Source organism: Lampris incognitus, chromosome 6 (assembly GCF_029633865.1).
Source record: "Lampris incognitus isolate fLamInc1 chromosome 6, fLamInc1.hap2, whole genome shotgun sequence".
NCBI classification, from domain to species: Eukaryota; Metazoa; Chordata; class Actinopteri; order Lampriformes; family Lampridae; genus Lampris; species Lampris incognitus.
The window spans coordinates 15,948,067-16,092,245 of NC_079216.1; the positions used below are offsets into that span (position 1 = coordinate 15,948,067).

At 45.3% G+C, this 144,179-nt stretch overlaps 6 protein-coding genes across 8 annotated transcripts in view; 2 read left to right on the plus strand and 4 right to left on the minus strand.

The window, feature by feature from the left end:
• The first annotated feature begins 11,642 nt into the window (after nucleotides 1–11,642).
• zgc:172145 (Ferritin light chain, oocyte isoform-like) lies at nucleotides 11,643–16,871 on the plus strand. Its single transcript, XM_056282235.1, is given in 4 exon segments — nucleotides 11,643–12,001; nucleotides 13,083–13,229; nucleotides 14,808–14,984; nucleotides 14,986–16,871. Coding segments are annotated over 4 exon segments (609 nt in total). The 5' UTR covers nucleotides 11,643–11,833; the 3' UTR covers nucleotides 15,103–16,871.
• Nucleotides 16,872–18,234: 1,363 nt separating this feature from the next.
• Nucleotides 18,235–20,057, plus strand: myod1 (myogenic differentiation 1). Its single transcript, XM_056281459.1, has 3 exons — nucleotides 18,235–18,833; nucleotides 19,006–19,087; nucleotides 19,271–20,057. Exons 1-3 carry the CDS (start codon nucleotides 18,324–18,326, stop codon nucleotides 19,528–19,530), a joined length of 852 nt encoding a protein of 283 aa, XP_056137434.1. The 5' UTR covers nucleotides 18,235–18,323; the 3' UTR covers nucleotides 19,531–20,057.
• Nucleotides 20,058–23,732: 3,675 nt separating this feature from the next.
• Nucleotides 23,733–35,555, minus strand: LOC130113742 (troponin T, fast skeletal muscle isoforms-like). Its single transcript, XM_056281358.1, has 12 exons — nucleotides 35,521–35,555; nucleotides 35,395–35,408; nucleotides 33,911–34,075; nucleotides 31,375–31,393; nucleotides 31,184–31,229; nucleotides 30,976–31,092; nucleotides 29,720–29,797; nucleotides 29,402–29,515; nucleotides 29,023–29,135; nucleotides 28,473–28,563; nucleotides 27,778–27,818; nucleotides 23,733–24,026 (listed from the first exon to the last, which is right to left on the minus strand). The coding sequence occupies exons 1-12, from the start codon at nucleotides 35,538–35,540 to the stop codon at nucleotides 23,990–23,992; spliced, it is 855 nt and encodes a 284-aa protein (XP_056137333.1). The 5' UTR covers nucleotides 35,541–35,555; the 3' UTR covers nucleotides 23,733–23,989.
• Nucleotides 35,556–41,064: 5,509 nt separating this feature from the next.
• Nucleotides 41,065–105,153, minus strand: lsp1a (lymphocyte specific protein 1 a). 2 transcript variants are annotated; one of them, XM_056281487.1, is made up of 14 exons: nucleotides 104,734–105,153; nucleotides 93,042–93,188; nucleotides 73,442–73,838; nucleotides 72,214–72,356; nucleotides 71,466–71,718; nucleotides 70,544–70,681; nucleotides 68,499–68,540; nucleotides 67,798–67,841; nucleotides 64,072–64,153; nucleotides 63,039–63,167; nucleotides 58,583–58,681; nucleotides 57,544–57,630; nucleotides 56,520–56,628; nucleotides 41,065–42,036 (listed from the first exon to the last, which is right to left on the minus strand). In XM_056281487.1, exons 1-14 carry the CDS (start codon nucleotides 104,790–104,792, stop codon nucleotides 42,014–42,016), a joined length of 1,752 nt encoding a protein of 583 aa, XP_056137462.1. In that variant the 5' UTR covers nucleotides 104,793–105,153; the 3' UTR covers nucleotides 41,065–42,013. The 2 variants fall into 2 exon arrangements, with proteins under 2 accessions (XP_056137462.1, XP_056137463.1); XM_056281488.1 differs by lacking the exon at nucleotides 68,499–68,540 and having other exon boundaries at nucleotides 104,734–105,152.
• Nucleotides 105,154–135,992: 30,839 nt separating this feature from the next.
• Nucleotides 135,993–140,822, minus strand: LOC130113832 (troponin I, fast skeletal muscle-like). Its single transcript, XM_056281496.1, has 7 exons — nucleotides 140,802–140,822; nucleotides 138,676–138,708; nucleotides 138,117–138,153; nucleotides 137,432–137,560; nucleotides 137,052–137,141; nucleotides 136,793–136,966; nucleotides 135,993–136,465 (listed from the first exon to the last, which is right to left on the minus strand). The coding sequence occupies exons 2-7, from the start codon at nucleotides 138,681–138,683 to the stop codon at nucleotides 136,388–136,390; spliced, it is 516 nt and encodes a 171-aa protein (XP_056137471.1). The 5' UTR covers nucleotides 138,684–138,708; nucleotides 140,802–140,822; the 3' UTR covers nucleotides 135,993–136,387.
• A 1,746-nt stretch (nucleotides 140,823–142,568) lies between these two features.
• Nucleotides 142,569–144,179, minus strand: part of LOC130113831 (troponin I, fast skeletal muscle-like) — a 10,525-nt gene continuing 8,914 nt past the window's right edge. For both annotated transcript variants that reach the window (XM_056281494.1, XM_056281495.1), the window contains exons 6-7: nucleotides 143,302–143,475; nucleotides 142,569–142,933 (exon numbers count right to left, since the gene is read on the minus strand). In XM_056281494.1, coding sequence (XP_056137469.1) covers nucleotides 142,856–142,933; nucleotides 143,302–143,475 — 252 coding nt within the window. In that variant the 3' untranslated portion in view covers nucleotides 142,569–142,855. The remainder of the gene's footprint in view (nucleotides 142,934–143,301; nucleotides 143,476–144,179) is intronic.

Consider the following 144,179-nt stretch of genomic DNA (forward strand, 5'->3'; position numbering starts at 1 on the left):
GCAGACTAAATGAGCGAGCACTATTAACTTTTGCACACTAACATGGATTAAGAGAGGCTGGCTATCATCTATCTGTTGGAGTTCTTTTCTGTTGGAGAAAATAAATTGTGCTGATGAAACAGTAGAAGGAAGCATGTTTTACACCACCAGCCACGGTGGTTGCTGGTTGAAGACGCTTGTTTCTTGTCATGGTTATGTCACTTAGACAGATTTAATACACTGCTGACATATCATCTTCCCCGGTTAGTGATAAATGTGAGTGAAACACTACCTTGACAAACCGGTAATATGCTGTATGAGCAGACGGTTGAGCGTGGCTCTACACACGACACCTGGGTCATCATCACTATGTCCAGAATGTGGTGAAACAGGAGACTTTAATCTCTGGCAGACACAGATCAACAAAGCTATCAAACCTGTCCCTTAAATCACCCATTAACTTCAAGGCTTGGCAACAATGTCATGAAGATGGGCTATACAAATAAAGTTTACTATGATATCAATGGCACAAGTAGTGGAGAAGGAATGTCATCACTATTATTCAGTAGATGTGTTCCTGTACATAAGACTCTAGTAGACGTGTTCCTGTACATAAGACTCTAGTAGATGTGTTTCTGTACATAAGACTCTTGTAGATGTGGTCCTGTACATAAGGCTCTAGTCGATGTCTTCCTGTACATAAGGTTCTTGTATATTTGTTCCTATATATAAGGCTCTAGTCGATGTCTTCCTGTACATAAGGTTCTTGTATATTTGTTCCTATATATAAGGCTCTAGTAGATGTTGTCCTGTACATAAGGCTCTAATAGATGTGTTCCTGTACATAAGGCTCTAGTAGATATGGTCCTGTACATAAGGCTCTAACAGATGTGTTCCTGTACATAAGGCTCTAATAGATGTGGTCCTGTACATAAGGCTCTAGTAGATGTGTTCCTGTACATAAGGCTCTAGTAGATGTGGTCCTGTACATAAGGCTTTAGTAGATGTGTTCCTGTACATAAGGCTCTAGTAGATGTGGTCCTGTACATGAGGCTCTAGTAGATGTGGTCCTGTACATAAGGCTCTAGTAGATGTGGTCCTGTACATAAGGCTCTAGTAGATGTGTTCCTGTACATAAGGCTCTAGTAGATGTGGTCCTGTACATAAGGATCTAGCAGATGTGTTCCTGTACATAAGGCTCTAGTAGATGTGGTCCTGTACATAAGGATCTAGTAGATGTGGTCCTGTACATAAGGCTCTAGTAGATGTGGTCCTGTACATAAGGATCTAGTAGATGTGGTCCTGTACATGAGGCTCTAGTAGATGTGGTCCCGTACATAAGGCACTGCAGCTGTGGCACCACAGTGTATATGAATAAAGAGATAGATGCCACACACCCTGAATGTCCTCACATGTCAGAATGTAGACATCGTCCCATGTTAGCATGAATGCTGCAGAGAGGGAACCTGTGTTTTCATCATGACTTCCTACCATAGTGGAAAGTCCAGACAGAGACATAACATTTTATGTGTGTTTAAAAAAATGTCTTTCTTGTCACTGCCATCACTGAAAATAGTTTTGTTAGCAATCCAAGCCCTCCCACAACTCAGCATCAACATTCATCATTGTTTCATTTTCTGCCACATAACACGGAGACATCCATTACCCATCAGCCCTCAGTGGCCCACACCAGGCTAAATCTGTCTCTTTAATGAGCAGCGGGCATTCCACAAGGCTCTCTGGGTAATCACAGCGTCTGGCACTGCAGGCACGCAGGGACCTCTCTGCACCAACATGAGATCTGCTTACCCCGCACAGGGCAACAACACTTTCTAAAAAGACCCCAGGTTCAACGGACGATGAGGTTTTCACAACTCTGAAAAAGAAAAAGAAAAACACAAAAGGCTCATCAAAGTCAGAGGGGTACATTGTGATTGGGTTATGGTGCCCATAACAAAGCCGTGTTTGGGCCAGACACTGGTATCAGGTACCGGCAGTGAAACAGGGCACCCCAAAAGCCTTGGCCCTGTGCTGCGATCATTAATTGTGTTCACCTCGTCCTCCATTAAGTGCAGCAGTTATCCGGGTTGTGAGCCGAGCAGCGGACTGCTGATGACAGTCCTGAGGACTCTTAACAGACAGCTGTAAAGTGAAGGTCTTCTGATCAGATTCACAGCTGTGACCGCTGGACACGGGCCTCCACGACCAGTGTGGCTACAGGAAGACCTGCAGGCCAAACTGGCCTCTCCAAATCACCAAAGATACCCAGACAGTGATACCATACTCTCTGTGGTCTATTTTGAAGCAAAAGGAGGTATTCTAGGGGAATAGTCTTAGTAGTTCTCATCAACAAACACCACCAAATATAAATGTAATAATCAAATAATTTTTTGCTATTTCTTCAACTCATGGCTCACGATCTGTGTTTTGTTTGGGCCCTTAGACTTTCATGCCAAAGACTTCTTTTTTTTTGTCCCCCCCTCTTTTCTCCGCAGTTGTATCCAGCCAATTACCCCACTCTCTGAGCCGTCCCGGTCACTGCTCCACCCCCTCTGGCGATCCGGGGAGGGCTGCAAACTACCACATGCCTCCTCCGATACATGTGGAGTCACCAGCCACTTCTTTTCACCTGACAGTGATGAGTTTCACCAGGGGAACGTAGCATGTGGGAAGATCACACTATTTCCCCCAGTTCCCCCTCCCCCCTAACAGGCACCCTGACCGACAAGAGGAGGCGCTAGTGCAGCGACCAGGACACATACCTACTATATACAGCTTCCCACCCACAGACACGACAAATTGCGTCTCTAGGGACGCCCAACCAAGCCGGAGGTAACACAGGGATTCGAACCAGCGATCCCTGTGTTGGTAGGCGACGGAATAGACCACTACACCATCCAGACGATGGCAAAGACATTTGTGTGTACCCACACTAAAAAGTAGAAAATGCAGTGGTCTGCAAGCACTGAAGACTGAACACACACACACACACACACACACACACACACACACACACACACACACACACACACACACACACACACACACACACAGTTGGGAATTCTCTGGTCCAACTGGAAAGAAACAACCACAGAGATTAACAGAAGACTCGGATTAATGGATGTGATTACTAATTGACGACTGTGAGCAAAATAATAGGATATCAGATTTTAGTCCGGAACTGTTGGCATGTCATGATCCAGCTCTCTCTGTGAAATACACATTCAGGTTATTGTCAACCTTTTGTGAGACCAGCATCCAACTGGTATCATAGTTTATCTGCATCATGATTTTGCGATCAAGTGAATCCATTGATAAGGCTTGATTACACATCTGAAACGTATGGGGGGGGGGGGGTCATCTGAAACATAGGGGTCCTTTGGAAAAAATGGAAGCAGCTCTTGTCAGATACAGGGGAGCTGTATGTTCTGGAGATAGGAGGTTCTCTCAGGGTTCAGACAATCTGCCGCACGTACCAGAGCAGCTGCCACACGGAGAAGTTGGTGAGAAGCGTGAGGACGTGTGGCCTGCCATGAGCCATGAGCAGGGTCATATTTATATTCCCGGTCATGTGATGAGGGAGAGCCTTCAGACTGGAAGCTAGTGGTCCAGCAGCAGCAGACAGGCCATCAGCATGGGCTGCTGGGCCGTCTGCCACTCCTCGATTTCAGAGGAAGGAGGCAGGCTACACACTGCGTCCCTGGTACAGTAACAAGAACAAGTCCCCAGGTTACGAACGCCCGATTTACGAACCGATCTCCGTAAAGCCCATTATTAAAAAAAAACAAAAAACAAACGAGTCACACACAATTGTTCGTACTAACGGACGGACGGACTACTTGGCGCAACGCTGAAATCACTGCGCGTTTTAGGCGGTTCGTCGGCCCGAGGGGGAACAACGCCGCGCCGTTGTCGCCATTTTAAGTCCGATCGCGTAAACGTTGGCGTGTGAGTTATTTTCACTTAAATGTTTCATGTGTTTGTAATCATGGCTTCAAAGCGTAAATCTGATGCAAGTGGTGGTGATGCAGAGAAGAAAGGGAAAAAAGGATCACGATTGAAACGAAAGTGGAAATAATAAAGCGTTCAGAGAGAGGTGAAACGCTCTCACCGTTTCTTCACTTACCCGGTGGGGAGGCGCTAGCTCAGCAACCAGGAGACATACCCGCATCTGTAGGGACGCCAGCTCAAGCCGGATGTGACATGGATTCAAACCGGAAATCCCTGTGTTGGTAGGCAACGGAAGAGACTGCTACGCCACCCGGACATCCAACCACAGGACCTGCCGCAGCCGGGACGTGATCCCGTATCTCCCGCACCGCGGGAGACATCGCTGACCGCTCGACTGAAGGGTCAGACACGTTGGCCATGTCTACTTATCCATCCACGTTACATTACCTATACTACACATTCTCTCTCTCAATTATAAATACTGTACTGTAGTTACATTTATTATTATCACTGCATTATTATATTCATGATGTGTTAGGTAAAATATATACTAAGACAAACGTTTGACTAATAAACGCTAGATGGGAAGTGTACGTAACTGGTCCGACTTACATACAAATTCGCCATAAGAACGGACTCAAAAACGGACCTCGTTCGTAATCTGGGGACTTCCAGGACCACAAAATATTCAACTTACTGACAAGGATTTCAACAGTTCTTGTTCATTTTGGTCCCTGTGCAGTCCCAAGTAGTGACTCATTTCACTCTACTTTCATTCTTTCCTGGTTATCATTTGCTTTAGCTCCTACTGCAAGTCAGAGACCGTTCTCTCCTTCTTTCTTCAGCCCGGAACTAGAGCGTCTCTAACTTTCCTCTCTGTCACTCATCAGAACAAGTAAGAAGTATGGAAAGGAACAGGTTTCAGTTATCCTGTCAGCGTGCCCACCAGAACTCTTCCTGTCTCCGTCACATTCATTACCAAGCAGATGAGGCTGTTCTTAGGTTTTATTTTCCTGTTTCTCCTGTCTCACTTTCAACCCTTCACCTAAATTGGCATTACAAACTGTTGTACCATCCAGCATCAGTCAGCCTATAACTGAGATAGTTTAATTTTGTTAACATCCAATATGTTGTTGACTAGGGGTGAACATGTGTGTCTCGGCCCTGTCACGGACTGGAGGCCTGTCCAGGGTGTCTCCCTGCCTGCTGCCCAATGACTGCTGGGCTAGACTCAAGCATCCCCGCGACCCTGAGAGCAGGATAAGCGGTTTGGATAATGGATGGATGTTGACTGGGGCGGCACATTGGCGCAGTGGTTAGCGCGGTCACCTCACAGCAAGAAGGTCCTGGGTTCGAACCCTGGGGTAGTCCAACCTTGGAGGTCGTCCCTGGTCGTCCTCTGTGTGGAGTTTGCATGTTCTCTCCGTGTGTTTCCTCCAGGTGCTCTGGTTTCCGCCCACGGTCCAAAGGCATGTAGGTCAGATGAATCGGCCATACTTCATTGTCCTTAGGCGTGAAAGTGTGTGTGTGTGTGTGTGTGTGCGTGCGTGTGTGTGTCGGCCCTGTGATGACCTGGCGACCTCTCCAGGGTGTCTCCCCGCCTGCCGCCCAATGACTGCTGGGATAGGCTCCAGCATCCGCGCCACCTCGATTGGGATAAGTGGCTTGGATGGATGGATGTTGTTGACTGTCCCCAAACAGCAGCAAGACACCATTTCCTACTAGACTCTGTTTCCTATTTGAGCTAAAAAAAAAAAAAAAAGACCTGGTAGAAAACAAAGTGTTAGCAAAGGACTCAGTGGTATAAAGTAAAGTTGTCTCTAAATCATCAGTCATTTAGTCAAAATGCATTTCATATATTTGACTCAAATTACAGTATAATGAGCCCAGGACTGTAACTAATGACTGTTTAGGTATTCGTGTAATCCTACACTCATCCAGACAATTAACTGTTAATCAGACAATAAAAAAATATATACTTTTACGTGTTTAAGAGCAACAGTGTAATTTAAGATTCACTCAAACTTAAAATTACTGTTTCCCCTCTGTTGCTCACAGTAATGTAATATCTCCCATTTTTATTTCTAGTCTTTGTTTTTATGTTTCCGTGTTCTTATGTTGCTGTTTTATTACAGACTTTAGTGGAGGATGACCTTGACTGTGCAGAGAGCTGTCAATCAAGCAAAAGGATCAATTTGGAGGCAGGATGCTTTATGGCTCTGGTAAGATGCTGCTGTGGTGTGTGTGTGTGTGTGTGTGTGTGTGTGTGTGTGTGTGTGTGTGTGTGCTCAGTCTTACAGTGCTTGCAGAAAACTGCATTTTCTTTGTGTTTTAGTTGAAAATGTTATCAAACTTTGGACATTTTATCATTTTTTCCACTTCCGGTGTGGGAAGATGGAGGCTCAAATTCACGTTTGCGGCAGCCTCACCCAGTACCGTCCATGCAGTGTCTTTGTCCACGTCTGCATCTAAGTGTGTCTTTGTTTGATGGCTGGGAGAGCTGGTGCTGGATCAGCTGGGAGAGCTTGGTCTGCTGCGTCCTGTGGGCCCAGGGACCACGGCCCTGCCTGGAGCTGTGCCCGAAGAGGTAACACCAAGGACGGTTTGACAGGACGCAGAAGCGGGGCAGGCTAAGCTAACTGCTAGCCCATGCAGACCGATAACACCAAGGGTGGTCTGGTGGCGGCCTCGCCTAGCCTTGACTGTGTTTTTAGTGTCGTCGTGTGGAGTGCGGGGAGGTGTGTCGAAGGTGTCTGGCTGGGAGAGCTAGCGTTGGATCGGCCTGGGAAGCTAGGTCTGCTATATCCTGTGGACCCAAGGACCACGGCTCTGACTGGAGCTGAGCCCGAAGAGGAAACACCGAGGGCGGTCTAGCAGGATGCGGAAGCGGGGCAGGCTAAGCTAACTGCTAGCCCATGCAGACCAGCAGTTCCGACAGTCATCCTGGCTGGCGTTCGTTCTCCTGGACAGTGTTTTTTTTATTATTATTTATTTTAGTTTAAATATGTGTGTTAGTTTGGATATATGTGTTGTAGGTTTTGGATGTGTGTTTCAGTCTTTGTGTTACACTGCTGTGGGCTGGGGGGAAACGAGGTTTCACTTCATTTCATGTGCGCAAGTGCATGAAATGAAATGACAAATAAAGTGTTTCTGATTCTGATGCTGATTTTTGGCTCCTGTCTCTTCTTCGTGTTTGTCGTTTCTTTCACCACTTTCTCAACTCAGATGATTTCCTGTGTCGTCTACACACAACGGTAACGACGGGTCGAGGGCTTCACTGCCCTGTGTGGTCATTCCGCATGCACTGGTATGTTCAGACACGGAGGAACAGATTAAACGAGGCTTCCAGGTAGTAAATTTGAATCAAGGATTTATTTATTTTTTGGTAAATTGTTTCAATCGAAATACTCAGTTAAGTGTGACAGCCCAAATGGAGTCCACCCATCCCAGGCTGAGGACAAGCCCCCTCCCCCTGGCTAGGAGACTGGTCCCACTGAGGCAGTCCAGCTACCTCACTGTTTGGATGACTTAATGACAAGGCAGGTTGTCTGGCCAGCTCAGGCCATCAATACTGGCTCCTGTCAGCACGGCTGCTATCCACCACCGACCAGGGTTAGGCAACACAAACAGCACCTACAACTGGCCGCTGGACGGCACAGCCATAAATTTGGGCTTTCAGAAGATAATCCCCGAGTTTGCCCCAATTCACCAAGGTTTCTCATGTCCACTACACATGCCTCCTCGTCTCCTCTGTCCCGAACCCCCGTCGCCCGAGCCCAGGCAGGGATGGGCTGGTGTGTTGGGGGTTTGCCTGAGCTGTGGTGGTGTGTGTAAGGTAATCTGCTTCCAGGGGCAGACCCAGGACAATGCTGCCTTGTACTGGGAGGTCTTTACAACAGGCAGCAGGTGTGAGAGCTGACACCTTCCCTGTCAGTGCTCCCTCTCTCTAACTCTCCCTCTCTAATTCTCTCTCTCTCCCTCTCTAACTCTCTCCCTTTGTAACTCTGTCTCTCTGTCTCTAACTGTCTCTCTAAGCTAATTTTGGCTCTATGTTAACGGTTTATCCAGATTCAAATAAGATCCACTATTTTGTTCCTCTCTTCTTCCTTTCCTTTCTACTTTTTCCTTGCTCTAGCCTGGTTGTTCTATGGTGATAGGAATACTGTCTATGGCCCTGACCTTTGCCCCCCTGAGTTTATTCTTAGTTGCTTGTAATACTGACGGTCTTGTCAAGTGAATTTAATATGCCGCTCACATGAAACGCACAAAGGATGTAACAACATTCTGAAATTCGGAGGACTAAGCTCGCCTAAACATATCTTGGAAGAGAGTCTCTATTAATTTCAGACTATTTGCATACCTAGGAATATCCCTAGCACAAGGGAGGGAAAAGATTTGAGTAATATTTACTATCTTAGTACTCCAAGTGTACAGTCCACAAACCCATAATAGAAAATAAGAATAACAGGACATCTGCTCAACACATGGTAATGAATGTCTGTACAGGTATGAATGTGTACACACACACACACACACTCGATTTCTACCCGCCATCTTTGCTGCTATGAAGGACACGTCTTGGCCATCAGGATTTCCCTTTCAAAGAGTATCAAACCACATGTCCCATGAACTGTATTAATAATTTATTGATATTGCCATTTTGACCATTTCCCCTTTTCCATATTTGTGCGGCTCTTATCCAGGATGCCCTCTACGCGTTAGCCGTCGGTGACCACATCCATTAGCTGTTTGGTGGGGTGAAGTGTCAATCTGTTAAAGTCTGACACTCGGTACGTACGCTGAGTACAGCTGGACACCAACTACACAAGTGTCCAAGTGGTTGCTTTGAGTGTCTGTCGACAGCTGCGTGCCAACACACTGTGCAGACAAACACTGACTGGGACAGGATGGAGTGGAGAGGGAAGGGAAGGGAAGGAAAGGGGGGGCTTGGAGCGTACCTTAGAGGGGGTTCAATGAGGGTCTGCATGGAGGGGCGGGTGGAGGGGGGGGATACAATACAAAATCACCGGTCGAGTTTTATTGGTTGTCAAGTAAGTTTGCACACACAAGGAATCTGACTTGGTGGGCTGTTCAACTTGAAAACACACAGTTACAAAGTGCTTTACACCCCATACACAACATATAAATAAATACATAAAACAGATTGAATGAATATAAAAACGTGGCACTGGGAGTGACAGACCAAGCTAAAAATGAGACGAGACAGAAGGCAGGGGTGGGGATCCATAACAAGGCTTGCCTGAAAAGATGGGTTTAAAAGCCATTAAAAGCTGTTTAAAACAGTCCAAAGGTTCAGCGAATCTAATGGATTGGGGGGAGATTATTCCAGGGGCTTGGGGCCAAGACTGCAAAGGCGGGGGTCACCTTTTGTTTTGCAGTTGGAGTGAGGGGTGGATAAAAGACTGAGGTTTGAGGATCGGAGTGGTCGGGAAGTGGGATGAGGAGTGAGAAGATCAGAAATATAACTGGGGGCAAGATCATGCAGTGCTTTAAATGTAATCAATAAGATCTTACAGCTTAGTCTGAATTTTATAGGAAGCCAACGGGAGGATGCAGGAATAGGGGTAATATGGGACCTACGGCTAGTTCTAGTTAGTAGTCTAGCAGCTGCATTCTGAACCAAACTGTAGACGATTTAAAGTAGCTTGGTTGAGGCCAGAATAGAGGGAGTTACAGTAACCCAGATGGGAGAAAATGAGAGCGTGAACTGATGTTTCGCCATCTTTAAAATACAAAATATTTCTGATTTTTGCAACATTTCATTGCTGAAGACAACAGGATTGGACAAGCTTAGTAACACGGTGACCGAAAGACATATTCTGGTCAAAGAGGATACCAAGGTGTTTAGCGGTAGGTTTGATGTGTGAATGAAGTGGACCAATAAACTGATCGACTGCAGCGGCAAAGTTCAGAGAGAGATTTAGGGGATAAACACATTTGTAGAGGGAAAGATTTAAAAACTAACCAAAGAAAATCTGCTTGACAGAAACTTTGTTAAATAGATTTTTTCTTCTCATACAAATGCATCCAGCACTGGCTGCTGGTGGTGGTGGTGTGTGTGGTAATAAATACATGCAGGGTGCATTCAGTATTCAGATGTACTGTACACACATGGTATGGGATGATATCTTCATGTGAATGTAGAATAAACTCTCCAACTCTTTTGGAATCATACAATATTTGGCTGTTCTCACACACACACACACACACACACACACACACACACACACACACACACACACACACACACACACACACACACACACACGCACACAGGTAAAGCTAGTTGCGGATAACTTCAGGGCCTCTGCAGGTATGTTGCATTTTGCCAAAATCAAGTCATCTGCTATGTTTTAACAGGCAACCAGACACATTTTACTGCGTGGGCAGTCTTTTGTTTATATTGTATATTTTATTTCTATTTAAATGTTATATATTTAATCTTTACTCTACATATTTTCATTACGCCAGACAGGTGGATTCTAGATGCTTAAATAAAAGCAACCGATGAGAAATTCCTCTCAGCGTTTGTACAATCTCGTGTTATTCGGTGGGTATTGTAAAGAGCTGCTTTATTATAAATTAGCAGGCAGCGTATTAATGCGTTCGAGCCCTCTCCAGCTCCTACTCGTAGCGTCTCATTTGTAGTTTTTTGTGTAACCTCCTCTGTAGGCTTCCTGGAGCGTGGCTGTAATCTGTTACACTGACGTCCAGCCAAGGCAATTATCTAGGTGTCTGAGGGTAATTGGAGGGAGGGAGGGGGGGTCGTGTCAAGGGTGTAGGTCCTGTTGACCTCTGGCCGGCCCTGAGCCAAGCATTGCTCTTTCCCCCCTAATGGCCACCTAGACCCCTGAGGAGCATCCAGCCCCACGCGTCACTCATCCTCTCCTGAGATGGAGAGGCGGCACGGACCGCCAGAGATAAAGGGGAGGGGGCGCTGGTAGTGTGTGTGTATGTGTGTGTGTGGGGGGGGGGTGTTTGGCGTTGATGAACTGATGAATTTTGTTATCCTCTGATTTTCATAACCAATACACACTTGGACGGGGTGAACTTGTTGAAGTGCTGTGTGCACAAGTGGCGTTAGTGAGAGTCATGCACCATGTACATTTTTTTGGGGGGGTAACCTTGGCATGTATTTACTCTTACCCACTCCCGTAGCTTTCCTATCCTTATATACAACTGCACTACGGAATAGATGTAAATACTGTATACATACTGTACATGATTCTTTACATACTGCATTGACATTCCATATTACCGGGTATTCACTATACCTTGCACTTTACGGTACTATTTAGCACTTTGTGGTTAGATGCAGTTCATTGTGTCAGCACGTGTACTCTGTAACAGTGACAGTAAAGTTGAATCTAATCTAATCTAATGGGCTCAGCAGTCTTGTATGTGGCTGGTGTTGGGGTGAAAGGACGTCATATCATTGTTTTGATATCGGATATTATCTTCCGAGGGTTTTCTGAGCAGATGGCCGACGGGTCCGGGTGCGGCGTCACACCGGGCGGCCCGATTTAGAACCAGAAGTCCACATCTGGTTAAACTGGGGCGGAACTATGTTTTGTGTCGGTTTGGTCGTTGCCTCCTGTGCGTCCGCTTCGCGCGCACCGGATGAACTTGAGAAGCTGAACGGGAAACGACTCGCCCCCCCCCACCCCCCGTAGCCTTCAGTACGTCTTGTTTTCATGCGCCGTCCGTCTGAAAGCCGCTCGTACTGCCGGCAGATTACTTCCACGATACGACGGGCGGTCCGGGCTAAACGCCGTCGGCTCGCTGCGACACTTAACGGGACGTGGTTTTCCCGCCCCTGAGGCTGAGACGCGACAACGCCCTCGAAACGGGTCTATCGGGCGCCGTTGCAACCGCTGGTTAAATGGCCGAACCCGGGTTTAAGAGACTAAAGACCAGCCTACCCGTGTGTAAAACTCACAAGACGTTCGCGGGCAGCCGGGTGAGGCAGAGCCTCCCGGCCGCGGTAGAGGAGGGCGTGTGCGGCGTGGCAGCCCTGCTGGCGGAGCGGGCGTACAGCCTCCGGGCTCTGGTAAGACAGAGGGCGTCCAGCTAGTGACGTCATCAACCCAGCGGTCAGGCGCGCTGTAGCTGTTAATTTACATATGTTGATGTATATTTGCAGAAATATATATTTTCAGAAAATCTAATCACTGTTTTTTTTTTGTTCCCTTTCTGCTTGCGAAAGGAAATTAGAATGACTAAAATATATAGTACACTCACCTGTAGGTCGGAGGGTTGTGTGGCCGTGACCTCTGACGTGGCGATTAAAATGGACGCTGCTGCAGCTTATATGTTGTCCACAGACAAGCCTACGGTCTTGATGAGAGCAAATGGTGATATTCAGCAGCATAACATCGTGTGATTGAGTGCATTTATCTGCAACATCAGCTGTTTAGTGTTCATGCGTGCTATATTGAGTATGGAGTTCATGAACGATTTTTTAAAAACCGTCCCATAATGCTTTGCGCCTTTATCGTTTCCATGGAACCGACCGGTCAGGGGAACGTTTCCAGAGCAATATGATGCAGAAGGAAGCGGATGGAGCAGCACCTGACAGTGGGACAATCTTTTTTTTTCTTTTAACAATTTCATGATAAAATGTTTTTCACTCAACGCGCTAAGGCTCAATAGAAAGGAATAAAGTGAAAGGGGCATAGTTTTTCTAATCTGAAAGCCTCTGGTTGGCCTTGTGGTGTTACGAAGGGTCACTTCACACTTACACTTGGACGCGAGTCTGCCAAGTGTAACGTACGCAGGACGCGGCGCGCACTGCATCCAACATACTGCATGGGAGGCCTCATAGTATGCAGTATACATACTATACTTTTAAGTATTGAGAATGTACTAGCAATTTGGACCCCACTATTATCATTCATTGTGAACACCCTTAGATCGACTGGTTGATTTCTGCACAAGTTCGTTTGCACAAAAAACAGAAACGATGCGAAATTACAAAGTAATGGTAATAAAAACTGCATCTAGAAAACTGACCAGTTAACATGTTTACAAATTTCACACTGATATGGTATGGTATATATGATGATATATGATATATATCACTACCTGCTGGAATATCTAGTCTTACAGGGTCCTGTCTGTGTCTACTGCAGGCCAGTATATTTGAACAAGATGATGTTGCTCTGCCAAGAGTGGCTTCCTTCTTCCACCAGGAGTCATTGTGGGAGCAGGCACAGACTGAGGCCATGATGGACTACCTGGCCCAGCGAGGGGGGCAGTACTGCAATAAAAACATTCAGGTAGAGACCCCAGGGGGCCAAGGAGAGGAGTCGGGGTCTTGGGAGACTTGTTGAGTCTTGACAAAGCGCCCAAGCCAACACAGACAAATGTAGAGGCAATGCCTGTGAAAGCAAAATTTGGAATTGTGTCTTTTTTTAATTGACTCTCGGGGATAGACCTCACCCCTGCAATATTTCTACTGTAAAAGTCCCTGAGCCAAAATTTTTGTTTTTAATTGCACCAAATTTACACTCCATCAGGTTTCTTGAATGGAGATGTTGGTGGTCATATTAAGCAACTGAAATAAACATTTTTCTTTGGCTTCCAGTCTGATGGACTTCCAGTCCATGATAAATGAAGAAATCGTTTCTATTATGACAATCTGTTTTGTGATAAAAATCATTACTTGGATTTTCATCATCTCAACTCTGTAGAATTTAAATGATCCAATCTGAAATCTTTTTTTTAACCAAGACATGGTTTATTTTCTCCCCATTAAAAAAAAAAAAAAGGAAAATCATTATTTCAACACATGCTTTTCCTTTGACAACCATTTTATTTTGTTACTGAACTCTATGCGGGCCCCTGATACGGATACCCTCAGTCAGTGCACAGCAGTCTGCAGTGGAGTTGGGGCTGTAGCCTGAGGTTGTGCCCTTGGCTCAGCCCTAATGCCTGTCAGGGTGCACAGTGCCCCCTCCCACCCAGCCCCCACCCCCCCTCCAAGTTCCGGAAAATTGGCGAGATTAATACCGAGGCTAAGAGGACGGTGCCATTAATGGTGTTTCCAGATGTCCAGGGTGGCACTGGCGAGTCACAGCGTGTCCTCTCTCCGCCTGCTTCAGCTTTATGAGTCGTGTAAAATCGTTTCAGAATTAGACGGTAGAGAGTTCCATCAGCAGCAGTCTGGGACACCTTGTTATCCATCCATCTGTGTGGGTCAAGTGCCCTATACCTTAATGTGACAACACCTTCAAGCCTTTTATGGCTCAACTCAATTCGGTTGACTTCAACACAACTCCTTATTGTTTTGTAATGGAAATGTGCTTTATGGGCAGGGTTTGGAACCAAAATCATTACAGTTTTCTCCTTCATTAATATCTCAGATGGGTGACTACTTTTTTTTATCCCTCTGGTTTGAGTCAAGGGTCAGCTGTATTGCCCCTGCAGCAGAGTCAGGGTTTAATATCTTGCTTTTCCAGGTAGTTTGCAGGGTCACGTCTGAATCCTGCTGTTGGAATGACGTCCCTGAATGCTATAAAAAACTAGTACCCAAATTACACACTATACATAGTACATAAAATGTTATACACCACAATAAATATACGTGACAATATCATACACTCCAAACAAATGTCAGGGCCACTGAGAGTCAGCAGGGTAGAGCGAGCCTGAAAATGTGCCTATATGGTCTTATATGTGTATGTGTGTGTGTGTGTGTGTGTGTGTGTGTGTATATATATATGAGTGTCTCGCTCTGCCAGTCTGTCTGAATGATTATCTGTCTGTCAGCTTGCCTGTCTGTCTGTCTGCTTTTTTCTGTCTGTCTGCCTGCCTACCCATCTATCTGACTTTGTTTCTGTCTGTCTCTCTCCCAGAGGCCAGGCTGTGAGGCAGTGTGTGGTGTACTACCAGCCCTGGACCTGATGTTGGGCCAACTGAAGGAGGAGATGGCTGTGTTGGTGGAGTTAAGCCAGCTGGCCCGCGATCACGCTGACCCACACACAGCCAGTGTGGTCAAGAGCCGCTTCCTTGGCCCTTTGGTGCCCCGTGTCTAAACTGCTGGGAGACCTGCTCACCAGCACACGCCGGGTGGGCTGTACCAACGACCGGGCAGGAGGCTTTGGGGAGTACCTTATCAATGAACTCCAGGAGGAGCTAGCAAGCATCTGAGATGTCTAGCAGAATGGAGTCCCTGTTTAGGGCCAGGGGTTGATGGGAAATTTTCCTTTACTGATGTCATTTCTGACTCTGGGCCTCTCCCATTATCCACACTTAGTGCACACTTGAATGCTTGGCCACTTGGCGTGCACGCTTGTGCACTTTGTGTAAGTGTGCAAGTGTGTCCCATTTTCTCTAATAAGCCAAAGCATGGTGGGCTTGATGTGCTCTTTATCTGCTCTTAAGCTAAGGCCGCTGTGGATCAGTATTGTGCTAAATGTATGAGGCACCACACTGGTGATGTTGTGACCCCAAGTTGTATCCCCAAATGGGGCTAATGGGACAAGCCCATTGTCTCCTTCCAAAGCGAGTCTGATTAAACCCCATTGGTTTACTTAAAGACAACATGACACAGCATTCAGTGTCTCTTGCTCTCATCATGTGACGTGTTTCCCAGTAAAATAGGATATTAAGATGGAACAAAATGTAGAAGGGGATGTGATTTGACCCCTCAGAATTTGACTGGATCATGCAAAACATTTTATGGCATTGCTGGCTGGAACGTTGCTTTTCCACAAACTCCGACTTGGTGACGAAATCACAGAAACTTGACTGTTTCAGAGGAAGTTCAGGTGGTTAGATTTTGATGTGAAATAAGTATACAAAAAGTGTGATTTTTTTTGGGGTATAATGTGTTGAATAGGTACATAACATGACTGGGAAAATGAGCTTACAAGGTAAAAAAAATAAGTGCATTTTCATTTTACATTGTCTTTAAAGAAGAAAAATAGCATACACCTATCTGAAGATTTTTAGCACCTTATGATAAATTATTGATGCCTTTAAAATGGATTCAGGTGGATCAAACCAGTGTGTATTCAGATTATTAGCAACCCGGTGTGTATTAAGGGACAAAACTTGTTTCTCGTCAGTGTTGGATCTTCTTGTTTTGGTTGTTATAGTAGTTAGACGAATGCTACAACACTTTTGAGCAGAGGAAAAAAGCAAATGTTTAAATAAAAAAGGGAAAATTATAGTGTTATATTGAGCAATTCTGTTTAATCTTACTCTTTCTACCGTATTTTAATGATGCTGCGGAGACTTGTTGAGTTGTGGTGCGTAACGGAGGTGGGCAGAGGGTTTGGATCGTGGAGTTTGCTGGATCAGATGTGAAGCGTGGCGTGCGGTGGTCCTCCTGCAGGGATGCTCGGTGGGCTGCAGTGCGGCTGCAGACCCCGCTCAGCTGCTGCCTGTCCCTCGTCACCCCACGGTACCCTTCCTGAACCACTTCTCCACCTTTTCAGGAAAAAGAGACGCCTGCTCCGATTGAATGGGAAAACTTGGAGCTATTTTTTTGTTTAACCTCCATATTGTACGTGTGTTGTGTTGGAGATGAATTTGCTTGCTGTACTTACAGGGCTACCCGGTCCATTTTACATTATTCACCCTGCCTCTCTTCTATAACATCTTTACACGGCCATCTTCTTCTTAACATATAAATGTAATGATTATGATTATGATTTATACATCCGAGCTGTCTGGATGACATTTCATCAGGTGATCATAATGTAATGCTCTACATGTATTTATCTGTGACAAGCTGTCGGATACCTCTCTGTGGCTGGTTGACGGCATTGTATTGCTAAGGTTTTTGGTGTTTTTGTGTGTTTTCATAACGCCATAGAATCGGTTTTCATCTGCCTTTCTTTTCGTTGTGTGTAGATTAAGGGCCCAGGGGGCCTTGCCTGCCCAAATGTTCTGAAATAAACTTGTGTTTTGGGGGAGAATCCGTTCTGCGTCCCTAATTTATTTGGCCTTTTGAGTTATTTTGGTACATCTGGAAAGTGACTGTCTCTTTTTATTATGTTATTTTATTGTTATTCATATGTATGGGCAGATGTCTGACCACTACATGGTGAATTTCTGTCCTGACATTAACCGAGTTTTTCTCAGATGCTGAGCTCATCCACTCACTACCGCCATCTAGCAGCGATCCCTTTGAACTGCAGGCGGGGGGCCCCTCGGCTGGGCCTGGTAGAAAAACAGACTAATATAGACCAATGATGAAGGGATGAATAACGGACGGTAAAAATACATGACATGAAAACCCTGTTATTCACTCGACAAGCCTGTGACAGAGCACTCCGCTGGTTGGGTTACCGTCAATTCCGCCTGTTTTTCATTTCCAGAGCCGGTTGGGTAGCATGCACACTATATTTACATGGACTTTCACACAACTTAATCGTTTTCAGCCATTTAGCTGACGATGACGCTGGTGCAAAATCAAAACACAGGACCTGAAGATATAACGAATATCGCAGGCATTTGCCACACAGTGAAGCTATGCATCTCCGAAATAAACGGATCATTTGCTTATTAGTTTACTATAATACACCTCCCTGATTTCGTTTATTACCTCCAAGCAACCAAGTCTGCCCAAGCGGCAGCCTGTCAAACTGGGGAGCTCAATTAAATCCCCAAGCTCTTAATTAATCCCTTTGATTAATTTACATTTATTCGTTTCGTCCAAAGAGAGGGACGCTACATAGTGCTCATAACATAGTCAACAGTCTATGTCATGCCCTGCCCATGTAGTTGTCGCGCACCTTAGATCATCAGTGACTAATACCAGGACATTTAAATAATAATAGCAGGTGGGCAATGCCATGTGTTGTGCCACAAACCGAGGCGAGAGCGCATGTCCTGCAGTGGAGCGTTGCGAGTAATAATTCAACGTTGTAACACAAAGTGATTCAATGTTGAAAGTCCGCCACCCTGTTTTTCTACTGAATGGAAGTCATTCCGCGTCTGTGTAGTGTTTGCCTGTGTGTTATTGCCCTCAGTTAGGGGTAATTGTACACTAATTGGCGTGAAGTCGTAAAACCCCCCGCCCCCGTGTAGCCCTCTGTCAGCCCATTGGCCGGTGAGCAGAGCTGTCAGTCACGTGACCACGCCCCCTTCTCCTCACCCCAGTGATAAAAACTGGCCAGGTCCTCAACATCAAGTACCAAAGAGGTGCTCGGCCGGGCAGGGAGCAGTGAAAAGGCGACTACATTCCTCTACTTAAAACTGCCCATCCTCTCATCCACTCATCCAAGGATCATCCCCCGCCCCCCCCTCCACAACCCCGCCTCAGATCTTATATCGGACGTCCGTCAAATTCACAAGTCACCCAGCCTTTTGTTATCACGTTGGAGTAGATTGGCGTTGTTTCTTTCCTTTCCCAGTGAAAGATGGAGTTGTCGGATATCTCCTTCCCCATTTCCGCCGCAGATGACTTTTACGACGACCCTTGCTTCAACACCACCGACATGCACTTTTTCGAAGACCTGGACCCGCGCCTGGTGCACGTGAGTCTGCTGAAGCCCGACGACTCGCATCACAACGAGGACGAGCACGTTCGGGCCCCCAGCGGGCACCACCAGGCCGGCAGGTGCCTCCTGTGGGCCTGCAAGGCCTGCAAGAGGAAAACCACCAACGCCGACCGCCGCAAGGCCGCCACCATGCGCGAGAGGAGGCGGCTGAGCAAGGTCAACGACGCCTTCGAGACCCTGAAGAGGTGCACGTCTGCCAACCCCAACCAGCGGCTGCCCAAGGTGGAGATCCTCCGGAACGCCATCAGCTACATCGAGTCGCTGCAGGCTCTGCTCAGGGGGCAGGAGGAGAACTACTACCCGGTGTTGGAGCACTACAGCGGGGACTCGGACGCGTCCAGCCCGCAGTCCAACTGCTCCGACGGAATGGTGAGTTCCCGCCGGGACAGGCCTGTTTGTTATGGGCTGTTCATATGAGAATAATATGGTCTTTTATTATTATTATTATTATTATTAAACTGTGACAACTGCATAGACATGAGTGGACCCAGATGTCTTCCTGTTGAATTTATCTAACGTTGTGTTTTGTTTTGTTTTTCAGATGGATTTCAACGGCCCAACTTGCCCGTCTGACAGAAGAACCAGTTATGACAACAGCTCCTACTTCGCCGAGACGCCAAACGGTAAGAAGCCTCCTCCCCCCGCCCCCCATAAGGCCGTGCTGGGCCTGTGGGGAGCCATGTGTCCCACGTTCCTCTGCTGTATAGCCAACCTAAACCCCATCTCCCACCTAAACCCCAATCTCCCACCTAAACCCCATCTCCCACCTAAACCCCATCTCCCACCTCTCTTCTCTCCCTTAACAGTGGGCGTCAAGAATGACAAGAGCGCCGCGGTGTCCAGCCTGGACTGTCTATCGAGTATCGTTGAGCGGATTTCCACCGAGGCCCCGGCGTCCGCCATGCTGCCGCCGGCCCCGGCGGCGGCGGCGGCGGAGGAGGGCGCCCCCCGCTCCCCGCAGGAGGCCTCGGTCCTGGCCGAGAGCGGGGCGTCCGTGCCCTCCCCCACCGTGGGCTGCTGCCCCCAGGCCGCGCACGACCCCAGCCTCATCTACCAGGTGCTATGAGCGGAGGAGGAGGAGGACGAGTCGCTTCCCGTGAGAACAAAAAAAGACAGAACCCACCCAGCGCGAGGACTCGCCGACCGCACCGCGCAGGCGTCACCGGGCGGCCTGGAGGGGCGCGCGGCCCCGCGTCGGCGCGACATTCCTCCAGAGGTGTCCCACGAAATGCCCATTTGGTTTTCTTTCTTTTACTATTTTATTTTATTTTATTTTTGGACCCGCACGTGGGGTCAGTACTATAACGCCAATCCGACCGCCTCTTCGTGGTTCTGACCCGCCTGTGTCTGTGGTTACACGATCATTATTATTCACTGTCGTTTTCACTGAAACGGAGGACCATTATTATTGTTTTGTACATGTGTAAATAAGAGCTGATTTGTTACAACGAAGTAATGCTAATAATGTATTTAATGTTTCCGTGTCCATACGTGATTTGTTTGTTTGTTGTGAGAAATGCTAAACTTTATATTTATATACGCATTGAAATGAGTGACAGTCGTCGTGATAACAAATAAATGAACGTGCTTATTTATACGACACACGCCTCGTTATTTCATTTATTCTGTTTAACGTACTAAAGCCTGCACGTATATTGTCCGTCTGTTGTGTGTTTGATTGTTTTAAAGTCAAGAATTTAACACTTTTTTGGCAAAATAGACAAATGGACTTTTTTTTTCCAAAGTAAAAAAAAACAACTCTTGGTCATAAAAGTTAACGAGACAAATAATGCCCACAAAAAAACAAAACAAAACGGCGTCATAAGAAGAATTATTTTAGCTGCTTTATAGACACCTCCCTTCATATTAAGAATTTGAAATAAATTACTTTAAACCTGCAGAAAATAAATACTTAACAATGGAAAAAAAAGTACTTCAACTTTGCCAAGGGTCTAATAAGTGACGGCTCACACTTGAAATAGGCTGAACCATCACGGCAGGTCAGATGAAACTGGAGCCTCAAGATTTTACAGAAGCTGAATTTAAGAAACTCAGGCGAAGAACCCCCACCCCCCAACACACACATACACACACACACACACACACACACACACACACACACACACAATCACAAACGCACACACAATCACAAACGCACGCGCACCAACACCCCACACACAATCACGCGCATGCACACGTGCGCGGGCACACGTTCTCTGGGACAGTCAATCCAGTAGGCCTAATATACGCTTGCATCAGCCAATAGATTTACCAAAATAATTTAGAATAAATCAGGAAACTTGCCCAAAAATTTCAAAGTGAACTAAATCTTTTTATTACACTCGAGCCGTTGCTACACAGCTTAGCATGTACTGATTCGTTAATAATCAAGCCAGACAGCGGGACCATGTTCTGTATGTGTTCTGTGGGCGTGCTGTAAGTGTATGTGGTCTAGGTGTTCTACAGGTGGTGTTCTATATGTGTTCTTTAGGTGTTCTGTAAGTGTATGTGGTCTAGGTGTTCTTTAGGTGGTCTGTAGGTGTGCTATAAGGGTTCTGTAGGTGTTCTGTATGTGTTCTGCAGGTGTTCTATAGGTGTTGTGTAGGTGTTCTATGGGTGTTCTATAGGTGTCCTGCAGGTGTTCTATATGTGTTCTGTAGGTGTTCTATTAGTGTTCTATATGTGTTCTATAGGTGTTATGTAGGTGTTCTATATATAGGTGTTCTATTTCTGTAGGTGTTCTGTATAGTCGAATCTTATTTAAGGACAATAGAGTTTAGTCTTGACACTAAATAATAACTTACAGTTAAATTCTCGGCAGATAAATAAATCTAAAGGTTTCATACTTAAACACTGCGCCGAGATGTGACATTCACATGGATTTAAAAAATTCAAATACGAAAAAAAAAACAAAAAACAATTAGAGCAACTGTTTTATGTCTTAATAGGTCAAACGAGACACTAGTATTATGGGAAATGGAAATCATTCTAAATGGCCGTGAATGATATTTTATATTCATTGTTTTATCGGAGTTTTCACATTTACTAAACGAAAATAAATAAAATAGGAAAGCTTGAGCAGAGCTGTTATTAAACAAACAAACAAACAAACAAACAAACAAACAAAAAACTACAATTATAAAATCATATGGATGAAAAGTTAATTTTCTGCATAAATCATTAAAATGAATTGTATATACATAGTGAATGTCATAAAAATAAGGCTCACAGTATCTAACTGTGTTGTAAGGTATAGTAATAATATTGGTACTCACAATGGAAATAACAATAGAAATTATCACGATAATTATAATAAGTAGTATTGTTTTTATTAGGCCTGTTATTATGTTTGTTGTAATTCCCAAGTACAGTAAATGTAGAGCGGTGGATGCTGGACTTGGTCTTGCTATATCACGCGCCATGAAAAGCAGTAATGAAGACCAACATCCGTTTGTTCACACAGTTCCCAAGGTCAGCTCCATCCGCCGGTTACCTAGCAACACAACCCTAAATAGAGTTTATATATGACATCTTAATTTCTTTCTTTCTTTCTTTCTTATTTTCACACCTGTTTTTAAATTTTTAAAAATCTTAAAATGTCCCGGGCCCTGTCTCTCCACGTGCATAGGCGCGTGGCAGCTCTTTACTTCCTGTTTATAGTTGCCGTGTTAAGGCTCTACAGTAAATTGGGCCTCGGTAATTTTCTGGACTGAAGTCTCCTGGATTTATTCTTGTAACTACACGGTGGGTGCTTGCCGAATACGTGGGTTCTGTCTGACTCCGGTAGCGGATCAGGTCTGGGTATTTGAAAACACTGAATTAAGTAGCCTGCATTTAAACCTATACGAGGATTTTTATTTTCATCTACCAATTATGATAAATTAGGCTAAAATCTGGTTGGAAATTCGAAGAATTCGAAATGAAACAATAACCATGACATTGAAGTTATCTTTGGGCGGCACGGGCCAAGCTGATGTGAAGGGCAGTTAGAAGTAAAGTGGCGCCATCGTGTGTCGCCATTATGAATTGCAACATGCTTTCACGGGTTTAAACCACAAGGAGATTTCTAATTCGACTGTGTGGCGGGAATGGAGCGGATGTCCTACGTTATTGATACGTGCGACTGCAGCGCAAACCTAATACGCGCATGCGCAATGACCATTGCCAGGACCGCTCGATAGGATGAAGTGACATCGGCAACGATGGAAACTGGACCACCCGTCCATCCATCCATCCATCCATTCATCCATCCATCCAGCCATTATCCAAACCACTTCTCCGGCTCTCAGGGTCGCGGGGACGCTAGAAGGTTAATCTGACATAACATCAAATGTATAGGTACACAGGCTGGCCCTAAAATATATAGGTATACACTAGTTTGTCTTTCTTTCTTCAGAAATGTAAGACTCTAACTTAATAGGTCTCTGTTCTGTTGATGATCTTGTAAATGTTCCGTCTACATTATAAGATTTTCAGGCGTTTTTTGCCAAATGGGAAGCGGTGAGTTACATGAAGCAGTATACGCCCATTTGAAGTCGAAATATTTATGCAGGCCTATTGACAACGCGTTGTCCCACAGGTTGTCAAAAAGTTAAAGGACAATCCTCAAGTCTTTGACTGATTAACTTCAGGTGTGGTTTTTCTCCCCCCCCCCATTAATTCTTTTGCATATTTTTTTCTTAGTTTGTCAAGAAATGTGCCCTTAATATATTCATGAAGGTTATATATGTTATATCAGAGGCATCTTGATTTGAATAAATTGTTCTTTGAAATTACAGGACACTTTTCGTTTAAGAGTCTTTAAAGTCTATTTATTAGCTAATTGGCCTGTATCAACATAGGCTACAAGGATCTTTTTGTCAACTCCTGTGCTAAAATTAAACTTGTCACATTCAATGCCACCCGCTACTGTGGGGCTACTGGTGTGGCTGCCTTCTATAAGACACGGATTTGTGTTATTTTATTGTGTTTACTTTGTGTATTATCTAGGGTTTATCTTTTACCTTTGGTTCTTATCTTTTATGGCTTTATTCTTTCTTGTTTTTGTTTTTTTACCTTGTCTTTGTTTGTTATGGACCCGGAGTCTGCAATCAAGTTTTGAATCGAATCGAACTGAATACAGACACAAATAATAACTACTTTTAGAATAAACTGCAGCTTTTTAACCTTAAGTGCAAACGGTGTTGAACAAACGACTTTAAAATTACATGGCTAAAAATAGCATCAACTTTATTGAGGTTTGAATAACAACAGATCTACAGACACGGCTTGTAGAGGCACACTTTATTTACAAAAATGCTGAGAACCAAACAGCGAAGAGCGAGCAAGGAAGGGGTGTTCCTACAGCAGCAGCTACTGAGTGAGTGGGTGATCGGCTCCTGGTCGGATGTGATGCGACGCTGTTTAATCCAAACGTAAGACTCGGTTTCATCTGCGTCTGCGTCTCGGCTTCAGCCGCGGCCAAAGAGCGCGTGCTCTCGTGAGGAGGGGCGCAGCTTGGCTTCCGGGCGCGCGGGCGGAGCGGTCTACTTTCTGCGGCGGGCGGCGGCTCCCTTCTTGCTGCTGTAATGCGTCAGAAAACAAACACACAAGCGACAACAAAACGAGTGAGATCTCGTTGTGGGCACGATTCATCCGCTGCGGCCTTCGAACGCTTCTACACGCGCGATTTTTTTTTTTTGCGTACACGTTTTCCGGGAACTCTGCCTCTGATTGGCTAGTACTCGCTCCTACTTTATCTCTGATTGGCTAACCCATCCCTAACTCCAACCAACCTAATCAACGGAGGCAACGAGTACTAGCCAATCGGAGGCAGAGTTCCCGGAAAACGGGTACGAAAAAAATCACGCCTTCTACAAGTTGGCAAGAGTCTCGCTAGACTATTACGGGTCCCATGTGTTGACTTCCGGGGGGGAGCTGACCAGAAGACTACAGCCAGTACGACCAGTACGACCACCAGTACCATGACAGGAAAAAACAACAACTGCGGGTATTTCTTACTCACTCTACACAAGAGATATTTGAATAGCTGCTATGGTATTTAAAATGGCGATCTTAAATTAGGGTCAAAAGCCCTCTTCTCTGACCTTCGTCATCATCATCATCCCCTTCACTGCTACTTTGCCCAACTGGTCAAATCTCTGACAGGCGTGTAACATTCGGTAGCTTTGGTCAGATGGGAAACGAGCCAGACTGGTTTTACTCCAGTGTGGCAGTGGGGGACATTTTAAGGTCATAATGGCGGCTTGACGTTCAAGTAAACTTGCACATATTGGGGAATTTTCTTGGTGGGATGGTCAAGATAAGACAAAGGGAAATTCAGTCAATGTTTCGGTTTGTCCAAACATCCAGATTTTGGTGAGATCACTCAACAACCACTCCAGAGGGATCAATAACCTCAACATGCAGACCAACGTGCAGAACTTACCTACTCAGAGATTTGAGTAATAATGATGGAAAGAGCAAACAGCCAAGTTATTCCATGAATACTTTGCACATTGTGCAGGCATCTGTGGAGATCCACGACCACAAATAATGCTACCAGACACCGCCGGTTGTTAGGATGAAACCAGATCACTGCTTGGAATCGGTGAAGCCCTTACAGACCAAGATTCCTGGATAGCCACAATGCCACTAATGAGGATTTAACAATGTACTTAGATTATTAGTAATTAGGAATGTGTCTGTGATTAATTGTTACTTTTGTCTGCAAATTTACCACAAATTTCAACTGGTTAAAAGTTTTGCTTCATCTTTAATGGCAAAGACTCATGGAATATCTGCTGTAGTAGTTTAGGAAAGGGTCTGTCTCAGGACACACACACACACACACACACACACACACACACACACACACACACACACACACACACACACACACACACACACACACACACACACACACACACACACACGGCAATGGGGGACATTAGAGAGGCAGTAGGGTGAGCAAAGATTTGAGGCAGCAGTCAGGGAGGTCTGAAAAGAATATATAACAATCCACTATCCGAACCGCGTATCCTGCTCTCAGGGTCACGAGGATGCTGGAGCCTATCCCAGCAGCCATTGGTCGGCAGGCGGGGAGACACCCTGGACAGGCTGCCAGTCCATCACAATATTAAAAAAATAAATAAATATATATATATATATAATTATTTTATCATGGTGGCCTGATGGTGATCTGAGGCCTTAGTGACCATCCATCAAATCAGCCAGTGGCTCAGCCGCTCTTGTCTATTCTCTTTATCCGTAAGTGACATGGCATTTTCAAAATGACACACAGCATGTATGAGCCATTGAAACTAATCTAGCTCATATGGGGGTGCGTTGTTGTTGTGGGTATCCAGTCAGTCTCAGCCCTGTCAGGTCTGACAACGAGGCTAAACCCTCTACAGGACTGCTGGTGGTTTATGGCATTTTAACCCTGGGTGGTGTCACCAGTCGGACGTGATCTGATAAGAGAGTCCCGTGTCCTGCTGTCTGAATTACAGGCCAGATCAGGACAGATTTCAAACTCTGAGGTCTGAACTTTCCTCAAATTACACTTTAACGCTGCAGGAGATGGGCTTGCTCCTTTCAGGGGCTTAGATTCAGACAGATAGATAAATAGACAGGCATGTCTTTTTTTTCTGCCATACTCTGGCGTGAACTGCCCTGAAAAGTTATGTCAGTCATGTCACGCTGAGTAATGAGTCACCATGTCCATCCGCTGGAATGGCTGAGGTTAACTTCTCTCACATCTTCACAGTAATGAGATTAATGAAACCCATCCATCAGTGAATGAGTCACATAAGGTGGTCTAGTACAGTACTTAACTGTCTCTGTAACTCGTCAATGCGATTTCTGTAAGTGAGGACCTGGAAATAACACTGGGACATTGAACAGAGAACAAGGCGTTTACCTCCAAAAAGAACCAACCCCTTCCCTCTTTACGTGGCTCCGTTTTGCTGTGAGCTGCAAGCGTTGGGTGTGATGGGAGAGACCAAGACCACACACATTGCAAAAACCTTCCCCATGAATGCTTAGCATTTTTTGTCCCTATTCTCAGTGTAAGTCATGCTTTTTTAATTGCTCAGTCAAGGAGTCCTGAGCAGAAATATAAGTGGTACACAAAACTTGGCAAGTAAATTACAACTGCCGATAAGGAATTGCATTGTTTAGTCCTCATTTTTCTCACAGGTGAAAAGAAGTGTGGTGAGAATCACTAGAACTAAAATCTATTCTCTCACAGATTAAACTGTCCCATGGCAGCATATAACATATAACAGGAGTGTTCATGTTATGCACCGTGTGCCAGTCTTGATCTCCCAACGTGCAAAAGAGAGAGAGAGAGAGAGAGAGAGAGAGGGGGGGGGGGGGACATGAGCCCATAGAAAGAGTCACTTACCTGCGTAGCACACCGCACCATCAGAGACTTGACAAAGACCTGACTTTTGGAGAAGCTTGTCTACTGAAGGCTGTGGGACATTTTTCTTTTTGTTTTTGATTTTGCGATACTTTAATGATCCCCGTAGGGAAATTACACTGCATTTAACCCATCCTAGCTGTGTAGCTAGGAGCAGTGGGCAGCCGCCGTGCAGCACCCGGGGACCAATTCCAGTTTGTCTTGCCATGCCTTGGTCAGGGGCACAGACAGGAGTACTAACCCTAACATGCATGTCTTTTTGATGGTTGGAGAAACCGGAGCACCCGGAGAAAACCCACCACAGACACGGGGAGAACATGCAAACTCCACACAGATGATGCCCTGGGATGACCCCCACGGTTGGACAACCCCGGGGTTCGAACCCAGGACCTTCTTGCTGTGAGGCGACAGCGCTAACCACTGCGCTACCGTGCCGCCAACATTGACCCTGTCTACAGATGTAACATCTAGACTGTGATAGACAGGAGGTTGTCTAGATAAAGTGCTTTTCCTTGGCTACCGGGTTATCAAACAGAAGAAGAAGTGGATACGTAACTGTAAACACAAAGTTTTGTTCCACAATAAGAGGAACAACTTAGAAAGTTACCCATACAAAATGATTGACAGGCAAATCAATTTACAGTACTTCTCAAACGAGTGGATAACTTGTTGAATTCTTTAGATTATGGATTCTTTTCTTCCTTCTCCCAAAACAGACCTATGCAAATGTCGGTTTTGGGCTCTTAAACCTTCAGTTAGTTGGTTTCTCTTTGAGTGTGCGTTGTCGTCGTCTTTGTTCTCCTGTTTCAGTGTTGCCCTCGTGACCTTTTCCCCCATGCTAACAGAGGCATACCATGCACTGCGGGGAGATGCTCTGAGCTCCAACCACCGCTCAGAGCTGTTACTTACAATTTACTGAGCTCCTCCACTCTCTTACGCAGGGTTGTAACCTGCAGGGGAGCAAAGAACATCCGAGTTCATATCTCCAGACCGCATTATGGAGACCACTGGTCTGACTTACACTGAGCGACTATACTGAGTTTAAGACATGGACACGGATGGATGGATGGATGGATGGATGGATGGATAGCTAGCTAGCTAGATAGATAGATAGATAGATAGATAGATAGATAGATAGATAGATAGATAGATAGATAGATAGATAGATAGATAGATAGATAGAATCCGCATGTGGACGTTCTGGAAGTCCTTCATTTCAGCCTCAGCTCAGCTTTTTTGAAAATAAAGAAATGTGAAATTGAGAAGTAAAATGTGAAGTAGAGAATTTAGGGCAGTGTCATATGTCCAACTGACTTGTTGCAACAAAGCAGTAATTCAACATAGGTTAACTGTTATGTACACTTAGACACCAATTGTCTTACAGGTTGCACACATCAGAATATAAAAACCTTTGATTTGATTTAATATATGTGAAGATGTCTGAGATTGTTTATCAAAACATAATAATGAATATAAATTAAAGCTAGGGGACATCTCATTACCGCTGTTTTTCTTACTATGTGTAGATCACAAGGCAGGTTTGTATTGGGAGTAATTTGAGAAATATGGCAAAAGGTTGAACCTTTTTTTTACTGCAGACTAACCTCATACTTCTGCCTCTTCAGTCTCTCCATGTGATCAAACTTCTCAGACTCGAGCTGGCTCATCCATTCGTGCAGCTCGTGGATCTTGTCCCTGGAGATGAACACATGGAAAAAATAATGTCAGTTGCCAAGCTTTCAACCTTATTTTGACTAACTGCCCGCAAATACTAACTGACTGTTTGGAAATACTGGCCAACCACCTGGTCTATACTTAACCACTGTAGTGAAATGATCATTCAGCCTGCGATGGTATTCTTTAATCCTCAACGAAGACAGCTTTAGGACTCATATGCTGTTGTTCAAAGTACTTCGATGGGGATCAGTGTAAGACTCAGCTGCCTACATACCACTAGCATGACCATTGTAGTATTATTTACAGTACTGATGCTCTACCATACCCAGAGCTAGTCTGTCTAGAAATGATGGGTTTAATGGGCACAGCGAAAGTACCAATACTGAGTAAGGGTATGGCACAGTAGTGGCAGCAATGCCTGGCCAAATGGCACAGCACAGTACTCATATAACAGAAAAAAAGGACTTGGTTTCCTACTTCAGCTTGTCCTCATTGAGATGGTCGATGTTAAGGGCCTTGCGCCTGGATGCCAGGATCTTCTTCTTCTTCTCTCTCTCAGTTTCTTTCTTTCCGCCTCTCTTCTGGTCAGCCTGTCATGAGGAGTTCATAGACACTGTTAACCAGCCATACATCTAATTAACTACCATTGCTACTACGAGTAAATGCACCCGTTACAAGTACTTTGCTGGCAATGTCTTGGCAATGTCCAATGTACTGTGGGCTTGAAACTTCTCCAAGTTCAGTGACCACTGACTAGATCCTCAATATGAAGTCGGAGAAGGACTGACTGACTTGTCCACTCTGTGTGTGTGTGTGTGTGTGTGTGTGTGTGAGTCAGAGAGAGGTGTCTAGTCACCCTCTGCAGATGGCTGCTGTAGTTGGAGCCCATGCTGGACAGTGCTGACTTCTTCTTGGCCTCCTCCTCTGCCTTCTTCTTGGCATCAGCCTCCTCCTTCCTCAGCCTCTCTTCCTGAATGGAGAGAGCACGATGCACAAGTCAGACAAACAGCAAGGCAACACGATCAGAAAGACTGGATCATCACACGGTCGGTCCACCTCCCATTCAGCCACAAGCCAGACAGTCGCCATACAAAACTAGTCACACGGTCATTCGGCGCCGGTGGGCAGCTTGTCTGAGGAGGAGGAGGAGCTGGAAGTAGCAGAGATTACAAACCTCACGTCTGGCCTGGCGCTCCTTCTCCTTTTCAGCACGGACCCTCTGCTGCTCGGCCCTCTCGGCTCTACGCTTCTCCTGCAGGCGGCAAAAGGAACCACAAATATATACATCTCAGATATGAGTTGGTTAGTTATCTCTGATATGAAAACTGACAAACAAAGAAAAAACACTCAACCAACACTACAGCTGTTGGTTTTGTGTGTAACACCGCGTTGTTTCCTGCGTTGATCGAGCTAGGACGTTGGACTTTTTCTATCAGTGCATTTCGCTTTTTTTTTTCCAATCACTTGGTTAAAGCTGCTATGAGGGGTTTCAGATTTATGTTGACTTCACATGCCCTTGTGGAAGAAAGCGGCACTGTTTTGCAGAAGAGTGACTCAAATACGTGTCACCTCTTGTCGCAACTATCTAATCCCACCCCCCCCCCTTTCTCCCCAATTGTATCCGGCCAATTACCCCACTCTTCCGAGCCGTCCCGGTCACTGCTCCACCCACTCTGCCGATCCGGGGAGGGCTGCAGACTACCACATGCCTCCCTCCTCCGATACATGCGGAGTCTCCAGCCTCTTCTTTTCACCTGACAGTGAGGCGTTTCACCAGGGGGACGTAGCGCGTGGGAGGATCACGCTATTCCCCCCTGTTCCCCCTCCCCCCCGAACAGGCGCCCCGACCGACCAGAGGAGGCGCTAGACACATACCTTCCCCCGGCTTCCCACCCACAGACGCAGCTGATTGTGTCCGTAGGGATGCCCGACCAAGCCGGAGGTAACATGGGGATCACCGATCCCCATGTTACCTATAGACTGCTATGCTACCCAGACGCCCTAAACCACAATGAGTATCTCTAATTGTGGATATACTATATCCAAGGCTCAGAGTTTTCAGTTTTTATTTTCAAAGCCATCCAGCATGCCGAATTTCGCCACAAGAGGACACTGTTACATAACGTCACACGAAAAGGAACAACTTTTGGATCCGCTGAAACATAAAATCCGGGTGAAAATCAGTTTAAAAATCTGGGTATTTTTCCGTGAAAATCGGTAAAAACCGAAAATGCTGAGCCTTGACTATATCCCGCCTTTCTTCTGTAAATCGTTTCCTCAGAATTTGGAGATAAGCCTTTGGCATCATCATATGTTTAATATATCGCTGATGGTCTCTTTTGCTGATGTCAGTCAAACAGAGGCGTCACAATGATATCAAGACTTTAAAGATGCAGATATCAGGTATTTGTTCATTCTAACTGAACTCACGATTCTCTCCTTGAGAGCAATGAGCTCCTCCTCCTCCTTCTTCCTGCACTCAAAGTGAGCATCGATCAGGGCCTGCAGCTCGACCAGATCCTTGTTCTGACGTTTCTTCTGGATGTCCTGCAGAGCGAGGCAAAGGCAAAAGTCGTGTTTTACCACAAGTTATCACACCATCTGGGTTCGATGAGGCCGTCCTGCAGCGCCTACTCACATCAAAGTCCACTTTCTCGCCATCAGGAATCTTTGGTGCACTGGGCCTGCGGGAAAGGACAGATTTTAGTGTGTGCGTCTCTCGTGCGGCCGCACACCAAAGCGGAAAAAAGATGTCATCGAGTAGTAATTCAGCTCAGACTGAAACGTGTGGAGAAATGTCAAATCGGGTTACGTGAGGCGGCAACTTACTTGAACTTTGGCTTCTCCTCTGTGCGTTAAGAAATGAAGAGGGGACAAGTACATGTTATCTGGTTAGAAATGGAAACTAATCTATTTTGAACAAAATCATTTAATATCCAGGCAAAAATGTCTCAGGCATTACATGAATTAAAATCTAGGTTTTTGATTCTATATGAAATGTCAGATTAGCTGGAAAGATGGGAAGGAAAAAAAACAAATTGTAGCTTTGCTGTCAATTTGAAGTTAAGGTTAGAATGGAAAAGTGAAGAACAAAAACCAATGTTAAACAAATTTTGACACAAGGAAATCCCAAGTTTGGTGAATATGAGTGTGACATCTTGCTGTGAGTGTGGTTACTGTAAATCAAAATTCAGTCTGATGATCATGAGTGTTGTTAAGACAAGGAGGGCACTCCTAAATTGCTTCACCATTCTGCATAACAAAAAAACAAAACAAAAACAAGCACCGAGAAATCGCTTTACTGCTATATCACTTTACCTACATCACTTTACCTCTGCAGCCATGAGTGGTTAACCTATCTGTCTAACCATGGCTGAAAGTGTGGGGTGTGTTTTGTTGTTGTTGGGTTTTTGTTTGTTGTTGTTTTTGGCTTGACCCCAAAAAAAATTGTCACAAGCAAAAAAAACCAAAACTTTTTTTCTCATTTTGGAAAGAGTTTAGCGACACCATGCCATGCAGACCACAATTGGTATAGCAAGACTTAACAGTGGGGTCACTGCACAGTGAAGCAAGTGTGAGCATTTCATATTCTTTCACCCTTTTTTCCTCTTTATATTTTTTCTTTTTCAATCTAGCCCTTCTTTTTTTCTCGTATATAATTTGATGTGCATTGAAAATCCTCCGTAATGTGTCTGTTTTGCAAAGTTGAGCCAGTTTGACAATGGCCTTGTATTTGACAGAAAGGTAAAATTTGGACAGACATATTTTGTGAGCAGCAGAGCAGACCCCCCCCCCCCCAGTACAGCTATATGGCACACTGCAGTCCTCCCAAAACCAGAATGACAATCAACTTTAACCAGCTTTATTTTTAATCAACATACCTTCCTCTTCCATGGCCTCTGCATGCAGCAAGTGTCAAAGACAAAAGCAAAATAGAAAGCGTTAGCGGTCATAGTAGGAGTTGCATATCTATGTCCACTATGCTCCTCAAGCACGTTTGACTGCTCCAAAATTCACAACCTCTCAGTTTAAATTACGATTTGATAATTCCTGTGGGGAAATGTGTCCTCTGCATTTGATCCGTCCTAAGCCATGAAGCGGCACATACGGGACATGCTCCCAATTTCTGAGGCCAGTGCCTCGGTTAAGGGTAACGGCAGGGGTATCTGGTGTCTAACACTGCATGTCTTTGGATCAGTGTGTGGCAGCTTGATACTTGAAGTCTTAGGGAGATGATCAAGGTATAAGCCCCTTCGAGATGGGATGGTGATGTCTGGCCGGGGTTTAAAGAAAGTACCCTAAAAGCCATGTTTGGTTGTTTCCCCCCCTTTAGTCATTGCCAAAATGTTTGTTTTCCTGCTTGGTCAGAGCATAGTAGAACTTATTTTGCATTTAGAGAAACAGCCATGCTAAAAGTCTACAGTATATTAACTCTGTTTTGATGCACTAATGTCAACCTGCATCATATATCCAAGCCAAATTGAAAAGGCACATTTTAATCAGCTGGTAACAGCTACATGGTTATGTGCCATGTTGGTAAAGCCCCAGCCTCAATGCAAATGTACACAACATTGGAACCCTATCCTGGAAAGCAAGGACTTTAGATAGGATGTTTTTTTTTCTGTCAAATTAATGAACAAATGTCTTTTACACAATGACTGACAGTCTAAGAGCAACATTCATCTTTAACTGTGTATAATTTGACTGTATTTATATTGTTCATAAACAAATGCATGAATCAGACTTGGGTTTTGAGTCATTTTGGGATGCAAACTAATACATTTTGACTTAAAATTCTAGATAAGCCATTCATATATAAAGTATAGGAGTTCATAAGGACTACATTGTTAGAGGTCACCTAAGGTACGTCACAAACATGACTGATTTACTGAAATGGTGGTTAACGGTCCAATGCTTGCATGGTTAGTGGTTTAACTACCAGTAAGCTGCAGTAGAAGGTCCAACATTTCTGTAAATGGACACTCCCAACTAGAAGAGCGTGGTCTAATACTATCAGGGTTAGGGGTTATAGTCTGGTGGCCATTGGTACTAAAAAACATAAGCCCTCATTGCACAAAAAGATGCTTTGAATAAAAGCATTCGATATGCGTCTTTTCCAGTAAAAGTGGATGTATTGTCAAGTGATCTCGCTATTGCCCTTCTGAAGGATGAGGGTTATGTTTGAATGGCCTTCTTTGGTTTTGATGGAGGGGAGATAGAACATTAGTAGGTTTGAAAGAGGTAAACTGAGATTAGTGTCAGTCTGGCTATAGCAGGTAGAGCTCTGCTGCTGCTGCTGCTGCTGCTGCTGCTGCTGTCGCTGCTCCCGGGGAAAGGATGATAGAATAGTCCCCGTACCACATACCTTCATGCACCTCCTCTGGTTTTGGCTCAGGCTCTGGTTCTGGCTCTGGCTCAGGTTCTACCACAGGTTCTGGCTCTGGCTCTGGTTCTGGTTCTGGTTCTGCCTCTGGCTCTGGGGCCGCCTCAGGGGCCACCTCTACTTCCTTTACTACTTCCTCTTCTACGGCTACACAAACATGCAGCGAGCCACCAGGGAGAGGAAGGGCAATGAAAGGGTTAACAGAGCCATTAGAAGAAGGTGGTGGGGTGAGTCAGGGGGGGGGGCAGAGAGGAGGTCTGCCGGCAGAGGAGGACGGGGCCATGCTGGTGAGAAGGCAAGCAGTTATTAGAGGAGATGTTGTCGGTCGCTGTGGGGCAAAATGAGATTGATTCCCGTGTGCAGAAAAAAGGAGCTAGCCATACTAGAGACTGGTGGGCTAAAGCAAGAAAGCTTAAAACCTAATATATTTTCATAGGCGGCAGGATTTTTACATCCACTAGCCGTATGCAGTGGTACTTCAGGATACCGGAGAGGTAGACATACACGGACAAGCCTGTGGTATTCTCTTTCTGACCTGAATTCAAATGGAGACGGGGTTCTTGAATGGAAAAAAATGTTAGTGATGACCAGCATGCCATAAAGTACATGAACTGTTCTCAGAGGTGAACACAAGTCATCAAACGTAGTTACGGAAAAGTTGGCTAACAACATTAGTACGGATGATATTAGACTTATCATCTGGAGTCCGCAGGCTGTCTTACCATCGTATTCTTCGTTTTCGTCCGAGAAAGAAAGGAGTAAAACAGTATTATCGAGAGATCCTTTCTGTACCCAGATTTGACAGAATACAAACGCAAATTTGGGGACAGTAGGGATTCATGCTCAGCATACACAATATAGCTTCTCCTCAGCTGATCACAGTTCAGCTCAAACGATCGCTTCGGAGTAGCTTCAGTTTACCAAAACATCCTCGATATGACTTCTACGAGAAAGTCGCTGTTCTGTCCCATTCAAGCAGAGCGTGCTCAGCTGAGGAGAACGGTCCAATAGCAGATCTTCATGCAAAGCTGCAGGAGGCCTTTGCCAAGAACTCAGTGACTGCTGACTGCTGCTTATGTTTACATCACGGCTGACAGTCTCAAAGGCGAAACGTGTGACTCTGATCTCATGCCCCGAAGATGCCGCTGTGCTATTGGCAATGTTGGTACCTGCAACCATTCAACAGCAAGTCTCTCATATCCAATTGATGGAGAGAGGATCCTTTTTTTTATGCAGAATTGCATAACTTGAATCTCAAAGGAGTCAAGCCAAACCTGCAATGCACTTAAACCATTTGAGAGGAAATGGAAATCTGGTTCAAGACAATGATAATGTCCAGAGACGACGCTGGAATTTAGCACAGGAGTTAAAATTCTCTTTACTTTAATGAATGTACCCAGACACCAGTGACCGTGTTTCTAGTTTACTGTTTCAGGATCTTGGATGGGATGATTGGTTTTACTTACCCTCGACCTGATCACTGCAAAGCAGAAAAAGAGATAGTAGCAGGTTTAGATAAAGTCCCAACTGCTCACCAACATCATGGCTGTATGAGGCAAGTCATGAAAAATTGATATAGCATATGTACTTACACTTCCTCTGTGTCAGACATGATGGCAGTGGACTAAGCAACCTGTGTGCAAAAGAAAAGGCATATACATTAAGTCTCTCTGCAGGGAGTGCCTATTGGCTGTAAGTATTTATAGCAATGGATTAAGTTGCAGGCTCCTTGGATGTCTCCTCCCAATCCAGCCTTGCCAAAACCACACCCTGACAGTCCAAACATATTTATGCAAACTGTGGCAAGTAAATTCATCTAGTCTTTTTTTCTTCTCTTTTCTTTACTTGTCTTTCCCTAGCTTTTGACATTTTGTTGCCATCATCGATGCATCTGCTGAGTCATTGAGAAATTAAAAAAACAACAACAAAACAATTATATGGTTTGTAATAAGTATTAGCAATTGGACTAAAATCGAAACCATGTCTTGAATTTGCTTCTCCAATGATAAGTGAGAGGAGAACCAAACATAGGTTTATGCCAGTGGAGTTTGTTCTACCACAGGACGTGAGATTGGTTGCTGGCAAAAAAAAAAAAAAAAAAAAAATTCAGAGGTTGCTGTAAAGGTCATGATCTATGGCTGTTTAGGTTAAACCTGTCCCTTGGCTGCAGTTTAGACATTGTTTGTAATTTAGACATAGGCGTTTGAGACTGTTATCTTTAGAAACACATTGCTCCATTTTACAGCACTTCCTGTCACTTAGCCATTCTCAGCATGCGGCCTTCTTGCATTCAGTTACAGAACTCATAACGTTAAAGAACTCATGTTATAGAGCTCATAATGTTGTTGAACTCATAACTTTATAGAACTCATAATGTTATAGAACTCATAACATTATAGAACTCATAACATTATAGAACTCAATGTTATAGAACTCATATAACATTATAGAACTCATAACATTATAGAACTCAACATTATAGAACTCATAACGTTATAGAACTCATAACATTATAGAACTCAATGTTATAGAACTCATAACGTTATAGAACTCATAACATTATAGAACTCATAATGTTATAGAACTCATAACTTTATAGAACTCATAATGTTTGTTGTACCACAAATGTATCGATGACATACATCTAAAATAAAATTCCGGAAGCGGTTTCTTTTAGGCCCATGTAAAAGCACATGGTAAGAATATGCTTAAATGATTAGCTCATGTGTTCCAAACTGATTAGACTAATATCTGTGGGGCCACCGTGCGGGGCCCCCACATTAAAACTATTTCAAAACAGACAGCTGCAAATGTCTCTCAGAAAAGGTCCCGGATCCAGTTTCAGTGGATTCGATGTTACAGATCGAGTTCTTTCTCTTGGAATAGTACCCATAGTTCCACTCTCCTTTCCTTATCTGGCCACCTCTCCCAATTGGTTTGGTTAGTCATTATTAATTCCCAGCAGCTAAAAACTAGACCTCGAATATGGAACTGACTTCATTCAAGAAAGTAAACATCAAAATCAAATCAATCAAATCAATCAAAAGTAAACATCGAAATTTGCTAATAAATTTCCAACAACATTTTTTCCAGTTGAAATTTCTTCACAATTGTACTAAAAATCCTTTCAGTTGTTTGTCTCTTATCCTATCCTGATGACATCATTATGTAACATTAGTATTTTGGTTTAAAACAGCATTAGGAAGATTCTTGTTCTTCAAGACCAGGACCCATTGGACCCTATTACAGATAATAATTTTCCAATATATTTTTCATCCTCCAAGTCTATCAGAATTAAAGTGTTAGCCTACCTCTCTAATCTACAGGCTGACTAAATAAACAGACAGACTTATCTGATAGATATAAACCCATATGCAAATACACTATCTCCTTGTCTGAAAACTTTTAAATTTGCAGTAAGAATTAATAAAGATAATCAAGGTATATCATCCATTGCATAATTCACTGTGGCGACCCTTGTCATGCCCCTCCTTAAATTAAATGCTGAGACATAGTTGCAAGAGCCTTAAAGCATCTGTAAATCCCATAGGTATGATCAACTGCTAGGGGACTGGAATCTGACCAAATTTCTCATATACTCTGCACAAAAACAAAGTCATCCATCGCTAATGCTTAGGAACCGGCATGCAATTAGATACACTTAAACACCATCACTGACCGAATTATGGCCGGTGCAATAATTCAGCTCAGCAATTTTTTTCTCGCCCATGACCTCAGCAGCTCTAATAGAGAAACATCTACTCATAAGCTGTCCTGTTTCCACACAGTGGCAAGGGTTTAACTCAGGCAGAGATGCTCTTAGCTTGGGGCCGGGGCTCTTAACATTGTACTTTTGAGTTATTGTCTCCCTCAATTGCTCTCATATTCTTTATTCAAGTGTGTACCCCTCTCTCTCTCTCGCTCTCTCTCTCTCTTACCTCAGAAAAGCTGAAAGAAGTGAGCTCCCTGCTGGCCGAGACTGGCTGTAAGGCTCTGCAAACTTACCGCGCTGATTATGTCCTTCTGTTATAGTGACACTCGATCCGCTCGGGCTCCTCATTGGCCAAGGAGATGCTGGGAGGCGAGGCTGGGAGGGCAGGCCGATGTCTTGGGCCCCCGGCTCTCAATAAGGAGAAAGACAGACCTAGTGGTGAGGAGGGGGGCTCAAGTTTGGAGAGAGCCTGCCAAGAAGCCCCTGTTGCTATTTTGGCCTCTGCATTAGGCAAGCAAAATTTATCATGAGTGCTCTGAGTGAAACAAGACATTATTATTTGGTGCTCCTGAACCACCTCCACCCAAAAGGTGTCGGCCACTTAAACAGAATGTATGGCCTGGTCACAGAGAGACAGGAGTGCGAGGTTCTGTTGATGGTGTCTGTTGAATCTTCCCTGAGTTTTTAAGGATTTTGGGGGATGGTCTTTAGTTTCCTAATGTTATCAGAACCCTGTCGGCCTGGCAGCTGTCCCTAAAAACCAAAGACTCTCACTTTCACCACCTGGACTCGTGGTCTGTCTGAACTGTGGGGTTCATTTGATACACAGTCCAGTTTCCAGACATCAGAGGGTTGGAGTCGCCCCAATTAATCAGAGCGGCTGGTGTTGTGTGTAGGAGCTGGGCTCACTAGCACTTGGGTTATTGGCGGTCTTAAGTGATCCTGAACGAGCTCATAGTAGGCTCCAGGGGGCAGCATGCCGCCAAGGTGTGGGAGGGAGGCTGTGGTCGTCCTGAGGCAGTGAAACCTAAGGCTCCGAGGGCCAGCCACTGGCCGTGGTGCGCTGTCACAACGCTGTCATCCTGTGCGAAGGCTTCAGGATTTATTTTTGGACTGCCATGGAGACCATTCCTTCCATTTGTAGGAAGGGAGATAGAGTTTGGCTCAACATGAACCTGCCGCTCTAACACTCCGGCCTGGGACTAGCAGGCAGCAGCCAGCCGCCCCCCAAGCAGCAGTCACACAGGTAAACACAGCAAAATTCACCTTTTATTCTCCAGACAGGTCTTTCTAGCATGTGAACGGTGTTGGCAGGGAGTCAGGGAGTGGTCTAGAACAGGTGTTGGAGGCAGCCCCCCCTTAAGCAAGTTGGAGCTCGGTGGGGGACAGCTATCTGACAACTCTTCGGAGAGCTTTGGCTTTTTCAGTGCAACAATAAACCATCACCAGGGACTGGGACTGTTAGCCATCTTGTGTTTGGGATGCCTTTTGAGTTCATCACATTTAGTTGTCCTGCTTAAAGTAACACTACAGCCCTTTCTTGTCTCGACTACACATTATTCATTATCAGTGAGATGCAGCATTATCGCAGAACACCACGAGAAAGACACAGGCAACGGTTTGATCAGTCATGTTATGTTTTGTAAACTCTGCTTTCTCTCCTGTTGTGTCAAGGGGACCCTGTCCGGAGTGTATTATTCACCTGCAACAAGTTTTACCTGGTAAGCCCTTCAATACACAATTTAAGGTCACTGTGTGTATGTGCGCGCGCGTGCGTGTGTGTGTGTGTGCATGCATTCGTGCATGTGTGTGTGTAGCCTCTTAATTACAGTGGAGGGATTTTTGGGGTGGATGCATTTACTTAAGGTGGACACCAGAGGCCATTGTAAAGGCAACAGTTTTATTTCAATGGCTATTATTACACTTTCCTCTTTTGAACTTGCATGTTGGAGGTGCTCCAAATGCCTAACCTACCAGAGCCTTAAAAGGATGGACCTCCGCTCATGTGTCAGACAGCAACTTCAGCCCGCGCTGGTGCAGGAGTAGAGGTGCTTTAGAACGCTGCCAGGGCTGCCCTACATTTCATCGAGGTGACACACATATCAGATATTGAGAATACTATCTATTTATTTTTATAGGGCCAGCGTGAAGTCAGGTGTCTTTCGCTTGAAGAAAAATGAGAAAGTGAGAACCAAGGGCTTTAAACGTTACGACATCACTAGCTTGTGATTCAGTGGTTTTCTGTTTAAAAAAAACAAACAAAAAAAAACATATGACATTAACCTGCAGTCCTCTCAAATGTCCACTGGCTGTGATGTCAGAGGGTCAGGTGCCCTCCATCCCCTTTGACTCCAGAACAGATCCGCAGCAGGCGTATATATAGGAAAACTACTGTGCTATAAATGAAAAATTAAAACTTTTATCCAGTGCAACCTGCAGCAGCGTGAACAGTTTTAGCATTGGTGGTCCCAGCGGGACGTGGGTATCGGTGTCACGCCGTTGCATCTGCATTACACATGCTCCAATCTTAAGACTGGATCTTTTAGAGCTGAAGTAGAGGACTGTGTTGTAGCCGTAGCTACCTGTGTCTATGTATAAGTAAAACTTGCAGACTCGTAAACATTTACTCGAGAAAATATAGCGTCACACACGCAGCTTATTTTACGCGTGGCGGAGTTGACGTCTGTCTGATTCTGTCGGAGCTGTAAATGTTAAGAATCCCGTCGTTGATGTGATCTGCAGATTAATATCTGATCTGCAACAAAGCCGGCTGATTTATAGTTTTGGGAAAGTGATGCGGCCTGTAAAAAAAACCCTCAAAAAACAGGGTATTAAAAAAAGGAGCGAAGTGATTGGCTGGCCTCTGCTCTGCCTTCAAACTAAAATTAGGCTAAGAAACCTTCCAGGATCAGCTGTGAGGCTGTGGTCTCAGGCGATGGGGGTGGAGGTGCTGGTGGTGGTGGGTGGTTGGGGAAGTGGGGGGGAGGGAGGGTTAAACTTGACTATCTCATTATATTTCCACTTAGTGGTTTGGCTCTCGTTTTGTGACAGGGTGGTCTGTATTGTGTCTCGCGTGAACAGCGCACTCATAAAGAGTCATTGTAAAGACATCTCCATGCTGAGTGTAGGAAGCTTTTACAGCTCAGTTTACATAAAGCTGATCTCTGACCCGCTTGTCCATGTGGTGCGATCCTTCGCCTCGCTCAGCGGTCAGCCTCACCGCCCTCGTGTCCATCCCTTTTGTCATTATGATGTTTCGGTGTGCGGCCTGGCCTGTTAGAATCGGAACACTTCCTCTACGAATGCACAAATGTGTGTTTACCCGAAACAGATGTGGCGATGTGCTGATAAGAACATGTATGTATAGGTGAGGAGGACACAAACAGAAATCACTGAAGCATAACTGTCACAGCTGTACAGTATATAAAGTAGAAAATGTTTTAATTTATTTAAGAAAGGGGTTATGAACAGAATCAAGCAGAAATAGTACTAGCTGGGTATGCAGTGTGAAGATGAAGTGTGGAGATGTCTGCACTAGTAGCATAAACACAACTAAAGGCACCAGAGCTGCAGTACTGCAAAAGAGAAGACAGATAGTTGGTTTATGGGTGAAATGTAGGCGAGATTTAGAGTGATATGGTGCAAAAGTTGTCAGCGTAATATTTTTGTATTTTGTTTACTCAGGTACCCGAGAATATTTGCAAGTCTGTATTATATCACTGCGAGTATTTGGAAAAGATAGATGACTTACTAATCACTCATAGTTACAGCCATGAAATCATACTTTGTATGTGCTGAAGATGTCTGCTTTCCCAAAGAAATTGTCATTTTTAGATGTTGTTATATAATCAAAGCACAAGTGTGTTGAAGTACTTTGTATAGAGGCAATAAGATTGAATAATTCTGTAAGACAGGCAGATATAAACATTTCTAATTTAAAGATTTTTTTTATGTTACCCTGCACAATTTTATCCAATGAGCAACAGATATATGTGTAATTTCACATCAGCACAGTGGAATAAGAAAACAAGTAAAAAGAAAAGAAAATATCACAGTCATATATATATACACAGCATTTGAAACACAACAGGTTGACATATCAGAAAATATAAAAAATGTGATACGGAGTATTGGCCAAGCATTATATTGTAGGATTGTTTTGAGTTAGTCATTGAGATACAGAAGAGAAGAACAGTCACCAACCATCCTGAGTGTACACATCCAAATGAGAGTGTGATTTACTGAATATTGGTAAAATGATTGGTTGAAAGAGAGATGCTCCTTATTGATTTCATCATAGCCAGCTGATTGTTTTGTGATGGAAAGGTGTAAACCTTTTAAAATGAAGACAGTTCTTTGGGAAGAACGCCACTTCAGTAATCGCATTGGTATGGGTCTGAAAGAGAATAAAAAGAAAGAAAACATTCATTGTCAAAGTCATGAGTACTCTAACATTTGGGTAATTTTATTCACTATTTGTTTTTTTGGAGAGTTTTACAACCAACTAGGCCATATATGTTGCTATGAACATCCAAGCTGTCAAAATCTGTCTGATAGTTTTTTCCTTTTTATCCCCAGGGGGCTGAAGTACTGATGGCTGTCAGTTTTAGCAATGTCACCCTGCCTGGCCTGTTTTCCCAGCAGTACCCTCCACCCCTGCTGCCCAAGCCCAGCAAGGACAATGCCCGACTCCAGAAACTCCTCAAGAAAACTGCCAAGAAAAAAGCGTCCAGTCAAGCAGTGCAGTCAACTGCTCCTTTCCGCTCGAGCCTTTCCCCAGTGAATGAAGCGAGCCCTGACCTGGAGCACAGCGACCACTCCACCCCCCCAAAGACCCCAGAGACACCCTTTTATGGAGTATCGCAGCCCCCACGCTTCACAGTCAGGCCCTTGTATCAGCATGTGGCTTCCCCTTACCCACAACGTGTAGTGTATGGCAGAGCGGCTAGGTTCTCGCCCCAGACGGTTGCCGCCCCGTCATACTCCTATCCCCAGCATGTGACCCCAGTTGGTTCCTATCCACCCCTGACTGGTCAGGCGCGAGTTTCACCAGTTCCAGGGCCAGCCATCCCAGCAGCAGGACTAAAAACATCAGGGCAAACCTCTATTTCTGAGGTGACATTACCAGCTGTTCAAGTGATAGTGGTTTCTCCCAGTCCAGTCCATGAAACTCAAGTTGGTATAAAGCCTGTCCCAATGACAACCCCACCTCTGAAACCCAGGAGTCCAGTTCCCACTCCTTTCACAGGGAGTCAGGCAATAAGAGTACCTCTCACTGTGTTAACCCCACTCATCAAACCCAGAAGTCCCCGTCCAACATTTAAAGCAACAGAAACCTCCAAATCCCCTAGACCAATGTTTGATGTCCCTCAGATTAGAATGTACACTGCAAACACATCATATTATGAGACATCCAGGACCCCACCAGTGTATGATACGGCTGGATTAACGGCCATTGGCAATACACTACCTCGAATTAAAACGCCTACATCAGAATTACTACGAGGTATAACACCAACATCTGAGGGGAAAAGAGGTTTAACTCCAACATCAGAAATCAAAAGAGCTGCAACACCAACTGGTCAAACTGCTTCATTAACCACAGATTCTCGAAGCCAAACACCCTCTGAAATCAAAAGGGTTGCTACACCTACAACAGAGATGAACAGAATCACAACACCCACACCTGAAATCAAACGTGTCACCCCAACATCTGAGATCAAAAGAGCTAAAACGCCAACATATGAGCTTCCAACATCAAGAACTCCACCTAGACGTCCAAGAACACCCTCATATAATGTGACAAGAGCCAAAACCCCTGTCTTTGAAATCTCAAGACCAAATCCTCTTTTATTCGCAGTATCACCAATCACAGTGGAGCCAGAGAGGTCAAAAACCCCAACAGGGGTTTCTACTACTGCCAGATTGTCTACTTCCGAACATATGAAATCCATTGAGCCTGAATCAGCCAAGCCAATTTTAAACGATACATGTATTCTAAATGGGGACAGTCACTCAGACATGACTCCTGTCAAGCAATCTGCAGCCATATCAATGCATGAAAGTGTTTCAAAGTCAGAATTTACTAATCAGAAACCTGCAATGCTTGAGATCACAAAGTTTAAGGCCCAAACAGGTGCCGTTGTGGATCAAAGGCCTAAAACTCCCACATCTGAGCCAGCAAAGCCTACTCCCCATGGCTTTCAGAGACCTAAGACTCCAACATATGAGACGTCAAAACCTGCGATCGCAACTACTGGGCATCAAAGACCAAAGACCCCTACATATGGAATATCCCCCTCGAGGGCATCACCTGTAACATTTTCAAGACCTAAAACCCCAACCTCTGTTTCCCCTAAGTCAGCATACCGTGGACTTACACCAGCTGAATATGTTGCCTACGGTGGAATTCAAAGTTATTCACCAGCATTTAGTATTGCTAGGTCTAAGACGCCAACTCAAGAGGAGGTTACAACCAAGAAAAAAGCATCAGCAGAATCTAAAATACCCAGCCAGGAATTGTCTCTGAAAACACCTCTGGCTGGAGTGTCTAAAGTTGAAGAAAGCCCTACAGAGATAGCTAAACCACATCTGAGAGATGAGCAGATCACTGCCAGTCCCATAGTGGTAGTTCCAACTATTGTTGTTTCACAGGCATCAGTTATCTCAGAAACAACATTATCATCACACGAGACAAAAGAAATGTCCAGTCGTATTGTAGAAAAACAAGGAAAAACTGTGTCGGAAGCAAAACCAACAGCAGAGAAACCAGAGAATAGAAGCACTCCTGAAAAAGAGACAGTAAAAATGACAATTAAAGAGGTGCCTAAACCTCAGTCAGCCACCACTGAAACCAAGTCTCCTTTGCTAACCAAGCAAAGGTTGGTTGACAGCAAAGTACCGTTGACAGCAATAACAAAACCTGTCGCCAAAGATGCAGTCCAGACAGGCGAACAAGTAACCGAAATTCAGACAAAACTTGGCATCTCACAGCACAAAAAGTCAGTGACACCTTCAGGTGCAGAAGGTTCAATGCCAAGTGCTCCAACTCCGCTAGCAGGGGACTCCGCTCCTGCAAAGGCTGTTCCTCCAACAAGCAACTCAGATGAGATGAAAAAGCTTGGAAAAGATGTAAAATTTGCCTTGGCACCACCAGCCAAATCTGTATCTGAGAATAAGGAAGGGGAGGATGCCCTTCCCCAAGCTGAGGCGCTCCTTAAGGTTATTCAGAAGCCAAAGGGGCTAAAATCTAAATTAAGTGGTTGGTCCCGCCTCAAGAAGCATATGGTGGTGGAGCAAGAGGAGCCCAAGTTTCCAGAGTTGGATTCTCAGAAAGAAGCAACTGGGCAAGGTGAGAACAAAGCTAAAAAAGTTGAGGAGAAGGCCAATGAAATGCCAAGTGACCCGAGTGAGACACTGAGCAATAATGCTCCCAAGGTAACGCAGATGTGGGATGCCGTCCTCTTCCAAATGTTTTCCACTAAAGAAAACATCATGCATCAGATCGAACTAAACAAAAGTGGGGAAGAGAAAGAGAGGGAGGAGAAAAAGGATGAACCTGTAGAGATCCCAGCATTTGCTCATCGTCTGCCCGTGCTGCTGTTTAGTCCAAAGTTTGATGCCAAGAAACTGAGGGAGGCAGCGTCAAGGCCAGTTACCAAGATTTCGACGGTGTTTGAAATGGGCCTGATAGGGCGCAAACACAAAGACGAGGAACCAAAAGACTTTAACAGAACAGCAAGGGGCTTCAGTGGTTTTTAAGCTTCAACACAAGTGCTAATAAGATAATGTAAGAAAAAAAGAAGGCTGTTATTCAGTTATTTTATGTACAGGTGTAGAAATCGTAGTGACTTCAATGATGTACAGGTCTGGTGTTTTAGTCTGTGTTGAATATAATGACATTTATGGCAATATCAAGGAGAATTTTGGGCGATACACTTCACACATGAGCACCGGTTGAATGATTGCGCCTGGCTGTTACAGATTTGTGTCTGTGAATGATCTCTTAAAAGGAGCTACGTTTGTCTTAAAGTTATATAGACGTCTCATCAGATTAAAGCTCATTATATGTATGTAATTTCAGAGCTTTCTTTTGTCCAGTGTGGATCCTTTTTACCAGATATGAAACAATTGAGACCATTTAGCTGCAGACTTTCTGATATATGATGATACTTAGAGGGAAATGTGTGTAAAACTAAAATCCTTGTAATTTTCTGAGACATAAACCTGTTGATAACAAGATGTCGGTGATGATTTAGGCAGAAAGTTGATACATACAGTTCAGAGGTTAGTTCTACGCTACTTCTGACTTGGGTATGCAAAAGTAATTTCCCTTATACACTTAGAATCCAATGAAATTTAGACAAAAATATTTCATTTATAAATGAAAATTTTATTGCTCTCTAATTCTTTTTATATAGCCTTGTGGTATTCAAAATGGTGCTACTTGCGTCACTGCAAGAACTGTAATTAGATAATGGATGAGTGGGTTTTGCAACGTGGCTTTCTTGACATTTATGTTTGAGCAAAGAGCAGATGGCAATACTTTGCTGATGCACCCTCACAGAGATGACCGCTGAGCTGGTAGCTTGAGACAGTGCTAGATTTACAGGTGATGAGAATGTGATTTGAATAAAGGCTGCAGACGCCACTGTGATGTAAGATGTCCGTGGGATACTGCAGGGTGATGGCACAGGAGAAACGTGAGGGTCAAAGGTGTGGTTTCTATTGGTGCAGCGTTTCCTCTGAATAGTAAATAGTAATGGTGGGCCAACCTGCTGAGAGGAGCTGCTCAACCACCTAAATGAATTCAACTGGTAATGGTTTCAACGGTGAGGGTTACTGTCACATGGTCTAAATCTCTTCGTGGAGTTTTTATTTATTTTATTTTTAAAAAACGTATCCAAACTATAAAACTCTCTGTCGAACACGTTGTGATAATGACTCGAAGGAAAAGTGTAGCCAGTTAAGGCTGTGCAGAGTGGATTTCAGGGTGAGATAATGAAGTGATTTATAGACAGGCGGTAAAATTATTAGCGCTAGCGCTTTAGCATGCCCATGGGAAGCATCTTACGCAAACACTTTACACATAGGCAGCTGTTAATGGAGGGACTCCAACGAGTCAAGCTCTGAAAAGAGAGTTTTAAACAAAATAACAGTGGGAGTTTGTTGGCGTTTCAGGACCCGCAGCTTCTCTATGGGTGCTTCATGTTCTCTTGCATGTTCTTCAACAATGTGTCCTCTAGATATGTTCGAAATGCTGTGAAACCGTTTAGCGAAGTGTTCTTTTTCTATTTTTTGATAACAAACTTGCTATAATTGGAGACTGGCCATCTTATTGGATTAAATTTCAGTTCATAACAAAATGGAAGGATGAAGAATAATTTGTTTTCATAGCAGGAGGTAACGGGTTGTGGTATTTTGCATAAATACCATGTGATGTTGTTCACTGCAGCTTTAAACTTGGTTTTAAAGCCATTATTGCCTCTTAAGCTCTTGATCCACAAGACCAGCAGAATGAAAAGTTAATATTTTCCAACCACATGAGTCACAACTTCTTGAAGAGACTACAGTGTGGTGGTCGTTTTCTGCCCAGTAACCCGGAAGTGAGTTAGCATTTCTTAGCCGGGGTTTTTGCTATTTGTTAATTGCATCAAATGAGGTCTGTAGCCAAAACAAACTTACAAGATTTTGATGTTTTGTTATATGAAATAAAACTGATAATTAAACCCTCATTTTGTGAATTTTGAAGCATTTATGTTAGCATAAAAAAGCAAGTATCTACCAACACGAGGATCGCCGGTTCGAATCCCCGTGTTATGTTACCTGCAGCTTGGTCGGGCGTCCCTACAGACACAATTGGCTGTGTCTGCGGGTGGGAAGCTGTATGTGGGTATGTGTCCTGGTCGTTGCTCTAGCGCCTCCTCTGGTGAGTCGGGGCGCCTGTTCGGGGGGGGGGACTGGGGGGAATAGCGTGATCCTCCCACGCGCTACATCCCCCTGGTGAAACTCCTCACTGTCAGGTGAAAACAAGTGGCTGGCGACTCCACATGTATCGGAGGAGTTATGTGGTAGTCTGCAGCCCTCCCCGGATTGCCAGAGGGAGGGGGTGGAGCAGCGACCGGGACGGCTCGGAAGAGTGGGGTATTTGGATGGGCCCAATTGGGGAGAAAAAGCAAGTATCTAACAAATGGATATTTTGCTTTTACATATTACTGCTACATATACAGTGCTGCTTGAAAGTATGTGAACCCCTTGAGCAGTTTAGATGTTTCTGTTGTTTTACCATGATTTTCTTATTTTATCATCACCAGTTTTTATATATGAAATGTCAGATATATGTTTATCAATTGCATCTACTTGTTTAGTGGGACTTGTTTAAGTAGCCCAAAAACTACATGAAACATGGTATTAGGGTATGTGCTAAAGTAAGTGAACCCCCAGCTGCATTGGTTAAGTCAAGCAGGTAACAGACTTAGGTGAAACACATTTGGGTGCTTAATTAATCATTTAAGCAGACCAATGAAATGAGACATCCTTGGGAAAGGGTTTGGCCTGCACGAATTAAAAGAGAGAGGAAACCAAATAAGCCACTATGGTCCCATACAAATCAACAATGCCGAGAGCAAAGGAGATATCCGAGGACATGAAGAAGAGGGTAGTGATAGCCCATCAGTCTGGGGAGGGATATAAGACCATCTCCAAAAGATTCCAGCTCCATCCATCCACTGTAAGACAAATAATTTACAAATGGAGGGCCTTCAACATGACAGCAACTCTGCCTAGAAGTGGACGCCCATCAAAACTATCACCCAGAAGCACCAGAAACATAATAAATCAGGTAAAGGCCAACCCACACATCACCTCTAGAGAGTTGCAGACCTCTCTGTTAGCATCTGGGACAAATGTGCATGCATCTACAATCAGACGAAAATTGAATAGCCATGACATTCATGGGAGGGTTGCTAGAAGGAAGCCTCTGCTCTCAAAAAAGAACAAAGCTGCCCGTTTCAACTTTGCCAGAGAGCACTTGGACAAACCAGAGACCTTCTGGAAGTCCATTCTCTGAACAGACGAGTCCAAAATAGAAGTATTTGGTCACAATCAAAACCAACATGTTTGGAGAAAAGCCAACACGGCATATGAAGAAAAGAACCTCCTCCCAACAGTGAAGCGTGGTGGAAATGTGAAGGTCTGGGGCTGCTTTTCTGCTTCTGGACCTGGATGACTCCATATTATCCAAGGAACCATGAATTCTCCGGCATATCAACAAATTCTTGACCAGAATCTCCTGCCATCAGTCAGGGAGTTGAAGCTGGGACGAAAATGGATTATGCAACAAGACAATGACCCAAATCATTCCAGCAAAACTACAAAGGAATGGCTTCAGAGAAAGAGGATTCGTACTCTGGATAGGCCCAGTCAAAGTCCGGACCTTAATCCAATTGAAATGTTGTGGCGAGACCTGAAGAAGTTGGTACATACCAGATGTCCCTCCAACCTCTCTCAACTGGCTGATTTCTGCAAGGAGGATTGGGCAAAAATCCCCATAAGCAGATGCGAGAGACTAGTTAGTGGTTACAGAAGACATTTGGTGGAAGTAATGGCCTCAAAAGGAGGAGCCACAAGCTACTAATACAAGGGTTCACATACTTTTGCACATGTTAAATTTTCAGTTTTTGTCAAGTAAACCACCTTTGTTGAATTAAATAATGAAAATATATCTCTTTTTGTGTGTGTGTCCATTATTTGGAAGGTGTGCTTTACAAATTGGGATTTGGATGTATGTGTAATAAGCTTATTTTAATGTTTTTTACAAAAACAGTGACCATGTCTGGAGGGTTCACAAACTTTCAAGCAGCACTGTATATTACATCCATCCATCCATTATCTGAACTGCTTATCCTGCTCTCAGGGTCACGGGGATGCTGGAGCCTATCCCAGCAGTCCTTGGGCGGCAGGCGGGGAGACACCCTGTACAGGCCGCCAGGCCATCATACAGGGATATTACATACACACACACACACACACACATATATAAAGATAGATGTAGGAAAAAAACTTTAATATATTTCAGTACAAGCTTGTTTCATGTGTCACGCATCAGCTGCCAATGTGATTAAACAACTAAGTTTGTTGTTTAATTACATTGGCAGCTGATGAGTGTGTGACACACGAAACAAGCTTGTACTGAAATGTACTAAAGTTTTTTTCCCTACATATATCTTAATATTCCGCTCCCATTTGTTGAGCACTTTTATCAACACCATTGATGGTTTCCGGGAAATAAAACGCTATTTTATAAATATATATATATGTATATATATATATAGTTGTGGTTAAACAAAGAATCATACAGTTTGATGAGTGTGAGACGCACGAAACAGACCTGTACTGCAATGCATTCAAACTTTTTTTCCTGTATCTGTGTTGATATTCCGCTCCTCATTAGTTGAGCACTTATAACACCATTGACGGTTTCGGAAAAAAACACAATATATATATATATATATATATATATATATATATATATATATATATATATATATATATATATATATATATATATAGCCCTGTGATGGCCTGGCGGCCTGTCCAGGGTGTCTCCCCACCTGCCACCCAGTGACTGCTGGGATAGGCTCTAGCATCTCACAACCCTAAGATCAGGATAAGTGGTTTGGATAATGGATAGATATATTACATAATACATATATATGTAGAACACATGTATATCTTATATATTATAAATGTATGTATGTGCATTATATATTATATATTACATATATATGACATTGTGGCGGACACTAGGGGCTATGCCTCTCACCCAGCAGGACTGTGAACTGGGGGCGTGGTTTACGTTCCCGGGCTCGCCGGTGCAGGGTTGTTCCTGCTGCAGTTGGCTTTTGGAGTTGAGGAATAAACATCAAACTCGACTTGGTCTCCTGTGTTTTTCCTCATCCTGCCACATTGGTGACCCCGAATTTAACATGTTTGGAGCGGAAGAGGAGTGTGAATCCACTTCGGCCACGCCGCCCCAACTCTCACAGCCGGCCGTTCTCGCCGCGGCTGTGAAACTCCCAGAGTTCTGGCAGAGCGACCCGGCCTCGTGGTTCCAGCATGTCGAGGCGCTGTTCCACCTGCGTGGAATCTCCGCGGACGACTCCAGATACTATCTGGTCGTCGCTGCGCTGGACCAGCAGTCCACACGCCGGGCCCTGCAGCTGTTGCGCGCCCCTCCGCAACACGGTAAATACGTCGCCCTCAAACATCTTCTGCTCCGGAGGTACAGCCTATCTGCCGCAGAGAGGGCAGATAGAATCCTTTCCCTATCTGGTTTGGGCGACGGGACGGCTGTGGATCTCATGGACAATATGCTGTCGCTGCTTGGCTCAGACGAAGGTGGATTCCTTTTCCCGCACGTTTTCCTGCGCCAGCTCCCGTCTCCTGTGCGCGCGGCTTTGGCTAACTCCCCATGTCTGGCCGCTGGTGACGGTTTGGCTGAGGAGGCCGATCGGGTCCTGCTGGCTACCAGACGGTTCTCTGTGCAGAGTGTGGCATCGGAGCCTCTGCAGCCGACGTCGGAGGACGTGGACCCGGCAGTGGTGGCTAGAGTGACTGCCCGGAGACGGCGCGGGAGAGGCCTCTATTTCTTCCACCAGCGGTTCGGCGGCAAGGCGAGGCGCTGCGTCCCTCCGTGCACGTTTGAGGCGGCGGGAAACTCCAGGGCAGCGCTCAGTAGCAGCTGTGGGCGCTGGTGGACGTAGTGAGCTGCTCTTCATTAAGGACACGATGTCAGGAAGACGGTTTCTGGTGGACTCAGGCTCGCAAAAGAGCCTACTCCCTCCTGCCAAGACAGACAGGTCGGCCGAAGGCGGCGGCCCACAGTTAAATGCAGCTAACGGTTCGTCCATTGTGACGTTTGGCACAAGGTTGGTGACTGTTTGCTTCCACGGGCGCCATTTTGAGTGGGACTTTGTAGTGGCCGCCATTACGGTTCCTATTATCGGCGCGGATTTTCTGTGTGCTAATGGTCTGCTGGTTGATGTTGCAAACCGCCGTTAAATTGATGCTGTGTCTTTCGCCACTGTTCCGTGCGAGACAGGGGGAGCCGGGCCGTTAACACACGCTAACTTTTTAGCATTAGGGGGATGTTTTCCAGCGCTTGCTGGCGGATTTTCCATCGGTGACTACACCTGCCTTTTCCACCGCGGTTACTAAGCACGGGGTAGAACATTTCATTCCCACTCTGGGACCGCCAGTTTTTGCGCGCGCGCGGCGCCTCGACGCGGTAAAATTGGCTACAGCTAAGGAGGAGTTCGCCATCATGGAGCGTCTGGGTATAGTGAGGCGTTCCAACAGCCCGTGGGCCTCGCCGCTTCACATGGTGCCCAAGGCGGATGGGTCGTGGCGGCCTTGCGGCGATTTTCGCCGCCTGAACAACGTCACCGCCAATGACCGCTATCCCATCCCACACATACAGGACTTTTCCATACGCCTGGCAGGTACCACTATCTTCTCTAAGGTGGACCTGGTGCGCGGATATCATCAGGTTCCCGTGCGCGCAGAGGACGTGCCCAAGACCGCGGTGATCACCCCGTTTGGGCTTTTTGAGTTCATGCGCATGCCTTTTGGCTTGAAGGGGGCAGCGCAAACCTTTCAGAGGCTGATGGACTCGGTGTTGCGTGACCTTGATTTCGTGTTCGTTTATCTCGACGACATATTAGTGGCCAGTCCGTCAGCTGAAGAGCACCTGGCGCACCTGAAACAGGTTTTCCGTCGTCTGGACGAACACGGCCTGATAGTCAACCCGGCCAAGTGTCAGTTTGGACTGCCGGTGATGACTTCTTGGGTCACCGCATTTCGCCGCAAGGCGCGGTCCCGTTGCCTTCTAAGGTGCAAGCGGTGGCGGAATTTCCCCGCCCGGTCTCTGTTAAGGCATTGCAGGAATTCTTGGGCATGGTGAATTTCTATAACCGTTTCCTCCCTCGCGCTGCCCACCTCCTTCAGCCACTTTACGAAGCCCTGCGGCCTAAGAAGGCTATAACGACCCTGTCGACTGGACTCCCGAACTGCCAGGCCTTTGACGGAGCTAAGTGCGCCCTGGCTAATGCTGCCCTCCTCGCCCATTCCACACCCACGGCGTCCATAGCTTTAACAACCGATGCGTCTGACATAGCCGTGGGGGCTGTGGTTGAACAGCGTGTGGCGAATGCGTGGCAGCCACTCGCATTTTTTAGCCGCAAACTGCGAGATAGCGAGCGCAAGTACAGCGTTTTTGACCGGGAGTTGCTGGCACTGCACCTTGCAACCCGGCATTTCCGCTTCCTGCTGGAGGGTCGCCCATTCACGGCTTATGTGGATCATAAGCCGCTGACTTTTGCCATGTCCAAGGTGACTGAGCCGTGGTCTGCTCGTCAACAGCGCCACCTAGCGGCGATCTCCGAGTTCACAACTGACATTCAGCATGTGGCCGGGAAGTCCAACCCTGTTGCTGATTGTCTGTCGCGTGTGCTTGTGTGTCCTGTGCACCTCGGTGTGGATTTCTCCGCTATGGCTGCCGACCAGCCCAGCGACCTGGACGTCCTTGCTCTTAGGTCAACGCGTACCGGTCTCAAGCTAGAGGACGCTGTGATGCAGGAAGGCAGTCCTGCCCTCCTCTGCGATGTCTCCACCGGCCGTCCCCGCCCCGTTGTTCCAGTGGCCTGGCGCCGTCGAGTTTTCGATTCGATTCACTCCCTCTCGCACCCTGGAGTTCGGGCGTCGGTGAAGTTGGTCGGTTCCAAGTTCGTCTGGCCTGGCCTCCGCAAGGACGTCAAGGGGTGGGCAGCTGCATGTGTAGCATGCCAGCGCGCTAAGGTCCACCAGCACACTAAATCGCCCCTCGAACCGTTTCCGATCCCGGCCAGACGTTTCGACCACGTGCATGTGGACCTGGTGGGCCCTCTACCTTCTTCACAGGGTTTTACGCATCTGCTCACAATGGTAGATCGGACCACCAGGTGGCCAGAGGCTGTCCCTCTATCCTCCACAACATCCTCGGATGTTGCACGCGCTTTTCTTTCCTCCTGGGTCGCCCGTTTCGGCGCTCCGTCAGATATCACCTCAGACAGGGGCCCCCAGTTCGTGTCAGAGCTCTGGTCGGCACTTGTGCAATCCTTGGGTGTGCAGGTATACCGCACTACCGCGTATCACCCTCAGGCTAACGGCTTGTGTGAACGTTTTCACCGGTCGCTCAAGGCAGCGCTGCGCGCTGCGCTCTCGGATGGTAACTGGGTGGATCGTTTACCTTGGGTTATGCTCGGGTTGCGTTCGGCTCCTAAGGAGGACCTCAACGCGTCACCCGCTGAGCTGGTGCTCGGTCAGCCGCTCCGCGTCCCTGGGGAATTTTTGCCTGGGAGTTCCGCTCCTCGACCCCGTCCGGCCGTTTATCCTTTTTTGTCCGACAGCACTCGAGTTCCAGGCCCCGTTCACCACTGTTTTCCGCGGTCGTTCGTGCCTGCGGAGCTCATGTCGGCTCGTTTTGTTTTTGTACGGCATGATGCTCACCGCTCGCCCCTCCAACCCCCATACGATGGCCCATTTCGGGTTCTTGAGATGGGTCCTAAGGGTTTTGTGTTAGATATGGGTGGGCGTAGGGAGCGTGTCACGCTTGATAGGCTTAAACCGGCGCACAGGGTGGCAGGCGAAGTTGTGTTTCCGGCCCAGGTTCCCCGTCGGGGTCGTCCTCCTTCCAGGACCCCGGCAATGTCTTCACGGGTTCAGCGTTGTGCTTCTCAGCCGGCTTTGGACTGTGTTTCACCTACTGTTTCGGCTGAGGGACGGCACAGCCGTTATGGCAGGCTGCTTAAGCCTCCAGTGAGACACTAATTTTCTTTCCAGGATTCCCTTCTGGGTGTTCGGGGGGTGGGGCTGTGTGGCGGACACTAGGGGCTATGCCTCTCACCCAGCAGGACTGTGAGCTGGGGGCGTGGTTTACGTTCCCGGGCTCTCCGGTGCAGGGTTGTTCCTGCTGCAGTTGGTTTTTGGAGTTTAGGAATAAACATCAAACTCACCTTGGTCTCCTGTGTTTTTCCTCATTCCTGCCACAACATATATTATATATTTCATATTGGTAGATATTAGTGTGTGTGTGTCAGCCCTGTGATGGCCTGGCAGCCTGTCCAAGGTGTCTCCCCGCCTGCCACCCAATGACTGCTGGGATAGGCTCCAGCACCCCCATGACCCTGATTAGGATAAGCGGCTTGGATAATGGATGGATATTAGTGCTGTTTTAAAATTAGTCTTATGTTAGCTTTTTTACTGCTCTCAAAGTATATACATTTGTGAACACTATGTTCATTTGTAGAGAGGTCTATCACACAGAAACTAAAACATTCAATCACATATACCTTTGTTGACCACAAACCTTATTTCAGATGTTTATCCAGAACACCGCTCATTTTCCCTTAGAGCAGAGCTAAAAGACCCACAGAGGCGTTAACTTCCAAACAGACCCCTACAAAAAAAGCCAGCTCTGAACCACATTATATATCCAGAAACAAAAACACAACACCTGCCATTGTAAATGGCTCTATCTACGGTTTTGTATCACTGGGGCAGTAGGAATCAAACCCCTAACCCTGGCGGTGCTCCTAATGCTCTACCTATTGAGATACACAAGGCCCACACTAGTTCCATAATTAGGTAAATCAGGAATCAGGACCATTCATCTGTCGTTTCATTTCCCCCGGCAGTGCAACACAAAGACAAAAACACATATCCAAACTACAAGAACACATATATCCAAACTACAAAAAACTACACAAACACATATATCCAGCATATAGGGAAAAAAAATGCCCTGTCCAAGAGCGGGAACGCCAGGATGACTGTTGGAACTGCCGCTCTGCATGGGCTAGCAGTTAGCATAGCCTGCCCCGCTACGGTGTCCTGTCAGACAGCCCTTGGCATTTCCTCCTCGAGCACAGCTCCAGGCAGGGCCGTGGTCCCTGGGCCCACCGGACGCAGCAGACCAGGCTCCCCCAGCCGATCCAAGGCCAACTCTCCCAGCCAGACACCTTCGACACACCTCTCCGCACTCCACAAAGCACACCACCAAAAACACAGTCAACGCTAGGCGAGGCCGCTGCCAGACCGCCCTCGATGTTATTAGAACTGCCAGTGTGCATGGGCTAGCAGTTAGCTTAGCCTGCCCCGCTTCCGCGTCCTGTCAGACTGCCATCGGTGTTACCTCTTCGGGCACAGCTCCAGGCAGGGCCGTGGTCCCTGGGCCCACAGGACGCAGCAGACCAAGCTCTCCCAGCCGATCCAGAGCCAGCTCTCCCAGCCACCAAACAAAGACACAAACTTAGACGCAGACGTGGACAAAGACACTGCATGGACGGTACTGAGTGAGGCCCTCGCAAACATGAATTCGCGCCGCCATCTCATACCTATTTTAAATACAGGTTTTATCTTCTACCATTAAAGATGTCATGTGTAATATTTTGGGTTTCTTGGAGCATAAACCATGACTTGATGATACTGAGACAAAGTAAACCACTCACACCATCCACAACCCCATATGTCTGCATTCAAAAACACAGGAACAGTTTTGTTGCCATTCGACATACAAGAGACATGGCTCACAATCCTCGGCAAACTACACAGCGAACATTTTCAACTGGGGGTGTCCCAAAATGCCAAATATCTGCAAACGTGCTGCACATCTGCCACCTCTCTATCTGAATTTGTTTGCCTTTGGTTTATCTTTGGTACACACATCCCTTATCAAGTTGGTTTATACATAACATCTTTAACCGTGTAAGTATCTTACAACAGATATTCAGTGATAAAAATGAAAATGATTCCAGCACAAATTCTAGCTCGCTGCGTTCTTACCAGATTTTCCGTTGGAGAATTCTTCTCCATGCTCATCATCAACAGAGATCTTCTCATATTTACCGTGACCAGTCACAATGAATTTGTACCTTTTACTGGTGGCTGTGCCCTGATAAGAGATAAAAATGTAATTACATATTAAACCTAAAATGTGTGTGTCTATGATAGTGTGTGTGCACGAACACACACGTATTCTTTCATGTATTCGTGGGTGTGCATGCATGCGGCTGGTTATATGCATGTATAACATGTGTTGTAGATGCATGTACTGTGTGTTGGGTTTTATGTGTGCCTTGGTGTATGTGTGCCTATGGTGCGTTGCTGGTGCGTTTGTTTAAGTTCATGTGTGTGTGTGTGTGTGTGTGTGTGTGTGTACACTCGTTTTTCTTACCCAGTGGGGCCCAAATGACCCCATTAGAATAGAAAAACCAGAAACCACCTACCTTGTGAGGCCATTTTATGGGGCCCCACAAGTAAAAGGGTCTATTTTAGGGTTAGGACTTGGTTTTAGGGTTAAGGTTAGGGTAAGGGTTGGGTTAGGGTTGGGGTTAGGGTAAGGGTTAGGGTTAGGCATGTAGTTTGCATGGCTAAGGTTAGGGTTAAGGGCTAGGAAATGAATGTAGTCAATGAGGGGGCCCCACAAGTATAGTTTTGCGAGTGTGTGCGTGTGTTTACCAGGTTTTTCTATCCTAATGGGGACCAAATGTCCCCATCAGGACACAAAAACCAGAAACCACCTACCTTGTGAGGCCATCTTATGGGGCCCCACAAGTAAAAGGGTCTATTTTAGGGTTAGGATTTGGGTTTAAGGTTAAGGTTAGGATTAGGATTAGGTTAAGGTTAGGGTTAAGATTAGGCATGTAGTTATGATGGCTAAGGTTAGGGTTCAGGACTAGGGAATGAACGTAGTCAATGAGAGGTCCTCACAAGTATAGGGTGACATGGTATGTGTGTGTGTGTGTGTGTGTGTGTGTGTGTGTGTGTGTGTGTGTGTGTGTGTGTGTGTGTGTGTTTGTGCTGTCACCTTAGCTCTTTGCACTGGTCTCCCAGATGTGTCTCCAATGATCTCCCACATGTTTTTCTTCTGCATGACGTCTCCAGGTCTCACATCCTGAACCAACAGAGCTCCAGTCAGCAAGACGTGCAGTTCTCATCACATAGTTGATAATATCTAATAATATTTAGGTTACTTGGACACCATACTACACACTCGGTGGTGTTATTCCGGAGCATTCTGTCAGTCTTGGGAAAACCTGTACCTTCGGTATAGTTTCAGTTTCTCTTGAAATGTTGACAAATACAGTCCTGTCATCCAAGGCCTTAAGATAGCTAGCATCCTTTAAAAAGTAAAAGAATTCTTCTTCTACGTGTTACCAATCATTTGTCAGCGTTTCATTCTTTTATCGTCAGATCTCAAAAAGGAGACTGAACTCCTTTAAACTGAAGCAGGGAATCAGTCTTGTACAGATCAGCACGTTCTCCATCAACCACTAGGGGCCAGCCTAAACCAACCCTCAACGCTCCAGACCAATACAGTCTCGTGGAGATGCTGGTCCCAGTGTTGGTCCCTACATGTAGGGTCCATGAAATCCTTATTGCAGCTGTTTATGTAGCTGGGAGAGTTTGTGTCCTCGACTGCCCTGTGATCCTTTTAAACACATCGTAAAGACAAACACCACTTACTGCTATAACTAATATTTCTTATTCTTATTCCACCGTTGCCATGGCGTTCATACTGAAACAATGATAACAAAGATGAATAATGGTTTTAGCCTCGGATGTATTACTGAAAGTCAGAGTGAGTCATGCAACCCACTGACTTTGGCATCAATATCAAGTTTTCACAAATCACACACATTTGGCTTCTACTTGGTCATAAATGGCAAAAATCTCTCCAGAAGAAATTGTATCCCCCTCATAAATGGGACCCCGGGGGGGGGGGGGGAGAGATAAAGGAACGGCTTTAAATCAAGAGAGGAGAGGGGCTGAGGGAGGTGAAACACAGATGATGGAATGATGGACCGTCTGAGAGGTCTGACTGGTTTTACGGACCGCTGACTTACTGCGGGTCTGCCGGCCGGCTGCTTGCCGCTGCTCTCCGGGCTCCCCTTCACCCACTGAGTGATGAGGCCCGCCACGCCCACCTTCAGACCTTCAGCGTCCTGAATCAGAGACGACACAGAATGTTTAAACCCAGAGTTAATCCAGGGAAGAGCTCTGCTGAGCATGTTCACGTGATCTTCATTTCCTTACAGTTGTATATATACAGTGCTGCTTGAAAGTTTGTGAACCCTCCAGACATGGTCACTGTTTTTGCAAAAAACATTAAAATAAGCTTATTACACATACATCCAAATCCCAATTTGTAAAGCACACCTTCCAAATAATGGACACACACACAAAAAGAGATATATTTTCATTATTTAATTCAACAAAGGTGGTTTATTTCACAAAAACTGAAAATTTAACATGTGCAAAAGTATGTGAACCCTTGTATTAGTAGCTTGTGGCTCCTCCTTTTGCAGCCATTACTTCAACCAAACGTCTTCTGTAACCACTAACCAGTCTCTCGCATCTGCTTATGGGGATTTTTGCCCACTCCTCCTTGCAGAACTCAGCCAGTTGAGAGAGGTTGGAGGGACATCTGGTATGTACCAACTTCTTCAGGTCTCGCCACAACATTTCAATTGGATTAAGGTCCGGACTTTGACTGGGTCTATCCAGAGTACGAATCCTCTTTCTCTGAAGCCATTTCTTTGTAGTTTTGCTGGAATGCTTTGGGTCATTGTCTTGTTGCATAATCCATTTTCGTCCCAGCTTCAACTCCCTGGCTGATGGCAGGAGATTCTGGTCAAGAATTTGTGGATATGCCGGAGAATTCATGGTTCCTTGGATAATATGGAGTTGTCCAGCTCCAGAAGCAGAAAAGCAGCCCCAGACCTTCACATTTCCACCACCATGCTTCACTGTTGGGAGGAGGTTCTTTTCTTCATATGCAGTGTTGGCTTTTCTCCAAACATGTTGGTTTTGATTGTGACCAAATAATTCTATTTTGGACTCGTCTGTCCAGAGAATGGACTTCCAGAAGGTCTCTGGTTTGTCCAAGTGCTCTCTGGCAAAGTTGAAATGGGCAGCTTTGTTCTTTTTTGAGAGCAGAGGCTTCCTTCTAGCAACCCTCCCATGAATGTCATGGCTATTCCATTTTCGTTTGATTGTAGACGCATGCACATTTGTCCCAGATGCTACCAGAGAGGTCTGCAACTCTCTAGAGGTGATGTGTGGGTTGGCCTTTACCTGATTTATTATTTTACTGGTGCTTCTGGGTGATAGTTTTGATGGGCGTCCACTTCTAGGCAGAGTTGCTGTCATGTTGAAGGCCCTCCATTTGTAAATTATTTGTCTTACAGTGGATGGATGGAGCTGGAATCTTTTGGAGATGGTCTTATATCCCTCCCCAGACTGATGGGCTATCACTACCCTCTTCTTCATGTCCTCGGATATCTCCTTTGCTCTCGGCATTGTTGATTTGTATGGGACCACAGTGGTTTGGTTGGTTTCCTCTCTCTTTTAATTAGTGCAGGCCAAACCCTTTCCCAAGGATGTCTCATTTCATTGGTCTGCTTAAATGATTAATTAAGCACCCAAATGTGTTTCACCCGAGTCTGTTACCTGCTTGACTTAACCAATGCAGCTGGGGGTTCACTTACTTTTGCACATACACTAATTCCATGTTTCATGTAGTTTTTGGGCTACTTAAACAAGTCCCACTAAACAAGTACCTGCAACTGATAAACATATATCTGACATTTCATATATAAAAACTGGTGATGATAGAATAAGAAAATCATGGTAAAACAACAGAAACATCTAAACTGCTCAAGGGGTTCACATACTTTCAAGCAGCACTGTATATATATAATAATAATAATAATAATTATTATTCCCTCTGGTACCTGCAGCAGCTACAGTACCAGCTCTCTACTGGTTGTACTGGTGGCACTGGGAGCTGCTGGGCGTGATCATGTGCTCCTCTACTGGCTGCATTAAAGCAGCCTGTGAAGGGGATTGTTGTCAACTTAACTTTTGGCAAAAAGACACCCTCCATTGTCTCCGTCTTCCCCTCCACAATTTTTCGCAAACTTTTTTTCTTTTTTTGCGATGTTCAGATAGACAGTTCGGCTCCAGCCCGTGTCTCTGTCGGCCTGATTTAATTTATCTTCTTTTGTTTGGCGTCCCTGACATTTTGTACTCCCCCCCTTTTTAAATTTTTATCATTTTTCTTTGCAAATAGACAAAATTCAGACCTAAATCCTGGGGTGTAAATGTCTTTAATCTCTAACTTTGTGAGGGCGGGTTGACCAGACGGCTCCGTGTGATGGAATCCTTCTGAGGGCAAACAAACCATTAACAGAAACCAATTCAGGAGGGTTTTATCTCTCACTAGTACATTATTACTGCTGTCAGAGTTGTCAGACTCCCGCTGCCTGGGCTGCAGGCTCAGAGAGACAGTGAGGGGGGAGAGAGGGACGGAGGGAGCGAGAGGAAAGAGAAGGGGGAAAGAGGGGGGAGGGAGAGAGAGCACGAGAGAGAGAGAGGAATATAAGAGAGGGGGAGAGAGAGAGAGGAGGGGAGAGAGAGAGAGGGAGGAGGAGAGGGGGGGAGAGGGGGTGGGGGAGAGAGCGAGAGAAAGAGAGGGGGAGAGGGAAGAGAGAGAGGAGGGGGAGGAGCAGAGAGAGCGAGAGAGGGGGAGCGGGAGATAGAAGGGGAGAGAGGGGCGGAGGCAGCGAGAGAAAGAGGGAGAGTGAGGTGGGAAGGGGGAGAGGGGGGAGAGAGGGGGGGAGAGAGACCTAGAGAGAGAGAGAGAGGAGGGGGAGAGCGCGAGAGAGAGCAAGAGAGAGGAGGTGAGGGGGAGGGAGGGAGGGGGAGCAAGAGAGAGGGAGGTCTCTGTCAAAAATGGATGTTAAACAAGAAGGTGAGGCGACAGCACCGAGGTGGTTCAACAGTGATGACAGGATCCTCCCAGACATGGAGACAGAGACGCAGAGAGACGTAGTAAACAAACGTGTGTGCAACACTTTGATATTCACAGACGGGACTGTTGGAAAATGGAAAACGCTGCCAGACAATTTGCCTTGTAGGTCCAATGTGGACTTCCTGTTTGCATCGAAGTTATTCAGCTGGCTAACTAACTCAAAGAGATTTATAATAACAGAAGCAGCTGAATAAGATTCATTTCTTAGTTCATTAATATTATAAACAACTGATGGTGAGAAAGTCGAGGGTTAGAGCAAAAATACAGCACAAAAATATCCCAGTGAATCTCATGGACGATACAGAAGTTTGAGGGGGAGAAAATCACTTTACATTTTCTAGTACTGGACTGGTCCCACTCGGGACTAAAGGCATCTTAACCGTGTTTTAACTAATCTGGATCTGGTGGTCCGAGTGGGCTCACAAGGTCCTACCTGCTTTCATTCGGAGTCACTGCAGTCACAGAAAAGTGACTCGCATGCAAATGGAAGCCGTATGGGAGGATGGTTGGGAAACTAAAATGTAGTAAAGTACCACTCCATCACTACATAGGCATTCATAGACCCAGAGGAGCCGTTCCGAATAACCGCATTTTCTTGATCATAATGACGACAAACATTTAGAGAAAAAAAAAGTGAAGCGTTGTGTGTCCTATGTGCTGTGTCAATGTTTCCTACTGGGACATCTGGATTGTAAAATGAAGAATATTTCAAAACATCAGGCTCAAGCGGGATTTTCCTTCAAGATTAGCATTGTTTTTCTGGTACTGAAATACAGGAGTCTATTCAAAGTAATAAGACTGTACCAAACAATAAAAAAAGATCTCAGTTTTCACTTTAATTTAATGACAGTCATATTGACTTTGATATTAATATGTATGTCCTCTGTTGAAGACAAACCCTTCCATAAATGAGCTATGGTCCCAAATGGTATCGTATGAAATCATATTATTGTATCTTATCATGCCATACCACATTGTATCAAATCGCATCATATCGTATAAAATCATATCGTATTGCACCGTATCGTATCATACCATATCACATCATATCGTATCGTACTGTATTGTACCGTATCACACCACACCACACCGCACCATATAGTATAGTATTGTATCGTACTGCACCATACTGTACCATATCATATTGTACCGTATCGGGTCATATCGTATCGTATCATACCATATCGCATCATATTGTATCATACTGTATAATATTGTATCGTATCACACCACGCCGCACCGTACCATATCGTACTGCACCGTACTGTATCATATCATATTGTACTGTATCGGGTCATATCGCATCGTATCATATATATCGGGTCATATCGAGTCATATCATATCATATCACATCATATCGGGTCATATCGTATTCTGTATAAGGTTCAGGGTAGTTTGAGCACAAAGGGCCTTTTGACAAAACGAATGACAGTAAAGGATCCACGTTGTGGCCTATGGATGAAAATCTGTGCCGGTCTTTTCTTGCCTTGCATGGTGTTCCCTTGGTGGGACTCTGGCTCCAAGCTTCTCCTGCCTCAAACAGGTTCTTCTTGGTGGTGATGGCCTCCGGTGGGTTGGGGATGTCCACTGGCCCCTGCTTGGCTGCTTTGGTCTCCTGGGAATTTCAGAGAACATACGAAGCCTGGCTTAGCACTCTGGAGTGTCAAAACCTTATCTGCGTGCTTTAAAAATCCATGAACCTCACTTCTCAAACCCTGCGTCCACTGACGAGCAACCAGTGGTCCAGTGACTCCATGTGCCCGGTTTTCAAAAATGAGGGAACAGGATGACAAAACTGTGTGCGTGGATTTCAAAGCTAAGGGTTGACTGGTGAACTGTGGGTACAGGTATCAACACACAAGGGCAGACATTTTCACATGACAACTATTTCTAATAAGCGTGTTCTTCTTTTTCCTTCTTCCCACTAACTGTTCTGTTAAAAGCGCTTCATAACTAAACTTGACTTGTCTTGACTCAACATACCATCGTGTCATCAATCACCCGTATCATTATTCATTAAACACAAAACCAGCGGAAGGCCAGAGACACTGGTTTTCCCACCATATATCAGCTCAACACCGAGACAGACAAACAACATGTTGCGGCAGTCGCACGATGATGTCAGCCCCCTTCCCCGAGTGCAGTGGAGGAGGGTAACATGAAAAGTCCCTCGTCTCCTGAGAAGTGTGTGTGAAGTATGACTCAGGTGCAACATGGGTGAGAGGGCAAGCTAGGTCTCGTCTCCAAAAGCCTGTAAATCCTCCGGTAAATGACAGAGCAGACAGGTGCTCTGACAGCGTGCGCCTGACGAACGGCAGGTGACCGTGTATGATACCACCTGTGAGACGCCTTCTCTGTAATGAGGGCTGTAGCTATGAGCGAGTTAGGTGTCACCAACATGCATTGTGGGGAAGGCTTGCCAAGGTTTAGTCATCGCTTGGTGAATGCATTCATCAGAGTCTGTGTGTGTGTGTGTGCGTGAGGAAGAGGAGGGTTGGAGAAAGCAGATGGCTGCTCACCTCCACGGCGTGGGCGTACTGCTCCAATCTGTCATCGATCTTGGAGAGCAGGACAGGAGGCAGCATCTTCCTGAAACTGTTGCTGTGATAGAAAGAAAGAAAAAGTAATAACATTAATCCAACACATGAAAGAGGCTTTCCGAGACAGGAAAGATGGAGAAATAAGGAAGTAGAAAACCTGAGACTGACACAGACTGACACAGAGAGAGGGGAACGTTATAGCTTGTTATAGAATGTGGTGCTTAAGAGCAACCACACACATACCTTGTATTTTCAATGGCAAAAATTCTACGGTCAAAAATCAATGATGATGTTGTGTTTCTGAAGGTCTTCATTTTGTAAACTGCTTTAACAGTACAGTTTCTGTTTCACAGTCCTGTCAGTAAAGTAACTTAAAGACAGGGGCCTCATGCTTCATTTATTCGTACGTGTACAAATTTCACCTTACACCCCCCCATGGGATTCTTTAGCCCTGAAATGTGTCTTACAGACGACTGTCGAACCTGGGTGACCCCAGAATGTAGACGCCAGTTGGCCAACACTGACGTCATTGCAAGCCTGGGTGATGGCTCGATGCAAGAGGTAGACGATACAGGTTTAGGGGGAAGGAATTATAAATAACCATCAGGCTTTGTGTCCGCCTGTCAGACCGTTTAGAGGACAAAGAAATTCCCATGGGGGAGGTGTGAGGACAAATTTGTACGTCGGTACGAACGACTGATGAAGGAGGCCCAGTGAGTGAGCGCGTTTTCACATATAGGGTCTCTTTAAACGAGCCAAACTCGTCCTCTTAAAAGTGGACCAACACAAAAGGGACTCAGCTCCCCTTGTGTTCACATTGTCAGTTCATTCTGGTCCACTTCAGCTCTGATGGGGCCTCAGTCCTGTTTCTACTCACACCACCAGAGTTAGTCTGGATCGCAGACCCTTTCTCGTGTTATCGCGTGGTCAGGTACTTTAGACGTAGTTTTTTTTTTACTTTGAGGCGGCGCTGCAGTGCGGCGGTCCTATCGAAGCCCCTCGCTTTCATACTGTAACGTGTATGGATAAGAAGACACGCTGGCCACTGGGCGGCGCGTCTGACCCGTTAGTCGAGCGGTTAGCGATGCCTCCTGCGGTGCGGGCGATACGGGTTCGCTTCCCGGCCGCGGCAGTTCCTGCGGTTGCGTTGTCCCCCGAATTCGCTACAATAAGAACTTCAAATTGGAGGAGAACCTTGGCGTTTCTGAGCGTTGTAGACAGCTGTCGTTTGATTTGTTCTTCATTCCGTATCTGGAGTAGCGCAAACTACCCATCGTCCGCTAGTGTTGCTTGCGGCCACGACTCCGCGTCATTTGTTTCTCCGAGCGTCCCGGTGCTGTCTACGGCAAGCCCGGAGGGCCAAAACACAGTGGCAAAGGGCGAAGCGGACAGAGAGCGCTTTGGGTTCACAATGCACAGATTAAGCGGACCGATTCGTGGACCAAATCGAATCGAACTCAGAGTTCGTTTAGAGTGTTCACAGATGCGCGAGAAATTCTGACCAATCGCTCCGAGTTCGTTTGGCGGGCGGAAGCGGACCAAGTGTGAGAAGACCCTGAGAATGAGGGAGAGTGAGACATAAAGAAGCAGACATCTCTGGAAACTCCTTTTCGCCAGTCTCTCAGGTGTGTGAGGATGTACCTTCTAGCAAACCACCCCCCCCGCCCCGCCCCGCCCCGCTGTGTGGCGTGGCAGTGCAGCGTCAATGGTAAAGAAATTAGTCCTTTGATTCCTGACAAAGGTGGCCACCAAGTCGCTGCCTGGTCAGAAGGACCCCCCCCCCCTCAGTGTCCCGCCACCGGTGTCAGATGGACCCCAGCGACTACAGGGAGACATGTGGCGGCCTAACCTCAGCCACGTTTCCCGAAACACAAAAACAAACCACGTCCTATATGGAAACACGGTGTGAGTCTGCTGTTCTGACACTCACCTCATGAATTGTTTGTGTTAGAGTGTTTGATGAAACGCACATGTGAATCATTAGAGACACTTGTGCGTGTGTGTGTGTGTGTGTGGGGGGGGGGGCAACAGCCTGTGGGAACTTGACGTGCGAGGCCCTGCTCATTGACATGCATGCACATGAATCACGGTCACGCGTCATCCCGGTGCAACACATGTTTAACAAGTAGAGTAACACAACAGCATCATCATGCACACACTCCCAGCTACTTTCTGCTATTGCTGCCTCACAGTGACTTGTGAAATTCTTCCTTCTCTTTAATTTTTCCCCCCCCTTCTTCTCAGCATCCAACTTGTGTTTACGAAACTGGTCACTTTCTTGTGCAGCCGACACTGTTTTCCCTCCCCCTCCTTCCTGGCAGTGAGCAGCGAGATGGAACACGCACTACACAACAACGCAACATCCATCCATCCATGAGCCAGACCGCTTATCCTGCTCTCAGGGTCGCGGGGATGCTGGAGCCTATTCCAGCAGTCATTGGGCAGCAGGCGGGGAGACACCCTGGACAGGCCGCCAGGCCAGCACAGGGTATAGACATATATATATATACATACATACATACATACATACATACATACATACATACACACACACACACACACACACACACACACACACACACACACACACACACACACACACACACACACACACACACACACACACACACACACACACACACACACACACACACACACACACACAGCAATAAACAGCATGATTGCAGGCCAGGCATGAGAGGCGAGCCCCTGTGCGGTTTCCCACTTCGCACTTCGTTCTGTGGTGGTGGTGGTGGTGGTGGTGGTGGGGGGGGGGTGGCTGGACTGTTTTAACATGATAATTGACGCCTACATTGCTTTATTTGGTTGGTTTTCACTCGACAGCTTCGATATGTGGTGTCAGTTGAATGATGTCATGCCTTTTGCATGAGGTTAGATAGTAACACCAAAACAGGTCCCATTCTCATTTGGACTGGAGGACACTCTCATAACATGCATCACCACCACATGGAGGCAAATGACATCAGAGAAGTCACACCTGGAGAAAGGCTCCTCCTCCTCCATGGCCGCCAGTAGAAACCGGAGTAGCCCAGTGCATCTTGGTGGCAGCTGATACTGCCACGAATTGGGGGTACATTTCCCACGTCCTAGCTCAATGGCTATACCATGGCTGTCACACCGCCAGCGTCCTTGTTTTTGTAGCTCCAGGGCATGACATGACGTGTGCAGGGTTTGCAAGTTTAATTCCCTGTGTACGTTAATGTGTGGAGCATGGCATGTACACTACCGGTGTTGAAGGGCCTGTGCTCGTGCCATGGGAACGTTGAGGGGAGCTCCTTAGCGCTGATAACTTACTACTGTAGACTGCCTGGAGCCTTGCAGCCACCCTCGGCCATACTTCAGCTCCCCCCTCCCCCCCAAGAGAAAACTCAGTCCCCTGCATCTGGTTGGAGTTAAAAAAGAGTCATAAATCATGTTGTAGAAAGGTGATGCACTTTTAAAGGTGGGGAGGTCACCCCCTCGCCCCCCCTCCCACCTTCCCATGTGTGTGTTTACTCTCAGACATCGACTATTAAAGCCGGCATAGCTGCCCCTCTGCAGAGGGCTCTGTGTCCACACAGGGGGCCCCCCTTCGGATTCCAACGAACCTCGAGAACATTACGGGGGTCTCGGCGAATGAGCAGCGCTGAGCCGCGAGGCCATCGTTAGCTGGAGCGGGGATTCGGATGAAGATCGGGTACTCACCTTTTCTTCAGTGACCGGTTCAGGGACTCCGTCCTCTCTGTGATCTGAAAGAGTAAGATGATGTCTGCCGTTATTATTTCTAAAGAGGGAAGAGGGGTTTTTCTTTCCCCATTTTGCAGACTCGACTCAAACCCGAAGAGCAAACAATGTATGTTAATTGCAGTCTGTGTTTGGCAACGGACAGCGGATATTCCCTCCAACTCAAACAAAACTGTTCGCCTGCTCTTCATCAAGCACCCCCCCCCCCCGTTTGCACAGAACCGTCTGTCCTTTTCGCTTCACCAGCCTCACACTAGCCCGCTCATTCCACGTCTGCCGTCCACACGGCCGGGGTTATGAGGAGATGTGTATTTCAGCTGCACACACCACGCTGAGTCGACATGAAACATGTAGTGTTTCGGATCAAGCATTTCTCCCCCAAAGTGAAAGATTCCTTTTAAAAAAGGGGGTTAAAAAAACAAACAAAACAAAAACAACCCTACTTTTAACTCTCTTCGTTGGTAGAGGACTTATGGTGTAGGACAGGTTCAATATTTTCGCCGCCCTTCATTACCGAAGGGGTCAAACATCAAAGTAGCCTCAGCATGCTCTCGAACCCCCCCCCCTTCCACATCACCCTCGAGCCCCCCCCACCCCCCACCCCCACAAATACCCCTTCCTGAGTCCGAGTCTCAGAGCGCAGCCTGTCCGACGGCACTCACCGAGCATGTACTCTCTGCTGTCAAACCCTCTTCGCTCGCACTCTGAAATTACACACACAAGCAGAGGGGAAGCTCATGATAGCACCAAGGACATACCCCCCACCCCGACCCCACCAACCACACAAACCCCAAATACCTCCAAGTGGGCAGGCGGTGCAAAGTGCTAAGCTGGTTTTGCATGAAGAGAAACGTGTAATGGAGGGAGAACGGCGATAGCCCGGTTCTGTTGGGTTAAGGGTTAAAAAACGGCTGACCTCTTTTATCATCCTCTTAGGCCGAGAGCAGATTTCGCTGTATTAAGGAAGCCGGGAAGTACTTTTGTCCTTTTGCAACTGTGCTGGCGGCATGCTGAAAATTAGGCGTGCAGTTATGGAGCGTTTCCACAATGTCAACGTATGGGGGTCACAGCCGTTGGCGGTATTATGACACAGGTGCAAAGTTACAGCTGCTTACCATACTTGAGAAGGATTTTTTTTTGTAAAACATTTTTTTATCAAAGCTATTTCAGTCCATTTTTCAGTGCTTTAACCTGGAGCTGAACATGTTAACGTGGGCTTTTATTTGAGTAAGTTCAGACATGAAGCTAGTCGGTGCAACACAATCTGTCCTTTAAAGTATGACGGCCATGACTTCCTGTAGCTGACACATCAGCGCTTTTAATATGACGTTTAAAGGAAATGTTCTTAAACCTCTGACTCATAACCATCCATCAAATTATTTGCAAGAATCATAGTAAAACACACACAAATATACATTAAAAAAACACAGTTTTAAAATGGCAATCAAACATTTCCACTGTCCGTTAGATGACTATCTTTCGCTATCACTATGCTTCTCTCTGGTTGGTCCACGAGAGAGGAAGTTCCGCCTCATCCTCTCTGGTGGACCAATCACTGTTGACTGAAGTAAAACACGTCAGTTCCTATCATGGTTCATACACTTTCATGAACTGAGAGTAAGCTGAACCCTTACTGTTTAACCATGGTCAGTGATAAATAGTAATGAAACGGGTATCTGAGGTTCATATGAGGAAGTTTGAGATGACCAGTTCAAAGATTGTGGATAAACGACACCTCGGTTGGGGTCATGACTGTTGTTTTTCTTCTGAAAAGCAGCAATACAGGGATGCAGAACATGCAGCGCCATGCACATGTCAGACTGTGAAAATATGAACCTACCGTTTCAGTGAGGAATGACTAGTTTCACTAACATAACTTTAAACAACCCCACACAGCGGTTTAGAAAGACAAGTATTCATATTTTCATAATTTCTCTAGACATTGGCAGACAACATCCCATTCCTCAAATTCAGTGTAACTGAAGAGCCTTCACCCAGAATGCCCCATATTAATTTTGGAGGAAAAATACCCCTAAAAGTCATCCCAGTGTATCACAAATCTCTCCATATCTCTAATTCAATATTCGCGATGTCAACCAAGAACTGGCCTCCTGTCCTTTAAGAAGTTTTAAAATTAAATGTGTTCTTTTTCCACCATCAATCACCTTAGCAGGAGTAATTTTTCCCCCCCAAAAGTTGCAGGCATCTGGATCGCATAGCTCTTGAGTTGATACAAAATGTAGGCACTAGTGTCTCAATATAACAGGACTGCATTGGCATGTAGTGTGGTGAACACTAACTCACTCCAAAGCAACTTTCGTCTCGGGTTTCAAACGTCAAACAAACACACCACAACAAATCCATTCCTCAGTGATGTCCCCCCTTTTAAACACGGCATGCACTACGGTGGAGCTGGTGCACGCTGGCATTCATATGACACATATACACACACATGCAACTTACAATCTGAAACTCAACTCATTGGCTGTAAAGAATATATAGAATAATGTGTCATTGCTTTTGCCTGGGCAATTAAAAAATGTGACAAAAATATGCACAAGTAAATCACACATTAATATGGAAATATGGACAGTAGCAGGTCGCCAAGTCAATTTTCCTGTATTATTCATTGTCCGTCTGTCTGGACAAGAGTCAGTTAAAACCTAAGTCAAATGTGACCTTTCTGTGGTCTGCAGATAAGCCTCACCTTCTGAGCGGGTCCCTTTGGACTTAAAGGGCTGAAAGTCTCATCTCCATCAACACTTGAGGTACTAAGAGTCTTCATCCTCTCCGCAGCCTCCATCCTCCTCTTCTCGATGTCCTCCTTCATCTGTCTCCTCTTCTCCTGGTGGTCAGTTCAAGCACACCGTTACACGACAAGCCCACTTCTCTCTGCATATTATGAAACCACGTTGCTTCTTTTCTTCACATCTTTTAACATACACAACAATCATCCTGAAAGCCACCATAGAGTTTCATTTAAAAGGCAGCCATTTGGTATAGACACAATCACCAGATGCTTTCACTCTTTTACCGGCCAGCTAGAGGTTTACGATGACATAAGATCTTAAATGATGGTTGGTTACCTGCCTCAATGCTTTACTAACTTGTGACACAGCAAAAACCGTCTTTCTGAACAAGTCTGCCAATCTTAAAATCCCTCAGAAACCTCTTTTCATCTTGTTTCAAGAATCAGTTACTCAATGTGACAATCTTATTTAACATGAATTTTCAAATTTAGCTATTTCTTCTCAAAAAGATCTTTTTTTAAGAAGTAACGTAAGAAATAGTTTTGAGAGGACCGCTTTAAGTGGTTTTGTCTAATAATCTCCTGATCTTAAAATCAATACAACTGAATGTGTTTCAAGATTTCTGGTGTTTCGGATAAATAAGCAGTTTTATCTTATTTCAAGAAATCTTACCAAGTTTGAATATTTGACTGCAACAGAAGATTGTTGCTCTTGTTTTGGGAATTTCCTTACTTGAACATGCTAAATTTGGTCTCAGCTTTGACGTGGCCTCGTTGAAACGTATCCTTGCTTAAAAACCACAGCCTTCATTTGACTGACAGCTGTGGTCGGCTAAAATGATGTCACAGCAGCGGTTATAAATGTGTGGCGACTGATCACCTCCTCTTTGGCCAGGCGTAGCTGTTCCTCCTCTTCCCTGCGGCGCTCCTCTTCCTCCCGGATTCTGCGTCTCTCCTCTCTCCTCTGCTTCAGCTCCCCCAGCTCCTGCTCTGCTGCCACCTGCCTGTGTCGGAGCTGCTCCAGCTCCTGGCTCTCCTTCTCCTGGTGGCTACGCCGGATCTTCTCCAGACGCTGCTCTGTCTCCAAGATGGCCTCCGCCTCGGCCGGCTCGGCAGCTTGGACAACAACCCTGCTACTCAGACCCGAGACAGTTCATCTATCAGGGTGTATGCACATGTACAGGCCGGCCATCTTTCTTACTGGGGCTGCCTGTCCATCAGTAAAGGTTTCACTAATAACAGGTTTGGTATTACAGCGAAATGACAAAATTCTTTTGAAAAGGAGTTTCTAACGTCATTCTTAGGTAAATATTAATGTGTACTTGTAAATATGGAGAGAGAAAAAATACACGTAGAAGTATGGTGTTCTGGTGAGATTTAATTAAAAAAATTATCAATCGTCTCAACTTCTCAACTTGAAATCAATGAAAAATGAAGAAAAGCAGCATTATATTGTAAAACAATAATCTGATTAAAATAAGGCTAATGTGGGGAATGTAACTATTGAAGAAGTAAATAGTGAGCTGTGGGGAGTAGAAATTAAGCATGAAACAAAAAGAAGTTGAACGTCTGAAGAACTACAGTGCATTTGCTAATTTCACCTCTACTGTGAATGGAAACCAACATACCTGGCAGGCCTTCTTGTTTTGTGGTTGGTGTGTGATGTCACTTCCTCCCCGGACCCATCCCCATTGGTGCTGCTGTGCTTTGCTTCCTGTTGAAGAAAGACCTTAGATGTGTAGGAGACTTTCAAGTCTCGTCTCTTCTCCACCTGGAGATGAAATATTAATATTTCTGTTTTTATTACACAGAAGATTTAATTCACCTTAATCTCTAAGAGCTACCAGTTAGCAGATGCGTTCATCTGAAGCACACAGCACACTTTTAGCACAAGCACACACACATCTAGTCACATTTAGCTGTACCATCTGCTTAGAGGGGGGGTGGGGATTGAGACCCCCCCGAAAATTGAAGTTAGTGAGTGCATCTAAGAATATATGCTGTTGTAAAGCAAAGATTTTGCAATTCATTTTTAATTATTATAATCCTCTTAGGTAAGAACAATGGCTAAATACATTTTTTTCTGGATCCCCACTATTATGCTTTGCCTTATATTCTATCACCTAGTATCGCCCACCATGTGGTGTCTTTCGAGGTAGGAGTTCACTGAAACATCGTCGACAGAGAGGTAAAAAAGACGTGCTCTATCACCTTTAACCTGCTCAAACAAATCAATCTTCTGATAAAAGTTTTGAGGTGTTTCTGATGCGTCAGCTTGATGGTTGGCTAAAAATGATTCAGACAAGCTAACTTTAGCTCTGTTAGCTCTGTCCAGTCTGGATATTATGTAAAATGGCATGTAACATTTGCTACTCCATTGAAAATGTACAGTCAATTATAGGTTTACATCCAATTACAAACATAATCTTATTATTCTGTTGACAACAAAGTCACACAACAGTTGTGTTTCACATCTATGACACTGTGTGTTCTGGCTGTTTTAGCATTATGTGACAAATCTGTTCTTCACAGTGTGTAATAGAGAAGAAAAAAAAACAAGGTAGGAAACAGTCCACTCAGCAAACCAAAGCAGCTGATGGACACCAACAGCCACCAGTAACTTTGGTAAGTGGTAAGTAACCACACAGGGAACTATACCCTGAACCCCTAGTATAACCATTTGTTGACTCATAGCAGTTACCCTTGTAGTATTTGTGCCATGCTCTCTCTTTGCTAAGCAGCACTGAATGATTCTGTACCATAATTAATATCTACATGGGTAATATTTTATTTGTACTTCAGGATTTGGACTCTAGAATTGAAGCAGTGTTGTCCATTCAAGAACTATTACAGTACCTCTGTGTCTGGTTGCTGGTCCTCCTCCCTTCTAGAAGTCACATTCATTTGCTCCTCCTCCTCCTCCCTCTGCGTCTCTCTCCTCCCTCTATCTGCTCTGAACACCTCCTCCTCATGCTGCCTCCTCTTCTCACTCTCCATCCTCGCCCTCTCCAGTTCCCCCTGCTCCCTCTGACGTCTGTTGGGGAAGATGGAGGAGGAGGAGGAGAAGGAGGAGGAGGTGACCGGGGACAGGATGGGTCTGTTCAGCCTCTCCTCCTCCTCTTCCTCTGCTCCCTGGCTGAGCTCCTCCTGCATACGCTGCTGCCTGCGTTTCTCCCTGCGCTGAGTCCAGTCGCTGAAGCCCTCGTCCTCCTCCAGTGATAGTGGGCTGCTAGGCTTTAGACTGCTGTCGCACCTGAGGAGACATTTGAAGCATTATGGACTGGGTTCCTTTGCTGTCAGACAGCAGGTATTGGGTTTTTCTGCAACTCTCTTACACCATTCTGTACCTGCATTGGTCCTGCTTTGGCTATGCAGGAAAAATCAATACTATGTTGCATCCATAGTAGACCTACTATGGCTAAAGTACAGTATCACAACTCTTTGATTTCACATTTGAATAGTGAGCATGAATTCTGCTAATAGGAGAGGAGAGCAGCTGACAGGGGCCAGCATGTACAGCAGCTCTGACAGCAGCTTTTAAACGTGCTTAGCTTGGATATAAGCTTAGATATTAGCTTAGATATAAGCATAGATTCCTCATAAATATGCATCTATCAGTCCCACACAGACCAATACGATAGGAAAAGGAAAAAATTAGAATATTGTCACTGTCGATACACTATGGATACATTGCACAGCATTAAAACTATATACATTGATTGACCTGTTTTAGTGAGGTGACCTAATATTTCAGCCAGAATGAGGGGAAATACAGACTGGAATCTAAAGATGCATATGTTAAAGACGGGATTTTGACAGGTTAATAACATGCTGCATATCCATGCTGTTGTCCTTCTTAAACTGTTTTTTTTTTTTTTGACAGGATTACTTTGGAGCTCCACTGCAATCCAAACAAAATTGGAAAGACACAGTCCTGATATGTTGTATAGAAATATAAATAGCTCTGTCTGTATTACTTAATCTTAACACTCCTAAAAGATTTCCAATTAACAGAGGGGTATGCCAAGGTTGTCAGTTTTTCCTTATCTATTTATTTTGGTTACAGAGTTATTATCTTTGAATATCTCCAGTGAGAGAAGTTTACAAGGAATCTCTATTTTTGATAAAGAAATCATGATTTCTCAGTTGGCAGATGACATGACCTTATTTTTAAAAGACAAAAATTAATTGCCATGTGTCATTAACTTAATTAATCAATTCTCAAATGCCTCAGGTCTAAAGCTAAATCTATTGAAGTGTGAATGTTGTCCTTACATGAATGTTGTGGTTCTGTAATAGGGGTACTCCGGTTCAGGAATCTGTCAAGTATCTTGGGATACATATTACCAAACACCTGGTGGCTAGGCAACACCAACATTTTGCTAGTAGAACCAAAAGGTAAAAAAATCTTCTTTTTTTTTTCAACCTATGGCTTCAGAGGAATCTCTCTATTATTGGAACGGTGTTCCTCTCCAATGCAGAAGGTCTGTCCTGCTTGGGCTACCCATTTTTATATCTATTTGTTCAAGACTATTCAGTTAAAGAAATAAATGAAACTTTTTCAGATTTTGTATGGAAAAACAGTTCACATAGACTTAAACATTTGGTTCTTTCCAAATTTAAAGAGGAAGGAGGTCTTGAAATTCTGGACTTTAATGACACTGTAAACACCTTTAAAATTAACTGGCTGAAAACATGTCTTTCAAATCCCATGTCAATTTGGTATTCCATCCCAAACTCAATTTTCAATAAAACTGGGGACCTTTCTTTCCTTCTAAGTAGCAATTATCAATCAAATAGGTTACCAGTTCATTTATCGAAATTCCATCAGCAAGCCCTTTTAGTATGGAAACTGGCATTTATCCACAAGTTTCTCCTCATAAATCACCTCTTTGGAATAACAGTGTGATTACCATTAGGAATAAATCATTGTTTTTGGGGCCCCCCCCAAAAAAATGGCATAACAGGCACATTTATCACATTCTAAATCTCTTTGAGGATGTTGGTAATTTTTTATCTTATGAACACTTTATGGCGGTTCATGACTTTCCCATTCCATTTAGAGTTTAATTCCATAATAAGTGCACTTCCACTTGGATTGACTCAATTAATTGAAAATCATCTATGCGGTGGGGAGATTAAAACTATGCTTCCCTTCTTAATGTTAGATGGAATTGAAATCACTGACAAAATTTTTTTTCAATAAAGATATTAGAAAAATCTTTCAAAGAAGGAATAAAGTGATACCTTATTTTTTGGAATGTAAAGGGTTAAATGGAGGAATTACTGCCTCTGCAGTTGCTAGGAAGAAAATGCTAAGCTTTCAGCTCTGTGATTGGTGGTCCAGCTATAATTTTACAGAGATTCAAGCAATAGTAATTCAATGAGAGAATAATTTCAAATGACAGTAAAACTGACCAATCATATCTTCCCTCTAAATGGGTGGGCTTTGTTATTGCTCACTTTATGACAAGTTTCGCCTGCTGCGAGGGAACACGAATCACAAGCTAGTGGGATGGGGGGAGCTGATAAACTAGCTAGCTACTTAGCCTGTTGGTTCACGATGGAATGTTATTGCTAGCGAGAAGGACATCGTTGCGAATTTATTACCCATGGTGTTTTCAATATTAACTTTTAATGAAAAGTTGGAGTTAATCAGCAAAGGAAAACCTACACCAGAGTTTAATTTGGTAAATTATTTAAAATCTAATAGGCTGCCGTGACAACTGAATTTATTCTGGCCGCCACTAAGGTTATTTTGGAAAACGGTCACTATGCAAAATTTCTAGTCAATCTGTAAATTTACCAACTCAGCGGTGCTGTGCCATCCTAATAATATTATTTATAAACAATAATGCTTGATTGTGGTGGTGAGTTCCCAAAATGCCATGATCACTGTTCACTGTCCATGGTTCTGAAGTGTCTGTCGGTATTGGTTGCTTTGCTGTCTGTACACTGTCATGATGTGTAGACTTAAGTGTAATTTTGTTGTTTCTTGGTGATAGGAAGGGGTGGCTGTCATATGTTTTGCACATAGTTTTACATCCTGGCCCATTGTCATCATATTCTACTGAAGCGCACTCACAGCTTGTGTGATGATGCGATTATTTGCAAGCATTTTTCTTTAGAAATGAGCTTGTTTTGGCGATAACTCTCACCTTCTGTGTTGTTTGCTCATTGCATTGCCTAGGCTGGACTAGCATCTTAATTTTTGTTTCAAAGCTGGAATTGTCATAGGTAATTTTGCAGTCATATAGGAGAGGACAAAGTAAGTTAGACTGGTAGTTTGCTTGTTTTTTTTTCCCTGATGAGGGAAGGGTGGTCAGAGGACAGTGGTGCACTACCTATCAGGCATACCGGGTGGGCCACCGCATCAGTGGGCTGGCTGACCACCAGAAAACCCATAAAGTTTTTTACCGGCCCTGTGTGCCTGTCATTCGGGGTGGATATGACAGCATGCTGTATGTGTGTGCCAGGACTGGACTCACTGGCCAATCACAACCAAGTTAGGTAATGTGCATCAACATTCTAGACTAATACAAAAGTAGAGCGCAGCAGTGAGATGGCCAACAAAAGCCATGGACAAGAAAATGCCAAAAAGTAAAGGAGGGGCTGAAAAAATCAGAGAAAAAAGGAAGTAGGCATTAGAGGCAGAGGCTTCCAAATGTAAACAAGCACGAAACTATCCAGACTCACAGCACACTGGTGTTGCGCGTGTAGATGGAGCAAGGCAGTCTTCAATGAGAAAGGCAGAGGACCAGCAAGTAGGGATTATATTCTAGGGCTTTGTCATACCGTAAAAGTGCCATGATTAAAAGTAGGCTAACTATATATAGCTAGCTAGCGTTGGCATGTCTTCACCTCTGTAATGTTATTTGTTATCATCTGTATGTCCATACATTAATTGCGAGCACGTCCTACTAAACATCCCTCTCAAGTCGTCCATGAGAAAGTGACCATAATTTGCAACACATAGCCCACGGCAGCAGTTGAGCACGTGCCCTGGGAAAAACAATCTACATACTGTTTGGGCATCAGCATCCTCAAGTGGCCAGCAACGCCACATGAGGAGCAGATTGAAGCGGTAAAATGGATGTTAAATTATGGACTATGTTCAGTTGAAACTGCTGTAACTCGTGGTTACAAAATGACTCCACTGATAGGCTACGTGTTACTATCTAAGCCATGCTGATGGCCTGTTACAATGTAAGTCTGTGCCTGCTGAAATATGTCCTGGAATAGACATATGCTACTTTCCATTGCAAAAAGCCTTTGAATACATTCAGAATCACCTGTCAACATAAAAAACTATATCATTACCAGAAAGGAATAGGATGCTAAATATAGTACGCTATGTCCTGTTATTACATTGCCCCCCCCCACCCCATCTCCCAACCATAATTGAATGTCATATATACTGTACATATCCCAGCTGATAAGTCTGGGGCTGAATTTCTTCCCCAGTACACCCCTATTGATTAATGTGTATGGTAGTAACACATATACCTATGTCTTTGCCCTATTGAGAGTGTCTTTGGTTCTGGTCATTGGCGGTCACTCGGGGTCGAGTATGACTGTCCTCTCTCTGGGTTTCTCTGGGTCCTCAGGTGGGTGTAGAGGCTGATCCTGGAGCCACGTAATGGGAGGACGCCTGCGCGTGACAGCTTTTTACGTGGAGAGGCTGATGCACCTGCAGCCACCACACGGTCCTTGGCAGGGGGTGGCTAGAGTCCAATGGCATGGAGAACCACGACAATTGGAGACCACCCTCTGTTGCAGTCTTCATCCGCCTTCACTGCCGTTGTGACCTGGAGACATCTTCTGCCAGTTCCACCATTGAGGTCTTTGTTGGATCGCGTTTTGTCTGGAACCTCCCCCTTGACCTGTCTACCTTGGGTGACCCTACCAGGAGCCAAGCTCCCAATGGCGGAGCTCTTGGGATCTTGGTTCCGGTACAGCATTCTGTGGGTCTGTGTTTGAGCAGAAATTTTGGTCTGCTGTTGTTGGCTGTGTGAGGGTCTGACTTGCTGGCAGTTTTGCTCTAGAATAATTTGTTGGTGACCCCTGACTACAAAAGTTGTTGTGTGGTAGGTGCCCCATGAGCTGGTGTAATGGATTTGATTCATCATCATCTACAGACTGCAGACATTACGTCAAACAAGCAAGACACCGTAATGATTGTCATTGTATAATTCAAACTCTGGATGTAACTCATGCCAAACCTGAACCTTGTCTTTATTACTGGTTAGTCTTGTGAATGGAATAGTCTCTAGCTTGAAAGGACTTTTGTCATGGTGTCATTGAGCCAGGCACTTGTTCAGTGGTGCTACTGAGAAACAAGTAAAAGAGTATTGTTGTACTGGGCAGTTCACAACAACCATGTTAAAAGACCGTCCTCCTACTGGGCAGTCTATAGCAAACAGTAGGACAGTGGTTTTCTGGGCAGCTTCCGGTGGCCGACGGCAGAACTCTGTGGTTCTGAATGGGGGGTCTTATAGTAGGTGTGAATGTGTGGAACTGAAACAGGATGAGGCTGAGATAAATAATAAATACACATTACCATCACATGAATGTGAGGCCTTGCCCTTGCACACTTGTGCAAACATCCCACACACTAACACTAACACATTACCACCATGAAAGCGCACACAGGCCTACCTAGAGACTGAGGAAGGAAACTATCTGCTTTGACCGGTCACACCATGAGACAGGAGGTGCGGCTTTGGGAGAGTTTTGCTAAACATAAGGCAACCCTGACAGTACATTTGTTTATTTCTTCTCACAAGTTTTAAAGGGAATCAGGAGTCACGTGTCCATCACGCGATTTCGTGCCAAATTTTAGATTTGCAATATGAGAAAGCTGGAGGAAATGCCAAGTCAAAAAAACTAAAACGAATCTACTACTACTACTACTACTACTTTCGGCTGCTCCCGTTAGGGGTCACCACAGCGGATCATCCAATCCCATCTCATCCTGTCCTCTGCATCTTCCTCTGTCACACCAGCCACCTGCATGTCCTCCCTCACCACACCCATAAACCTCCTCTTTGGCCTTCCTCTTTTCCTCTTCCCTGGCTAAACTAAAGCTAAACTGAAGAAAACTAAACGAAAATGAATAAAAATCAAAATTTCCTCTGATTTTTAAAAAAAAAATTCTCCCCCTTTTTATCCTAATTGGACTTGGCCAATTACCCCTCTCAATTACCCTCCTCCGATACACGTGGAGTCACCAGCTGCTTCTTTTCACCTGACAGTGAGGAGTTTCACCAGGGGGACGTAGTAGCGAGTGGGAAGATCACGCTATCCCCCCCCCCCCCCCGAAAAGGCGCCCCAACCGGCCAGAGGTGGCGCTAGTGCAGCGACCAGGACACATACTCACATCTGGCCTCCCACCCATAGAGACTGCCAATTTAGCACGGGGACTCGAACCGGGGATCTCTGTATGGTAGGCAACGGAATAGACCGCTACGCTACCCGGCCTTTGTGAATGTTTTTAATGACTTAGTCTTGCCCTGCCCAGCACACGAGGAGGTGGTTTATGTGCTGAAGGAAAAACTATCCGGCACACATCTTTGATTTTTGCTCCAAACTTGCCTGAAGCTCTATGTGATAACGTGCCCCAATACTGCATCACACGTGCGTGACGTCAGACAACAAACAAGCGCACACGGGGGGGGGGGGGGCTTAGAACAGATTAACTTGATAACGTCTGTTCTTCATAATCGACGTTAATAAATGAAGACTACATTTTAAATTACCACACAAATTAGCATTAATGTCCATCAGACCTCTTTTGTCTATTAAGGGACGTTGTGTAAAATGACTTCCTGTGCAACACTCACATTTCCTGCCAGCGAACTTAGCAGTGCACCAGGGACCAGATGGACAATAGAGAAGGGTCCCCGGCTGAGCTGAGTGTGCCGTTGCATCATTACGACATTTATCACAAAATTTAATTTTTTCACCATTGAAAATATTCACATGTGGACGGAATGTGGCCAAAAGAAAGACAGCTGGGAGGGTGACCGCTGGTCTATTTAAAGTGTGCGGGTTGGAGGGAGGAGGTTGAATAACAGGATGAGTGATAGAAAGCTCAACTCTTCCCAACACCTGGATCAAACACAGCAGCGAGGGAAACAGCTGGCGCTCCGAAAAGAGCACGACTCCGATGATGTTGTTGCTCATGTGCTTCCTGTGTAGCTGCAGGGCCACAGCACCACTGACAACCACTAAGACCAGGAACTGATGTGTCTGTGTGTGTGTGTGTGTGTGTGTGTGTGTGTGTGTGTGTGGGGGGGATCATATCATTGTGCTGTGTGTGTGTGTATATGTGTGTGTATGCATCTCTGTTTCAACATCTGTATATCATTGTGCTATGAATGTGTTTGTATATGTGTCTTGTGTGTTTCATCATATCATTGTGCTGTGTGTGTGTGTGTGTGTGTGTGTGTGTGTGTGTGTGCAGGCATCTCTGTCTCCATGTCTGCATATCATTGTGCTGTGCTGTGTGTGTGTGTGTGCGTGTGTGTGTGTGTGTCTTGTGTTACCTGTGAACAGACCTGTGTATAGACTGTGTGTACAGACTGTGTGTGTACAGACTGTGTGTGTACAGACTGTGTACAGACTGTGTACAGATTGTGTATAGACTTTGTGTGTATAGACTGTGTACAGACTGTGTGTGTACGGACTGTGCAGAGACTGTGTACAGACTGTATACAGACTGTGTGTGTACAGACTGTGTGTGTACAGACTGTGCAGAGACTGTGTGTGTACAGACTGTGCAGAGACTGTGTACAGACTGTGTACAGACTATGTGTGTACAGACTGTGTGTGTACAGACTGTGTACAGACTGTGTACAGATTGTGTATAGACTTTGTGTGTATAGACTGTGTACAGACTGTGTGTGTACAGACTGTGCAGAGACTGTGTACAGACTGTGTATAGACTTAGTGTGTTAAAGCCGGGGAGGGGACTCATAACCCGGTTATGTGGAGTTCTTGGCAGCAGCCCAGGATCCCTTCAGCCACGATCTCCCTGCGTTACGTTCTGCAGGGGGACAGACCGGCAGCTTATGAGGACACCCGGTCCTGTCCTGAGAGAGCTGGACCAAAGCACCAGCGCCTGGGAGAGCTCTCGCCATCAGAAGGCATCAGGTGATTTGTGTAATGAGGGCTGGAATCCTGCAGTAAACACCTCAGAACAACCTGCCCAGGTATGCACACAGCCTGTCATGTGCTTCTTCCTAGTTTCCCAGATGGTTTCATGCTGCCCTCATCTCATTCTACTATTCATTCTCTTCCATGTGGTTTACTGCTGGCTGAGTGTTATCGCCCTCATGCCACATACTGTGTATGTATAGTTTTATAAGCATTTGTGTTGGCACTGGTTTTGCTTTAAAGTGTATTTTCCCCTAGTTTCTTGCATTATGTAGATAATGAGGCACATTTGATTTCTCAGTTCGGGGCGTCCGGGTAGCGTAGCGGTCTATTCCATTGCCTACCAGCACGGAGATCGGTGGTTCGAATCCCCCTGTTACCTCCGGCTTGGTCGGGCCGTGTCTGCAGGTGGGACACTGGATGTGGGCATGTGTCCTGGTCGCTGCACTAGCGCCTTCTCTGTTCGGTCAGGGCGCCTGTTCGAGGGGGGCTAGCGTGATCCTCCCACGTGCTACATCCTCCTGGTGAAACTCCTCACTTGTCAGGTGAAAAGAAGCGGCTGGCGACTCCACACATACCGGGGGAGGTATGTGGTAGTCTGCAGCCCTCCCCGGATCGGCGGAGGGGGTGGAGCAGCGACCGGGACAGCTCGGGAGAGTGGGGTAATTGGCCGGATACAAAAGGGGAGAAAAAGGGAGACAAAAAAATAATAATCATAATGAATTTCATCTGATCTGTTATAACTAAAGAAAGAGGATCATCATGAGCTCGTGGCTGGTGGTTTTTCCACTCTGCTGTCAGGAGGCCATGGGACTGTTGAGGCAGCAGGGGCTGATACGGGGCAGTTAACCCAGGCCCTCAGTCAGCCGCTGAGACGCGTGGGGGGGGGGATGTCAGTGGATCCAAACACATCATATAGCTGAACGGAACAGCTTATCCAGACTAAACAGCCGGGTCAAGAGGTCTGAGTCTTGACTGGTGTTTGTAATGGGAAAAGCTGGTGACGCCGCTGCTGATAAGGAGCACCGAAAATAGAAAAGAGTGCTCGATTTGAAAAGACGTAATGTTTGAAATGTGGCCAATAATCATTTCGCAGCACTCAAGATATGTTCCCCGGCAGGGCAGGGCAGTATATCCAACACAGGAAGGCAGAGCAGATACTGAGAGGAAATAAAAGTTCACCGGTTGGTCTGAAGTCTCCCAACAACATAACCAGGGGCAGCATGGCTCAGGGGGTAGAATGGGTCGTCTAGTAATCGGAAGGTCGCTGGTTCGATCCCAAGGCTCCCGCGGAGAGCGTGTCGAAGTGTCCTTGAGCAAAAAACACTGAACCCTCAACTGCTCCTGATGAGCAGGTTGGCACCTTGCATGGCAGCCTCCACCATCAGTGTATGAGTATGTGTGTGAATGGGTGGAGGCGAGGCGTACATTGTAAAGCACTATGAGTGGTCGGTAGACTATATATATATATATATATATATATATATACAGAGGTGCACATAAGTGGTGCGCAGGTGCGCATGCGCACTTAAAATATTCAACGAGCACCAGATTCAAGTGTTTTACAGCGCATTTGCGTACCAAACATTTTGCAGTGCAGAGTATGAGCCACTGCTTTTAGCCAATGCTATAGTATGAGCCACTAATTTCTCCAAAATGTCAAAGAAGCAAGCGACATTGAGTAATTTCTTTGGTCTTCCTACACCTCCACCAAAGAAACGCCATACTGAACCAGAACCAAAGTCAAAGCGTAAGTTTTCAGAGAAATGGCTGCAGGACATCGGCTGGCTTCAAACAGATGACGCCCGCACCGAGATGTGGTGTAAACTGTATGTCGGGAAAATCCCACATTAGCGGATAGAAACTGCCACTTTTATATGGGGACAAAAAACTTCAGCCATCCAGCTTTTGATAAGCATGTAAACTGCAGAGAACACCAGAAAGTAGCGGAAGCTATTGCTAACAGGCGCAGGCAGGACCAGAGACCCAGCGGCCCGCTCGACACGTGGCGAGACAGACTGACGGAAGAACAACATCAGGCACTGACAAACATGCTCTGGTTGGCCTTTCACAGAGCGAAACACGCACGTCCTATGCGTTCATACGAGGAGGATATTCCGCTTCTCAAGAGGTTAGGAGTTAACGTCGGGACAGTTTATCATTCGCGAGAAGGGGGATCCCGCATCACGGAGAGCATCGCTCAGACAATAAGTTCAGAGTTAAGTGAAAAACTGAAAGCAGCTGAATTTTGGGGTGTGCTTTTCGATGGATCCGAAGATATAACAAAAACGGAGCAGGAAATTGTGTACATTGTTTCTGTGTCCCGCAATGGCGAATACAGCTCAGACTTCCTTGGATTAATTAATCTGGGGGCCAACCGAACAGCACAGGACATAGTGGATGGACTTGTGCAACTGTTCAATGATTGTGGTTTAGCGGAGTGGAAGGCAAAGTTGGTGTCGGTATGCAGTGATGGAGCAGCGGTCAACGTTGGGGTTTACAACGGGGTCATTCCCAAATTACGTCAGATGGTGGATATCGGGGATTCCCTTGTGCATATCCTGTGCACCGCCCACACGTTGGAGAACTGCGCAAAGTCAGCTGATCGTGCGGTCCCATACTGTGAGTCATTTAATAAATCTATCATCACTTTGCTAAGCTTTTACTTAAAGAAAGGGGGTGCAAAACGAATTTCACAACTACAAAAGATATGTGAGGAGAAAGACATTGATTTTGTCAAACTAGGTAAGTTCCACAACATCAGATGGTCTGCATGGAGACAAGAGACTCTGTTTAAAATATGGAGAATGTTACCAGCCATTCAGATCCAAGTGGCAACAAGTGATGACAGTAGCCTAAAACATATCAGCACAGAGCGTTTTCATTGTTTCCTAGCCAACATGCTTGATGTTGGGAACATTTTACAGTTCACCTCCCTCAGGTTCCAGAAAGACAATCTGACTATTGGTGAATGCAAAGATGAGCTCATGGTTGCTATTGGACAGTTGACGCTACTGATGGGCAGTGAGGGCAAGTACAGGGAGGAGACTGTGGCACATGCTGAAGCTGACAGGGATAAGATTGATGTGTTGAGAGCTTTAATTACTGAATTTGAAAGCAGATATGAATCCCTCAAGTCATGCGATCACTTTTTGATTTTTGATCCTACAACTTGGCCTAATGAAATGAAAGACCTCCACAGTTTTGGCAACACAACACTTAATAACATCCTTGAGAAATATGACGCCAGCATGCATGTTGACAAAGATTCAACTTTAAGAGAGTGGATGCGTTTAAAGCAAGCTGGAAAACGTTTGGCAGCCTCCTCTGTGCATGATCTAGTCAATGTAGTGAACACCAGCAACCCAGGCAGTTACTCCAACATTCAGAAAGTCCTTCTGCTGTCTCTTACACTGCCCTTGAGCAGTGCTGCGTGTGAGAGGGGATTTTCACACCTGAATATAATAAAAAACAAGTACAGATCCTGCCTGTCAGCCTATCGCCTCTCATCTCTAATGCACATCCACTTATCTAAGTTCACAACAGAAACCTTTGACCCAAAGCCAGCAGTAGACTTGTGGATGCAAACAGCTAATCGTAGGCTGAAGCAGCGAGAAAGGAGCAGGCCTAGTACATCTGGTGTTTTTGAAATAGAGGAAGACAGTCTGGAGGGGAGTGATGAAGATGACGATGATGTCCTGTAGGATAACAGAACTTTCAGTGCTTTAAATAGCAGTATCTGTTGTGAGTTTGATTTGGTTTTCAGTGTTTGAAAAAGCAGTCATTTGTATATTTAGTTTTCAGTGCTTGAAGAGCAGTCATTTCATTTGAAAGTCACATGTATGGCACTTTAAAGAACAGACATTGTGTTGTAACCTACTGCTTTTATTCATTTTCAATTGAAATTAAAGTACATGTAATGTTATCCACATATCCCTCATATTTTGTTCATTTTGTGAGGTGGGTGGGTCATGGAAAAATGCATTTAAAAAAAGGTGAGCACCAAGCAAGAACCTCAGGTGCTCCTTTGAGAACCAGACCAAAAAAATTATGTGCACCCCTGTATATATATATATATACACACACACCATTTAACCAGCCAGAACACTCCTGTTGCACCAGTTCACAGCCTGTTTGGTGAAACATTACCCATCCCACAACCTGTGTATTAACGGAAATAAAGTGTACTACGTAATGGGTGTCCGGGTAGCGTAGTGGTCTATTCCGTTGCCTACCAACATGGGGATCGCCGGTTCGAATCCCCGCATTACCTCCGGCTTGGTCGGGTGTCCCTAAAGACACAACTGGCCGTGTCTGCGGGTGGGAAGCCGGATGTTGGTATGAGTCCTGGTCACTGCACTAGCGCCTCCTCTGGTTGGTCTGTTCGGGGGGGGGGGGGTAGCGTGATCCTCCCATGTGCTATGCCCTCCTGGTGAAACTCCTCACTGTCAGGTGAAAAGAAGCAGCTGGCGACTCCACATGTATCGGAGGAGGCATGTGGTAGTCTGCAGCCCTCCCCGGATCAGCAGAGGGGGTGGAGCAGCGACCGGGACGGCTCAGAAGAGTGGGGTAATTGGCCAGATACAATTGGGAAGAAAAGGGGGAGGGGGTGTTTGAATAAATAAACAGATAGCTAGCTAGCTAGATAGATAGATAGATAGATAGATAAAGTGTACTATGTAGTATACTCAATATAGTTACACATATATTTGCAGAGTTCATAACAACAAACATGGCATGCACCTCAAATTTGCCGGCACACCTCTCTGTGGCTTACACATAAGGGAGAGCTTCATTAAGCACTAAAAGGGTGATGCTGTGAACTTATACGTATTTTTCCATACTTGAATACAGAGGCATTTGTATAAATTCAGGGAAACTGCACAGTGTTAGGAGGTGTAGACTCACGGAGAGGGTCTCGGAGAACTCTGAGTCAATATTGACCTTGCCATAGCAGAGGGAGAAGACATGCTGAGTGACCATCAGTCACCACAAAAGCCTTTCAGTTCTCCTCCAAACCACCTGCCTCCATCTACACACCACACACACACACCAGGTTCTGTGTGGACCTGACAAGAGTCCGGCTGGGTTCACTCAAACAAGCGCACCTGGTGCCTGCAAAACCTCCATGACATCTGAACTCGTGCTTTATGTCTTCATGTTGCACCTCGGCGGGGCACTAACCTGCAGATGGGATTTGCTCAGCTTCACCGACCTGCACTGTGTCGCCTATCAGCCAGTGGGACTGACTCGCAGGTACATAACAGCAGTGTCTCAAGTGCTGAAGGAAAATCATGTTAATGATATATCTTGTTCATACATGTGGAGTCGCCAGCCGCTTCTTTTCACCTGACAATGCGGAGTTTCACCAGGGGGGTAGGCAACAGAATAGACTGCTACGCCACCCAGACAGAGCTTTCAAATGCTTGTCCCATGTCCTTGTGTCTTTGTGTTTATCTCCCCAACCATACAAGTTCCTAGTGTGTATAAACTGCTGTCAGTAATCAAACTTGAACAATACTGCATCCTGGGATCCACACTGACCAACACACTAGGATAAAGCAACTTTTACCTTCATTTACATCACATCATCTTCAGTCCAGTCATTTACATTTTTTTTATTTGAGGTAAATAATGGATGCCGTTTTGGCAATGAGTGTTCCTCACCACTTCAGCAACTTTATCATCTTAAATTTGAGATGTGAAATGCCCTGTCGCAATTCAGCTCCTATTATTCTGCAACTCAAGCACACACAGTATCTTCGATCAAGTTAATTAAATTTTTTGGCCTCCTCCCCATAAGCAGGCTGAAGGATTCCTGAGGCATTCCTGAGATGATTAAGGGGGTTCTCTGGCCACCCCAGTGAACAGGGCTCTCCAGATGGCAGCCTGCATCTAATATCTCAATGACTAATTGGCGATAATGAGCAACGATTGTGGGACTGTGTGTTTCAGCTGCTGCTAAATCCCGTAAGGCACTTGCTGCATGCTGGTTACATGTCACAGCGGCTGTTCCTGCACATAAAATGACACCTGGGTCCAGGAGAGGAATGTTTCTGTTGTGGTTATGACATGCTGGTGCGGACTTATGGCTCTGACAACAAAGGGAGGATAGTTTAAATCTGTCCGGCAATCACCTACAGCTTTGACTCCTGGTCATCCTCCTCGAGTCACATTAACTGATCTTAAAAAGATTGCGCCTGACAATCTCGTTAGCCCTTTATTTCAATTGTATTGATTCTTATGTGATTACTCTTTGATCAACGAGTACTATTAGTTTCAGATTATTTTGGAGATCCAAGGGTTGCAAAGATAGACTACGGTTGCATTCATGATAAGTTGCTCTGGATAACAGCGCTGGCAAAATGACTCCACTATATAGACTTAAAGGGAAATTCCGCCACCTTTTATGCGGATGTCCAATCAGTGTTGAGGGTAAATGTAGTACATTAAAGCAATACATTCCTCAGTGCGTGCTATACTGACGGGAATATCGGAGTTCTTCTGGTCATGGAGCCACACCAGTAGTGCCTACATACAGCATACCAACGGCATACGAGCTTACCATATGGCAGCCATACCGACATGCACCCTGGCTCTGCCGATTGATGGAAGCTAAGCAGGTATGGACTTGGCTACTCCTTGGATGGGAGACCTCCTGAGAAAACTGTGTTGGTGGGCCAGTAGGGTGCAGCTTCTCTGGTCCTAACTATAAAAAAAAAACACTGCAGTGACGTGGACACTGTGCTGTTGGAGATGCTGACCTTCAGATGAGGCGTGAGGGAGCTGATATGCTTAAACGTGTCATGAATGAGTAGACTCATGATCCGGTTGGCTAACTGATTAGACCCTTTAGTCGACTGGTTAACGTAGTCGCCCGTGGTGCGGGAGACTCGGGTTCGTGTCCCGGGTGCCCCCCCCCCGAATTCGCTACAATATTATAGAATTTATCTGGGTGACATGAGGTTGACAGTCTGTACATTGCTGAGTATCACCACACTAGCCTATAGCTATTACTTTGTTGGCTAGGTGATAAAACGGTCAATCAATGGACATTTGACCTCTCGGCCCTGCTGGTCTTGGTTGTCTTTTCCAGTTTATCTTCAGGATCCTGAAGAAAGTGCCCAGCATACCTCCGTCCATGTGAGGAGTTAGACTTGCATGCATAGTAATGCATACGCAGGCTGTCTCAGGGTTGGTGTCAGCGACAGCATCCGACAAACATTGCCCAAGCTGAAATGCATTGCAGCAGAATGACTCGGTTTCTGTTGGCACCGAAGGGCAATTTCAGCAAAGGAACCACCAGTTGCTGTTTGCTCTCGGCAGCTCAGAATTTGGATGGTCCCTGCAGGCCATGTCATCTTGCTCGGCTAATGCAGCCGCAGCCAATCCTCTCCATCAATCCATCCATTATCCAAGCCGCTTATCCTGCTCTCAGGGTCGCGGGGATGCTGGAGCCAATCCTTTCTCTGCTGCACGTCTTTGGTTTTATACTCTGGTTTGAATAAACACGTCTGAATATCCGAGTCAGCCAAAACACTAAAATGTGTCCTCGTCCATAAGATCCTCTGCACTCATATTTTGGGATGCTGTTTTTACTGTTGGAAATGTAGCTAGTTTGCAATACAAGTGAAGAGAGCAAGGAAGTTTTGTTTTTGAGTGACATCTAGAACACGTCCCCTGGCTGAGGCAGAGGCGGGGACAAGAAATCCAAGCCGAACTAACTTGCCTGTCGTTCCTCCTTGTCACCAACTAAATATCCGTCACACCAAATGATGGCGCTGGTGCTGGAAGAAGAACAGGTATTGCAACAGAGAACATCGGCAACAACTGCAAGTGTTTTTCACACTATATTCCCAATTCGGATAGAGATGGGGTTGAAAATCGGCAAAGCGGTCCGTTAACATCCAATAAATCTGTCAACAACCTGGCTTTTATCCACTATGTCATTATTAAAAACTCACTACCTCATATCCCATATCGATCTTAAATACTGCGGAGTTTTTATTTGCAGGCTTTGCCCACATTGGCGCTGTGACTTCACACCTTCAGGCTTGGCAGAGGCCCGGACTACATGTGTTTGCCAAATGCCCAAAACATTCATGGAAATACAGCATGGTTGTTTGAAGGTGGATGTCAGCAATACGCCTGTCAAACAACCACCATCCCCCCAACTGATGTGATGACAGTCATTAGATGTTCGACCCTCTATGTTATGATCTGGGCCTTTCTTCCCCGGGGTTTGCTGACAGGAAACACTGAGCGCATTCCAAATATTTGGGGGTGGGATTTTTTCCCAAACCCTTTTTAGTCTTTTGCCAGCAAGTCAACACTTTCAAGATTTCACGACAAACAAAAAAATTCTGTCATTTGAAAGAACTGGCGGAAATCGAAATGATTGTTAGCATATAATGGTCGATTTGGGTCATCTTGAGATGTTTTCTCTGTTCAGTTTCTTTTTCTTTTTTTTTTTATTAGAGAGAGAGAGACTTGTAAGCTGTGTTTGATCAAACATTGAATGATGTGTTACAAGTAGAAAGCTTTTTCCACCATGGAAACGTGGGTATCATAAAAGTGAGATATTGTCTGACTCACTAGATGTGAACCACTGGAAAAAGCATCCTATTTGTGTCTATTTGATACCTTTTATTTTAGGTATCATATGTTCTTCCACTCTCCACATGTTGCTGTTTTCAAAGTCCTTGTCTTATGAGCGATAACAATGACCAAACAATTACGCTAGCAAGTTTCACTGTCATGACAGAAAACTCTAGCGGGATTTGGATTGTGCAACAAGGCAGGCCTGCTTAGTTCATTCAATGAATTCTTTTAGAGACACTCAAAGGATATGTTTTTAAAAAGCATAATCTGAAAGGGTCGTTCTCACTTGTTTGCTGACTGGTAGCTTATAAAACACATGTTCTTTGAACCAGGCTTCACACCTTGGACATTGATGTTTGTGTTTTTTAGCCTTAACTCTCTTTTTGCACAGTCAACATCCATCCAGCCAGCCATTATCCAAGCCGCTTATCCCAGCTGGGGTCACGGGGATGCTGGAACCTATCCCAACAGTCATTGGGCGGCAGGCGGGGAGACACCCTGGGCAGGCCACCAGTCCATCACAGGGCACAATCAACAAATATCATCAGTTATTTTGCATGGAGTTTTCTTTAAGGTAATCGATCCATATCCCACCATGCACAAAATCTATGACAATAACATTTTACCCTCAGCAGGATTTTGCTAACGGTGCTGGTGAGCACAACACGGTTTAGTCCCGCCCTCTGCTATTCTGATTGGTTTAAGAGATACAAACAACACAGAATGTCTTATTCATGTATTCCTGAACAATAATGGTTTCTTCAAGACCTTTCTCCTGCACTGGCACAGCACTAAAACATAAAGCGGGAATATATCTGGCTATGCAAGAGCAATCAATTTCAGCAAAACCTACTAAGACCACTTTCTTTTCTGCCCCAGCGGTCAGAGAGATGGCCCTTCAGCTAGAGGCCCCTAGGTCAAGCCACTGGGACGGCAAGTGTCAACCCCGCTAAAGTGTCTTCGAGCAAACCACTGAATCCCTACCGATCTACAGGAGCTACTTTGTAGTTTACCATGACCTCTGACTTCCCTGGAGACTAGAAGTAAGAACAAAAGAAAGAAAGGAAAGTCTATCTTAAAGTAAATGGTAACTGGACTGCATTTATATGGCGCTTTTCTAGTCTACCGACCACTCAAAGCACTTTACAGTGTACGCCTCACATTCGCCCAGCCACACAAACATTCATACACTGATGGTGAAGGCTGCCATGCAAGGCACCAACCTGCTCATCAGGAGCCGGCGATCGAACCAGCGACCTTCTAGTTACTAGACGGCCCGCTCTGCCTCCTGAGCCATGCTGCCCCGAAAGTATTACAGTATGATTACATTTTGGGACTAAACTGTATAATTTCAAATTGCAATGGGACTCGATGGATAATGGGTTAATGCACACTGGAAAAAGTGGGGCCACCGATGTACTTTTTTGTATTTTGTATGTGTGTGTGTGTGTGTGGGGGGGGGGCTTCATGTAGAAGGAGAAGGTGGGTGTTGGAGATGGCAGTTTATAATTAAGTGTCTGAAATTAAAAGTCAGCTCACGCTACAGGCTATGACATACTGGTAGTTTCAGCAAGACATTATAGTAAACATTCCTTAGGTGTTGTGTAATGAGAAGGCAGCTGTGTGCTCCCCTTCATGTAGAGAGAGAGAAGGGAGGGAGGGAGGGAGTGAGTGAGACAGAGAAAGAGAGCGACAGAGTGAGAGAGAGCAAGACAGAGTGAGAGAAAAAGACAGGAAGAAAGTAGAGAGAGAGAGAGAGGGAGGGAGGGAGGGAGAGGAGGAGGAGTGTAAGCTTAGCATCTCTTCCCATTGGGAACAGCTGATTTATGGAACCTCACATCCATTAGCTAAGGGAGCACAACCCCATAAACTATTGGTCATGCACGGCAGCAGCAGTGAACCTGTGGGAACAGCGGACCCAAGGCAGGGCTGGATTTGACATTTACAGACGACAACTATGACAACAGTCTGTTACCACATTGTCCACTCTGCCCGCTCCGCGCTTACTGCACATCTATCCGTCCTCGAACAGGGATCACTCATCTTAAACTCTTCCTGAGATTGTACCCCCCCCCCGAGATGGTTTTACTGAGGAGTTTTCCCCTAACTGAATTAGGACTCTAATGCTAGAGGGTGTCGTTTGTTCTAGCTGCCTGTCTATAACCGTGTGAATGTAAAGTCCCCTGAAACAGCAATTGTGATTTAGGGCCGTAAAAAATAAATGCCACTCGGCTTGACTTAACAAGCATGACAAGGAAATCTCTCCACGGTGCATTATCACGGAGCAAAAACGCACAATAATGTAGTTGCCAAAGCCCATGTTGGCGATAGGATATGAAGTTAACGATTTTCTTGTCTACAGTCATTAGAGATGTGCTCAGATTTGACACAGAGATGTAACATTGCCCATTTAGAGTTTCTAATTTGAAATATAGAGTAGCTTTTTTTAAGCCAAACATGAATATTTCTCTGTAGGTGTAACAGAATAGTTTGACTACAGTTTCAGCCACCGACAGTTTGACACTTTCAACACACTTCGACGAAACATCAGCTGGTGGATTCTTACAACCCTAAAAATCAAATTTGGCCTGTGAAGCAGTGAAAGGCGTCCTACTGAACTTCTGAAATCCACCAGTCCCTGCGGTAGATGGGGGCATACAACTGTTAGCTAGCTAGTTTCCTGTCTGCTTTTACTTACAGGCTGTCTTCCGCTGGTGTCCCATTCTCCTGGGAGGACTCTCCAGGCCCGGAGCCGCTGTCCATCCTACGGATGGCCTCCCGGGCCCTCCTCCTGCGCTCCCTCTCCACCTCCTCAGCATCCTCCACGCTCCTCTGGGCCGTCACCCTGGAGGAAGTGTGCAGACAAGACGTTGTTTAAAACAAAAACACACAACAAAATGAGAGGCAGTTTTCCCAAAGGGTCATATTTTATGGATGACATGGGCACTTTGACTCATCGTCCTCACAGGAAGACGTTTCTAAACAAAGGGCTGTTAATTCCTGAAGAGTCTGATAGCCTGAAAGCAGAACATCTGCTTCGAGAACGTGACGCTGGCCACAACACCTCTGAAGGATGAAGGCCTCACATAGCATTCACTCTTATGTTTATCTCCATGATAAACACGCAGGACATATGGAGGGGCTTCACCCCATGTTTGCATTATATAACTACATTTATTACAAACAGTCAAAACCTCTTTTTCAACCTTTAGAGGGCAAGGTACAATTTTTTTTGAGCACTGTGTTTTGATTTTATTTTGGTTTTGCAAAAGTGTCCTGTTTCACATTCACACGTCTGCACACATTCTCATTTAAATTAACAGTCAAACAGAGCTGGCTTCTGGGAAGGCCCTCACATAAAAATGGCTTTCTGCTCTTCGTCACTGGGAGCCTCCCAGTATAACCATTATCCTCTATTGTTGGCCACTTGGAGCCGCTCTAAAGTCTTTCACTATTTTTTAACTGGAAGTTGCCCAGTACGACAGACTGCTATTTTCAATCACTCCGCTGCTCCTTTGGAAAAGGGTAAAGTTTATTGTTGAGAGTTAGTTGCTCCGAGCACCTGGAAAGTCGTTACTGCTCCTTGCTCCTTCACAATGGACGACGATGAACCTCAGCGGGGAGGCTGTCAATTCTGTGTTGGCCTTCGCTGATTTGAACTTTCTAACATAGTGAGCCCAAGGTGACGGAGGCTGTCCTGTAACCAAACTAGCAAAGGTTTAATTCTTATATGTAACATCCACTTGGTGCCTTTAAAATCCATACCTGGTAAAGAAGTGCCCTTGAGCAAAGTATTTTCACCTCAAGACTTTTTTGGATAAAAGGTCAGCTATGCAATATTGCCATTTTAGTTCCTTTCCAGTTTGAAGACTTGAATATGGAATCCATGGCAGTGCTTTGGAGCACAACGTGAATGCGAGTGTGTGGGGAGAGGTTGTCTACTGTTTCAGCCCTGGAGGAGACAGCAGCGGTAACTGGTCAATAGGTTCCATCTGGGTGTTTGGGTAGTCAAATTACTACACTCACATTTGGCTTCTGGGCCAATTAAAGCAGGGGCCGGGTCACTAATAGATCCTTAATTGCTCCCAGACTCTACGTTACCACCTCACACTCCATCTGTTACACCCTGCTTCTTCTTTTTTTTTCTACAGTGGGCTCTTAAAGGGTTTGACGTAGGTGGGATAGCCTATAACCTCTGACCCTGAACATCAGCAGCAACAAACCTCTATGCTTGGCACCATTTCAGGCCCATTAATTATATGCAGTTACAAGCAGTAGCGTACGGTGGGGTTTCAGTTTCAGCCGGGCCCTTGAGCAACGAACTGCACCCCCCCCCCACACACACACACACACATTTCTCATATGGGTGCCGATACAGGCAGCACAGCCACATACAAAATACACGATCATGCACTATATGCACTACTGGATCAACAACAAGACAGCTGATCTTCAACAACCACAGCGCACACCACTGTGCACTATAGCAGCTATGGCTGCACCACCATCAGCTCTTCCTTTATGTCACTCAACAACCGGATCGCAGACACACACCAAATGGCACAAAAACAACAGACAAGTGTCCACAGTTGATGCAGTGTTACCAGTCACTGGCGCAACTTCAACAAATGCAGTAAAGTATAGCCACAATATGATCAGTGCACCGCCTTCATTTCAATAAGAAAAATGTGCCCACCAACCTGGAGTGGATGTTCCACCTCACCTGAGACTTCGCTCCCAAAATTCATCCAGTAATTTAGTCACTCCGGGAGAATGTGTAAAAAAACACGAGACAGTCCTACCAGATTAGCAAAAAAACCATGAAGTAGATCGGCAACGAGATCGCCAGTAGCTGTGAATGTGGCGGCCATTGCGCTTACAACCCATCACAGGCTCGAGCTCAGAGTTGGTTAGCCACCGGGGGGCTCGCGCTGATCCATGGCTGGGCCCTGCGGCGTTCTGTCACCACGCATCAACATTTGATTGGCTGATGATACCTGGGTTGACCAGTCGCACCTTTACTAACCAACTCTATGTCAACGCGGATTGTAGTAGAAGGACCCCGAGTCGATGTTGTACCCGATCAGAAATGGAACCCACACCGGTTTTGTCCGGGATTGTCCCGGTTTCAAACTGGGTGTCCCGGGTCCCGACAGATATCTCTAAAATAGTTAAACGTCCCGGTTTTCAACACCCCCCCCCCCCAAATGACCCGGTTTTCACGGCAGTAAGAAAAATATTGAATATCATATTTGTTTTCAGCGCTTACAGAGACGTTTCCCATGTTACCTAATCCAATCAAAAAACATAAACAATGCACCACGTGTGTGAATTAAACCCTGGTTTGTCTGTATGTGTGAAGTTAAAACAAAAACCTGGGCTACTCAAGCCTGTCTTGTGTGGGAGGGGATAAAAATCCTTCAAAGTATTGTAACGTGCATGGATAAGAAGACACGCTGGCCGCTGGCTCGTGAGTCTGACCCTTTAGTCGAGCGGTTAGCGATGCCTCCTGCGGTGCGAGCGATACGGGTTCGCTTCCCGGCCGCGGCAGTTTCTGTGGTTGCGTTGTCCCCCGAATTCGCTACAGTTTCATATCCGGCGAGACAGATGAGCTTGTGCACGAACGTGCGGTACACTTTTTAGGGTCCCGGTTTGGGATTTTGAAAATCTGGTCACCTTAATGATACGGTCACGCAAAAGTTGTGATCAGTTCGCAGCTTCAGCGAAAGGCCATGTAACCAGTGGGCCAGCAGAGAAGGCCCTGATGGCCCACTGGTTACATGGCCCCCCCCCCCACCCACACACACACACACACACACACACCCAACCCTTCCTGGCTCTTACTTTCCCTCTTTCCTGTGTTGTCATCAGGTTTCCAGGTCCACAGATATACAGAGAGGAAACTGAAGATTGTAAAAAAAATGGTTCTAGAATGTTTTAGTGAGCTCAGCACTTTATGAATTGAGCACGTGTGTTTATTGGGCGACGGGAACCTCTCTTGGTGGGTGCCGCTCCGTTTCTGATGTCGTGACAATCCCGCTCCGCTTTTTTGCTACACAAGTCACAAGTTGCAACGTCACCACCATTTTCGCCACCTTTGCTCATCCTCTTTCCTGTGTTCCCACGGTGGAGTTAAATCACCAGTTCGCGTCACGGCGAGTAGGCGGGGGCAGGGCGGCAGGAAGCGAGGGAAGGGATAGAGGTGAAGAGGTCAGCATGCAGCTGGATACGGGCCCCCGGTTTTTTTGCTGGACTGTTTCACCGGACAGGCGAACGGTGTAAGCCATGAACCACTGATGCCGGGCTATTCATAAATCACCACAAACTTCGGCCAAATAAAATAACCTATTAAAATCATCCATATTGTATTAACCCACGAGGAGCGTTGGTTGGGTGTGGCCTACTGATACCGGACAATTTTGCTGAATATTTTTCGGCCCACCTGGAACAATCGAACCCCTCCCTAAGGGTCACTTTGATGGAGTCTGTTTTATCAAAGCATTTCCAGCAAATGGGGTGGTAAACCATGCTATGCTCCCTTCACATAAACCTGTCCACAATACCACTGGGCTGCCATCCCAGGTTGTTAAGGGAGAGGCTGGGATGAGGTCAAGGCTGCTGAATCAAACTTCGCAGCCCTCTCATTAATTTGTCTCTTTAATCAGCATTGTGGGATTATCTCATCCCTGGCAAAAGCCAAACATGAGTCAGACCAAATAACGAATGTGTCTCAGAAGGACATTAGATTATCAGGACGGCGGATGCCCTCTCCCTCTGCACCTTGTGTTCTGCAGGTCAGAGCCTCCCCCTTGCTATTGCTGCAGCAGAGAAAAGTCTTTTCTTCCTCCAGATCCTGGGGGAAAGGTGCGCCAAGAATCTGTTTTTCATCAGGATAACGTCGCCTCTGCTGACGACTTCAACAATGCGTATGTCTTTAACTTCCTCCGAGCGAGGCCCAGAAGCGGCGGCAGCGGTGGCGGGTCGGAGGTGCCAGACCAGAGGAGGAGGGGGCGGGAATGCTTTCTGGGGCCGCCGGTGTTGTTGCTCTGTAAATTCATACCAGAGTCCTGCCCGAGCACGCCGCGCCGGCTGAGCTGAAGACAGACACATCGGGTCAGTGTTGGGTGTCACAGGTGAGTAAGATTAGTGAGAAGGGGATGAGTGAAAAGCTTGGTTCCTCGCCCTCACACACCCGGCCTGGGAAACCGAACACCAGCTGCAGATCAGCTGCTAATGAATTTTGACTGTGCCTGGTATGTTAGACGACTCCAGCAGCTGCTCTGGCAGGTAATCAGCCATCATTAAGATCTCCCTTTCTATTGTGAACATCCCGCCGGTTGCTCAAAACGGAGAATGTGACAGAGGAAATTTGGAAACCATAAACAACCAGCCTGTGTCCGCCTACACACTACTGTGTCCCATCGATTCATATGAACTACTAAACCCAGCGTTAGATGAACCTACTACAATTAGATGATTTCATTTGTGCATGAAAAGTTGTGTTGCTGCTTGATTTAGAAAGCGTAGTTCTACTGATGAGTGCAGTTTAGTTGGACACTAAGGAGCTGCTGACATCTCACCAGGTCTGATGTTGGGGAGATGTGGTCCGTATGAATCCAACTGAATCAAATTTGATTTACTTGAACTGCCTCAGAATTCATGGAAGTGACTTGAATTGAATTGGATTAGATTCAAGTGAAGTGAAGTGAAGTGAAGTGAAGTGAAGCGAGCTAAAGGAAGGAGACATGTGATGGGGTCACCACTGTATTTTTCACTGAAGAATCTGGTATAATTAGCGTTCATATCTCTGTAAATGGTTAACTATGGGGTCCCCTTATGATGGGTGTTGAATGTGTCATACAGGTCATATGAACATGCTCTCCTATTGAAGAACTATGAACGTCACCAGAAAATAGAGATTACTGGCAACAAGTTACAACATCTGCAAATAACCTAGAACTGACCAATATGGAGGGTTTGGGCCCCGTTTTAATCGACTCCATTGCCACGACTCCCTTGTCAGGTTTAGCATCTTGACTTTAAAGTGCGAGGCTGCATGCCCGGGGAGAACACATGACCTCTGACCCTCAGTTACATGTCTGAGGTTGCCACGGGGGAAAATTTCTGCTCAAACATAGAATTCGCTCGAACCTCTGGTAGCCCTGGTACAACACCTATCATTTAGCTGTCACGTGCAGCTAACAAACGGTGCAGAACAGAAGAAGAAGCCTCAGTTACATGAAGTCAAGCACAAGCAAAACATGCCTCTGAACAATAACACCGGCGCACATGCCTACAAACCAATTTACCCCTCCATTATCATTACCACCTGCCAGCTAAGCTGCACAACCAAGCATTGTTCAACAACAATATCGCTATCCGTCTGTGCTTGTCCAGACCTCAATACACTGTTCTCCCGTGAGCGTTTCACAGAAAACAACGTGATGGAGGATAGACTCCCAAGAAGATAAAGGTTGGAGGTATTAAAAGCCCTCGGAGCTTTCCTGTTTTATTATACACACTATCATCGGTTGAATGACTGGTTGAATGATGCAATAATAACACGGTTTCCTTTCAGCTGGCCGAAATCCTGTTCCGTGGGACCGACAGATGGAGGGAACGTTTGTGAGATGATGTCACTGTTGTCTTCAAACAAGTTAGGACAGCGAAGGTCCCTAAATCAGTCTGACACAACTGCACAAAAATAAATAAAGCAACGATTTCCCAGAAATCAGTCGTTGGGAGTCACCAAACTCGCTCAGACTATGGTTTGACGGTATGTCCTAACCCACCGCCGTGTGACTTTGAACCTCCTTGTCCTTTTACAGCCACGACCTCGGCCCTCTGGAGGCGTCTCAGTCGCCCTGCGGTGTCGATGGCTCTCTCACATCTCGGGCTGCGGACCGGACACAGCAGTGACAGCCACTGTAGCCAGACAAGTGTTGCCGTGACGACAGGTCCCCCCTGTCTTAAAGCCAGCAAACAGTAATCACCATGTAAAGGCTGGGTGTCTGCCCCCCCCCCTTCCCATGCAGCACACAAACGGAGCACACTTCATTCCCCGAAGAGCCACAAGTCTGGAAACCCGGCGGCCACGCTGGTGTACCGGCCAAGTGGGAGGTTTTCATCGAAGCTGAGTATGTGACAAGACGCTCTTCAGCTGCACCCTGAAAATCCTGACTGACGTGTATTTTCACAGGAGTTCAGCAGGGGATGAAGTCAAATTTTCACTAAAGGGAAACTGATGTATGTGAGGACAATTTAACTAACACATTTGAATGTTTTTGAACCATCGGAGATATCTTTCGAGGCACTGCCTTTTCCTGTAGGTGATGCTTTGCACAGATTTACAACCGCACAGTCAAAATGGAAAAAAGCAGCGCAAGTTCCTGTGTTTTTAAGGTCAAAGGTCATGACTGGTGTTTTATTTGACCAAGGTATTACCTTCGAATGTTGCTCAGCGATGCTATCGGCCCCTTTGCAATGAAGTCCATTGGGCATGACAGGAGATGAAGTCAGAACTGTTTTTTTCTCCTCCCCATGTAGTTAATGCTTGTTGTCTTTGTGAGGCAGCACAGATTATATGGGCGGTGGTGTCGTAGTATCACATGGTAGTCGACATTAGCTGACCCAGGTAAGAGAGATAAGATAGGCCCATTCCTCTCCTGCTGAGCTGTAATCTGAGCGATACGACCCCTGGAAACAGGAAACTCCAGATTGTTTACTTTACCCCGTCATCCTAATACACACAGCCTTTGCTAAAATCCACCAGGGGAGGCAGGAAGGGGAGAGTTCAATGCCCTCTGCACTCAACAGTTAACCCCCACCACCCCCCATCTTCACGCACACACACACACACACACACATACACACACTAAGAGTCACGCTTACATTCCTCAGTGCCTTATCTCCCGGTGATGTAAACAGAGAGTCGAACCACTCAGGCATGGGGTATTTAGGGGTCACGGTGCTTAGGGAGGGCCGTTGTCAGGAGTGTTTTTTTGATGCAGGTTAGCGAAGGGGAACGTGCAACTCTCCCACACCACCGTCTACCTAGATGCCTCCAGAATGACGACATCGCCACCGCAAACCGCTCGGAGCAATCTGAAACCGCAGACGACGTCAGCTGGGAAATGAGCTATCTCTCACTTGGCTGATTGGAAACAGACCAGGCCCCGCATGCCTGCATTGACCCACCGACATGGACAGCACAGGATCTGATAAAAACAAACTGCGGGTCAGGCTGGGGCCGTGCCAGAGATCGGAGTGATAGATTCAAATGGTTTTCTGTGCGGTTAGTGTTGGTAACTGCTGTCAGCACCAAGTTTCCTCCAAGTACTGTCATTATGCATGCTCAATAATCCAGGTAAGAACATCAGACAAGGTTGAATCAGTTCATCTGGATACAATGTTTATTGACAGAAACTAAGTTGACCTCTGAAGAGGTCACTTAGCTGAGTGATGAAACGTTTCTGTCAATAAACGTTGATCCAGATGTTCTGTCAATAAACGTTGTATCCAGATGAACTGTTTCAACCTTCTTTGATCCCTCCAAGTACTGTTGTCTGTTTTGCTGGACAGAGCCAATTTCATTTCAACCCCAATAAGGGTCGCTGTTTTTGGAGCCATTTTAGAGTTGTGGTCATTATGAAATGCGGTCACACGAATCATTTTGTTTGTGGAACATCCCAGGTTTGATCTCCGTGACAGTAATGTGTACATAAGCAGCCAGGTGTCCTGTCGAAGTGAGGCATGTCGTGTCTCTGTAAGCCAGTGTGACTAAGAGTATGGGCTTAACGCCTGACATGGGAGAGAATCCTCATGGTTTTTGAGTCTGGCTCTGGTCCCTCTCTGACTCACAAGATGATAAATGAAAAACTGTGTCAAACACACTGAGCTAATCCAACTCTTCTGGGATGATGGTGGTGATGGTGGTGGAGGGGGAACATGGAGGAGGGTCTGTGGAAGTTGATGTCATCAATTTCTGTCTGCTTTCTCTTCCAAACAAGCGAAGTGAATTGAATGAGTGAAGTGACGTGAACGAGTGCTTGTTTGCCTCGAACAGAATCTGACTTCTTGCGCTTTGAAAGTGCCCCTCCTCATCGAGCGCTGTAGGCCATGAGCTCAGCTCTTCTCACATCTCAAGAATGAGTTGTTTATGGAGGACCATCAAGTATCCCAATGCTTGATAGAGTCTATGATCGATATCAGTACTAATGACAGTGTTGCACAGCATGCTGTGATAAATAGGATGTGTGCCCTTCAGCAAGGCACTGAAACTCTAATGGCTCCAAAGGTTCTGAGGTGACTCCCCGGCCTCTTGTAATAAGTTCCTATAAGGACAGAGGTAGATGTGTTTGAGTCCCTGTGTCTACGAGAAATGTCCTGAAAGATCAACTACACTAGCACGAGTAACACAACATTTCGATTCTATTCTATTCTATTCTCTCTATTCTTTTTCTCCCCAACTGTATCCAGCCAATTACCCCATTCTTTCGAGCCGTCCAAGTCGCTGCTCCACCCCCTCTGCCGATCCGAGGAGGGCTGCAGTCTACCACATGCCTCCTCCGTTACACGTGGAGTCGCCAGCCGCTTCTTTTCACCTGACAGTGAGGAGTTTCACCAGGGGGACGTAGCGCGTGGGATGATCACGCTATTCCCCCCAGTTCCCCTCCCCCACAAACAGGCGCCCCGACCGACCAGAGGAGGCGCAAGTGCAGTGACCCACATCTGGCTTCCCACCTGCAGACACGGCCAATTGTGTCTGTAGGGACCCCCGACCAAGCCAGAGGTAACACAGGGATTCGAACTGGCGATCCCCATGTTAGTAGGCAACAGAATAGACTGCCACGCTACCCAGGTGCCCCTATTCTATTCTATTCTATTCTATTCTATTCTATTCTATTCTATTCCATGTTCATTTGTGGAACAGCTTACCTCAGGAAAGTAATAGCATATGTTTTGAGACATTCCCATGGAGCTGCTAGAGAGATGAATGAGCAGCATTGAGGGGACGAAATGAAGCTTGCCGAGTGAGAGAACGGGGAGGTCTGGCAGGGCTAACAGAGAGGCTGATCCTCTCCTCCACGCCCTGTAAGCTGCACAAAGAGAGCAGCTCGGTTGTATGAGAAACCTCACCTGCTTCACCTTAAACACCAGAGCCACATGGTGGAGGCTGTCATCCACGGATCTTCTCCATGTGGACATGCCACGTTAGAATGGGATGCCTGGGGGGGCCTGGCACCATTAACCCATTGGCACCTTTGGTGTCTGGTGTACCGAAATAGAAAGATCGGGTGTGATGTCATGTTGATGGGATGTCATTTTCTTTTAATTACCTGTTTCCGTTTTTGTTTTTAATTTGAAGGTATTTAAAGCTTTGGTTGGTAATCCTTTTGAACTTTGTGCGTTGGTACTTGATTCTGAGGAGCTGCAGTGCCGGTAGAGGACTGAGTCATTTTGGTTGGATTTAACCTTGCACAAAACAAACTCACCTCACAGATATCTGATAGCGTTGGTGGGAATAAGTCCGAGGCTATAAGGGTCAAATGTTTGCAGAGGCGAACATCTTCATCATTTAGTCTCTGGGCACAGCTGCTTGGTCGGTGCTACTGTTTACAAGGTGTGATGCATTTAAATAAGTGACGTTTATTAAGGATGTTGTGAATGATGTGGAACAGTCTGTGGCCACAACTGAATTTTAAGTCAAGTCAAACCGGGTCAGGTTTATTTGTATAGCCCAAATTCAGAAGATAGTCCAAAGGGCTTTACAATCGGTACAATATACAACACTATATGATATATGTATGACACCTTTACAGTCTTGTTATTGATAACAGCTGACCCGGTGTCTTTATTTTTGTTAAAAATGCATCAAGGTGAAGCAGTTTCTGCAGGCTGCAGAGCTCCTGATCAGCTCTGCGATAATGCGGGTAATCAGCCAAGCTCTAGTATGTTCTAGTATGTTCTAGTATGTTCTAAATTGGACAATCTAGCAAGGAAGAGGAGTAAACATGCGTCACCTGTGTTTACTTGTGGACCCCCATATTTCAGAGAGGATTTTAAGCGATGCTGTGATATGAACATTTACATTAGACACGTAGAAGAGATGCCCAGCGGGCCAAGCAGTGAAGTATGACCAGAGGAAGAAGAGGTATTCATTTGGGTTGTTGTTGTTTTTTTTGGGGGGGGGGGTTCTTTTGAGGCGGGATATGGCACCACCCCATAAGCAGCGAGAGAACAAAAGAATGATGCATATGACCAATTTGACCTCTCAGGCGTCAAACTCCCTTTCTCAAGTTTTACCTTCTCTCTCTCTCTCCTGTCTCATTCTCTGTCTCTGCCCCCCCCCCCTTTATCACTCTCTCCTTCTCTCTCTCTCTCTCTCCCTCCTCCTCCTCTCTCTCGCTCTCTCTGGTCCCCTCTCTCGCTCTCTGCCCCCCCCTCTCTCTGCCCCCCCCCTCTCTCCTACTTTCACTATGTAGCCCAGCTGAGCAGCCCACACCCATACTGCACAGCACAGAGAAGTGGTCCCATAAGGGAGATTCCCACGGGCAGGTGACACCCCGTGTTTCCATCCCTGTCCAGGTTGTGTCGGGGGAAGCTCACTCCCCGGCAGCGCCGGGGAGTGAGCTTCCCCCGGCGGTAACAGGAGCGCTGACAGAAACCCCAGTGAGCCAGTCGCGGGCTGCCCCCAAACACACAGTCAGTAATCCCTCTGCAACCAAATCAGCCAAATGTGTTTACCAATGGGACGCCAATATAAGCCAGAGATACACACATTCATATACTCTCTCTCTCTCTCTCTCTCTCTCTCTCTCTCTCTCTCTCTCTCTCTCTCTCTCTCTCTCTCTCTCTCTCTCTCTCTCTCTCTCTCTCTCTCTCACACACACACACACACACACACACACACACACACAGTCCCTGATATGCCAACACCTTTCACATCCTCAGTATCAAAACATCCACCTTCCTTACAGATGGAGCAGACACAGACTCTGCCTCTCGGAATATTTTTCCCAAGATGAGTATTCCCCTGTGGCAAAATGATGCCCGGCAAGTATCGTGACATGAAGGAGGACACGGTGGTAAGCTTGTGCTACTTGCATCACCAAACTAATAATAAAAGTTTTTTTTTAGCTGTGAGCATGAAAGAGGAATACAGCGAGGGAGAGAGAGAGAGAGTGTGTGTGTGTGTGTGTGTGTGTGTGTGTGTGTGTGTGTGTGTGTGTGTGTGTGTGTGTGTGTCTATACAAAGGTTAAACCTGAATGCTGCTTTGTTTCCTAACAACACAGGGACCGGGCAGAGAGAACCACAGCGACATGGAGAAAGCCACCTATTTGCCTTCCCGTGGGGTCTGTTTCTTTAACATGACTACCAAATGACATACCTCATGAGGTTCTGGAGGCCTTGCTTGCTGGAGTTCCTCCTCAGGATAGCGCTAGACATGGTCTCTTCCCTCTCCTCTTTCTCCCTCTCTCTCTCTCTCTCTCTCTCTGTCAGAACAGGGGGGGGGGTCTTACGGCGACGATACTCCTCTTATCTCCACCGAAACAACAGAGGCTCTCTGTCCTGCAGCTGTCCCGAGCCCGGGGCCAGTGTGAGCTAAAGAGATCTCCCCCGCTGCGTGTGATACTCGCTCTCCCGCTCTCTCTCTCTTCTCTCCCTCTCACACACTCTCTCAACACACCCCGTCTTCCTCTTCGACCCGCTCTCCCCCGTTCGCTGCCTGTCGAGAATGTCAGCCGAGCTCGGAGTGACATGCACTCGCTCTCTCTCTCGCTCGCTCTCGCTCTCGCTCCTCTCCTGGAGTGTGGATTTTAGTCCCTGCCACCACCACCCACCACCCACCCCTCCCTCCTCCCCCTCCAACGCCCTCCCTCTCCACCTCCCTCTGTCCTACATGTGGTTTTCATTCAGCGCTCTCTCAGAGCAGGGCCCAACATCTTTTCTTTTTTTTTCTTCATCCCCTTCTCTGTTCTGCTGGGTCATGTGGTCTTCCCTGGGGGGGGGACTGAAAGACGATACACCACAAGCCCCCCCCCACTCCCAAGCCTGCCTTCCTCAAATCCAACCCTCTCCCCATTCGCCCACCCTGACAGCCCCCCCCCCCAGTTCCCTCCCCAAAAATTTCAATCTCACCCAGATTATCAGAAGGACAATGACGGGGGGGGGGGGTCTGGTCTCAAACAACATGGTATTATCACCGACTGATGGCTCTGACACTCACAGTGTCAGATATCATGGACACTTGACGATATTCATATATAGGCAGGATTATTAAAATGCACAAGTACATTGTTGTACTCATACTGGGTTTATTATGTCCATGGTACAGTATCAGTACCATACTGGATCCATACTGGATCCATACCGGACCTACTGTGTCTATGGTAATGGCAATGTGTCGCTGTGCCAAAAATCATCCCCCTTCCATGGGAATACCTCTTGGGTATGTTAATTTTGTGTCACCGGACTAGATGATATACCTGCCATCACCATTAGAATAGCATCAAAATTAACACGTTTCGTCCGTTTGGACCAAACTACACACGCTGTGAACAAAGTTACAAAGCTGCAGCGCAGAAATATACCACGCGCAGGGATCCGTACCAGGTCTACGACAGCCTAACAAAACATTTTCGCACCATGAGCTGTGATTTTCTAACTGTCAGACTAATCCAATAAATCTTGCCCCCCCAAAAAAAGCGCTCGCGCTCTGAACACTTGTTGTGTATCACCTGCCAACATGAAACTATGCGGAGGCAGCCGGGTGGAATGATTGCCTTGGCACAGCGTCTCCATTCAACCCACCCCATATGTCACATCAATCTCTCAACATGCGGATACTTGGGTGCAAAGGGAGGCAATATGGACGACACGTTGCTCTTGTGGCCGGACAAGTGTTATTGGCTGAAGTTTCTTTGCACGGCGAACACATGCACCAGACCCACATGCAGCATGACCCACATGCAGCATGACCCACATGCAGCATGACCCAGATGATGGTGAGGAGCACTTTCTACTGACTGCCTTGCTGATCCACCGCTGCTCTTTGGGTCGATCCCTTAATGGAACCGGTAGGCTGCAGATGGCTACGCCTTCCCTACTGCTGCCAACTGTGAACCTTACACTACTAGGGTGGCCATATGTCTGTCTGGACAGACGCCCATTTGTCCTTTTGATGGTACTGAATAAATTCAATTCAACTCAAAACTTTATTGCAGACTCAGGGTCCATAACAGACAAAGACAAGGTGAGAAAAAAAAGGAAAATGAAGCCATAAAAGACAAACCCCCGACAATACAAAGAGTAAACACAATAAGATAATATAAAAGGAACAAATCAGTGTCTTATAGGAAGGCAGCTATACCAGTGGTCCCACTGCTGGGATTGGTAGCATGTGGCACTGAATCTTACATTAGTTAAACCCATGATGATTACATTATCAGAGTCATTGAGCCGGTAAATACATTTATACACAAGATTTCTTAGGACAGCCTGAAAAGTATTGACTCCTGCAGCCACAAACATTTCACTAGCACTACACCATCTAGGTCTTTTAGCAGTATTCTCATAGCATCATTAAAAGCTACCCGAAGCCTTTGTAAGCTTGCTTTTTTATGGTTTGACCACAGGTGTGCAGTATAAAGTGGTGTATGATATGCAGTTTGACCACAGGTGTGCAGTATAAAGTAGTGTACAATATGCTCTGAACAGAGACAAATTCACACAAACTGAACACATACCAAACTTGCGTGACCGAGTGTTTGCTTGTGCATACATCATGCAGTATTGTCTATAAATATCATCATCATCTGTCATTTGTTCAGCAATAAAATGTCCAAGATATTTCACCTTGTTACATACCCCAAGATTATTATCAGACAATTTAAAATCAGGAAATTTTAGATGATTGATGTTTTTGATTCTGCAGATCATGACAACACTCTTACTAGCATTGTATTGGATATCATGCTCCACACCATACACAGAACATATATCAAGGAGCTGCTGGAGACCAGCGCTACAGGGACTAAGGATGACAAGGTCGTCTGCCTACATAATATGGTTCACCAAGGTATTACCAATCGTGCACCCAGTGTTGCAGGCAGGCGCGGATCTACGGGGTGGCAAGGGGTGGCAGCTGCCACCTCTGGGACACAGTCTTGCCACCCCATTTATAAATCAGATAATATTTTTTTAAAGTATATTTTATGTACATGCATGGTGAAGGTCAATGAGACCCGCACCAAACTCATCTCAAACAGTAGATAACAAAATACATTCGATGAAATCAGAGTTTTGAATAACAATACGTTTAGAATAATGTCCATTGCCCTCCTCCTTGAACCTCATGCCACCCCTTTGCCACCCCAGGGAAAAATCTCTAGATCCGCCACTGGTTACAGGCTTTCAGCTGCTTGGACAAATCATCAATATATAAAATGTAGAGAACCGGAGACAGAATTCCCCCTTGTCTGACACCATTGCTAACCCCAAATGGGGCTGAAACGCTATTACCCCATTTTACTTGCTTAATCTGGTGGGCATACCAATAAGCCAGAATTCTCACAATGTATTTAGGGACCCCTCTTTGACTCAATTTAACAAACAACTTTCTATGATTAACACGATCAAAAGCTTTAGAAGCATCAATAAAACACATAAGAACCGGTGAGTTTTGGCCTCTGTATTTGTTAATCATTTCCGTTAAGGCAAATAGACATAAGTCAGTGCCATGTCTAGCGTTAAAACCAAACTGGTTATCTGTTGAGTGGATAAATTCATGCACTCCATCCAGCAGGATTCTTTCTAGGGCTTTTGACAGTATGCTGGCTGGCTGGAGCTACAGGCCTGTAGTTATCTGGCCTGCATACTTTGAAGGAAGTCCGCGTTTTGTTTGTTTGTTTGTTTTTGTTTGTTTTTTTATCCCCCCCCCCCACACCCACACACACACACACACAGTTGTGTCCGGCCAATCGGTCTTTCGGGCTTGGGCCGTTTCCAAGGGCAACGCGACGCCGGGCGCCATCTTCCAAGGATCACAGGCATTGTTTACGTTTGCACAAACGTTACCTAGCTAACGTTAACGCTATGGATCATTAATCGTTCGCGTCATAGCGAGCTAAATCCATCACAGCTAACTCCAATCGTATCCAAGTACAACGTTAGCCAACGTTATCATCATCATCATCATCACCATCATCATCCATCTAACGCAGTTCGACAATCAGTTTAACAGTTCTGTGCCTGTGAGACTGTACGGTAACGTTAGTTACGTAATGTTAGCTAACGTTATGTGTGTGTGTGTGTGTGTGTGTGTGTGTGTGTGTGTGTGTGTGTGAGAGAGAGAGAGAGAGAGAGAGAGAGAGAGAGAGAGAGAGAGAGAGAGAGAGAGAGAGAGAGAGAGAGAGAGAGAGAGAAAGGAAAGCTTACCTTTGTGAAAATGCAAAGAACACACTAACATTGCCGCCGAAATGTATTTGAACGTGATCGATTTGCGTCTCATTGCTGCAACACAGGCCATCCTGCGCCTAGAGGAACATAGAGGACATCCTGCGAAAGTCCTCCGTGTTCTCTCCTTCGTTTCTCTTCCAAGAAGGGAAAGAAAAAAAGCGTAACCTATTCTCAAGTTTAATCGCTCTTTCGGACTTGGGCCGTTTCCATGGCAACGCGACGCCGGTCGCCATCTTCCAAGGATCAGAGGCATTGTGACATAACGACCGATTACCTCACTCTTCTGAGCCGTCCCGGTCGCTGCTCCACCCCCTCTGCCGATCCGGGGAGGGCTGCAGACTACCACATGCCTCCTCCGATACATGAGGAGCCGCCAGCCGCTTCTTTTCACCTGACAGTGAGGAGTTTCGCCAGGGGGACGTAGCGCGTGGAAATTACGTTATCCCCCCCCCCCCAGTTCCTCTTTCCCCTTGAACAGGCACCCCGACCGACCAGAAGAGGCGCTAGTGCAGCAAAACCACATCCGGCTTCCCACCCGCAGGCTGCCACCCCTTGCCACCCTGTAGATCCGCCCCTGTTGCCACCCCATTTATAAATCAGATAATATGTTTTTAAAGTATATTTTATGTAAATTCATGGTGAAGGTCAATGAGACCCGCGCCAAACTCATCTCAAACAGAAGTCGCCGATTTGGAATCCCCCTCCCCCTCATAGGCGTGGATCTACAGGGTGGCAAGTGGTGGCAGCTGCCACCTCTGGGACACAGTCTCGCCACCCCAGGAAAAAATCTCTAGATCCACCACTGCCCGCAGGACACGGCCAAGTGTGTCTGTAGGGACGTTCGACTAAGCCGTATTCGACCCGGCTATCCCCGTGTTGATAGGAAACGGAATAGACCGCTACGCCACCCGGACGCCCCGGAAGACTGCGTTTTGATTGGCTGAACTTGCGTGCGGGCACTCTGAAAGTTTGTATTTACGATCAGTTATTTTCAGTGTCAATGTTATTATTTTGCAGGTTATTGGCTGATGTACTTGTCAACTCGACAATCTTGTATTTCACTGGTTCAATGTGTAAACGCTCGCGTTGGTATACCAGCTGATCGTTGAATTTACCTAAAGTTAGTCCAGTCAGTCAGAATGCCGAAACCAAAAATGCGTGTACAACTCTGAACGGTGTAAAGAACATACTGTAACGTGCATGGATAAGAAGACACGCTGGCCGTTGGCTCGCGGGTCTGACCCTTTGGTCTAGCGGTCAGCGATGTCTCCTGCGGTGCGGGCGATAGTGATTCGCGTCCCGGCCGCGGCAGTTCCTGTGGTTGCGTTGTCCCCCGAATTAGCTGCAATACATTCATTACAAATAGTGCCAAGGATGCATTTTACGCATTTTGCAAGCTCTGCCGAGCCCATTGTGCTGGTAAATCATCCATCGCTTCATTTTCTACTCGTTCGTCAACTCCGACTGATGACAAAACATCCGCTGCCGAGCTGTGCAAAGTATACATTGCGGTTAATGGCTGTGCGTCATTGTTTGAGGTCGGTGCGCAGAAATGCTGTCGTGAACGTAATAACGCTGTCCTCCGTGGTCGCTAAACCAAGTGTGACAGTTGGTCAGATATTATTAACCTTCCCCATCCTCCGCCTCACCCGCCGCCTTATGGGAACTGGTTTGGAAAAAATCACGTCAGTCTCTCTTTTCAGATGAGAGACGACGCCGTGAGAGACCTTTTCGTAGCGTCGCTTTGCAGCGAGTCTGTGTCGTCGCGCTGCGTAAAGTGCTCAGAAAAGTGGTGCGGACCACTCCAGGATATGGAAATGGACTTGAACAAAGGTCTCCCCTGTGTTATTACATTATATACGCAGGACAGGACGGGACAGGGGACAAGAAGGGGGATTTCTATTAAGACCTATCACCCCTCCACACACACACACACACACACACACACGCACGCACGCGCACACGCGCGCGCGCTGGCGTGCTCGCGCGATTTACCAGTCTGCTTAAGAACTTGTTGAAGAGTCTGCAGAGAACTCACACGCTGTGAGGCCCAGACAGAGGATCTCTCTCCTCTGCACACTCTGAAAAAACACACTCTCCGTCTTTGTCTTCACCCCCCCCCTCTCTCTCTCACACACACACACACACACACACGCACACACATATACATTGTTACCACCGTTGCCATGGTGACACATTGAACCATTCAGCGCTGAAGTGCTGGTAAAGACTCGCTCCATGACATGACAGACAAAAGGGGCGTTGTCGGACGGGAATGAACGGCGTGGACGCTCACGGTGTCTCCCCGACTCCTTGCGCGGCAAGGAGCTGAGCACCACAGCGTGCAGGAACAATTCAAGACACAAAAAACGAAAAAACAAAAAAGGGCTCCAGCTTCGCGGTGCACACTTGTCAGACGCAGTAAAACAAACAGGCCCGTGAGCGAGACACCGGGAGCCCAGAGGTTTATGAGGGCTGACCAGATTTTTCCCTCCTCACCCAAAATGACCAAGTCAGGTCTTTCCACCACATCAGCTTACATCTTTCATCATTACTTTCCCTCCGAAACCTGATATCCCTTTATTTGTTATAAAAAGAGGAAGAAATGGCAGATGGCGCGATAGGTAGACAGAATGTTCCCCGAGACAAAACCACACATTCAAAAAACAGGTTGGCCTGGAATTGGGGTGGTGAAGGGGTGGACGTTTATTTTATCATTAACAGCCATGTACTTTTTCAAATAACGGGCTTTTAAGGTAGAGGTTTTTTAACAGGCGTCATGAAACGCACCCAAATTCTAAGTCTACACAATACGTGTACAACTTAGTCATCTTAGAAAAAGAAAAGCGCCAAACTTGGAGTCACTTTCCCCCCTTTGGACAACAGTGATAGAAAACCTTCTTGCAACTAGCTTAGAAAACCTCCCAGCTGAACTACATGGCCCAGAGAGTGAGATGGGGATCAGGGGAGAGAGTAGTATCAAACCAGAATGAGCAGGGACGCTGCTAGGAATTCTGGGGCCCTTGAAAAGATTTGATATTGGGCCCCTTGACCCCCTTACCCAGCATGCCACTGCAGCACATTACATCCATGCCATGTGCAGAATGCCCCAGTCACATTAAACCCATGCACTGTGTCAGTAGTAGGGTTTTCGGTGGTTTGCTTTGTTTCTTACTTGGCCTCTAGACTGGATTAGCGTGCCCATGGAAATCAGGCTTTTAAACTGTCTTTTAAATCTCCTCTTAAGACTCCTATTTTTAAAACTGCAATTTTGTCCAGTACTTTTTGAATTGTGATTTTAAAAGTGCATGTGAATAGATTTTTTTTATCATTGTTGTTATTATTAGTTATATGTGTAGCAGTGGAAAATACGAGGTTCCAACTAAAGCCATTAGGTGGCACTGTTCCCTTTTGGGTAACCCCCAATTTGAGATTTGCTCCCACGGAAATAGCGCGAGAGGAAACACGAAGTGAAGGGCTTCCGTGTCGAGCGACTCACCTACTTTTCTGCGGAGTATTTGCCGTTTTAAAAAGGGGGTAAATATGCTAAAATGTTATTTCTGTTCAAAGTGGTCAAAAGATGGACATTAATATGGTTGTAAAGAAGGACAAAATGTAGGGTTTACCTTCGATTGTAATGTAGTTGGTCCGATGTTTACAGATTTTATCGACATGTGCTGAGTGACCCATGAGAGGACCGTGAGGTTGACCGCTTTCTGAAAGCACTGGAAGTTCATTTGGCAGAGATGCGTTTTGTTGTAATTCATGTTTGAGAACATTAACGTGTGCACATTGTGCCGAAAATAATGTTTATTTTCGTTGTGTAGCGCTGAATGGGGCTGAATGGCAGCTGCCTTTTTGTGCATCTGAATTAGCACAAGAGATAAAAACGTTGTATTTTGAGATATACTGTATATTTCATTTGGATTTCATTCAATATTCATGTACCAAATGTTTCATGTTTTGTAGAAAGTGGCCTTATGTTGTTTTGTTTATTTTCTTTTATTTTGTGTTAACAGAAGAGTTACTGCTATGCATTTTATATTTGGTTAGGCACTGATTAGGTACTGGTTTCTGTTGGCCCTTTAAGTTAACCTAAGATTATGGGCACTCCCTCTTTTTGAGTGTTAAAGCACTTCATAGGGGTCGATTAGTGACCAGGAATAGTGAAGTCTCTTTTTGGATGTATGAGCTACATTTTGAAGTGAGACATTGTGCCTAAAGTTGCGAATCTGTTTGTGTCGGAAAGTCTGTGTTAAATCTAGACCAATTTAAAAACTCAAAATTAGTTTAAAAGACTACGTACTCCCCTTTCTGAGAGTAGTCGGGTAATAAAGAACCCTGAATATAGTTTTGTGTCCTGTGTCATTCAGATTTCACCAGGCTACATATTTTTGAAATATTTCCAATATTTTTTTCTTCCATTTCATCTGGCCACATCCTTTTTTTTCTGGCCTGTATTTTTAATTTTGTTTTTCCAAGACACTCTTGCTCATCAAAGACGTTGCTGTCTGTGGTGTTGCCTCACTCCACCACCTCCTCCTCCGCCTCCTCCTCCTCCTCCACTCCCTATGACTGGGCTGACGACTCTGGAGGGGCTTTGGTTCTGTGGAATGTGTAGGAACATACAGAAAGGCCTTGATGGCTGCTTTAAACAAGCATGTATGACAACTAAAGTCACCTTACTCCCCTTTAATCATGACCCCGTATCGAGAAACGAGGGGAGATGGGTCATCAGGCACTGTTTTGTGTATGTGCGTTTTTACTGTGTGCATGTGTGTGTGCATGTGTGTGTGTGTGTGTGTGTGTGCGTGAGAGAGAGACAGAGAGGAGTCAGTGTGAAGCAGCATGCATTTTCCATGCTTTTGTGTTTCTTTTTGCACGTGTTATTAATACAAATCAAATATAAAGTGTGTGTGTGTGCGCACTTGTGTACGCGTTTGTGTGTCTCTGCACGTGTGATAATGTGAAAACAAAAGAGAAACCGTTTTGCCCTTGCTGGCCTCAGATCAGATGCAGATTATATGAAACAACTTTACTCCAAATGACGGTGACAGAATCTAATTCATGGACTCTGTGATGTTAACATTCTGTCTGTGATTTACGGTCGGTGATGATAAATCCCACAAGGAGCAGCGGAGGCACACGGAGAACTGTTGTTTGGTTTAGCGGGACGGGGGGAGGAGGGGGGGCAACATGCATCAAAGACATATTGCCGTTTCTCATGTCGGTGCGAGTGGTGTGTGACGCTGCAGCTGCTGCAGGATAAAATGGCTTGGTTAGCACCGCCCGTCACACAGCACCCTGTCCAGATAGCGCCAGTCAGGATCACAAACACTTTATCTGTCATTTCATTTCATGCACTTGCGCACATGAAATGAAGCAAAACCTCGTTTCCCCCAGCCAACAGCAGTGCAACACAAAGACAAAAACACACACCCAAGAACTACAAGAACACACATATCCAAACTAACACATATCTAAATTAAACAAAAGGGGAACAAAAATCACTGTCCAGGAGAACGAACGCCAGCCAGGATGACTGTCAGAACTGCCAGCCCCCATGGACTAGCAGTTAGCTTAGCCTGCCCCGCTTCTGCGCCATGTCAGACCGCCCTCGGTGTTTCCTCTTCGGGGGCAGCTCCGGTCAGGGCCGTGGTCCCTGGGCCCACAGGATGCAGCAAACCAAGCTCCTCCAGCCGATCCAACGCCAGCTCTCCCAGCCAGACCACCTCGACACACCTCCCTGCACTCCACACGATGATACTAAAAACACAGTCAAGGCCAGGCGAGGCCGCTGCCAGACCGCCCTCGGTGTTATCGGAGCTGCCAGTCTGCATGGGCTAGCAGTTAGCTTAGCCTGCCCCGCTTCCGCGTCCTGTCAGACCGCCCTCAGTGTTACCTCTTCGGGCACAGCTCCAGGCAGGGCCGTGGTCCCTGGGCCCACAGGATGCAGCAGACCAAGCTCTCCCAGCCGATCCAGCACCAGCTCTCCCAGCCATCAAACGAAAAACAAAACGCAGACGTGGACAAAGACACTGCATGGACGGTACTGGGTGAGGCCGCCGCAAATGTGAATTCACGCCGCCGTCTTTCCACACCGGAAGCGGACGATCTGGTGCAAACGTGATCATGTGCGTTTTTATTTATTTTTAAATTTAATTTTCAATCAGAAGTACAGTACAATTACAATACAACAGAAGTACAGCTTTTGGTTTCGGTCCGAAGGCATGGCAGCGCTAAGCGTTATAGCATGGAAGTGTCATTTCATGGACTAAACCATGTTGTTTTTGTAGTTGTGGAGGAGTGAGGGCTGATATATGTTCAACCGTCTCCCCGGGGCTTGCTAACCTGCCCTTAAAAAGACAGTTTGCATGAGGGAGCATGTCGTTATTTAACAGCAGGATGGCCTTTATCCGTGAAAGTAAGCCCGGTATCTGGGTGATTTACGGTGCTGCGGATGGCCTGCCGGTACCCGGGCTGGCTCCGAGAGCCCCATTCAAACGCAAAGACGGTACGGGTCAGGCTGAAAATGCAGCGAAACAATGAAATACTTTTGTTGGGGAGAAAGTAAGTAGAGGATTGTTGTGACTTTACTTGGAGTGCACAGCTGTCTAAACCAATATAAGAGCTTTTAAGACAGCGTCCAGAAAGACCTTATGATTCAGATCAGACTCTGTGTGTGTGTGTGTGTGTGTGTGTGTGTGTGTGTGTGTGTGTGTGTGTGTGTGTGTGTGTGTGTGTGTGTGTGTGTGTGTGTGTGTGTGTGTGTGTGTGTGTGTGTGTTGTCATCTTGCTATGATAATCACAATCATGGTCTTTCCTCTGGCTTTGGGCACTCTGCAGAGGCTGTTTGCATTCAAGGATGTTTTCATCAGAGCATATTAACTATCATAAGCCCTCCACCCACCCACCCATGTCATCCCACTTCCTCATAGCTTCATGTCTTTCATCAGCACATGTTGGATCATTCTGCAATCTTTTTTTTCCTCCCTTCTTTCCCTTGTTCCTTTTTTCTTCTTCTGGGGGGGGGGGGGTCTGTGGCTCTTACCCAGTTGGTCGTCTGTAATGAAGGTGATTTGGGAATTGATGTCTAATATCGTTGCCCTTTGTAAATCACCACGAACCAAAGTGCTAGCAAGGTGACCATAATGTTTAAACGTTCGGTGTTTCTACCGTGCCCAGGAGACCTGTGCTGAGATCAGTATCAGGATGCAGTAAGACAAACCTTTCTTTTTTTTTTGGGAGAGGGGGGGTTCCCCCTTTTTCTCCCCAGTTGTACTTGGCCAATTACCCCATTCCTCCGAGCCATCCCGATTGCTGCTCCACCCCCTCTGCCGATCCGGGGAGGGCTGCAGACTACCACATGCCTCCTCCGATACATGTGGAGTCGCCAGCCGCTTCTTTTCTCCTGACTGTGAGGAGTTTCGCCAGGGGGACATAGCACTACCCCCCCCCGTTCCCCCTCTCTCCATCCTTGAACAGGTGCCCTGACTGACCAGAGGGGGCACTAGTGCAGCGACCGAGACACCTACCCACATCCGGCTTCCCACCCGCAGACACGGCCAATTTTGTCTGTAGGGACGCCCGACCAAGCCGGAGGTAACAGGGGGATTCGAACCAGCGATCCCCGTGTTGGTAGGCAACGGAATAGACCGCCACGCTACCTGGACGCCCTAAGACAATACTTTCTGTATGAGGGGTTCATTTTTGAGTTACATATCGGATTATTTATTATTTATTTTGTTTGTTTGTTTGTGTGGATCTCTGCTTGTGTAGGCCAAAGCTTTGAGTAGAGCCATATTCTTAAAAAAAAGATATGTAGGATAATTTCGTGTTAATTATGCTTTTCATGTTCTAACGTTAAAGGTATCGAAAACTACTGAACAGCCTCACTAAATTAGATCCGCACAGCAAAACTGGAAGTTTGTTTGTGGATGCAGATGTTAGATGTCCAGATTCTTACCGCACATCAGATTATGTCATTTGACTGTGTTAAGTAAAGCAAATTACAAATAGAAATTTAACACAGAAAATAAGGCGTACATATTTCATTGTAAAATTTATTTTCCATCAGGGTGGTTGGGGATTAAAATGCCTTGCTTATCAGGACCTCAGCAGTAGTGGATTGAGCCGGGGGGGGGGGGTGATGCTAATTTTGGGTTTGCTGTTCCCACATTTTGCTTACTTACCCAGGAATGTAGTAAACCAGAAACCCTCGCTGTCTGGGGGGTAATTCTGCAATCTGTGAACCGATGTCCTCGGCGTGGCTTATCGGCGGAGTCTGCTGATAAGCTGTTTAGAGAAGCAGACACACGGGCCTTATCTCAGCCACCTTCCCAGCTCAACTGCAAACACGCTGGTTTGTCAGGCCAGGATAGCACGCCGCCCGCGGGGGGAGTCGACCGGCAGCACAAAGCGGATGGCCTGTCCTGCTCGGCTGATGGAGAGCGTTTATCTTCTGATGCCGTGCAGCTATCCACTGTTTGGAGAAGGTCCCATTCAAAGAGGGGTTTTATGGATCCACACACCATTTCCTCAGGTTCACTGACACCTGGTAAAAATGCAAAACCTCACTTTTAGTCACAAGACCGATCATTATTTCTCAGATTTCTGCCGTCATCGTACAACGGTGAATAACGGTTGGTAATCTGCCCCACTAGGGCAGAATACCAAAATCTTGTCCAGGCAAGGTGAAATGTTTCCTCTTTTTTCCAGCCACACAGAGCAGGATTAATACTAAATCCACCCTATTATTCTTGTGTCGCCCTTCCTCTCCACACCTCACCTTCTAGTTTAAAAGGGGGAGTGGTGTTGATCTACTCATCCAGCAGATCCTGCCAGCGGCAGGGCTGCTGACCTGTGACCCAGAAGTCTCTGGTGCCAAGGCTTCTCTCAACGCCTCCCACGCTCTAAAGCCACTGGCAAGTTTGTGCCGCAGGGCAGCGCATGGCGCCTGACAGCCGACAGCGGTGGTGAAATAACGCTGAATTTAGGGACCGGTATCAAGACGAAAGATTTGCATGACTAGGGAGTAGATGAGCAACTGCAGAATCACTTTAAAGATGCAATCCGTAATGTCTTTGTTTTTTTTTTTAATTGAAAAATGCCATAGCCTTTTCCTGCTGCCAATTTTGTTGCAACAGCCCTTTAATGTACTAGCATGTTAGTGTTCTGTACATGCTATTTTTCACTGGTGACAGCGTCCACCATTCCCGCCAAGTATTCATGTGTAGTGGCACCTGCACAGGAAATGCCTCGTCTCCTACAAAAAGAAAAAGAAGAAGAAGAGGAAGAGGGAACTTGCATGTGGAATGTGGAACAGCAAATGATCAGTGTTAGAATACAAAGCTAAACATTATCCAAGCTTTAATTAGGTTTAATTAAATGTTTGTTATGGCTTGATATGTTGGCCAGTGATCCCATGGGCAGCACGGTGGCCCAGTGGTTAGCACTGTTATCTCACAGCAAGAAGGTCCTGGGTTCGAACCCCAGGCCGTCCCAGGTCCTTTCTGTGTGGAGTTTGCATGTCTCCCTGTGTGCGTGGGTATCCGCCGGGTGCTCCGGTTTCCTCCCACCATCAAAAAGACATGCATGTTAGGGTTAATACTCCTGTCTGTGCCCCTGAGCAAGGCAATGGAAGAAAGAACTAGAGTTGGTCCCTGGGCGCTGCACGGCGGCTGCCCGCTGCTCCTAGCTACACAGCTAGGATGGGTTAAATGCAGAGAGTAATTTTCATTTTTATTTATGTACAAAATGACTAATGAGTATTCTATTCTATGTCTATTCTATTATGTCTATTCTAATCTATCTATTCTGTCTGTTCTATTCTGTTCTGTTCAATTCTATTCTATGTGAGATCAGTCTTGTTTCTCCAAAATATGCACGTTACCGCTGAAGAAATCAAGGATAATCTCATTCATGTCATTATAATTGAAAATAACGTATCATGTTATTATAAATCCAGATGAAATATTGTATCTAGTAAAATTAGATTGAAAGTGTTTCCAATATGTCTGAATAAGGAGAATGTATGATGTTTACTGGTCATTTGTAATTTCCACTTTTGTTCCGAGCATGTTGTTGAGCCATGTTAAGTATTAACTCACTTTTAATTAGCAAACACTTTGTGGTATGTTTTCATGCAAGGCACACCTTGGGTACTCGCTGTGGGGCAATGAGTGCCAACATCTGGATGGACCCGGTCAGAATGAAGCCACTAATCCCAGCGGTGCCAGCACCATCGAGCTTTACCCGTTGAGCTCTTATCTTCACAGGAAACGCTCCCCCCCCAACCGGGACACTCAGTGTCATGTTCCTCCCACTAGAAGAAGGAGAGAGAGAACCACTGTAACGCTGTACCACCAACCACAAGCTTATTAGTATGCATCCCACGGCAGATTTGAAAGAGTGATTGCATATCTGGGGGCCGATCGTTTTCCATGACATTAAGATGAACCCAAACCAGGAACCAAGGTCTCAGGTGAGACTGATGGAGTGGTGAGAGGACACAGAGAGGGACTTGAAATCCTCTCCTGACCCCACACTGTAAACACTGTCAAAAGATATTTTGTTGCACAGATTTGCATACAATAAGCAACTTGTAATTCACGTCACCGCCCTCGAGGCCTTTCTGAGAGAAACATGATGACTCTTATTTTTCCTTGTGGTGGTAAATAAAATCTCATTACCATGCCAACCCAGATCTGGTGACACACTATCCACAATGAGTCTATTCTTAGTTAATACAATGGAATATTTTCCTTAACCACTGTACAAAATGCAACCACTACTCCCTGCTTAAGACATAGTAGTCCTCTGTTGGTCAAAACACAACGCTTTTATGCACCGCGTGTTCTGTATTCAGAGATACTGAATGGGTAATTTCAGGAATTTTTTTTTCCTTCAAAAATAAAGACATACAGGTTGTTTTAGAGATCTCTTCAAAAGATTTTGGGCTGCAGAAACCCACCGATGTCTGAATGATTTACTCTGGGTCTTTGGGTTTGGACATTCAGCCATAACTTCTGCATGTTCCAAAACATGCCTCAGAAAGTGGAGAACAGACTGAAACAGATTGACAGCACAACTATGGAGAATTTATCTGAAAAAGGGAATAAGGTAATGATTTGACATTGTTAGAAGGATTTATCTGGCAGAATCAGGGTTGGGTTGGGATACTTAATTTCACCGGGAAATTATGACTTCCAGTGGCCCACAGTGCACTGAGCAGTACCATACCATTACCACATAGTACTATGCCCAAGTTTCCAGTATCATGTATGGACGTATATCTTTACAGTAACCAAATCATTTCCAACAGGGTAGCCAAATTCTCTCTCTCTCTCTCTCTCTCTCTCTCTCTCTCTCTCTCTCTCTCTCTCTCTCTCTCTCTCTCTCTCTCTCTCTCTCTCTCTCTCTCTCTCGATATACATATATATATATATATATAAAGCGAGAGTGTATGTTTGTATGTTCGCTTAAAACTCCAGAAATACTCATTGTAGAACAAAAAGAACGCTATCTTTAGAATCAGCACTTTCCAAGGAGTGCACAGTTTGAAAAATATTTCAAAATCCAAGTAAAAAATTTGATTTAAGTGCAAAAGGCATTCCAACGATGCTTTGTGGAGACTTCCAGCAAATCATTCCAGTGGTCAAGGGAGGCACTACACCTAACATTGTCAATGCTAGCCTGAAGGCACGCAACGTGGTTTAAATCAAATAAAATCAATTTTATTTGTATAGCCCAATATCACAAATTACAAATTTGCCTCAGCGGGCTTAACAGCAACACAACATCCTGTCCTTAGACCTTAGACCTTAGTTTACCCTGAGGCGCTTGAGCACTGAGCGATTAAGACACACATTGGCAAAGAAGCTTGATGAATTGATTGAAAATTAGGACATTTGATCATTTTTGTTAATAAGATTAGTTTATTCGACATTCGTTTATCACATGTATCATATAAATTAGCCTATATTTCATCATCGATTATATCGTAAAGATCAGATCGTGTTGGTTGTTTTGGTGAGAACATTTTCCCCAGGCAACACCTGGTACCTCTCCAAGTAATAATATATTGTGTGTTATTACACATGGGACATCGCAGAAAAAAAGCAATGATAAACCACCATCAAATAAATATTCTGCACGCATGGCAGTATATCAAAGCATACATAAGAAGAAAAAATGGGTCCTACCTTCACGCTATTAGATGCTGTAATAGCAGATCAATCCTTGTTGCCAGACTGTTGATGATTCGGTCCATGTCGATAGTCAAGAGAATAATGTCTTTATGCATGCTCAATAAACCAGGTAACAGAATCAAAGAAGGTTGAATCAGTTCATTTGGATGCAACGTTTATTGACAGATACGTACGTTTCATCATTCATCTAAGTGACCTCTTCAGTTGAAGAGGCCAAACTTGTCAGCTTTGACTAAATTCTCAGCGGTAGCCCTGCATTCAAATGGCAGAAGTTTTGTTTTTTTTGCTGAGTTCCGCCAGAGCAGGTGGCTCCAAACCTCTCCTACAAACCTCTGGAAAATGCCGGGCTCTTTCCAGAAAACAGCTGGTCGCTGGCCGACCAAAACGCACACACAACGCTTGTTCCATGTGTGCGTGGCAGAAGAGCTGTCCTCTCCCACTCACTGTTTAATCCAAACATAGGCTAATTAAAAGGGTAGCCCCACCACCAAAATTCAATCATAATAGAGACATGCTGTCGTTCCCAAATCCCAATTTTAATGATTTGAAGTAATCCATGAAAAATGGATGACAAACTCATTATTTCAAAAGCCAAGCCCCTTTATTTTGTCCTTGTACAGGTTACAATGAATGTGTTCTCTGCATTTAAGCCATCCTATTGTATAGCAGCAGTGGGCAGCTGCAGCACCCGGGGACCAACTCCAGTTCTTCTTTCCATTGCCTTGCTCAGGGGCACAGACAGGAGCATTAACCCTAACATGCATGTCTTTTTGATGGTGGGAGGAAACCAGAGCACCTGGAGGAAACCCGCGCAGACACGGGGAGAACATGCAAACTCCACACAGAAAGGACCTGGGACGGCCTGGGGTTCGAACCCAGGACCCTCTCACAGTGAGGAAACAGTGATAACCCCGGCGTCTGTCGTAGTGCACTCCGAGGGCTGATGGAGTGGCGGTGACAGCAGGAGCTGTCGGCATTGGATCCTCCCTTGACCCAGATCCCAGGACAGTATCAGCGGCCCTGTGTGTACCTCTATCCATATGCTTGATTAATGATGCTATTGCATCCGTCAGCTGTGTGTGTGAATATGTGGCTGCTATGTGATGCTGTTAATGTTCGTCTGGGTGCCTGTAACATCACCTCTGATGATGTATAAGGCTTGTATGATTAAACTGTGGTGCATTCAGGTAAGTATAGTTATAATGGCCTGTTTTGGCTAACATTGGTGTTTCACAACCTATTAAAGTATGACTGGTCTTGGACGGACTAGGCCCACCTGATTTTCTCTGTGCCCACCCGCACTGATTTCTACCTACGCCGCAGCTTGCAACTTTATTTATCAGGAAGAAACTTTTCAAGGATTGGAAACATTCTGTGTTCAGCGGATTTAAAGTCAAACTCCCAACGGAGCCATTAAAATGATTTTGTAGCTTTGGAAATGTCTGCCGAAAAAAAAACACCTTCCACAAAGTTACTCCCTCCTTTCAGACTTCCTGAACATTATAATCAACACTGTGGCAAGAAAGAAACAAAATTAATGGGCAGAGGCTGGAAGCACTTTTACGATCCTGCAGATTCATGTGTGAGGGAATGGATGTCGACTCTACACGATGAACTTCTAAGTTTAAACCTCTCCATATCTATCATGGAAGATTTTTTTAAAACCGCAGATTTGTAGCTAAGTAAAGAGCAACAGGCATTAATACCCTGATCCTGTAATCTCAGTAAAGCACGTTCAGTTTAAGTCTGGCATGACAGGTTCTGGAGAAATAATGATTGGTAGATAAAAATCTTGCTTTTGTGCTCTGTCTCAGTTTAAATTATAGCATACAGTCTGCCACTACACATTGTTCACATTGATACACACATTTCCCCCCCTTTTTCTCCCCAATTGTTCCAATTTTTCAATCCAATTTCATCCCAATTGGTTGACATTGTGATCTGTAGCGAGAGTAGGGTGCAGGTGGAGGAGAGCCTGGAGAGGTGGAGGTATGCACTGGAGAGAAGAGGAGTGAAAGCCAGTAGGAGCAAGATGGAATACCTATGCGTGAATGAGAGGGAAGACAGAGGAATGGTGAGGATGCAAGGAGTGGAGGTGATGAAGGCGTATGAGTTCAAATACTTGGGGTCAACTGTCCAAAGTAACGGGGAGTGCAGAAGAGAGGTGAAGAAGAGAGTGCAGGCAGGGTGGAGTGGGTGGAGAAGAGTGTCAGGAGTGATTTGAGACAGAAGGGCACCAGCAAGAGTTAAAGGGAAGGTTTACAGGATGGTTGTGAGACCAGCTATGTTATATGGTTTGGAGACAGTGGCACTGACAAAAAGACAGGAGGCGGAGCTGGAGGTGGCAGAGTTGAAGATGCTAAGATTTTCTTTGGGAGTGATGAAGAAGGACAGGATTAGGAACGATTATATTAGAGGGACCGCTCAGGTTGGACGGTTTGGAGACAAAGCAAGAGAGGCAAGATTGAGATGGCTTGGACATGTGTGGAGGAGAGATGCTGGGTATACTGGCAGAAGGATGCTGAATATGGAGCTGCCAGGGAGGAGGAGAAGAGGAAGGCCAAAGAGGAGGTTTATGGATGTGGCGAGGGAGGACATGCAGATGGCTGGTGTGACAGAGGAAGACGCAGAAGACAGGAAGACATGGAAACGGATGAGCCGCTGTGGCGACCCCTAACGGGAGCAGCTGAAAGGAGTAGTAGTTTCTCCCCAACTGTATCGAGATATCCGGCCAATTACCCCACTCTTTTGAGCCGTCCTGATCTCTGCTCCACCCGCTCTGGGCTGCAGACTACCTCATGCCTCCTCTGATACACGTGGAGTCGCCAGCCGCTTCTTTTCACCTGACAGTGAGGAGTTTCACCAGGGGGACATAGCACATGTGAGGATCACTCTATTTCCCCCAGTTCCCCTCCCCCCTGAACAAGCACCCCAACCGACCAGAGGAAGCGCCAACCAGCAAGCAGGACACGTAGCCACATCCGGCTTCCCACCCAATTGTGTCTGTAAGGATGCCCGACTAAGCCGGAGGTAACACGGGGATTCGAACCAGCGATCCCCGTGTTGGTAGGCAACGGATTAGACCGCTACGCTACCCGGACACCCGATACACACATTTGCAGATAACAGTACACACATACATACACAAACACACACACACACACACACACACACACACACACACACACACACACACACACACACACACACACACACACACACACACACACAATACTCATACACAGCAACCATTCATACACAAACACACTCTGCAAGCCCACACATATAAAAACACAAACACTTGGACATATGTGCACTCATCTATACATACTTTAGCAGTATGCTATACAAACTATAGCACTGGATCTACAACTCAGTTCCGTTTAAAGGTCCCCAGGGTGCACTCAGAGCTTGGTAAAACTGCTTTCCCCTTCTATGCACCTTGGGCATGGAATGAGCCATGTCATTACCTTAGAGGCGCTCCCTTCTCTGATTACTTTTAAAGGTGCTGCAGTTTAACATAATCCTTGACTTGAGGTGGGCTGTGTTATGGATATTGTTGATGTCGCCTGTATGCCTCTCATCTTTTAGTATTTCTTTTGTGTAGTTTTTATGTATTGTATTTGTTCTATCATGTGAAATCATGTTTTTTTTTTTTATGTGAAACTACTTGTGATGCCCACTTGACCAGGACTCCCTGAAGATGAGATCTTGTATCTTAGTGGGATCTTCAAGGCTAAATAAAGGATAAATAGAATAAAGATAAAATAAAATACATGTATATGTGTCCATGCACACTCACACGATGCAATGTGAGGGATACAAAATAATACAAGCTTTGCCTGTTATCGATCTGTCTGCCTTGGAACAGGGAATGGCCCGAAAAACCCAGGGCATTAGAGCTGCAAAGATCTGCCCCGCAACTTCTGCGTAGTAAGTCGACAGAAAAACTCGGATAAAGTAAATGTTTACATCCAGAGCCACAAAATGTACTTATTTAATCAAGTATGAAACAAAGTGTTTGTTTGCCTTGATAGATGTTATGCAGCATGAGACCACACACAGAAGGGTACAGTATTCTCCATCGTGTCCAGAGAACTGTTGGACAAATGCCGAAAACAAGTCAGGTATCCTGCAGTAAACCTACCAAGTTTTTGCTGGTTGTATAGAGCTCAAAATCTAGGTGTTCATTGACTTAAAGTGGCTATCAGCTATTCTAATGTACAACAATTTGTGTAATATGTAGTCAATCTCTTTCTACACCCTGACAACTCTCGAGTGAGCAGATGCATTGAGAGAGAGAAACTCAGTGTCTGTGGCCTTCCCAGGTGCTGAAAAAGGACTGAAAATGTTCTCTGTACCTGCTCCTTATCATTCATCAGAAGAATTCTTTGAAAGCTCACATCTCCATTGCTCCCTACTTGCTGTCAATCAGTTTGTGCTTTCAGGAGGTTCTCTGGCAGAAGTGGGGGATCACATTCTTTCATGGTATGTTTTGAAAATACCTGTAGCTAGCTCTTGCTAACTCCTGCTAACTCCCGTTGAGGTCAACCTTATGTACTCTCAGCCGTATGTTGCCTCAAACCTGTGTTCCCTCAACCCTACGTGCCCTCAACCCTATGTGCCCTCAGCCCTATATTCCTTCAGACCTATGTTCCATCAACCCTATGTTCCCTCAATCCTATGTTTCCTCAGCCCTATGTTCCCTCAGTCCTATGTTACCTCAACCCCATGTGCCCTCAGCCTTATATTCCCTCAGCCCTATGTTCCTTCAACTCTATGTGCCCTCAGCCATGTGTTCCCTCAGCCCTATGTTCCCTCAGCCCTATGTTCCCTCAGCCGTATGTTCCCTCAGCCCTATGTTCCCTCAGCCCTATGTTCCTTCAGCCCTATGTTCCCTCAACCCTATGTGCCCTCAACCCTATGTGCCCTCAGCCCTATGTGCCCTCAGCCCTATATTCCCTCAGCCCTATGTTCTCTCAACCCTGTGGGTTAGCTATCGGACAGGTTAGCTATTGGTTAAGGTAAGGTTAATGTAAGCATTAGGTTAAGGTTAGGGTTAGGTAGAGGTTGAGGTTAACTCATGTTATGGTAGTTTAGGTTAAGTTTAAGTAAGTTCAATGAAATAAGGTTGAGGGAACATAGGGCTAAGGGAACATAGACATGCCCCCTTCCTGTCCAGGATTGCTTACTCCAGTTTTAATTGCATAATTGATATGCAGTTGAAATGAATTGAAATGAAAACCTATCTTACAGCAATTTGTTCTTTTTATTTTCAAGTATCCAGGGAAGCTAGAGTGACCACCAGGCCTTTTTCAGCCATGCTTTGCTTCATACCAAATCAGTTGCAAACACTCACTCTTGGGAGATGCCCAGTTATATCCATTGTTGGCCCCTGGCAGCTTCCCAGTAAAACCACAGTCTCCTAGTGCTGGCACAGAGCAGCTGTACTGGAGCATAGAGGGTGAGAGAATCTTGCTCGAGGGTATCATGGCAGGAGGTGCTGATGCAGGGGAGCAGGATTCTTTGGATGGGGTTGTACCAGTCATTTATTAATCTGTTACTTAGTTTGTGGGTTGAGTAGTCTTCTAAGTTCTCAGCATTAGCGGTAAGTTGTAAACTAGTGAGAATTTGGGATGCACTGCTCAAACCTAGGAAATAATAGTCAAGACATTGTAATGTGTAACAGATGCTAAGCTACCAACACAACAACAATTGAAACAGAAGCATCCTCACAAGCCTCACATATGTCCGGGCGATGTAGCGTGATGTTAACAGCCAATAGTGTCTACATTTTCCAATAATATTTGTTCCAAATGCTCTTAATGGGCTGTGTCTTTGGGTTATTGATGTTGTGTTGCTGTTGTTGTGGTTGTTGTTTTTATTGTTGCTGTGGTTTGCTAATAATTTGTTTTACCATGAGCTAGCATGCAACACTCAATGCTGTAGTTACACTTGCTAGTTGGTAGGTGTAACAATATCCAGTAACAACAACAAAGTTTGGTGCAACCTGTTTCTACTTAGTGTGGTGTAAATATCAACTTTGTAGGCTAAATACTTACATTACAACAAGGCTTAGTTTTGACTTATGCACAGATGGTGCGCCCAGCCCCTAACCCCTGACCCCAAGGTACTGCTGGATTCACCTGGAGAATCAGAGAAGGTAAACTGGGAGAACTGTTCCTACTCTTTTGTTGGTTTTCAAGTACATGTGCTGGAGCCTCTCCAGGTTTTACGAGGTAACCAGGTTGGTACTTTATGGCCTCCACAGCCAGCTGTAAAGCATGCAGACAACATGCCGCGTACTGACTAATGCACCACTAATTCCACCTGTGCTAGGACTAGGCTTGTTAAACCCAATGAATTTAGGAGGGAGCGCTGTGGTGAGCCAGTATGCAATGTTATAGGGTGAGGTAATACCGGAAAACAGAGGCCGCTAACAGCTGATACTGTTGGTTGATCACCTATCATCTGGACTTTGGAGTGGATTTGTAGGCTGCTGGCTGCTGATTTGTCATTAAAGGAAGAGGCTGCTTGATGGCCTAATGGTTACACAAACTGTCCTGTGAGTAGAAGTACAAATGTTGGGTTTCCCGCACAGACAATGTGTGTCTGTCTACTGACACCGAACCCCTCACACTTTCCCTCATGGATAAGATGAGTGAAAGAAGTTCAAGTGAGAATGACTCATGTATTCTGAAAAATAAAAAATCACTGCATTAGTATGGAAACTTGGGTGGCTAATGGAGCTCTTATATGTACTGACGGCACCTGGAGTTCATTACATTTATTGAGATGCAAAGCTCAGCTACCCCCACCAAAACATAGAACACATTCAAAGTGATAGTACGAGCTTCCCAGAGGAGATATATCACCATTTTTGAAGGCTTAAAGTATCGATCTCAAAGATTCTGGTTGCATTCTATTTTGGCATACATTTCCCTGGGGCCATTTAGACACCACGACACTGGGACACAGACGTTTGTTCTACCTCTCCTCTCTGGTGGGCCAACCACTGTTAGGTGACATAAAACATGTCACTACCTGTGCAACGCTAGAGTTTTTTGGTGGGAGTGTCACCAAAGACACATATTTGTTTTCCTCCATATTACTGCACATGCAAGGCTTGTCATCAGTGGCCATCGACTGAATTGTCATTGTGTCACCTCGTTCGCTCACATACCTGACCACTAGGTGGCACTAACACAGAGCATCTTCTCAACAGGGTTGGGATGGTGTGGGTTAGCAAACTATCAGCATGGCATGTTTTACACATTTTTATTTAGAATTTATCAGATCGTTGCCAATATTACTTAAAGAGAGAACAACAGCACATTCATTTTACAGAATGTCGACACCACGTGATCACTGTGCTAATTATGGTGAAAAGACGCCAACAGAGTGGTGTATTTGAAGAATAGTTCATGTTACAATTATCAAGTCAGTAAATTACAACTAGGGGCGTCTGGGTGGCATAGTGATCTATTCCACTGTCTACCAACATGGGGATCTACGGTTCGAATCCCCGTGTTACCTCCGGCTTGGTCGGGCGTCCCTACAGACACAATAGGCCGTGTCTGTGGGTGGGAAGGCGGATGTGGGTATGTCCTTGTTGCTGCACTAGCGCCTCCTCTGGTCGGTCGGGGCGCCTGTTCGGGGATGAGGGGGAACTGTGGGGGGAGTAGCGTGGTCGTCCCACACGCTACACCCCCGTGGCGAAACCCCTCACTGTCAGGTGAAAAGAAGCGGCTGATGACTCCACATGTATCAGAGGAGGCATGTGGATCGGCAGAGTGGATGAAGCAGAGACCAGGACAAAATGAAAAAAATAGATAAAGAAATAAATGAAAACTAAATAGAATGAAAACACACACACACAAGAGGACCATGGTGCTACAGGGGAATCTCCACAGTCCACTTGGCCTCCTGTTGTAGAAGGAACACTTTCCAAATCTGCTGGAATCAAACTCCTTCTGAACAAAAAAGACCCTTGCCAATATATTTATAGGCTTTCATGTTTGTTTTATGGCGCCAGTTGCTTTTTTTTATCTCGCCTCCATTAATTATTTTTTTGGGTTGTACCAAGACATTTCAACACCCCAAGACTTGTCTTTGGTGCCTAAAAGGGGGGACTGGGTCATTTGGAGAAAGCGAGCGAGATAACTTCTCAGCTCTTTGAGTGACACAGGACACATACACAAACCAGATGTGCTGCTGGCAGCGCTGCGTTCAAGACCCTGCCAGGCTCCAAATAACAAAATCAGCTCTTTTGGGCAAAACACCACGGATTACAGCGTGTAGGATGGAGGGCCGAATTCGAAAAGCAATAAATCACCATCCATCGAGAAATGATGTCTTGCATGCAGCGCGCTACAGCTCCGAAGTTCAACAATTATCCTGCCCAGGAGGAAGCAGAACAAAGATTAACGTTTACCTCACCATCTGCGGGTTTCGGTGCGAAGAAAGTGAAACCATCTGGGGTACAGATTCAGGGCAAATGGCAAACCTAATGAGATTTTGAGCAGGCACTAAATGTAATAGCACTCCTTGAACCGCTGTGACGACCTCCGCAGGGTGGCCATAATAACCTTAAACGACTTTAAAAGCCTGGGTCAGTAAGGTCTTCTTGGGTATCCATCATGAGGACCTCTGGTGGGAGGCAAAGGTCATGAAGTTTGATGAAATGATATTCGATTCATCAGAGTACGGAAATGAATTGTGGCTGAAATGGTTTTTACACCTCTGAAGAGCCACACGAGGCGCAAAAACCATTAAAGTCAAAGTATATTCAATTAAATGATTATATAATATTATCAAAATAAGACTTTCCATTCATGATCATGGTATTTACAGTGGTCGAGTTGTAGGACTTGGCTTGAAGCTCTGCCGAGGTGGTGTATTTGGAGTCATTAACAGTGCTCACCATGACCTATTTTGTTTAAGACAGGCTTCACACTGTTCAGACTAATCCACCACAGTCTCTGGAATCCACAGCCAGCTGGCCAGGTCAGCACCACCAATGCAACAGCTTGGCCAAACTGACACCCAAGGTAAAACGGAGCAAAAACGCCCCCTACTGACTCTCTTGCAAACCGTCACCCACTCAGGAGCTGCTGATACACGCATGGCACAAGAACGTCAGAACCTCTACCAGTCTAACATAGTACCATGGTACATACAGTACTGACACACACACAGTACAGGGACAACAGGACCTGGGTGTGGGAACCATATCCAGTTGAGGTCCTGTCATTCATGTACCATGTGTGATCATCTGTACTGGTCACTATACAGTCTGTTAGAAGTCATGTTTTCCCATCATCATCGGTGGTCACTCGGGGTCAAGTATGATTGTCCTCTCTCTGGGTCCCTCTGGGTCTTTAGGTGGGTGTAGAGGCCAATCCTGGAGACGCATAATGAGAGGACACCTGGGCGTGACAGATTTTTACGTAGAGAGGCTGATGTGCCTGCAGCCACCACACGGCCCTTGAGAGGGTGGCCAGAGTCCAATGGCATGGAGAACCAAGACGATTGGGGACCACCCTCTGTTGCAGCCTTCATCCGCCTTCACTGCTGTTGTGACCTGGAGACATCTTCCACCAGTTCCGCCGTCGAGGTCTTTGTTAGATCTTTGTTAGAAGTCATATTATTCCCATACCACGTGACATTATGCAGTGGGTCAGTAGTGAGTCTGTTGGAGGTCATGTTGTCCCTGTGCGGTGTGTTAGTATGTACTGTGGTATAAGGTCAGAGGTATAAGGTCAGAGGTCGGTCAAACTACTCCAATAAAAGAGAAAGTTTACTAATGAGTAACTTCAGAGTATTTACATGCTCTACAGAGTATTTACATATGGTAAATACTCTGATAAATAAAAGTATACTCTGATGTGTTCATGCTTTGACTGGTCAGAGTACTTACTCTTGTAAAACGTAAATGGAGTCAAATATTTCACTTCTGTTGCAGCCTCCGATGTCTCTGCTTGTGATCAAGGCAAAATGGCCTTCACATCCCTTTATGGGGAAACATAACAGCATACCAAATTCTTGTGCCAGCAGTCATCTGTGAGAACACTAAACAACCCCACACCCCCACCCCACAACCCCCTACCCCTAACTCCCCCCTGCCCTTCCCGGGACCCCAGACATTTTGCAGGGCCAGAATATTCATGGAGGAACGACTCAAGCCAGAACTACCATTAAAACAAGCTTTCTGTAGTATGAGCTCACTCGGCTGCTATTAGGCACCGGGGCACTTGGTAATGTGCCATGACGGGTCTGTTTCCCTCTGTCCTGATAACGCTAATGATGAGGTATTATTTGGCCGTGTGTCGCCGCGGATAAAATGAACAATAAATTATAAAGAAAACATAACTTGCCAACCTTTTCTCCCTGGCTGTTATGCGGCTTGGATAATGAATGGAGGGGTGTATATATATATATATATATATATATATATATATATATATATGATTACGGGACTGTTTGTGAATGTTTGTTCTGTGTTCACCGGGCACTGTATCAGACCCTTGACCTTCTTAATACAACTTACTTTACTGGTGTAATCACGTGACTTAATGTGAAGCAACTGTATCAGATAAACTCTCCCAAAAACTGTAAATCTGATGGAACACGGTGGACGGATGGACGGACTGATGGACGGATAGATAGATAGATAGATAGATAGATAGATAGATAGATAGATAGATAGATAGATAGATAGATAGATAGATAGATAGATAGATAGATAGATAGATAGATAGATAGATAGATAGATAGATAGATAGATAGATAGATAGATAGATAGATAGATAGATAGATAGATAGATAGATAGATCACAATAGTAATGCATGAATAAGCTTATCATCCACAGCAGACTACTGAAGATAACGAGGGAGCCCCAAAATGCAAAACGTGAATACTGGGGGTCAGCACGTTCCCTTTTCAAACCACCATTGACCTCATTTCTTAAGGTCCTCGCAATTTTTAATACGATCAAATCCGGATTACTCTTAATTGTTGCAGCCGCGACAAACACTTGCTTGTCAGTGAGGGTTTGTTCTCGATTCCGCTCCGCTCGGTCCAGTTCACGCGCTCAGCTGGCTGAAATAAGGCAGAGCAGCGACGCAGTCTGCTATGACGTCATTCATCTCAAGCGCCAGCCACTCATGGCAGGACTTACAAAAATTGTGCCGTTGTTTATTAAAGTCTAGCCAAAATCAGTGTTGAGATTTAACTTTTCATGACTAATAACCTCGAACATAAAACATCCGGTAACATTTCTTTTATTTGATATTGTGGTTTTTTCCCCCCCATAACTGTGAGGGGGTGGTCTAGTTCTCATTAATATGCAGGAGCCTGACTTTTTTTATGACAAGTACAAGCAGGGGTTGGTTGTAAGGGTGGGTGGGGTTTCATAATGTCAGGTTTTATATATACACACACACACACACACACACACACACACACACACACACACACACACACACACGCACACACACACACACATACATATGTATATATATATATGATGTCAGAAAGTGTAAGTTTTTCACTTTCGGTCAGATTTCACATCACTGTTTTATGCTGTCTCAGGTGCTATTTTTTGTTATTGTACATGCAGTACTAATGTCAAAGCATTACTGACCGTTTGCATTAGTATTTTCAAAAAATAGTTTTTTGAGAAAATTTAGAGGATGTTTGACCAATTTTAATCAATTTAAATGTGCCACGAAACGAAAATTAACACAGTCACACCAGGACAAATCCTACAATATCCTGCTATGGCCATGTACAGTATTGATACTGCCCTATGTCCTTACTGGGCCTACTATAAGCCATGCTACGGTATCATGGTATCCTGCTGTGCTCATATTGGTCATACTGAAGTACGGTACAGTAACGATACCTTCACGTTTTCCATTTCGTTGCAGAGTAAGTTCTGTTCTATTCATCGAAGAAACCACCCTGCAGAACCACCATGTACTTGAACTCCGCCCGCATTCTTTGAAAGAGGAATAATATGTTTGTTTCTTAGCATAATACTCCTATCATTACTATACAGATCCCACATATGAACAAGGGCAAGACAAAAGAACTGGTCATTAACACACCAAACCACCCCTCACTCGACTGAACCCCTTCTCCATCCACGGCAAGACAATGGAACAGGTCAACAACTTCAAATATCTTGGACTCACTATAGACAGTGAACTCAGCTTTGATCAACACATCACTGATATCCATAAACGATCCCAGCAGAGACATCACATCATCCACAAGCTCAGAGCACTTTCTGTTGCCCCCCCCCACCTCCTGTTGTTACTTTACAAAAGCATAATCCAACCCATCCCACTGTGCTGCTCCCTCTGTTTCTATACCATGCTGACCATCTCCAACAAAAACACACTCACCAGGATCACACATGCTGCCTCCAGGATCATCCACACATCCTCCACACCCAACCTCTCAGACATGAACGACAGAGCCAAGCCATCTTACACCTTGCACTCACAATAGTGAATGATGCCGATCACCCCCTCAAACCATATCTTACATTACTGCCGTCAGCCTGCAGATACAGAACTCTGAAATGGAGAAGAGCTCGCTTTGGCAGAAGTTTTGTCCCGTCTGCCAAAGCCGCACTAGACAAACTGCCTAGTATAAAGCCAGACTTATATGTAGATGTGATATATGTATATGTGCTGGGACACAGGCAGGGACTGAATGTTATGTTTATGACAATAAAGATGATATCTAATATGAACAAAACCAATATGGCTGTTGCACTGTACACTAGCACGGTGGAAAACCATTTCAACAGTGAGCTGAAGATCCATTTTACCCATTACATCCTCGGGGACCAGCAACAATACCATTCCATCAGCCTACTGAAAAATCCAATCTTTCAGAGACCTAACAGTCTCGGTGAGGTCATATCCTCTAAATTTAGCTCCATGGTATCTCCTCACATTCTCTAGGAGGCCTTGTGGATATACATAGCAAGACATCATGCCCCCGGCTAGCATTTGAGCTCCTTGAGGGTAATATTAGAGGCCTACTGCCTACGCTGGGGCTTGAGGACAGCCATTAAATAGTCAGCAGTGACCTTAGAAGGAGTTTTAAGGTGTCTCTCAGCCTGTGGGAGGAGTGAGCGACGGGGGATTGAAATATCCTGAGCACCACGCATGAACGCACCACGCAAAACTCTCCTGATGTTCTGAGAATTGTGCCTGCAGGCAGTTACAATAACTGGACTCAATTAAGTTCATTACATGTAGCGCAGAAGAAAACATCAAAATCTGAAACATCTGAACTTTAAAACAGAAAGGGATTTTCTTGATTACGTTTACGTTAAATGCACTCTCATGTCTCAATCTCGGCATGTCCCCCCCCCTCCACTCTCAGAATGCCTGGCATATGGTTTGAAACACCTCCTTTTCCACAGGTTTATGCGCAGGTTCTTCTATGCTTGTTTATCCAGCACGTCCACAAGCTGTTCTCATTAATTCTGCGAAGGTACTATGTTTAAATCTGCTGCTAATTGTGTATTTTGCTCAATATGAAGTTCCGCTGTTCCCGAATACCTTGTGTTTTAGTATGAAGGCTACTGGTTTGTTGCAAATATGTCTCTGCATCAGTGTCTTAAACATGAAATAGACGTCATGGTGTGATTTGGATTATGAAATTCTTGTCTTGGCACTGGTCCTTCCCTTGGAGCAACGATGGTGTCTATGCTCAGTAGCTCTCGGCTCTCGCATGTCCTAAACATGGTTTATAGGCTTAACCCTGACATCCTTCTTAATTTGGTTTTGGTTTGTGTGAGATCTTCTCCCATTTAACCTAACCATGCCTTAGCCAGGTCCCACCCTTGTACATATACTTAGTAATATTTTTTTATTTCATATTTTCTAAAGTATTTCATATTTATAATATTTATATATAAGAAAATTAAATGAAAAGTTATAGCACTCATTCTAACATTCGTTCCACTTCAGTGAAACTCACCTCTCTTAGGTTTCTAAACCAGGATCAGTTTTACTGCTGTTTTGGGCATTTAGCCAGCTACCTATTTTAAGTGCTATGTATGTAACATGAATAAGAAAGTAGGGGTTCTGTGTCTTTATGCATGCTCAATAATCCAGATAAGAAAATCAAAGATGGTTGAATCAGTTCATCTGGATACAATGTTTATTGACAGACATGTTCATCACTCCCTGAGTGATGAACAATAAACATTGTATCCAGGTGAACTGAGTGATGAAACATATCTGTCAATAAACATTGTATCCAGATGAGATGATTCAGCCTTCTTTGATAGCTTTGATAGGGGTTCTGTGTTTTGCTCAAGGTTACTTTGACAGGATAAAAGGCGAAATGTGGAATCAAACCTACAACCGTGGCCACAGAGCAGTCTCTCTACATGGCTGCTCTGCCACCATTTGACCAACCAACACGAGTTTGGTTTCCTGTTTTTGAGCATCACATATGTTCATATAGAGTTCATACAGAGTCAATGTGTTTTAATGGTCAAGTCAGCTGACACATAAAAGGAATTTGAACTGCTTGGGCGATATCCTAAAAGGAGACTATTAAAGTGCATTCCAGGCAATGAAAATAAAATTATTAGGGGAATGTTATTTCTATACAATGTGCACTCATTAAAACGCTCTGTAAAAACACCCCATCATTTCAGAGGGGTTCATTAACTCCGACAGGTAAGTAGTAAAGGTTGACATGGTTGTTCAATTAAAAACACATGAACTTAATCAAAACAAATTTATTAGAAATACTGTGTTTGATGTTATAAATGTCAAGTGCAGGACAATGCATATAATTAATATGTGCTATATTTAACTAAACAATTATACAATGGTTCATATCAAACTGCAGGATTTGTGGACCAATGAGATGGCAGTATTTTTGATTTATTGTTGTGATGAATGAGAAGGGAAAAGACATAGACAAAAGATAAGCCACACAATCATCCTTTACATTTGTTTTTAATATTTTTTTTATTCTGTTTATGTGACTATATTACCTGTACCTCCCAGTTAAAAGATGACGATGTGAAGCTTTGTGGTGTCTTAGTATTGAACCTGCAAAATCCCCATGATACTCTCCCCTTCTCCTCCTCTCTAGAAGAGCCACACATGGTGCAAAAAACACTGAGGAGAGAAATAGAAAACTTTCTGGAAACTTCAACAACCTTCCATGTGACCCATCTAATCCTCTCCCTGCAGTAGAACCTACAGCGAGGTCATACAACTACGTGTGACTTGACCAAAATGACCATCGGGTACAACCAACAGATACGACAAGTGGACTACATAAACACAGAAAACACAAACAGCACTGTGACAGATGGGCGTTGGTGTTTAGGAAGTCTCGAACATCTTCTTCCTGTCAGCCTTATCCTCAATGTTCTTACGCCAGTCACCGACGGCCTCTGTTGGCTGAAGTGCAAAGAAATTTGCAATGTTAGAACTTAAGGTATACATGAAAATATCTACGGAAAGTATGTAACCGAAGAAAGAGATGTGTCATGTTGTGAAGGGGCCTACACAGGTCATAAATACCACCTTTAGCACTTCTCTAAAAGCCATGATCAATCTACGGGTACAGGTGTCAGATTGTTGTGGCTCTCTAACCTTCAAACTCCTTTAACTGTTGTTTGAACATAACACTGATGGTCCAGTACTTTACACTGGTTTAACTGTTAGAGCTTCAAGCCAAATGACAAAAATGGGAAGAATAAAATGTGCATGTAAACAGTCACTCACCTCCTCCTTGACCTCCTTCTTGACTTGTTTGAGGTTGGACCTCAGATCCATGGTGACCTTGTGTTTGGAGCCCAGCAGAGCCTGGAGCATGGAGTCAGCGGACATACGCACCTTCTTCAGAGCTGGCTTCTTTACACCAACCAGGTCCACAACCTTGATCTTCAGGTCTTCAATCTGTGCAAGGAACAGTGTGTTTACAATGGGAACGACGCCTGGAGGTTGGTCTTAACTGCGCCGTTGAACCTCAGTGGTCATTTACCTCTTTGTCGGCCTTTGCCACTTTGGCCTCAGCATCATACCTATCCTCATCGATCTTGTCGAGGGCGGCATGCAGCTTTTTGCACAGTTCCTGTTGACATACAGAGACACATTCCATTCATTCAGGCTGGATCCAAATTTATGATTAGGGATAGATTCTGAGGTGGAAACTTCTCAAAATTTAAGTTGATGCTGTAGCTGAAGCCAAAAGAGGACTGTGTAGGTCTTTCCTTAGGATTACACTCAACTTTGCATACTGAGCACCAGTGTGTCCATCTAGCAGTGAATAGCAGGGGCTGCCAACTCTTAAGCGGGTCTTTGTATTCCACATGGGAGACATTTCTAAATGCACAGTATGGTTGGGTGATTCTGGCACCTTACCATCAGGGCTGCCTGGTCTCCACTTGTGTCTGGAGAAGAACAGTGCTCTGACATGTAGGCTTCCTTTGCTGCGTCCAAGTCCTTCTTCTCCTGCTCCAGCCAGCCGGCGGCGATCTGAAGAATCAGGCTCTGGAAGACACAAATAACAGGAGATAGGACTGTCAAATGAAGTAGTGATAATGATCTTTGCTTATAGGCCACCTTTCAGAACAGAGTTAGCAGGTGCCTTATAATCATTCAGCTAGTTTTCATGTAAAGCCCAGATTTCATATATATATATATATATATATATATATATATATATATATATATATATATATAGATGTGTGTATAATGTTATCATGTGTAGGATGTGTGTAATGTTATCATAATATAATATATATACATATATATTATTGTATATAGTACACAATTTTATAGTGTACAGTGTATACTCAATGCAATACAAAGCCACGCATTAATGGAAAAAGAAAAAAAGAGCGAAAAATAAACCAATCATAATGACAAATTACATAAGACGCTGTCTGTTAAACTGTTTTACCGGTGTTATCAAAAATCATTTGTTTGTCAGAGGTGTTCCTAGACCTCTGACATCAGACCCGTTGTGTACTGTTTTTTAACTAATCTTTGTTAGTAGGGAGCTGAAATAATGTTAGTCTGTATGTAAATAATCAAGTTGTTTCACCTTGAGATGGTGCCTGCGGCTGGATGTCATCTTTTTCCTGTGAGGAGACAGAAGTTTGGGCTGTGGTCAGACGGGGTGCTCATGACAGAAAACACACCATGAAAACACACCACAGTGACGTCATGACTTGACAAGCCATTTAATCTGCTAGCGCCACCTAAAAATTCACCTCATTTGGCTCTCATTTATTTCTGTTGCAGTTTTACTTATTCCATCTTTTTTCTTTTTTTTAAAAGAAAATTCTTCCAACATTTATGTCATTCACATAACGAATAGGTTTAAGAGAGACCAACAGGTGGCGATGTCTCAGTATCGAGGAATTAACTTGTTGGGTTGGCAGTGTTTTTCACTTGCCTCGAGAAAAGAAGCTTAAAAAACTATAAAGATACACTTTTGTTAAAAGTGACTATGCTGAATGTGGGTGAGATGGTGATTTAATGAGACTAAACATTGCAGCAGAAGGTTAACTGCAGGACTAAATCTCCACATATCCAAGCGTCTGGCTCGTGGTGGAGTTTCCGCTGGTTTTCAGCGGTGAGCAGATGCTCGTGAGACTTACTCAGACATCGCTGCAGCTTCTTTGGTTCACAACCTGCATGAAGACACATGAAAACACAATGACATCAGTGTGTATCTGTGGCCTTTCCACACATGCTCACCCGCACACACACACACACACACACGCACACTGAACTATATCTCACACACACACACACACACACACACACACACTGAACTATATCTCACACACACACACACATACACTGAACTATATCTCACACACACACACACACACACTGAACTATATCTCTCACACACACACACACACTGAACTTATCACACACACACACACACACACACACACACACTGAACTATATCACACACACACACACACACACACACACACACACTGAACTATATCACACACACACACACACACACTGAACTATATCACACACACACACACACACACACTGAACTATATCATACACACACACACACACACTGAACTATATCACATATACACACACACACACACACTGAACTATATCACACAAACGCACACACTGAACTATATCACACACACGCACACACACATTCATGGATTCATGCACACGTATGAACACACACACACACACGCACACACACACACACACACGCACACATGCACATGGACACACACATGGCAATTGGGGAGAGCCTTAAATGAAAGTGTGGTACTAAGTTCTTGAGATCAGCATGTTCTAATGAATTGGAATAGTTGGTCTACAGAACAGCCGTTGGTGCGCGCGCGTGTGTGTGTGTGTGTGTGTGTGTGTGTGTGTGTGTGCGTGGAGAGGGTTTCTTTACAGAAATGTGATCCTGGTCCACAGCTGAAGCAGTGACTTGGAGCCGTGGTGGTTGAACTAAACTGGGATGGGGAGTGTCGGGTGTCCCATCTGTTTTGGAGCGGTTCATGTGAAAGGTTCCTTTTCAAAGTGCTTAAGTGTCCAATTTGGTGAAATATCCTTCAATGACGTTCACAGCTCATTGGCCTTTAGATGTCCTGCTTTGTATAAAATGTCCTCGTTGTGTTCTGTTTTTAAATTAATGTAATTTGCATAATTTCTGTTATGAATCCTTCTGAAAACACAAGCAGGTACTGGGTAATATTTCCACTTTGGGGGGGGGGAAATCTTGATTAGACCATTCATTGATGACACCACCCTTCCAACTCCTAACAGACCCAAATTGACCAGATCTAAAAATACCTGGGCAGAATTCATTTTAATGAGCCTATCAGTCATGTCCTCTTAATACGTGCTAACACATTGATGCTCGTGAAAAGTCGCACACTAAGCCAGGACTTTTAGGAGCCGGACTGCCAAACACACACTGAGTCCGTTGACTTAGCCAGATAAACGTGATGGTGAAGTGACACAGTTATGGTACTAATCTAATCTGTTGGCTGGATTATAATCTGCCACTGTGAGCCTGGACCGCTGACACCACTCTAATCCCACATGTCAGAGCTGAAACTTTCCGTACCACATAACAAAACCACATCAAATGGCTCGGATGAAAAAGAAAATGGTTTGATCCCTCCAGACAAGCCCTTTTTTTTTTGACAGTTCTGAAGAGTTAATTAATCACAACCGCCTCAAAAGCGCTATGTACCAACAAGAGCATCAAATAAAAAAGCCGTTATTTAACTCGAGTCGTCGTGAACGGCAGAGGAAGATGAATATCGCGTGTTTGCCAACACGATGCGACCACTTCATCTGAACAGCCTCTCATTTACCCCTCCGTTAGTCGGAGGTGAGGGCTGGAGAAAACGCCTTTATCGTCTCTGCACATCCAACCAGCAGCCTGGAGCCGGCCGCCTCACGGCCACGTTCTGCTCCCTGACACACACGGCTCATTAAACACCAAGGTCAATTAGACACATAAATTAAGGTGTGTCAGGAGAAGGTCAGATGTCGCCAACAAATCCCCAAAGTGAAGTCCTTGTCAGGATAGGTCAAAGGAATAACGTCCTGCTGTTTAGTCAGCGGCTGCTCTGCTGTAAACGGTGTTGTGTGGAAATTGGTCTACGCTTGTTGTGTAGCCGCACATCTTAATGAGAATAAAGGTGGCATGTGAGGAGAGCTGTCTGAAAGAGAAAGGAAAAGTAAAGAGAAAAAAAAATAAGGAAGATTGCTCACCTATGAGAGGAGGAAGAAGAGGACAAGACACACTGGGTGGAAGATGAGGAGACACTGCCAAGTCACAGACAGTGAAAAATGAAATAGGGTATATATGGTGTGTTGCGATGCCTCAGCAAATTGCCCAGGTCCTCTTTAAGGAAATGGATTCCAAGCCAGACCAATAGGCCTGCGAGCTCCTGAAATACACCCTGCCCAACCCTGCCCTCCTAAACTGTCCTTCCTGCAAGGCGTCTTGCAAACGCTGATTTAAGGTTGCTACTGTACCAGCAGGGTGGTATGGGGATTAACATTGAGACGAGGGAGCATGACGGGGCCATGCTAACACATGTACGGCACCACCACCCCATTGTTGACCCATTTCACACACCTGAGTGTATGGATAAACAACAAACTATAAATGTGTGGTGATGAGTGACTGAAAAGACTGATTCCACCTGTAGATTAAACATCAAGACGGATTAGAGGCAAAAGATGTCACCCTACTAAATTGTAGAAAGTCAGTTTTCTGCTTCTGTGCTTCTAGATTTACCTTTCATGTCAACACTGTCTCTACATCGAAACCAAAATATTGTGTTGTTGAATATAATATAATTAAGATGTTTTGCTATTCAACCCTTCCAGTATGAAAATGAATCATTACTGACAATGTGACCACCCTGTCGGAGGGCAAACACATTTCCCAACCCCCCCCCCAAAAAAAAACAGATGGGTTTTATTGAGAGTAAATATTCAGAGTTTGTTGCCAAAATACACTAGTAACGTCGTGAAGGGTCTAGTCTCCGCAGTAATTTTGTCAGATATCAGACAATTATTTCTGTGTTTGGTAACCATCATGTATTGTCATTGTGCTGCCGGTTCCTCTGTTAAACTACAGCAGGTGTAGTTCGTCTGCCAGGTTGGTGGTGTTATATGAGCCTGATGAACCTGGGATGTAGCATAATTTTGCGCATCGATAGCTTACTTTTATGAATAAAAACAATTTTGATCTATTTTATCGTTCCTTAATTTGTCAATATAATCGACAAAGGAAAATCGTTTATTTTCCTTTGGTGATTATATTGACAATGGGAAGAGATATGTTTCATGTGATGGGAAGAGGTATGTTTCAGCAACACTAAAACCCTTCTCTGTAGTCCTAACTGGTCATAAACATGTGAAAATGCAGATGAAATGTGACTCAGCCATCATATATAAACACAAAAACAAATGATGGAGTTGTAGCTGCAGTAAAGACAAACATCAGGAGTGGAGGAAGTGATCTTCTAAGTACGGACTCTTGAAGGAATAGTCCAATATGGACAAAAGAGACCCACATCAAAGATCAGAAATCCAATCAGATCTTTGTTCTCCTTTAAACCCGTTTCATCTGCTTCCTAGAGGAACCGTAGTGTCTCATATGATGGACTGACCATGTTTCTGCCGGTCGGCATATCTAAAACCTTGCCCAAAAATAAGCAGTTTCTCCATCTTGAGGATGGTTTGGCTAATCTATCCAAAGCGACACCACGGTGAGCATCAAGCCAGGCCACTAAACGCAACCAGTAATCAAACCAGCAGCGACACGCACACCCGATCTCAACACCGTAGTGTTGATCCAAGTGTTCAGTTAATGTGTGGAAATTATGTTCCTGCAAAGTAAATCAAACCAAAAAATAACCAATAACCAACCTATATGCCGTTATAGGACTGGCCAAAGTATTTCTTTGTCCTTGTGAAATGATATTGGCTAAATGTGCGGATAAAGGTAACAAACAACGTTAAGTGTTACTTCAAGGCATTTATTTTGAATGACTCCAAGAAGCCTGTACAATTTGAAAATATGTCCCTCTGCCGGACTCCTTCACGGTTTACGTCAAGACCAGTCACATGGCCTTGCTATTAGCTGAAACGGACATTCATTTCTTGCTGTGCAACAGTATAACAAAAAACCAAGAAAAAAAGATCAAGCGTGTCCCCTGTAGCCTGTTTTAACATAGAACGCATTCAGTCACTCCGACCTCAGAAGAGAACATCTCCCCTGTTGTCCTTGCCAACCACTGTCCTGGATGTCTTTAGGATGTCTCGAACATCTTCTTCCTGTCAGCCTTGTCTTCAATGTTCTTACGCCAGTCACCAACAGCCTCTGTTGGCTGAGGACCAGAGACAATGGACGTGTTTAGAAGATGGACACCCAGCATCAGTCAAAAGCAGTTAACACATCAAATAGCACGGTTAATAAACTTTGCATGTACTAGATACGTCATGACAAAGCTATGGGTGAGCATGGGAGCTTGTTTTAGACGCCAAGGTCTTCAAGGAACAAGGAACAAGACGTTCGTGTATAGGTCGTTTTAGTGCTGAAATATCCAATACTTGTGTAGCAAAACAGCACATTGTTAAAGAAATGACACAACACGGCTTCCTACAAGGAAAAGGAACTAAGCACAAGGGGGTTTAGTGTTTTAGTAACAAAGTAGCTGTAAAAGTGTGAAGTTTTTGCATCCGTTTGTTTACGCACCTCCTCCTTGACCTCCTTCTTCACTTGTTTGAGGTTGGCCCTCAGGTCCATGGTGACCTTGTGCTTGCCACCGAGCAGAGCCGCGAGCATGGCATCAGCAGACATACGCACTTTCTTCAGGGCGGGCTTCTTGACTCCAGCCAGTTCAACCACCTTCAGCTTCAGCTCCTCGATCTGATGGCAGAGAAACTCATCAGGCTCACGCGTTTACCTACTTACATCTGCAGTGGAAAGCATGCGTTTACTGCCTCCTGTGGATTGAAAAGAGCACTGCTGAATCAGACCTAGAATCACTGCAAACTGAAAGAAGACTGCATTTAACTAAGTGGCCACATTATTGAGTCTTACTACATGTTCACCATTCAAGACTAAACTTTCCAAGATAATGGGAATATGGGGTTACAGAGTTCCCCTGGGTGTATTGTGCTTTTAGCTACCAGTGCTAAACAGATGCTGTATGTCTGACTGCTGACAGCCATTTGATGTGTGGAACTGCACACTTTTAGAGATGAATAGACACTTAGAGATGAATTTCCATTTCTAGAAAATGTTCATAGCACTCAGCTCTACTCCACCTCTGGAAACATCTTACAACTCCAACAATTTTTCACTGAAAAATAAGGAGAAAGAAAGACCAGCACTGTTAAGAGAGGTTTACCAATAGACATATAAACATAGTACTATATTAGCATATTTTTGTGCAGTGTTTCTGAGTTTCAAGGTATTTCAAAAATATAAGAAACCATGTAGCGCCGCATTATGTAATAACGCCGCATTATGTAATAATGTAATACATTTTCACATCATTATGTAATAACGCCACGTTTTTTTCAAATCAAGACATAAATTTTGGTGGTTTATTGCATAATGCACCAAAT

Bases quoted from the DNA above. Each gene is read 5' to 3' on its own strand.
- myod1 (XM_056281459.1), top strand. From the start codon at position 18,324: ATGGAGTTGTCGGATATCTCCTTCCCCATTTCCGCCGCAGATGACTTT. The intron at 18,834-19,005 runs GTGAGTTCCCGC...TTTGTTTTTCAG, and splicing joins CCAACTGCTCCGACGGAATG to ATGGATTTCAACGGCCCAAC. The intron at 19,088-19,270 runs GTAAGAAGCCTC...CTCCCTTAACAG, and splicing joins CTTCGCCGAGACGCCAAACG to TGGGCGTCAAGAATGACAAG.
- LOC130113742 (XM_056281358.1), bottom strand. From the start codon at position 35,540: ATGTCTGACACAGAGGAAGT. The intron at 29,516-29,719 runs GTTTGTAATCTC...CTCTCCATTCAG, and splicing joins AGCGCCAGGCCAGACGTGAG to GAAGAGAGGCTGAGGAAGGA. The intron at 28,564-29,022 runs GTAGGAAACCAA...GTTCATCTCCAG, and splicing joins CTCAATGAGGACAAGCTGAA to GGACAAGATCCACGAGCTGC.
- lsp1a (XM_056281487.1), bottom strand. From the start codon at position 104,792: ATGTCTAGCGCTATCCTGAGGAGGAACTCCAGCAAGCAAGGCCTCCAG. The intron at 68,541-70,543 runs GTGAGGCTTATC...GTGTAATTTCAG, and splicing joins CAAAGGGACCCGCTCAGAAG to AGTGCGAGCGAAGAGGGTTT. The intron at 67,842-68,498 runs GTGAGTGCCGTC...TTACTCTTTCAG, and splicing joins CAGCAGAGAGTACATGCTCG to ATCACAGAGAGGACGGAGTC.
- LOC130113832 (XM_056281496.1), bottom strand. The intron at 136,967-137,051 runs GTAAATGACCAC...TTCCTTGCACAG, and splicing joins TGGCAAAGGCCGACAAAGAG to ATTGAAGACCTGAAGATCAA. The intron at 136,466-136,792 runs GTGAGTGACTGT...TTTGCACTTCAG, and splicing joins AGAAGGAGGTCAAGGAGGAG to CCAACAGAGGCCGTCGGTGA.